This window comes from Gymnoscopelus braueri (genome assembly GCF_963280865.1).
Source record: "Gymnoscopelus braueri genome assembly, chromosome: 19".
In the NCBI taxonomy this organism is placed as follows: Eukaryota; Metazoa; Chordata; class Actinopteri; order Myctophiformes; family Myctophidae; genus Gymnoscopelus; species Gymnoscopelus braueri.
Window position 1 is genome coordinate 36,106,336 of NC_137621.1, and position 107,500 is coordinate 36,213,835.

Genomic DNA, 107,500 nt, shown 5'->3' on the forward strand with positions numbered 1-107,500 from the left:
GGGGGGTTCATCAGGAGGACGACAGCAGAGGCTGATTTACTCGGACCGGAAGCGGGTGAAGGTATTGGTTGCGGACTGTTGCTCACAGCCGTTTGGACTGGAGGAGTTGCCACGCTACCGCCTGGTGCCCTACTACCCTTCAACCACCTGCCTCTACAGCCTGGGCTCCTGCCCTGGCCTGCCTCCCAACCACACACACCAGGTCCTGCTTTATAACCTTGATGACAATGGCTGACTGGGTGATGCCTCGTGTCTTTTGTCAAAGAACCGGTGAAAAGGGTATATTTGATGCACGGGTGTGTGGATCAAGTAGGTGTCTGGAACTTGTCTGTTCAGGTTCACCAGGCGAAGTAAAGATTTGTTTTTGTTTTTCTTAACGTTCACTTCTTGATTCAAAATCGAAGTTGGAAATGCATTATTTTGCTGTAAGAGGTGTGATCCTTTTTCATCCCAGCACCAGTGCTAAGATGTGTCAATGCGGCTGAGCAGTAGAAACTTAATTCATAGCTGAATTCTTCTTCAGTGCTGGAGGACTTAATGGCTGGGGGAGGGTTGACAGGGTCCTGGGCAATGGGTCAAAGTCAGGGTCAAATGGCACCTCTGTTAAAGCCTCACTGCCTTTATTGTACGCTGAGAGGCTCCAGCTAGGATCTTTGTTTTCATCGTGTTGTTTTTATCGTTATTATCACTCATGGGAACTTTGAGTGCATTCAGGGATACAGACTGTAGGCTATTATTATTATTATTATTATTATTACCATTGATACACATTGCTTGCCTTGTGTGGACATTATGTTGTTGTTTGGTACTTATGCTTCTGTTCTCTTCTACTTAACAAGCTACTGTGTATTATGTGAATTGATAATGTCCATCACAAGACCTGTTTTAAAACATACTTATTTGGACGTACATGATGGTATGCAGACACAGAGATCATCGTCGTCGTCCCCTCCCCTTTTTTTCTTCTTCTTGGCCGTTTGAAAAGGTGACAGCAATGCTGATACAGGATGTAAATCCAATTTGGATAGTTGGTCATAAAAGTCCCTGGCTGATAAAATAATGTCATTTTTACCTTATAGATTGACTATATTTAGATCTATTGTTCAAATTAGTTTTTCCCTCCCCAAAATGGGTATTCAACATTTTGGAACAGTACTATTTACATGAAAATAGTTTATTTTCCTCGTGGCTGTATTTGATGGGACAATCTCATCTGTCGCTTTCACTCTCCATAGCACTTTGCTGCCCCCTGTTGGATCAATTTGAAAATGACAATTGACCTTTGACAAAAGCCTGTCCCAAAAAGCTAAAAGTCTGTGTCCAACAATCCTACCTTAGCAACCAGTTGCTACTTGCAGAAGGTCCTTCAAGCTTTTGCAAAATGGGGAAACGATGTGCAAGAGGATGACTGGTCTACAGGGCAAAAGCATACAGATCTTGGTCGCATTTTATAGGATGAGTTTATGGGCTTTCTCATTCTTTTAGAGCTTTTGCATTGTTGTGCCCCTTGTTCTCATTTGAATATTACTTAAATTCCTCCACTGCATATTGCAATCCAGTTAAATGATATTGCAGAGGTATTAGGTTGTCTGAGAAGGAGGTACAAACAATTGCAAATAGTGAATGGAGTGACAGCACACACTTTGTACACTGTTTCTGTCGCCAGAAATGGAATATCTCTGAGACCGTTTATGTCAAAGCACGTTGATGTAAACAAACAGCTGAGATCTGTGGTAAAATCACCATTCCAGCACTGTATACAATGGGTGGGTTTAAACGTTCAGAACTCAGAGCGGAGCCGGCGCCGCAGCAGTCCTCTGAAAAAAGGGTCTACTTTGTTTGGGGTATGCTACCACCAGTAATAATGTGATATTTTCCCCCTCTTGTGTGTTCCCACACCATAACCAGTCATCCCCAAAACCCAGCCTCCATACACTGTGACTGTAGCAGGTGTAACGCCGATTCGAAACCGGTCTCCTGCGTGGGAAACCAAACATGTCAAGAGGGAATCCCTCCTTGACCAGAGGGAAAAAAGCCACATTTTTCCCTCTGGTCAAGGAGGGATTCCCTAAACTACTCTGCTACACAGGAGCACTCGTTTTGCTTTACGTGATAACCTAATAATCCCTCCACTATGTCTTGCCAACTCTGACGACATGCTTGCAGGACATTGAGTGAACCAAAATGAGTGCCCCCTAAAAAAAGATCTGGCTTGGGAATTAACTCATTAACCCATTTACAAATCTGCAGTTTGATGGACAGTAACTAAGGTGGGTGGGGCTTTTGCAAAAGGTCAATTTGAGAACATACAGGTGGTTCCTGAGTTGGAGAAGTAGGCCTCTACTACAGCATTGCTGCGTTAATTTTCTGAGAATACTGTGTTTTTAAGGAAGGATTTCTGCATTCAAAACTGTTGATGAGCCAAATTGCAGTTAAAATTATTGAATTTTATAGGCAATATTTAATGTCAAACTGTGCCCTATAAAGACAACTGTCATGTATGTATGTAGGCTATGTCAGGTCTAAACAATGGCTTATCCTTTTATGTGGATGTTTGTGTCTTTCTGTATTTGATTGCTCTATAACTGTAAAGATTTTTTCCTGTGTTGCAAAATGTGTATTGATAACAATCACTGTAATGGTTAGAAGAACAACAAACGTGGAAAGAGATAGCCCTAAGCTAAATATTTTACAAGAATTTATATTTTGATGAAAATGGATATTCCCATATTTAAGATGAGCTATTTTGACCATTAACCTTTTTCAGGTGATTGTTTATCAAATAAAATGTGAGAATGTTTTCAAGTGTTTTGTAACTTTGTTGTATAGCACTTGTCTTGATGGATAGCCTACTACAAAAATCACTTACAACTATTGATACAAATACAAATATTACATGGTGATCATGTTCAATAATCGTTACACAAATGTTACGTTAAACAACAAAACGATGTCACTTTATGGAAATCATTTCCTCCTGAAAGCCAAAAAATGTAAGGCAAAAATAGTACCCTACCCTCTACGAGTGGCGCGCGACACCGATTCTCCGGTGCGCGTTCCTATCTGTCAGTTTATAACAGGATACAACCACTACGAGACGACGTAGCGGTTCAGCTGCTGCTGCACGCCTCACCAAACCAGCCTTTAACGCTTCATATGTTAATATTCAACCAGCGAAACATATTTTTCTTTAGCATAAAAGACAGCTGGTGGTCGGTGGTACATTGAGCAACACCTTTAAGGAGCGCTGTTTAAATGGGAACTATTACTCTGCCATGATGCACTGGTTAGCTAGCTAACGTTAGCTGCTGGGCTAGCTGGCTTTTCATAGCGTGTATTGAACCGTTCTGGGGGCACACCGTGGTTCGCGTTGCTTTATCTTATCGCCGCACGGCGCGGAGTCAATCAAAAACGATGGAAAAAAGCAGCAGGATTGGAGAATTGTTCCACTACCTGCAGGACCCGCACCTCGTCGCCCGCTTCCAGCACGTCTGCGGGGTACGCGGGGCATTCGCGAGGTCGTCAACGGGGAGCGACGGAGACGGAGAGCGGACTCACTCGCACAACAACGGGGATGCCTGCAACCACCTGGCCGGGGGAAGCGATGATGAGGGAGGCTGCGGAGAACAGAGTGTAAAATCACCGACAACAGCAGAGGTTCGACGGAGGACCGTCGCCTCCCCGACATCAATAATAAGCGATAGTCTGAACCCGGCCGAGGACAATGAGGGTCTCCGTCAGAACGGGGCAACGGGCACCACCGCGGCCGCCGGAGGAGCGATGGTGGACCGCTACGGCCTGCCTCGGAACCGGCTCACCGATGATGAGACCAAAGGATCCGTCGGGGGAAGTGTCGCCGAGGTCGTTTTGACCAAAGTCAAACCCCTCCGTAAGAACTCTCTGACGGGCGACGCCGGGCAGGAGTTCCTGATCGAGAACAGGCTCCTCTACTACCTGTTCACCCTCGGAACCGAGCTGGGCAACGAGATGTTCTACATCACATTCTTCCCGTTCGTCATGTGGAACGTGGACCCCTTCGTGAGCCGGAGGCTGATCATGGTGTGGGTGTGGGTCATGTACCTGGGGCAGTGCACCAAGGACATCCTCGGCTGGTCACGGCCGGCCTCTCCGCCCGTGGTCAAGGTGGAGATGTTTTACAACTCGGAGTACAGCATGCCCTCCACCCACGCCATGTCGGGCACCGCCATCCCCTTCTCCCTGTTCTTCCTGACCTATGGTCGTTGGGAGGTAAACGCTCTCACTTTTACTGAATTTCATGGTTAAAACATATTTGTTGTCCGTCGTTACACGCAGTGCAAACTGCGAAATGAAATGTTTTCTAGTGTCACACAAGCAAACATTTCAACTTAAGTTGTGAGTTAACAATGTGCCATACAAATTACGAGGCCAAAAGGTAAACACAAATTAAGATGATATGACAGTGTACATGTAATCATGACATGTATCTTAAAATGTATCATCTAGATGGGCAATATGACAGGAGAATCGTGGCAATATCATATTGTTTAGGACGAGTGTGATCCCCCAGAGGCCCAGAGCCTCTGGGGGATAGCTCAAAATGTGTTCACCTTTGAAATTACTTTGTACACTGTTGACAGATGGTGTTTTGATCTTTTCAGTTGGTGAAATAGGGAAGTGAACAGCTTCCTCCTTTTTTTTTTTTAGAAGGAAACAGGAAGTACCTTGGGGGAAGTTTTAATTCACTGCTTGCCATGGTAACCGGAATAGTGGGCACCTGAGAACTGTGGGCACCATTTTTCTTTTTCAGAAGAACATGGCAGCTGTGAAAAGTAGTGAAATGAGAGCCAAAAGAAGATTAGTACACAAGTCCTGATGTCTCTTACTCCTGTTTGAGTTTCCTATGTTTTCACAGCACACCAGTGATTCAGAAATCACATATAAAGTTAAAATCCACCTTAAGGTGACCACACGCTGCTATACAATATTGGAGTTTTGGCAGTGTCAGAAATATTGGGGCATGTTTGTGCAGTGTGGCCAGTGCCACCCATATTGCGCTTTTCTGCCAGGTCAAGACCGAGTCCAAGTTTTCCTCCTTTCCCTTTTTCTGTTCAGTTTTCTCTGCCCCGGCATAGGTCAGCTTAGCCGATTCTGCGCCCGGAGTCTCAGATGCAAGTACGCTGTGAAACAAAATGTGTGTCGCAAGCTTCTTCCATTTGACGAAGTGAGGTTAAGGTCAGCTGACGTAGGTCTTAGTTTTGTCTCACAATGTGACAGGTCGACTCAATTCAACTTGTAAGGTGGATAATAATGATTTTAGCTTTTCTGTGTCACACAGTATGACATAATGATCTTATACATCTTGTACAGAATTCTAGTTCGTCCGACCTCCAGTGATACTGAGCAAAATAATGATACTTAAATCAGAGTCAAGGTTTTCTATATCGTCACATGCACTTACAATACAGCTGTTGCAGGCAGTGATAGTCCTATACTTAACCTATTAAGACCTGAGGCCGATTCTAAAATTTGTTTTCTGAAAAACTTACGCTGCTATATCAGTGGTGCTCAAACTTTTTCATGTCAAGGACCCCTAAAATTTAATGTATTTGGCTGCCAACCCCATCTCAAAATATTTTGTTCCAGGGACCCCCAGAAGCAAAGATTTTAGTTAAAAATGTTTGCTTTAAAATATATATATATTCAAAGGTTTGCAGAAATGTTCAATATTTTTCAAAAATAGCAGATTATGCGCTATGAGCTTGTACATCTGCTATTTTTTAGTATTTTTTGAAAAGTTTAAAATAATGATTAAAGTAGTTACACAGATGCTTTCCCAGTATTAATGGGTTAAAGCCTTCTTAACAATAAAAATAAAAAATACTCAAAAAATACTCTACAGTATGACAAAAAAAAACAAAAAACAAAGAAGCTAAAAAAGTCTCAAAGGCAAAATGGCAACAACAACAAAAGTACAAATACCAATTGCATCTATAAAATATATATTACATCGTTGGCATTAGGGGATTACATCCTAAGTAAATTGAGATAAAGCAGAGTGTAGGTAGGCCTTCTCATCATTTTCTGTATTCAGGCCAATGACGATGGTGTTGTCCACAAACTTTATGATGGAGTTTAAGCTGTGCACAAAGTGAGTACAGGAGGAGGCTAGATCCTTGGGGCTGGTGCCAAAGATCCACACCACCTGGGGTCTGTCTGTCAGGGAGTCCAGGATCCAGTTGCACAGGGCAGTGTTGAGTTGAGCTTGGCGAGCACAAAGGTGTTGAATACTGAACCGTATTCAATGAAAGTGTCTGTGCGTGTAACGATAGTGTCGGCTTAACTGGAACTTTAATTACAGTAGAGGAAATACGTTTTCCTTGGCAGTAGAGAGAAGGGAGTGTATCAGGCAGAGGACGACAACATACCGGTTGTCCACATAAACACATGCACCTAGAGTGCAAACCCTACCTGCACAATGATCTTATCATCAAAACTTTGTCTTTTGGGCAGCCTACTGATTTCCACCTAGTTTCATGAAAGTCTGCTCATCCATTCTCGATTTTGAGCTTGAGTTTGATTGTGACCTTGACTTTTGACCTTTTGTCCTCAATGGTTAATCTCTCGAGCATTCTCCCTCCCAAGTTTCATGATACGTTAAGTTATCTTGCTAACTAACAAACAGACCAGACTGATTCCAAATACCCTAGTGCCACACATTATTTACTGCTGTGGGTAAGGTAATACTACTATTGTTGGGTAACTGTCAGATACTCAAGTTATTCAGTATTGTGATATTTAGTGCATAATGACTGGTGCATATATACTAATATAGGCTTTGCATGTGTTATACAGGAACAGTACTTTTGATCCTACTCCTGTGATGTTGCAGCGGTAGTTTTTGTCTGTGTACATAAATAAGTCTGTTGGCCAAGTCGGAAACAAGATAGCACAGACTTTGATCTATGATGTCACCAGAAGTCATTGCTGGATCGACTACATTAACAACAATGAATGAAAGAGGCACTGGTTACATAGCTCAGTGACTGAGCCAAGCAAGTATAGCATTCAGTATATTAAAGACCATAACAATTGGTGTTTAGATGCGTTTTGGGTTCACTGGGATTTAATTAAAACCAGACAAGAGATGCAGTAGAACATTTTCCAGTTCATGTAACAAAAAGGTACAGCTCATTGTAGATTGAAGGATTAACTTTATTTGGTAAAAATTTGTACAAGTAAAACACAATAAATCATACAGAGGATGACACATGAAGTATAATTAAACACTTATTTCCCAATGTGGATGTCTAGACTAAAGTGCAAAGGCAAGGCAACAGTACACCAACTAATTAAATGAGACAATTAAAACTAGAAAATGTAAACATAGGAACAAGGACCCCATTTTGTATATACTTGTCTTGCATTTTGAACTAATTGTGCTGTGGCTAAGAGAATGCAGTTTAAATTAGTTGAGGAGTACAGAAGTGAGATTGATTTCACACATGCTGTCTGTCTCCCTCTGCCCACATATCAGTCCACGGACTGATATGAAAGCAACCAAATCCCAGAACACCGATAACACTGAGTGACTCCTCTACACTCTCTCGCCCTCTTTCTATCATTCTCGCTCTCTCCTTTATTTCCCTTGTTCTGTTCCCTTTGTGACACTCTCTCTTTCTCTCTCTAGTCTATCCCCTCTGTCTCCACCCTCCTGTCGCTCCTTGACACAAGTCGGCAGTGGCATTCATCTATATACTTTATTTACTCAAAACTGCGTGTCCTAACCTTTCTTACACCATCAGACAAAACAGGGTGTGTCACTCAGGTCACCTCCTGCTTGCCATAGCTTGCAGTCTTGTAAGGGGTTCCTTGCCTGGATTTGGACTTGGCTGACTCGTCTGAGCAGGCAATAATGTTTAGTTTGGCTGCAGTCAGATAATCAACACTTCTCTTAACACGTCCCTCCCCTTCTCTTTCTCCCTCCCTCCTTCCACCTCCTCCTTCTGCACCTATTTCTCTCTCTCTCTCTCTCTCTCTCTCTCTCTCTCTCTCTCTCTCTCTCTCTCTCTCTCACCCCCCCCCCCCCCCCCCACACACACTCCCACCTTCTTGTTCTCCCACTATTACGTCACCCTCTTCTGCATCCTAATCCCACCCAATTCCTCAGTCACCTCACCCAGGCCTCCTACCTCCTCACCCAGTTCCTGGCCCACACCAACTCTCTGGAACAGTATCTAGAGACATATTTCTCTCCCTGGGGCATACTGACAAGAAGAGGAGCGAATAATAGAATTAGGAGAGGGAGAAGAAAAGAGGAGTACAAGGAAATGGGGCTGGACAGCACAGCATTGGGAGAAAGGGGAAAACATACAGTAAAGTGTAGAATGGAGAAGAAGGGAGGAAATAGTGAAGGGGAGGACGAGGGAGGTAAATAGGAGGTTGACGAGAGAGGTGGAGAGAATAAGAGATGATGAGTAGGTGATTTAGAGATGAGGTAATAGCAGGGAAAAGAGAGAGGAAGTAGAGATTACCTTAAAGTAGATGGAGAGAGGAAGTGGAGAGGACATTAAATTGAACAGGTAAAGCATGAGTGTACAGGAAAATACATCGATGAATTGGGGGCGAGAAAGGCAGAGGAGATGAGAAGGAGGACTGGACAGAGGGAGAGAACAGATGGAAGGAATGAGAGGTAAAGTGAACCAAGTTAGGGAAGAGGGTGAGAGGACATGAAAGGAAGGAAAGAAATATGAAAGTTTGTAGTACATTAGACTGAGGATGGGAGGTGTGGAAAGGAGGCGGGGAGGAGAGAAGGTGCGGGAGAGTGAGAGAGACTGGCACAGATAGATGTTTACAGCTTATAGACCTGGAAAGCCTATACATTGTTATACCTTTTCAATTCAGGAAAGCATCTGTATCATTTTAGATGTTGCTATGATTTAAAAAAACAATTGAATAAAGTTTTTCAGGCACCTTCAAGCACCTTTAAGTGCTAGGACCAATGGACATGTATTAATTCTGCTGCTATTCTTATTATTCCATTTTTATTTCCTTGTCCTAGTATACTGTATACTGGTATGTTTATTATTATTATTGCTGCTACAATGTCTGAGGAACCACCAGAACAAAATGTACTCTTACGTACCCATACACAAACTTGAACCTTGGAGATAAAATAGTAGTAGACAGGAGAGTGAAGAATGAAAGAGGATGAGGAGAGAGAAAAGAGATAAGAGACTATAGACAAAAGAGTGTGAGATTAAAGTGTTGCTGAGGGAAGCAGGGTGGCTAGAAGATGTTGTGGAGAGAAAGGAGAAGCAACAAGAGCAAGAAAACAAGAAGATTGGGGAAGGAGAGGAAAGATCAAATCACAGCAGAGAAAAGACTTAAGTATAAGAAAAGGTGCAGCAAGGGGGAAATGACAAATAGGAGTGAGGAAGAAATTAAAAGATGGGAAGAGGAGAGAGAGAGAGAGCAGGCCTGGCCCTCAGCTTCTCCAGATAAACACCCTATGGAAATATGACATAATGAGCTAGCTATAGCCAGGGGCTTCAGGTCCATATATACTTGGTGGGGCTCTTTGTTATTTTGTTCTGAACAGAACAGAGTACATTATGGTAAACACACTTTGTGTAAGACTTCCTCTCTGGAGGAGAGGGGACAAAGCTGCCTATACTGTTCTTCCTCCAAGCATGATTGAGATCTGCAGCCAGAATATTGCACTCCTAACTACAGTAGTTCCCCATTCCAGTTTTACATTGTGGTTGTGTTCCATGATGACAGGCATGTGTTTTAGAACACATGGATAGCAGGTAGCCTGGTAAACCCTCCCTCCGGAAATCTCATTTCTATTTGATTCAAATAGAAATGAGATTTCCGGAGGGAGGGTTTACCAGGCTAGATAGCAGGTGTCCTTGTAATGCAATGGGTGAAGGATGTGCACCAGACAGTGCAGTAGAATCACGTGTTGGATGGACTCGGATGGATGGATCCATGGCAGCTGTATTTCCCTTGCGGGATCAATAAAGGTCCATCTATTTGTCTAGTGTCTGTCTGGGTCCCTCTCTTAAAACTGGATTATACTGTGCACACCAGGTAGTGATAGTTTGAGTCTAGCCTTGAGCCCTTTCTTAAAAAACCTGTCTTAACAAACGATTTCCAGTAAATATCTTCAATCCTATGTTCAAGTATCCCCCTCAGCATGTGTATCATTCTGTATTTGTGTCTGTGTGTGTGTGTGTGTGTGTGTGTGTGTGGTGTTTGTATGCACGTGGGAGGAAAATCCACCACAAGATAACAGAGCAGGGCCTAGAGTGACCAGCCAATGACCAGTGGTCACACACAAACACACAGCATCTCCATAAAACTGCATGTGACGGCCGACGACTGTACACCACAGTAGGAGAGCTGTGGCCGCCCGTGGGCGTGAGGCAAACATGGCTGTGGGGCCCCACTACTGACAGACATTCTGTGTGTGTTTACACAGAGCAGAGAGGACAGCGTTCTTCACGAACGGTTTTCTCAGTGATCCCCCCCCTACACACACTCAGAGATACAAAATTCCCACATGTTGCTGACCTTGTAGGGCGGCTGATTATGTGTGTGAAAGAGATCTGGGCTTTGTAGCTGAACAACCACACACACATTCACACAAAATAGCTTTTTTTGTCCCAGTTCCACTTACAATGGCCTCATAAATTTGTTTCACTTGGATGTTATATTCCATTGCATTCGTCTGTTGGGGGTGGCTGGCAGGTTTGTGTTCATCTATAGTTCTAAAAGGGAGGTTTGACTCTTATAGCATTAGCACCCAATGTGTCTATTGGCGAGGTTTGGGTAGCAAATCTCAGTGCCGGTTCCTATAGGTCTTGGTACCTACCGATTGATGGAAGAGAGATTTATTGATCTATCTATCGCGGTGTGCTTGTCAATCAGTCAATAACTCTGATTATAGAGATGTCAACAAGACGTGCGGAATATGGATGTAATCTGACATGACGTCAGCAGGTGGGATCAGATATGCTGTAGTTGAACAACTCGTTCTTAAAAAAGGACTTAAAAATAACAGCTTAGTATGGAAATGCTCAGAATACTTCCAGTTTGTGGGAAACATAACAAAAAATATTGCTTAGTGCTGTCAAACTATAAGATAATTTAGGTAAAATAGCATAGGCTTACAGTAGAGGGCATTCCCCTGAGAAGGGGTGTGGCTTTGGCGTTTGCAATGTTGCCAGTCTGCCCGACGTGGGAACTTGCTCGCCTGGTAGCCTGACAGAAGCAGATTGTGACTGTGTAGGCTGTAGTCACCTTAACATCATAAAAATTGCACTGTGTTTCTGCACTACGGCTCTGAATTCGTGTCTTTGGTTACTTTTAATGTTTGATGTCGCCTGTAGGTACTGGAGCTCACTTTATCACTTGGGCAAATTTATTCCAGATAAGAGCATCAGCTAAACGCTTCAAGTGTAATCTAAAATGTGCTTACCTCTGTTTTTCCAAAACCAGACAGTACAGTTTGTACGTCACACAGCTGCATTTTTCATGATGAAAGCCATCATAGCCCTCTCGGACAGCTGACAAGGAGTCTGCTACGCTGCATGTTAATTTTCTTCTGGCTTTGATCACTATGTGCTGCTGTGTAATGTGCTGTTACACCCTGTATTTGAAGTGTGTCTGGTGCTAATCCGTTGTGTATACTAAGATCACATTGTCATTTACATGCACAGCAACGCTCTGTGAATACACACACACACACTTTCACATGGGTATTGTCCAATATAACTAAAGTACAGTAGGCTTTTGATTTGAAATTGGTGGGGTTTGAGTGCTTTTCACGCATACACCAGCACAGCCATAGCCTTCTGCCGCTGGTCACTAGCTAGCTCTACTGTAGTGGTTGAGTGGTTGTGTGCCTTGCTCAAGGGCATCTCAAGAAGTGTTAAGGTCCTTACACACTGGGGGCGATTTTTTTTAAAAGCGAATAATCCTTATTTCTTTTTAAACCTTCTAAAGTCAATGCAAGCTTTCACATCAGCGACAAAGTTTCGTAGAGCGAAAATGCGGCTCTTATTTTTTTCGCACCGCAGTCGAATTTTGCGGACATTCGCTGGCGACTGCTACACCTCTGACCAATCAAAATGTTAGGCCAGGGGTCTTCAACAGGTGGTCGGGGACCCCAGAGTTACTACAGTTACTTCAAATCTATGTCAGAGAGAACATTCTCTCTCTATTTGTTTTTTTTACACTAACCAACCACTTGTCTTGAACCCTGAGCATCCCTATTCTGGGGGGAACATTCACCGAAAATAGCCGAGCTGATAACGCGTCACGCTGCCACGCGTTGTCAGCTTGTAGATCTGCTATTGTTGTACACAACACTGATGATAGTGCTGTCAAACAAGTCTATGAAGCTATGAAAAAGTTGAAATCTGCAATTTTATACAATGTAGTTTTCAGGCTAAGGGGTCCTTAGCCTGAAAAACTTTGAAAACCCCTGCGCTAGGCCATCCCATCCAACTCCTGTTGAAGATGAGTGAGCCAGATGCACACTGGAGGCTATATAGCCTACATACAACTGGAGGCCCGGAGCTTTCAAGAAAACGGGATTTGGTCTCATTCCTTAAATAGAATATAGCCTATTATATTAATCTTACCTCAGACATGTGGCCAGCCGCTGCTCCGGATCAATTGGCCCTTGGAAATTAGTCCTCTCCTTCTGCAAACGTGGAGCCAGCTCTTGGAGCAGTCCTTCAAATTGTCTGACGGCCATTCTAAAATATTGCCTGAAACGGCTGTGGTACAATTTGAGCTCCTTGATAATAGTGTGGAACTCACCCATTTCTGTTCTCAAGGTCAATATTGGGTGTACCCAAACACTTCTATTCTTTTTCTTTTTTATTATTCAATAAAACCATGACCAGCTCATCATCACTTGAGGATGTAGACTCCATTGTTTCTCATTCGCGCGAAAAAAATGTGTATTGTTAAATTCGCTGGCCGAATATTTAGCATTTTCGGGTTGTTTATTCGCGTTGCGTCGCCCCCGATGTGTAAAGACCTTTAGTGTATTATTGCTGCACATCCACCACACAGATTTACAGAGCTGGGTCTTGGGATTAGAACCTGGGACTTTCTGTAAAAAAAGAAACGGCTCCACTTTCAGGCTTATTCCTCACCTTAATGGAATTAGAAGAATTGTATTTTTGCAGCACCCTCCTAGGTTCTAGTACAACCGAGGGCCTGCGTTACATGTCACTCCCATGACTTCTCTATCCTGCCTTTGTCCTGTTGAAACACAGCGAATGCCCCCAAAATAACATTGAAACCGCACTAATCACCAACCAGTTTATCCCATAAACCCATTTAGACCTGAGGCCGATTCTAAAAATAATATAAAATAAAATCTCCAAATATTTATTCAAAAATTACAAAAGATGTATGTTGCTATAACTGTACATAGCAACAACAACCCCAAAAGGGGTCCCCGTTTTGAACGGTTTTGTTACAAATAGGGGTTCCTGCCCTAACTGGGTTAAGACCTGAGTATACGATTCTACAAATGTCTTCTAAATCCTGAAAAACTTTGCTATATCGGTGGTGCTCAAACCTTTTCATGTCAAGGACCCCCAAATGTATGTGTATTTGGCAGCGGACCCCTATCTCAAAATATTTTTGTTACAGGGACCCCCAGACACAAAGATTTGAGTTACAAATGTTCGCTTTAAAAATATATATATTCAAAGATTTGCACACATTTTCAATTTTCTTTTTTTTATTACAAAAAATAGCAGATCTACAAGCTCATAGTGCGGCAGTCTGTGCCATGCCATGAGCTTGTATATCTGCTATTTTGAATAGCCAAAGAAATCTAAAATGACACATGATAGGATAGGTTTTTGAGGCACTATCCATTTTAAATGTTTTAAATGAATCACTATTGAGAGAACCAGACGAGGTTGACAGTAAAGTAAAAAGTATTCTCTAAGTGTTCTCTCTCGTGGCACAGAATCGAAGACTGTTTTAAAGAATTCTTATCAATAATGATAACCAGGGCAACGTACCAAGGTTTCACAAATATGACACAATTTGTTATTACATTAATGGCACCAAGCTATCTTCTCAGCTGGGCAAGTTCTTCATCTGATGTCGTCCTTCCTTCAGAATTAGGCTTAATCAGGCGCTGCCATAGCAACCCAAAGTTTGTGATGACTTGTTACTGTAAATATTTGCTACCTTATCTAACTTTCAGGAGGCAAAATAGTTAAAGCAATGTCTCCCAGAGAGGAGAAAATACAGGGCTTGGGAAGCAACCTTGACATGATTGAGTTATGCCAAGATGGCACGCTAAAATATGATAAACACATGCCCAGAAAGGCCTGACTTCTAGGTGAAAGGTGACAGCAATACCTCATGATAAGACATGGTTGTATGATTTGGGCTCATGCAAATTGTTACACATACAAGTAATTATTAATTGATAAAGTAGATAAAAACAGACTTATCAACACGGATACTTTCCTGGTCTTTATGGGTTATACACTGGCTACTGTACATGTGTGTGGTGTCCTGGATGGTACACTCTCCCTCTCAGGACCTGTGTCACACCATCACCCTCCCTCTCTCCACAGCACTGTTGAAATACTGCAGAAATTCCTCAAAAGTAAATCTTTAAAAAATACTCTTGGTCAGCTGTTTAATGTTGATGAATGAGCTGGATCCATAGACCAGCCTTATCAGTGTTATGTTAGCATTTACTCCTGACTCCATTAAACTGCATGGCTGATGTCATTTCCCCCCAGAAGGTCTGAGAGCAATCTGATGAGAGGGATGGAGGCTGGGAAATTGTGTGGGTGTGTGCGCGCGCGGGGGTGCGTTCGGAGGCACTTCGTATGCATGTGTGAGTAGGGCTTTCACGATTATGAAAGTTTACATGACGATTATTTGTCTCACAAATAACTGCGATTAATGATTTAATTGCGTTTTTGTCGTTGAACATTTTGAATAAAAATTACATTTCTGTTTGGCTTTTAGGCTTTTGAAGTTGCACATGGCAGATATGACAAAATAACAAAGAAATGACTGACATATAACTTTATACTTTCAAAAAAACATTAATACTGGAAATAGCCAATCTGCTATTTCCACTATTTTTGGAAATGTTTGAAAATATATGAAAAATGTTGGAAACGATTATGACAAAAATAATTGCGATTAGATGATTATGTAATAATTGTGACAGGCCTAAGTGTGAGACAGGTAGCCTATATGAGAGAGAGGGAGTGTAGGAGGGAGAGTGTGTGTGTGTTGGGGTGCAGTCTGCATTCTGTGCCGTGAGAGAGAGGAAATGTGAGCCATCTCCAAACAAGAGCCACAATGAACAGAACAAAAGGCTTTTAGTTAGCGTGCAAACCTCAGCAGCATTCTTATCTCCCTCTTATCTCTCTCTTTATCTCTCTCCCCCACTCTCTTTCTCTCTCTCTCTCCCCTCTTTCGCTTGCTCTCTCTCACTCTATCATACACACTCTCTCTGGATGTGTTTTTCCATATTTCACACGCTCATATTTCATACTCATTCTCTCTCCCCTTCTTCCCCTCTCTGTCCCCTCGCTCCACTACAGGCTAAGTACAATACACCAGATAGGGAAATTAACTTAATTGTTGTAATATTTACGAGGTCATGCATACAGTACACATTAGCAGATAACTATATCCTGTCATCTGAGCCTGTTTTCGACTGCCAACCCTGGCAAAGCTGATTCTTCTCTACATACTGTACTGCAGTGGCTCAGGAGGTAGAGTGGTTGCCTAGAAGGTTCCTGGTTTGATTCCCCAGCTCCTCCTGGCTTTGTATCAAAATTCAAAAGTGTGCTTGAGCAAGACACTTAGGGCCCTATCTTGCCTTACTTAATTTTCTTTTACGTTTTCTAAAAGATTTTTAAATAGTTCAAATAGCCGATCTGCATCGACAAGTTGTGAGCTTGTATATCGGCTATTTGAACTATTTTAAAGTGTTTTTCAAAATGGTAAAAAATGCCAAAAAAGTTTAGGCATAAGCCAGGGGTAAGGCAAGATAGGGCCCATAGCCCCTAACTGCTTCCGACGAGCAGGATGGTACCTTGCATGGTTGCCTCCGCCATCTGTGTATGAATGTGTGGGTGAATGTAATGTACATTGTAAACTTAAAGCGCTATGGATCAAATTACTTAAATGTTAAATGTGCTTTACCATCTGTTTACCATTTATATTTCAATGGCTGCCCTTGCCAGCTGCCAGCGATTCCGAGCGTTTTCAATAACATTTGAAAAATCATAGAATATTTTTCAAATCTACACAACGATCCACCCGCCGAGAAAAAGAATTGTGCTGCCGCGATAATCCATTCTATAGTTGTTTGCAGTTGAATGTAGCTTGTTTTCCCAAAAAGCAACAGAAAGCAGAGAATCACGTGATTCGTCAAATCAAATGACGAGGGGCCAAATGACGAGTATACTCGTCAATGGCAGACCTGTGTCATTTTTGATTTCTTTGGCTATTCAAAAAATAGCAGATATACAAGCTTATGAGCTCTGAGCGCCGTGCTATGAGCTTGTAGATCTGCATTTTTTTTTAAAAATCATGACAATAGTAACATTTTAACTCAAATCTTTGCTTCTGGGGGATTCTACAAATGTCTTCTAAATCCTAACAGTTTAAAAAAACTGGTTCTCAAAGAAATATCAGTGGTTCTCAAACTTTCTTCATGTCAAGGACCCCCAAAATTATATGTATTTGGCCACTGACCCCCATCTAAAAATATGTTGTTTCAGGGACCCCCAGAAGCTAAGATTTGAGATTTTCACCATTAAAAAAGAAAGATCTTCAAGCTCGTAGGGCGGCACTCAGTGCTATGAGCTTGTAGAGCTGCTATTTTTTGAATAGAGAAAGAGATCTATATCCGGTCGCGGTAATCCGTTGCTTAGTTGTGGCCTGTTGAATGTGGCTTGTTTTTTCCGCAAAGCAACAGAAATGGATATAAAGCCATTTTCCCACAGGAAGTAAAGGGATTTTTTTTCTCAAATTACATCAGATAATCTGTCTGTCGTCATCTAGCCTCGGAAACCCATGCTTTTTTTTTTGTTACAAAAGAAAAAAAGCCTGGGGCAGCCATGCAGGAACGATGGTCTTGAGCCTTGTTATCTCCTAACCAATCAGAGTGCAGAGGGGCGTCGCTCTAAATTTGGTGACGTCAGCGTGCTCCGTGCACAGGCCGGGGGGGGGAGGGGAGGGGAGGCGGGGACATAGATTGGTGAAGCAATAGGAAGCCACGCACAAATCCGGGCGGCTGTGTTAGGATCCGCCTTTCAAGACCATCGATTGAGCTCGTAGCCTCAGGCTAGTCGTCATCTGGCAGTGAAAGCATCATTCATAGGATGGCAAACGGCGCCAACTGGTGGAAAAACAGAAATCTCGTTGGTGGCAGAATCCAATGAGAAATCTCGTCGGTGACGAAGAGTTCCCGCTGTGGGTGTGTCTTCTCCTCCGCATCATCAGCGCCCATACCCTGGGTGGGGTTGGCGAAAGGGCCTACTCTGTGTGGAGTTTGCATGTTCTCCCCGTGTCTCCTAGGGTAGTTAATACCCTCACAAAAACATATAGTAATCCTCCTGAGCCTGATGGAAGGGAACTGGTTGGAATAACGTGTTCCTTCCACACGCTATGTCCTACCGGGGGAAACTCCCCCCCCTGTCAGGTGACAAAAAGGTCAGTTGGCTCTCATGCATTGAAGGAGGCATGAGCTCGTCCCTGGGCTCCCTAGGCTGTGAGGGGAGTATAGCGCCCAGGATCACTCAATTAAACCAGGAGTGTTCTGATGCTGTTCATAGTCATGGGAACTCAATCAAATAAGATAGACAAAATAAGGCACAGACAAGGTCACAGTTTGAGAAGAATCAGTGATATATTTTTGATATAAAAAAGGAGCTCCAAACTTAAATTACAGCAGGACAAGAAATGTATGCACCTAACCCTTAGGGTTCACCCTGTAGGTGAACCCTAACCCACATTGACAAATTCATTTTGACAATGGCTTTCAGTGTTCTGATTCTGTTGGAAGTCATGGCTCTCAGTTCCCACCTGAGGTCATGTGGGAGTTCCGACCGCTCCACACAGTACTGAATAACCGCTAGCTTACATAACGTCTTCAGACTAGGACTCAAGTCTAGGATTTGCAGGTCATATTCATATCCCCTAAAGAGGATGATGCGATCTCCCACCATGCAACAGCACTTCCAATAGACTGGACACGGTCCTTTCCCCTTGGGATCAACCTTCGTCCAGGAAAAGGTCTCTGAATTGAGTTTCCACAGGCAACTTGAGGTATTTTCCTCGTTTTTAACACCACCAATTGTGTACAGCTGTCCGTTGTAGGCAAGTGCTGAATGCTGGAAGTAGCATCCTGAGGAAGCTGTGCAGAAGGTGTGCTCAGCCAGCAGTTGGTCTATGTGTCAAACACTCGGATGGTGTTGCAGTGGTCCCACTGGCGCCCCTCATAGCCCCCAATTACAAACATCTTTGTCCCGATGATGGTGGCAGAGTGATTGGACGAAGCAGGTGGAGTGCCTCTGGTGTTAATTAAGGACCAGACCATCGTGGTGGTGTCCAACCTGTAGGCGTCATTAGTAAATCCAGTCTTCCAGTGGTATCCTCCATGGATAAACATGACCTTCCCCAAGACACAGGCTGAGTGGTTACTCCTCTCCCCTGAAACAGTCCCTGACACCCTGGGTTCGAACCATCTGTGGGCGTCGACATCAAATGCATGAAGCACGTTGCAGTTAGGAGGACCCCAGATGTAGACGATATATTCTATCAGCACAGCTGTGTGGCCCTGATGCCTGATAACCTGGCCCCTCGTTATCGTCCTCCCGCCCTGGGAACGTCCAGTTTCTACAGGGGTCAACGACCTCCAGCGTAAAGACACTGTGTTGAAAACGTGGGCTCTAATCACAGTCCTGTTGCGATGATGATTCATTTCAAAGGCGTACACTTCGTGCTTCACTGCAGTAGCAGCACTGAGATCTAGTCCAGAACAGTCCTCTAGTCCTCCGTTCACATGTACCGTCCAGTGGAACATTTCTCACACTGTAAATCTGTAAAGACTCATCCCTGAACAACACACTGGAGTCCTAATGTGCACGTTTATCACTTATATTGCTTCAGCGGAACAAATGTCAAGCAATGCTTGGGCAATCCACAAAGAATGAATGATGGGGGTCTCAGGGAGGGGGGGGGGAATCCGGTCGCGGTAATCCGTTGCTTAGTTGTGGCCTGTAGAATGTGGCTTGTTTTTTCCACAAAGCAACAGAAATGGAGATAAAGCCATTTTCCCACAGGAAGTAAAGGGAGTTTTTTTCTCAAATTACGTCAGATAATCTGTCTGTCATCATCTGGCAGTGAAAAAGCATCATTCATAGGATGGCAAACAGCGCCAACTGGTGGAAAAACAAAAGTCTCGTTGGTGGTAGAATCCAATGAGAAATCTCGTCGGTGACGAAGAGTTCTCGCTGTGGGTGTGTCTTCTCCTCCGCATCATCAGCGCCCATACCCTGGGTGGGGTTGGCGAAAGGGCCTACTCTGTGTGGAGTTTGCATGTTCTCCCTGTGTCTCCTAGGGTAGTTAATACCCTCACAAAAACATAGTAGTAATCCTCCCCCATGACAGCCGGGGCTCCTGATGGAAGGGAGCTGGTTGGAATAACGTGTTCCTTCTACGCGCTATGTCCTACCGGGGAAACTCCCCCCTGTCAGGTGACAAGAAGGTCAGTTGGCTCTCATATATTGAAAGAGGCATGAGCTCATCCCTGGGCTCCCTAGGCTGTGGGGGGAGTGTAGCGCCCAGGATCACTCAATAATTAAATCAGGCATGCTGTTCCAATAAATTGAGACAATGGCTTTCAGTGTTCTGAAGGAAGTCATGGCTCTCAGTTCCCACCTGAGGTCATGTGGGAGTTCCGACCGCTCCACACGGTACTGAATAACCGCTAGCTTACATAACGTCTTCAGACTAGGACTCAAGTCTAGGATTTGCAGGTCATATTCATATCCCCTAAAGAGGATGACGCGATCTCCCACAGCGAACAGCATTTCCAAGGGACTGGACGCTGTCCTTTCCCCTTGGGCTCAACCTTCGTCCAGGAAAAGGTCTCTGGATTGAATTTCCACAGGCAACTTTCACCACCAATTATGTACAGCTTTCCATTGTAGGCCAGTCCTGAATGCAACATGCGTCCTCCTGGAAGTAGCTGTGCACAAGGTGTGCTCAGCCAGCAGTTGATCTCTGTGTCAAACACTCTGATGGTGTTGCAGCGTTCCCACTGGCGCCCCTCATAGCCCCCAATTACAAACATCTTTGTCCCGATTATGGTGGCAGAGTGCCATTCTGAAACAGGTGGCGGAGAGCCTCTGGTGTTAATTAAAGACCAGACCATCGTGGTTGTGTCCAACCTGTAGGTGTCATTAGTAAATCCAGTCTGCCAGTGGTATCCTCCATGGATAAACATGACCTTCCCCAAGACACATGCTGAGTGGTTCCTCCTCTCCCCTGGAATAGTCCCTGACACCCTGGGCTCGAAACATCTGTGGGCGTCGACATCAAATGCATGAAGCACGTTGCAGTTAGGAGAACCCCAGATGTAGACGATATATTCTATCAGCACCGCTGTGTGGCCCCAATGCTCGGTAACCTGGCCCCTCGTTATCCTCCTCCCGTCTTGGGAACGTCCAGTTTCCACCGGTTTCAACGACCTCCAGCATAAAGACACTGTGTTGAAAATGTGGGCTCTAATCACAGTCCTGTTGTGATGATGATATATTTCAAAGGCGTACACCTCGTGCTTCACTGCAGTAGCGGCTGCAGTAGCGGCACTGTGATCTAGTCCAAAACCGTCCTCTCGTCCTCCGTTCACATGTACTGTCCAGTGGAACATTTATCACACTGTAAATCTGTAAAGACTCACTGGAGTCCTAATGTGCGCGTTTATCGCTTATTTTGCTTCAGTGGCACAAATGTCAAGCAATGCTTGGCCAATCCACAAAGCATGATAGCCTCAGCCTCTTCGACCCTGATCCTTATATGGGCATCTTGTATATGGTCTCTGTCGGGTGGGAACCTCATACGTCCAAAACTGTTACTTGTCAGGATTCCAATTCAAAAGTAGCAGATCCACCAGTTTCCAGCTTGTGGATCTGCTACTTTCAAGCGTTAATTTACGAATCTGCCAGAGTAAATAAATCAGCCACTGATTTTTCGTTTTCCTTACCTTTTCAACCAGTCACAGAATATTTATCTCCAGTATGATCGATACCCCGATCATTGCTAAACACGGAGGCTTTCTATGTGCTTCTGCGGAAAAAATAAATAAAATCATCGCAAAATCCTGTTCGCTAGTTATTGGCCGTTATATAGCATGTCTCGTCAAAAATGCAGAGGAAATCCTGGGAGGCGGGAAAAAGGCATTTTTCCAAATACGCTAACCAGGAAGTGAATGGTGGAGGAGATTTTGCGATCACATGATCTCCTGGTTCTGTATGTGACTGAGAATGTAATGGTCACTCATATCTCAGCGAAAAGCGCCATCTAGTGTAAAAAACTAAACATACAACAGGCGTCAAAAGACATTGTTGGCAGTCAATGAGTGTTAACCTGAATTAGAAAATGTTGAGGAAAAAAATATGAAAAACAATATGGCACTTATTGACCCTCTGGCTTTAGGGGCTGCAAATGCTATTTTCTGGGGGCATATTTTGCCCTTTGATCCAGTCTATTTAAGATCAAGATCAGTTTTTCTGTCTGATGTTACACCGTTTTTTGTGTATGTTTTCTTTACAGTGCCCGTTCCCACTAATTGATGGTGTGTATATTTTCTTTACAGTACCCGTTCCCACTGGGTGTCAGCCTGGCTCTGTGCTGGTGTCTGCTGGTCTGTGCCAGCCGCATTTACATGGGCATGCACTCCATACTGGTGAGACCCCCCCCCCCACACACACACACACACACACACACACACACACACACACACACACACACACACAAGCAAACATAGGTGAAGAGATTTGGTGGGAAAAAAGAGGGTACCAAATAGAGAGACCCCTGGGGGACCCTGGTCAATGAAGGATATAGGGTTTAAGTGGTTAAAGGAGACATCATTCTCTGGTGAATGGTGTCAGTCTCAGCAGCTTGCTCTGCTTTAGCCGTCTGTCGCAGAGGCAACAGTTGTCCTGGTAACGCCTGTATCATGTCACAGTGGTTGATTGATAGGTGCCCTAGGTTCCAGAGCGAGTGACGCAATATGGGACACGTAATGTAAACATTACACCATGTTGACCTACCTGGCTGTCAGCTCAGACACATTTAGAAGGCAGTTCCACAGCATATTATTCTGTTAAATTGATGTCTTTTTTTTAATCCAAGAGAGGTCAAGACCTGACGGCACAGACCCAGAACCAGTGTCTTTTGACTCGAGTATCTGTCAAACAGCTAGTTGCCAGCCCACTCCCAGTAACTTAACTAGAGGCTGAGTGAAACTATTAGGGAGGGAGTAAGAAATTCCTAGTTATCAAAGCACTTGATGAAGATTCGTAATGGAGGCAGATATTTTATAGTATATATCACTGAACTTTATTGTCCAAAATTACATCAGAAAAGAAAAAACACAAATAGAGCCATTTCTAAATTACCCCAAGCATCATCTTCTGCATTATGTTCTGTTCTGTTTTCTTATCGGTGCATGTCGGAAAACATATTATACGTTGGAACCGATATATCTGTGCTAGGCCGACAAAATTGGTGGGACTGAGGGGCTTTAACCCATTTAGACTGGGAACCCCTATACGTAACTATACCTTTCAATCCGGGAACCCCTTTTGGGGTTGTTGTTGCTATGTACAGTATATAGCAACATACATGTTTTTTTGTAATTTATTTATAAATATTTGAAGTTTTTCAGAAAACTTAGGTCAGGAATTAGAAGGCGTTTTAGAATCGGCCTCAGGTCTAAATGGGTTAAAAGTGACAACTGAACAAGTGCGAGCAAAGCTTTTTCCAAGTAGAACTTCTTTGGCACTGAGCAAGACTGCAGTATTAATTCATCATGCTCTTACAAAAGAGACTTCTGCAGTGGTGTTACTATTAAAAGATGTTGGTACAGAAATGTTTGTAGTGTGCAGACTGACCTGAGCTTTACTCAAATTCAGATACTGAAACCAGGCTACTGGAGAGTGGTCTATCTTATCTTAACTTCAAAGACATGTCAAATGTGACAGATAAGATAAACCAAGACCTCCATATGTTATAGAGGAAATGGTAACAACCATTTCAACAACACTGTCAAATCTAGTTACAGAGGCATTTCTTCCGCTGCCTGATAATCATTGGGAGTCACTCCAGAAGACATATTCTTGTCCAAAAAGACAAGGGCAAAAGAGAACAATGAAAAGTTTTGAGTAGAAAAGTTTGGTCCGTTCTGATGGCTCAGCAGGCTGGGGTCCAACCAATTTATTTTAGGTGCTGTGTTCACATTATCTGCCTTTTATCAAGAAAATATAAATCATAAAGAAAAGGCGCTGGTCAGAGAGCCTTTTCTGCTAAAAAAGAAAAAGGAGTGCAGGGGCGGTGGCACAATTGACTGAAACAGACTTCAATGTAACTATGCTTTTGACCTTATATTGCCAAATATTGAAAACAAATTAAATAAATTGAAAATAGTACTGTAGATGTGGAGGTAATCAAGGTTGAGCAATTGTCCCTTCGTGAAGCTCCGCCCCCACCACTCAGCAGCTCTGGGTCTGGCAAGCAGCGCTGCTCATCCATTGACTTGAATGGAATACACACATTGTCCCACATAAAATAATCGATCCCTTTAGGAGCCAGAACTTCAAAATCTCTTTTAAATCTCATCAACGAGGCCTGCAGTAGCCTATGCACCGGAAAAATTTGCATGGCATTTCAATAGCTAGAAGAGGAGTACATAGTTATTTTACAGTGAGTAAAGTAGGAATGGAAGGAGCTTTCCATATTGATTTGTGGGTCCACATCTAATTTCTATTGAATATTAGCCACACTTAATGCTCTTAGTAAAGCTTAATGCCCTGTGTGTGTGTGTGTGTGTGTGTGGGGGGGGGGGGGGGGGGGGGTGTGTGGGTGGACAGACTGGACACCATGGTTGTTGTGTGTAAGGTTTGATAATCATGCCACATCAGTTTGTGTTGTGTTTCGGGGAGGTGCTACCATGCCTAATCAGACCACTTCCTCCATTGTTGTTCTACAGGAAGTGTTTTGGGACACACGGCTCTTTCCTACCCTGGTATTGATATTGATGCTGACATGAAAAAACTCATAATTCTTTTTCAAAGATTCTTATCTTTGGACTTGCACAGTCTAGGAATGGAAGCTTACTGTCCACTCTGGATAATGGCATAAAGCAAAACCCTCTAGAACTAATTTGATAAGATTATTTATCAGCTTCAATTTTATAGTGGTTCCAGATCCACTTGTTTATCCTGTATCCTGTATGTGTTCTCTCTCATGTTTGGATCAAATTTGATAAATAATAACATCTTTAACTGACCATATGCACACATTATACTTGGAGGTGGGAAACCCCACCCCCTGTTGTTGTTGACCCTGTGTGGGACCAATGCAAGCAAATTGATATTAATTTGATATCTATAACTAGGCATATATCTGCAGCAGTAGCAATACATTAAAGAATGGGCGATGGCATTCCCTCTTCTTGTGCCTTTTATGTGTAGCTACTTAGGAGAAACAACACAAACACGTTTCTGTTTGGAATGTATTCTTTAGCCTTCTTTGTTGTCCTTCTCTGTGTTATCCATCCATATCCTCTGTCACTATAGATCTGGACAGTAATGTTCCACAGTGATTTACCCCATAGTAGCTACCCATTAAAAATGTTATACTATCAGTAATGTCCAAACCACTCTCCATTCAATTATGACATGACTGCCAAGGTCAATATGACCTGATCATATACCTGTCACCAAGACTGCAACTCTTGCACTATTTACTCTTGACACCATTTCATGTTGAGACTTTGAAATGTAATCTTATCTTGGGGGCGGCCATAGCTGAGTGGTTAGTGAGCCCGCCTAGGGAGCCAGAGGCCCTGGTTGCCCCAGGTACGATGCCAGGCCAGGCCAGCAAATGTGTCGATGAAATGAAATATGTCCCTGAGCAAGACTCTTAACCCCTAATTGCTCACAGGCCCTCATTGGAAACAAGACCGCAAGGACTTTCATGAACGGACCTGTTAAAGGAATTATCCTTATCCTTATCATATAGCTAAGTCACTTTGGATAATGAGGTCAGCTAAAATGTTAATGGTAATGTTTTATTTGATAAACATTGACCTATTCAGAATGATGAGGGCTGATTTTCTTTAAGTCTCGACTCTCTAGGGTTCCTTTCTTGGCCATATGAAAGACTATTGCTAATTGGTCTGTCAGGGTCTGTGTCCCATGAAGTTTATCTACAATCATTGTATCCAATTGTTCTGATATCTGATCTTATTAAGTTGTTAACCATTTGAGATTGTACTGTACATCTGAAACCGTTTCAGTGGGTTTGACCACCATTCAAACGATCCACAAGCTCATTGAAATTGTGCATGGAGTGTTGGGGTGGGTTCTTCTAGTGGTCTTTTACAGCAGAAACTGACACTGTTTGCACCGGGGGTTCTATTCTTTCCTTGTGTAGCTTAAGGGGTTGAGTGTGACACTACAACTATGCTATTCATTCTATCAGTCATGTTCTCATTGCATTACCAAATGTCACATATACAGTATGCCCTCAGGACCCTGCAATGCCAGCTTGTCCGCGTTCTAGTTGTTCATTGTTTCACAACTCTCTCTGCTTGGCTCAGTGGAGGAGATAACATTGAAACAGCATATATCTATGCACATGTTGTTTCAATCTCCTAATCATCCAGAGAGGGGATAAAACATTTTAAGGGCAGCAATAAAGTGATAAATACGGCCAACCTTCCGATCGGTTTCCTGTTACCTATCTTGTAGTTGACTCAGGTGGCAACCTTTGGACCAGCAGAGAACAAACGCATGGACTTAATGAACTCCAGAGGCATCCCAAAGCGTCGGATGCTGGTATCAATGTTTCAGCTAGCCGGTAATTACCGTCTCGCTGTCACAGCTTAGTTTGTTACTTAATGGACCCAAAGCCTCCTTAGAGTGAGAGTTCAGCGTCTGCTTGAATCCATTAAGTCAGTGGTTCTCGAACATTTTTCATGTCAAGGAACCCCCAAATTGATATGTATTTGGCCACGGACCACCATTTGAAAAGATTTTGAGCCAGGGACCCAAGTTGGTCAAGATTTGTTAAAATGTTGACAATAGCAGATTTACATGTACAAGCTCACAATGCGTTGCAACACAACTTGTGACTTTGTAGATAGGCTACATTGATTGGATTTGAGGCTGCATTGTTGCGTGCCTATCTAGTTGCAACTGTTCATGATCATGAACTTTCTGATGAATGTCTGATTCACTGGCTTACGCCCTTCCTCAGGGTTGCCATAGTTTTTTGTAACAAAATAAGCAAACAATTAAATAGCCTACAGCTGTTATTTTTTGTTAACCAGTTTTTGGCCAGCATTTTACTGGCAGGATGTGAATGAGCACAGTGTATTAAAGCAATATTTTCCCAACATCGAATATACTGTTGACTTGATAACAAAATTACCAATGAATCCAGTACATACAGAAATTAACTAGTCAAGATTCCATGCCTCTGTGACGAACAGAAGGTGTTTGTCTTTAACCTCTGTATTCACTTGCATTTGTGAGTTAGATGTTAATACAAATGATCAGTAGCAGTTACGAAGTCTGCCACGTCTTCTAATGTACGATTTGAAGTTTGTTCCCCATTTGCACTGTTAGTTTATCACCTGAACCTTCACACCAGGTGCATGGTTCAGTGGTTCTGTGAAGTGAGGAGTTAATACCCTTGAATGAAAGTCTCTACACAGGTAATTTACAATTGTTTGAATCCAATTATTTTATTACCCTATAATCTAAGTTACAATTATTTATGAATCTATTAAACAATCAGAATGAATTATCATAAACAAGATGATACAATACCAGCAGTTACAGTTCAGTTCAAAGCTCTGAAGATTACAATACTCTCTCCCTGTCACAGAGTATGTCCAGAACGAAAGTTCTGCAATGCTGGACTATTTCCCTATCAGAGCTATATTAACAAATGTAGATTATAATAAAACATTATCAATAGATGTCGCTGTTGGTCCAACGAAGTTGATCAGGCTTCCCGCTGTCTCACGCTTGACAGTGGCCCTGGCTTCTCAGGGCACCTGTGGAATGTACCCTCCCTAAATAGGGGAGTACTGTAGATAACTTTCTCTACCCCTACTGTCTAAGAGAGAGAGAGAGAGAGAGAGAGAGAGAGCGCCTCTAAGGCGATATGATCTCATCTCATGCTAATAACATTTTTTTGGGGAATATAAGGTCATAGTGACACATTTATACTAAACTCATAACACTTTTAGATCTACAAAAATCTCTAAAAATCGAAGTATCAGTGTACTTCTCAAATAATCAGAATAGCTGAGTTTAAAGCAGTGTATACAGTATGTACTCACAGGATATCTACTTCTTCTAAAGATCCTGTCACACAGCACTATAAATTCTAAGACTTTAATTCTAAAAGCAATATAATTTCCTTCCAGCACTTGTATGTAAGTTTGGATGAGAGTATCCGATAAATGCCTAAATTGTACAAAGTCAAACTCATTAACTCACTTGCTTTAATGTGGCCTTAAGCTCAATTTAAAATTGATTAAGGAGTCATGTCATCCATCATTCTGAATAGGCTAGAATGAGTCATGATTTAAAATTAGTCATCAGCCCTACTCAGTACATTGCCTTTTTGACTGAATATGGATGAAGTAGCAGTACTATTTCAGCGAAATATTTTTTCAGATAAGAAGTCTGTTTCCTGACTTTGACCGGAACATTCACTCTTTCAGTTCTGATTTATTTCCTGGACCTCTTAACCTTTTCCTTAGCTTCCCCTTCTGTAGTTTTAACTACTATGGGATCTCTGCCCTGTATTACAATAATCTATGTGAATTTTATTAGGACAAACGAACCAAAAAAACATAATAGACTAAAGTATTGAAATAAAGTACTAAATAGATTCTGGTTGTAATTAGAGCCATGATGCCAGATCTTTGGATCAGATGCAGTTCCTGAGTACTATATTACCAAGGTTTTGATTTAGATTTGATAAAAGTTTCTATTTGAGAAAATGTAACTTATAAGCAAACAAATAAATAGAAAATAAACCGCTTTTTGATAAATAAACAAGTATATATTGCATATTAAACTTCAATATATTTAACTTTAATTATACAGTGAAACAAGTAAATATAAAATACACACATAAACTGAACTTCATTTAATTTATAAACACATAATTTGTGTTATTTAACATGATATTCCAAACATAAAAATAGCGTTAGAGTTAATTGCGACACATTCTTAGCTTGTAGATCTGCTATTTTTGAAAACTTCTGAATCTGAAAATGTCCAAAATTGGGACGCTAGGATGAACATGATTTGATAATATCAGACAGATATAAAAGTCAGGTTTTAAATACTACTGTAGTGATTCTGGTTGTAATTCTATTTTAGTCATCACATCATCTTTACATTCTCCACAGAGAGTCAAATGTGTCCATAGAACATGTGTTGGACTGCTGTGGTCAGAACATGTGTTCCCAGTTCAACAGCATGCCAACACATGACTCCACCACTGGAGGGAAAGTGCGTGTGTGCATGCTTTTGAAGACCAATGAGCTCATAAGGCTACAAACATGAGGAAAATACTGGAAAGTGGAGATAGTCAGCTGGTCTAAACTTTTCAAGAGACTATCATAGGGTTAGGTCTTCGTGGGATTTTTTTAAGCTAGTGTTGGGTAAATGTTATGGTAAGCCAAAACCTCTCAAACAAACACACCCAAACACAAATCTATATCCAGTGGACTACTGGGAAATAGCCACTTTTCTTTGTATTAATGCCTGTGAATGACCCCTACTCTCATGCCATTGTCAGTCCAGAGTTCACTGCCAGTTAAGGCTTTCCTGTTTCCTGACGATGATGGTGAACTTCTCGTTGAACTTAATTGTCACCAGGAAATGAAATGAACCAATGAACTTTGTGCCCAACTGAAAATGTCACTTGGTTGAACCAAAGTGTCAGAGAGGGTGAGAGAGAGAGAATGAGAATGTATGTGTTTATGTGTGAGTGCGTCTTTGCACATGCTTTTGTTTGTGTTTCTGAGGTTGGTGTCTTGCAATACTATTTTATACAATAGTATAAAAAGTTATACTAATGTATTGTCTGAGAAATGTGGTAAAGAGGTCTAACAATTAGAGGTACCGTAACCAGATGATATACTGCTATAACTAAAAGGTTACAGCATCAGTCCTTGTAATGGCAACGTCCCATTGAAGACAGTGAACACATACTGTAGTATATAATTCTGGAAAGATAGCTAATTACCTAAACCTAATTTGTCCTAAATGTCCTGTTGTCTTGCTCTGCGTCTTCCTCCAGGATGTGATGGCCGGTATCCTGTACAGTGTCCTGATCCTCCTCGTCGTCCTGCCGACCCTGGACGTCGTTGACAACTTCAACCTCACCTGTGCCTACGCCCCGCTCATCATCATCTCCTTCCACCTCCTGCTGGGCCTCTTCTCATTCACCCTGGACACCTGGAGCACCTCCCGGGGAGACACCGCTCAGATCCTGGGCGTAGGGGCCGGCGTGGCCTTGGCATCTCACGTCAACAACCGGCTTGGCTTTCTGCCCGATACTCCCCTGGATCAGCTCCCTTACTCTGCTCCTGTGCTGGGTATAGGCATGGTGGGAGCAGCCATGTTGAAGCTCTTCATTGGTGTTCTTGTCCTGGTGGTGACACGAGCCATCATGAAGGTGGTGACGATCATGGTGGTGTGCCGGGTGGCGGGGGTTCCCAGCACAGATGTGAGGAAGGCTAGACAGCACATGGAAGTGGAGCTGCCTTACCGATATATTGTCTACGGGACCGTAGGCTTCAATGTTCTCTTCCTGGTTCCTCTGCTCTTCAGCTACATGCCGCTCTGATTGGACAGACTGGACGAGTGACCACTTTCTAGTTTGCGGGACGGAGGGTGGTGGGGGGGTGGATTTGACTACACTCTGTGTGAGCACTAATTTAAATGCTGTAATTAGTTCTTTTTTTCCCCCACTTCTAGTTTGTTATGAAGAAGTTGTGATGGTAGCAAAGGGGATGCCTCTGACACTGGTCTAGATCATGATATGAGATTTTGCCCTCTTTCTCTAAGGTTTGGGAAAGTGGAAATCGATCCCTAACACTCATCTCAGGCTTGTCTAAATCTTGTCTCCTCTACCAGCTTTCTCATTCAAAAACCTGCTCTGAGGTAATAACCTCACACAGCCAAAGAGGAAGAACGGTTCGTTCCTCTTCATCTGTGTGAGTTTAGCTCGCCTGCAGGGCATTACAATCAACACCAGCCAAGTGGCCGAAAACTTGAACATGGCTGTATTGTTTATCAGTTCTGCACAGCTCACTGTGCAGACTAGGGGTTTAAATCCTTCACAGTTTATCCGACTTGGCTGGGCGCACCAACAAACGTAACATGGACTACTTGGGGGTGGTGCTTTAATTGGCATAATGACTAAATTAGTTGAAAATGAAAAAAGACAATTGAAAATAAACATACTATACACGGCCATTATTAGCAACAGAAGCTATGCGTTTGCCTCAAAAGGACTGCATTTTGTAGCGTCATACCACTGATGGCGACATGCCATGACCTGTGTCTTAGTAGTATTATTGTCAATGTCATATGAAGCCTTCAGACAAAGATCCATGTACATTACACACATTTTTTAAAGGTATTTTTATTTGAGTTTCTTCTTAACCCAAACAGACCTTTACCACTGTCGCAGCTTCCCACTGTACACAGACAATTATACAAGTACATTTTAAGTGCTTGGGTATATGAGAAGGTTACTACACACATCATTCCTAATGACTAAACATGTCAGTGTTGTGTAAAAGTTTGGGTAAAGTTGTTTATTTTCATTTAATATTCCACTACTACTAACATGCTAGTCCTCAATAACTGTAAGTGACTTCTCTAGACTGACTGGAACATACAATTGCAAGTATGTTGGCATGATTTTGTATTTGGCACTCATTCTGAAAGCTTCATTGATGATATTGAAAATCATCATATTTGAGCTTCCTATTTTCTGGTATAACTCTAAAGGCAATAAGATTCTTGTGATTTTAAATGATTCGTCCGTGAAGTTTGGATTTTTTCTTTTTCCTCCAACTGGAGAATTCTACAGGAAGTGATGATGTAACCTTGGACTTCAAATGGACACCTTTGCAGGAGATGATTACCTGAACGTTGTTGCTTTAAGTCTCCCCCTGGGGAGTGGACAACCTCCTGCAGTGAACATTCATTGTCGGTTCTGTCTCATTGTTTTGTTTTCACTCTGTATTTGAGGGTTTCTTTAAATTGCTGATGTACAGTGTTGTTTCCTCCTAAAGGGCTCTTTGTATCCCTGTGGATATCCCATGTTCAACTGATTCTGTCTTTATGTAGATTACAGATTACATCCTGTTCTCTGAGATGGATTGGTTTTCCTGTGTTGTGAATGGATAAAAAGCCATGACTGGGCACATAATTATTCTGAAGTAAGCAAGAAAGGACAGAAGGAAGGAAGTGTCACTTAATTTCACTGTGTTAAATGTATAGAGTTCTTATAGTTTTTCTATTGTAAATATTTCACTACTCCATTCCTAGGAACCCAGAAGACTGGTAGTTTTATCTTCTATCAGGAAGCAGTTACATTAACCTGTTGTACCTGTTCTACATTCATATCTGATTATAAGTGGGTAGAGGGCAAGCCAGCAGTACTGGGTCCCCAGGACTGATGTTGTTGGTCACTGTTGGTCAGGGTTGTTGGAAATCGGCGCGTGTTGAGTACACCAGTGGTGCATTCACACAAAGCACAGCTGACTTCCTGTTTGATAGCAGATGCCTCTGACCGCACGCAACCACTTCCGATGCAGGGAGTATCTCCTTCAAGAGAGGATAGGCACATACAATTGATGATGTCAGTATTGAACTCCATATTTGGACGAGATTAATCAGCGAATCTGCAGGACGGTGGACTTGAGATTTGGATTTCATTCACAATATGTGAAAAATATATTTACTTCCTTGGCCTACAGGCAGTGCACAAAATTGTGGTTGTGATCGGTGTAGTGATTATGGAGATTAGCCGCTAGGCGCGGACACCCACGAACAAACACGCCTCTTGATGGCTCGCCTCCAAGGATCCACGCTGAGAGAAGAACAGAATGCTGATAACAGATGGAGGGAGCACAGAAAGGAGGAAGGGGATAAGAAAGATTGTACTGTATATCTTCTTAATATCTGAGGCAACACTTCATGCCAAAAGAGGACATAATCATCTGCAAGTTGAGAAAATATCAAAATATCAACATGTCCAAATGTAGTCCACCCCCATTTTTCAAGTTATAGAAATAGTATAAATGTTTCTTTAAACACTCTCAGAGTTAAATTAACACTCAGGATTTGACATTGCATTTTCCAAGACTAACTGACGCATCTCTTCTTTCTTCTCCTTTTACTTTAGTTTCCTTCCCTCTGTTCTCCCCGCCCTACTCTCTCTCCAATATGTGAGTCATACTGCAGTAGTATAGAAGCAGCACAGGGGACCCTCCTGAAAGCACTGTATTTCTCCCTTGTATCATCATATATTTTTATAGAAAGTATTCTAAGGGATTGGACCAAGTAGTGTCAGGGTAGGAAGCTACAACTAGCCACCAACAACATCCTCGGCTTTTATAGTTTCCCTGTGGCCTTTTGTAGCCATAAAACTGTAGTTGGTAAAAGTGTAAATTGGCCGGTGAGATATGGGGTGTACCAGCTGCTGTGACTGGAAGAAATGTTAGTTTACTGCACTGAGCGAAATTGTCTATTATGATGGAGGAGAGATTCTCCTGTTTCCATTTGTAAAGTAAAGTAAAGGTTTCCCTGTTTTTTGTGGATAGATAAATGACAAAGTCAGGTGTCTAAGCAGGGTGGAGAATCAACACCAGCCAAAAACTGGTATGTTTTGGCTGAATGGTTCTCTACTCTAAACTACTACTACTACTGTGGCAGGCCAGGTAGCCTAACCAACCATCAATTGATGGAACCATCTTTTCTGGTCAGGTTAAACGGTAAATGGCTTCTGGTGAATCTGTGGACATCACTATCTCTTGAATGATTTTGTTTATTTTTCCTTTTTTGGTGTGCATGCATCCCTTGGTGAAATGCTAACAAACACTGGAGACACTCATTGATGCAGAGACATACTCTGTGATCCATTACAATCTGCCACCATCACTCGTTAAGAGTGATCCATTTGGTTAGATTTCCACTGGAATTCAAAGTATTCCTGCTCTGTTACTTCTGCCTTTTGCAAATAAAAGTATATGAGAGATATCATTTTGATGAGCAGAGTGGGAAGTAAACACATTCCCACCAGCTGCGTTGGTATGGTTGCTAGTTTCATGTTGGCTTGATTGAATATTTTATGTGTATGTGCTTTTGAGCACATGCACCTTGTCAGTCAGCTAACCTGTTCATTTTGTTTAGCAAAAATCAGTTAAATGTAGCTGTTGAAATTCAGGATCCACCATCTACCAGTGGATTAAATATCTATCTCATTATGGGTGTCTCCATAGTATTGTTCAGAAACACATGTGATGCCTTTATTTGCATATTGATCCCATTTGTGTTTCTGTAAAATGTACTGCAAATGTACTACTCTCAAAAAGCAATAATTGCTGTTCTTCCTTAACTGTGGCAAAATGGGTTTTCACTTATTAACTAAAGGACCAGTGAAATCCCATTTGAAATTGTTAGACCAATATGAAAATATTTCAGTCTTAATTTGCGTTATAAAGGCTTTGGCTTCATATGGAAGCCAAGGTAACTTGTAAATGGTACTGTTCTCTTAATATTGATGCACTGTACCCAGAATGCACTGTTTGGTTTTCAATGCACTGAGTAAAGCCTGATTCATACTTCGTCGCACGATGATGTCGCGGCCGTGTGTCAAAAATAGACAACATACAACTTACAAGCTCTCAATGTGTGTGACACCGTCGTGCACCGGACCATATATTAGGCTTCAGTCAGTCAGGAGGGAGAATGTGGCCCTACAGTAGACGCTAATCACAGGCCAGTTTTGCAGCTTCCACAATGAGTGGTTATATGTAGGATAATAGGATTGTTTAGTATGGGTTGCTGAACCCAGTCTAGCCCTGGGGTCAGGATCATTTCTGATGAACCTTGTCATTTCATTCAGTCAATTGTTTATTTCCATCAATTATTTTAAGCTGGGTGCTAACTAAGTTGAAGCCAGCCACCTGCCAAATGCTGATAAGTCAGATTGTTTACTCTACCACTAGCCACTTTGGCAGGTATGATTATTTTTGATGTATTTTTCTCTTGTAAAATTAAACCCAAGAAGCCACTTCTGTGGAACATGATCATTTATTCATAATTTAAATTTTGAGGAAAAATTTAAAATTTAGTTGATCATCTGAAATTGTTCACCAATCCTAGACAGCAGGTTCTTGTTGTATGGCCAAGCTGCAAAGCTGGACACCATCTTTCTCTTTTTCAGTTTGAAAATAGCTAATCTACAACACGGTGTGATACATTGTGAAAATAGGGATGCCTGGGTTTAAGTGGCAAAATATGTGACAATAAACCCTACCCTAGCCTGAGCCTCGCTCAACTTAAACTTAACACAAATTTCTAAGACAAACATTCAATTATTATTTCTGTGATGTGGCCAGTTTTTACTTTTGCACCTTGGCCAGTAAGTCGAAACCTGGATGGCACATAAAAGAACCAACTTCACTCTGGAGAATTCTGGCCTGTGATTCAGTCAGTTGGTCACTGTGGCACTGTAGAATCTGACTGGAGGAGAATGCGGGGCTGGACACTGTGTCCGCTGCTCGGGTCCCTCAACATCCTGTGGCCTTGCATTACGCATGTGCATGTACATGTGTTTTGTCTTTGTTCTTTGTTTTAGTGTGTTGTTGTCTGTGGTTACCATAAAGGAAGGTTGCCGTTATTTTTGCATTTTGTTTATTGGACGATGTGACACATTTATCAAACCATTTGATGGGATTAAAGCACACCACTACAGCAACCACTAAGGGTTAAAATTGTCACATTTTACTTTACAATGGCCTTGTCCTAGTGCATTGAACTCTATGGGAATTGTGTATGTATATACTGTATAAAATAGTGTTGTTGCAACTAGTCACCTACAGCCCCTTATCACAGTTCAAAAGCAAATTAAACGGTCTTGTGTAAATCCAAAGCAGTAGCTGCTCAGCCATGAGTATCTTCCTAGATGCTGGCAACTGCAGGATGTACAACTTTTCACAGAAGGATGTCCCTGCCTGCACACAACAAGCCAGTGGGATGTTTATCTTTTGTATTCTAATTCGTGTGGTAGAAGATCCCTTCACAGCCCAAACCTGTGGGCGGTGAATTCCCTTTGTGAATCTTAACCACTTTCACCTTGGCGTCCCTGTTTTGGACATGTCATTATGGGTGAACAATCTGAACATTTAAAAAAAATGTTCAAAATTTTTTCACAATGTTCAAAACTCAACAGTTTTAAAACATTTTCAAGACGCGGTGTGAGCTCGAGGTATGAGCTAGTTTAGCTATTTGTCATACAACAAAGTGTACAGGGCTTAAGTGCTAACGGTTCATTTCTACCGGTCACAACATAGTTTTACACACTAGAAAAACGGCTATTGTAGAGTAATACTGTACATGTGTCTAAGTTGTTGTGTTGTTGTGTTAAAGTGCTGGCTGTGATATTTATATCTGGGCTGACTGGGCATAGGAAGACCCCTGTGCAGATGGGAGATAGATTGGGGAAATGAGATGGATAAAGGCGGATAAAGCCAAACTTCCTGAGGTTGATGAGCTATTGTCCTGCTGTGATGGCCCATAGTATTTGGGAGAGATGTTTTTCATTTATCACTGAATGGAGAAATCCAATTTTTAAATGACTGATGGCCCAGATTTAACTGTAAAAGGAAAGAAAAAAAGTGTTGGAGATAATTATTTTGTGGTAAAATTGTATTGTGTGCATTTTTGTTATGCTGACAAATATGTTGGATTTGGATGTTCCTGTTTTTCCCAAGGTTGATGTTTTTCATGTTGATATGAATCTCGGAGATAAGACTTTGTTTTGAAATGTTTCACCGGCTCTTGTCGACCAAAATGAGAACGGGGTTAAATGTAGCTGTTAGCTTTACTAGACTGTGTTCCTCATGCCCTTATAGTGCCTTCTCTTGTTCAGGAACACGAGTTGTGAGGTTACTCGTTTGTTTAATAGCCAGTTCATTTGAAAGTAGTTGGCATGTTCAAAATTGGTTAGTCCTAAACATTTGTCATCCTGTCATGTTGCCTTTGCACTTGTAACTGCATAATTTAATTCCAACGAGGTGGGAAGTAGCCACTAGAAGACTATTTTAAAAGTGGTTCAGTTTGTCAACTCTACCAGCCACTTTGGCAGGTGCTTTTGAGGCCTAAGGAAGGCAAACTACACTAGCTGCTTAAAATGTATTAACAGGTTATGAGAGGTTAGACTTAATGTTGACAAAAGTTACACCCATAAATGCTACAAAATTAAACACTAGTATCTGCATCTGTACCAATAACATAGGAGTAGGACGAAAAAGTGATTTGTATTTGTATTCAATTCAAAGACATTTTGCTAGTGAATGTTTACTTGAGTTCACCCTCCCTTTGGCAGGTAAAGCATAGCTTCCCACCTCGTCTCTCAGTTGTCACTGCTTCAGCTAATTATTTGCAATATAGGCTACTCTCAAGTCACCATACATGTAGATGTAGCTCAGTTATATATATGCTATACCTTAAAATCAAAATAATTTGATTTTAAGACATTATCATTTGCATATGTTGAGTATTTGCATGACAAAGACAATTATTCATGGGGTATTTGAGATTTGTCTTTTTCCCAAGACCAAATAAATTCCCTGGGCCCAAGAGTTCAAAACTTATCTGAGTGGATCAAATTCAGGCTTTGTTAGTTCAAAACCAAAAAAGAGGATTGGGAACACTTCGATATCCGAGCTGTGATCATAGAATTAGCTATAGCAAACATGTCAGTAAGAAATACTGACATGTTTGCTCTTGGGCCCAGGTGATTCATCTTTTTTGTTTTATTTTATTAGAAATGTTATAGAAAGATTTAATTACACTTGACTTGGATAATTACATCCTCTACAATGTAAATGTTTTACAAGTTTTCATGCCAGCTGTCTTTTTCAGAACAGGTTTTAAATATATTATGGTTGATAATGTTATATTTGAAATTATACTTTTCAACTCAACTGTCTCCTTCAATGCCATTAAGTTGGTTGTATTCATCTCGGTCATCTGATGTTTGTTGACATTGGACGATAGAGGACCTTTTATGCAGTTCAACAGTATTTTTTCTATTACAAATTGTAATGTTGGATTTGATCTATAAATATATTTCACTCAGATTGGTTTGTGTGAATTAATTGAAATAAAACTGATCACAACTGTTCAATCCACCACCCTCTCCAACTCACTCTCTTTGAGCTCACCCAAACATAAGAGCAAATCATCTTTACCCACTAGCACTTCACAGACAAATGTGTCCAATTCCGGCTGTGTAGTTTTACTTGTGGCTCTTTGGCAGGTAAACATTATTCAGGTAAACATTATTCCTACCTGCAGCCTTCCACACCTTGTTCCTGGAGTGCAAGAAAAGCAAAGCTGTGTGGTGTCTTGCTTAATTAAGTACACTTGACAGAATGACAGGACACATGGTTGCAGCAAAGAATGAACAAACCTGGGACCAGTATTGTTTAGCTGTCTGACAAGAAACTTTCTCTTTTCATTCCTTCAGACAAAAATAATGTAAATGTAATACCCATATTGTACATGCATGATAGAGCACCTGGTGATTCTAACTAACTAACTAACTAAAACCATAAGTGTTCTGATGATGCTTGTTCTGGCTTCTCTTGATGTTTACATTGCCCCTCCCTTCAAGTTACATTAAGATACTCACAGATGGTGAACTGGTATGTGTCACATTAAAGGCCAGACATGCGGCGAAGTTTCCACTGGGCAATGCCAAAGCCAGCTTGGTACCAGTGAGGGACGTAGCAGAACAGAGAAAACACACACCAGTCCCTGGCCTGGAGAAGAAATACATGTTCTACCCTCTTGAGTGGCGTGTCAGCAGCACAAGTAAAAATGTATGTTTAGGTCAACCTTGATGAATGTTTTTGGAAGAGCCAAACCAGGCGCCACATTGCTGAGTCAGACAATGTAACTAGCAGTTAATGTTATAGCTGAGCCACCTGTTACCCCATAATTTGGGATAGGCCAGGGGTAGTAATGGCACTGGGAGAGTCCAAATGTTCTGTTATATCCCCTTTAACAAATTAGGAAACAAGGTCTATTTAAAGAAACTGGAAATGTATAGTACTACCTTTAGTCTTTTTGGCTGAAATGACCGAGTGGAGTAGCTGGATTACAGGTTGCCAGCCACCTTTGTCTTAAAGGAGGAGTTCACCCAAAAAATGACTTATTTTCTATCAATTACACACCCCATGAAGCCTTGATTTCATGGATTTATTTTTGTTTTTGTGGCATTCCTAAGACAATAATTTGATGACCGTGTGCATTTCCGGTAGGAGACACAAATAATCTACTTTGTGTCTCCTACCGGATACATTAGCCGGTAGGAGACGGGAATCAAATTATTAGCTTAGGAATGCGACAAAAACAAAAAATAATCCATGGATTCAAGGCTTCATAGGGTGTGAAATTGATAGAAAATAAGTCATTTTTTGGGTGAACTCCTCCTTTAATTTGTGTGTGTGTGTGTGTGTGTGTGTGTGTGTGTGTGTGTGTGTGTGTGTGTGTGTGTGTGTGTGTGTGTGTGTGTGTGTGTGTGTGTGTGTGTGTGTGTGTGTGTGTGTGTGTGTGTGTGTGTGTGTGTGTGTGTGTGTGTGTGTGTGTGTGTGTGAGTGAGAGAGAGACTGCAAGTAAACCTTAGAGATTTGCGACGCGTTGTGAGCTTGTACATCGGCTATTTTCAAATAGCCAAAGTATAGGGCTGAAGTGGTTAATGTAAGTTTTCTAATAATTATGAAAATCTACAAAGTAACTAGTAACAATAGTTTTCAAATCATTATAGTGGAGTAAAAGTACAATATTTGTATAAAGTAAAAGTATTGAAAATTGGAAGTACTCCAGTTAAGTAAAAACACATCAAAATTGTACTTTGAGTACATGTACTTACTTTACATCACTGGGAAAAAAAACTAATGAAATTAAGTGGTTTGTGTTGTGTGGTTTCGTTTCCAATCCAACGCAGAACGGCTGAAGTAGTCTACTCCCACCTGGCGGCGATTGAACAGAACACACACTTTCGTTCATTTAATCATCCAGATTCATCCAGATTGTGCGTCAGTGTCAGTATTGGAGGTGATATGAAGCTGGAATGTAATAATAATAATAATGTGTAATAATGTGTGTTACTCATTTAGTTATTTTATAATCGTAATGTATTTGACGTGCGCGAGAGTTATGGCTCACAGTGGTGGAAAAGGTAGGCCTACTCACATTTTTTACTTAAAGTAGTCAATACTGCAATGTAGAAATACTCTGTTACAAGAATATGTTCGGAATTAAAAATGCACTTGAATAAAAGTACAAAAGTATTGCTATCCAAATTTACTTAAAGTACAAAAAGTAGAAAGTACTCATTATGCAGAAGGTCCCATTTCACACGTTTTCAAATGTATAAAATGTATAGAAATCTTTTGAAAATAGCAGATCTACATGCTCACAATGCGTGGCTGAAGTGGTTACTGTATGTTTTGTAATAATAATCAAAATCTACAAAGTGACTAGTAACAAAAGTTCTCAAATAATTGTAGTAGAGTAAAAAGTACAACATTTGTCTGACATGTAGTGGAGTAGAAGTAAAAGTATTGAAAATTGGAAATACCCAAGTAAAGTACAAATACCTCAAAATTGTACTTAAGTACAGCACTTAAGTAAATGTACTTAGTTACTTTCCACCACTGGAGAGTTATGGCTCGTGCTCTTCTCCTGTCCTGTCCAGCGGAACCATTGAGCGGAGAGATGGGTTCCTCACGGACTGTAAACACAGTGACGCAGCTAATTTCACCAACGTGCTGAGGAACAGAAGCCTGGTAAGACCATATATTTTAACTTTAAGGCTAAGACAGTGTTCTATGAGGATGTTGTTTTCTTTGGTTATCGTTACTGGGAGCTTATTAGCAATATTAGCAGCGTAGTACAATATTTAGCGTCCCAGCTTGGTCGTGGTTGTTGAGATATCTCCTAATAGGTAGGTTGCACACAGGAACACACAAGCGCATGATGACCGACGACCGATGAGGACCATGAATGTGACAACCAGGGTCCGTTTAGAAGTCATACGCAGTGGTGTAAAGTAACTAAGTACATTTACTCAAGTACTATACTTAAGTGCAATTTTGAGGTATTCTTTTTTTTTTTTTACTTTACTAGAGTATTTCCAAATTTCAGTACTTTTACTTCTACTCCACTACATCTCAGAGGCAAATATTATACTTTAACTCCACTACAATTATTTGAAAACTTTAGATATTTAGTTACTTTGTAGATTTTGATTATTATTACAAAACATACATTACCCACTTCAGCCATATATACATTATATACACATATATACATACGTATTGTGAGCTTGTAGATCTGCTATTTTCAAAAGATTTTTATGCATTTGAAAACTTGGGGGGACATTCTGCATAATGAGTACTTTCTACTTTTGGTACTTTAAGTACATTTTGATACCAATACTTTTGTACTTTTAGTCAAATAAATGTTGAATTCCGGGACTTTTACTTGTAACAGTATTTCTACATTGCAGTATTGATACAACACGTGCATTAGTTCTGTATGCATGTTTTTATGTGTTTTTAAAAGAGATAAAACAAACCCAAGCACTATACTTGCCCTTAATTTGTACATTTCCTGATAATTATATATAACAAAACGGATTAGCATGCAGAATATTTATTTGACAGCCTTCCCAGTCCTCACCTATCCACAGTCTTGTTGTTTTCACAGTGCTGCCATGGAGATGGTGGAGGAGAAACTCAGTGCTCTGTCCATTGCTCGGCGGTCCCGTCCAGAAGAGCCGTCCTACCTGCTTGACCTCTCCATGCAGCCCTCTCATTCTGGCTCAGCCCAAGGCCGCCTTATAGCCGTCTCATGCTCTGACTTCTCCATCCACCTTCATGACCAGGACACTCTGAAGCTGCTGGGAGATTGTAAGGGCCACAGTGGGGCATTGTGTGGTGTCACATTTGCCCACACCTCCCCTGACCTGCTCTACTCTGCTTCAGCCGATGGGACAGTGAGGATGTGGGATGTCCGTCGGCCAGATACAGAGGCAGTGCGGGTGTTTAAAAGCGATCCATCCCACTATTACTGTAGCTTTGATTTAAACTGTAGTGATTTGGTGCTGTGTGCCGGTACAGAGCAGGTCAATAAGGAAGACAGTTTCCTGGTGTTCTGGGATGCCCGTGTGAGTGGTAAAATGGAGGCCAGTGGAGGCAGCAGTGATGGTACCCTCCTCGGGGTGTACTCAGAGTCGCACAGTGATGATATCACACAGGTATGTATCATCATTTTTGCTGTTTTCTGCTCCCATTGTATAGCGTATTGGAATGATTTTTTTATTTTTTACAAAAATGCATATACATGAGTCATGACTATATATTCCTGTCATCATGATAAAACACAGAACAAACCATTGTGGTCCTTTTAGAGCTTATTTCCATTGTGGTCCGTTCAATTTGATTCTTACCTGTAACCTATCCGACAATCCATTGCTTCCAATATGATCAAATAATTACTTGATAAACTGTCTTTATTTTTTCATTGTCATTGTCAGTATTTCTTTTATTATCAAATATCCTATGTTCTATTTGTCTAGCACTTCAAACCTATTTCTTGCCACTTCTTCCTCTCTCCCTCCACATTACTATCCAATAGAGCAGTAGAACCACCTAAAAAATAATCATATAAATCAATAAATAATTTTACATTGCAAATGTGTGATATATATATATATATATATATATATATATATATATATATATATATATATATATATATATATATATATATATATATTATTATTTTTTATATACAAACATCTCAACCGTAGGTACACTTCCACCCACGTGACAAGGACCGCCTGGCATCGGGCTCCACAGATGGCCTAGTGAACGTCTTTGACCTGAGTCTGGGAGGAGAGGATGAAGCCCTGCTGGCAACCTGCAACAGTGGCTCTTCAGTCAGCTCTGTCTGCTGGTCTGGGAAGGACTACACCCAGCTGCTCTGCCTCAGCCACGATGAGGGGCTTCAGCTCTGGGACCTCAGCCAGCTGGACACTGAGGAGCCCCTTACCATCTACAGCACTGTAGACGCCCGCAGTCTGAGCCTGTTCTCTGGCAGTGAGGAGTCTGTGGATTACCTGGTAGGGGGGCATTGGATGGAGGAGGCCCAGAGACTGGTGGTGGTGGCGGGGATGAACAGCGGGGACCTCCACCTATTGGATTGCGATGGTAAGGGGCTCCGTCTGTTGAGGTCCCTGCAGGGGGGGCACACAACCACAGTGCGCTGTTTCCTATGGGACACCAGCTCAGCAGGGGAAGTTAACTTGGTTACCGGAGGAGAGGATGGCCAGCTGCTGCTATGGAAACCTGGAGGGGAGGAGCTTATGCCAGGGAAGAGGGAGAGCATGAAGTGTGACTCAGTGCTGAAAGTGAAATCGAGGCACCACAAAAAACATGACTACCACAGGGATAAGAAAACAACATAGTTTATTAACTTGGAGTTACATTTGTTTTAAAAAAATCTAATGGAAATGAACAATGAATACTAAACTAGACTGACAGCTATTGTGCTACAAGAGTGCATATCTGGAATATTGGTGCATAGTACCAATTAGCCTTCTATAAATCTATTTAATATAAAACCCTGCTCTTTTTGTATTTTTTTCATGTCAGCATAACTCGCTAATATTGATTTAAGCTCTTCTTCTTTCTTTTTTTTTACGGAAGAGAGAAATCCAATATTACTATGCATTAAGTAGAGGTCTTTTTGCTCAAATGAAAATTGATCATTTAAAACTGGTGTGTTTTATTCAAGGGAAGACCCATGGTAAGTTACCCTATAGCCTATTTAGTAGGCTATACAGTATTATGAACATGCTGGGAGGGAACTATTCCTCTCATAGTGGAAAAATGTGATTGGCAGTTAAAAGTGTTTGTCTGTGACTCTGTGTAGTCCTGCAGTGACTGGATTTTTTAGTTAATTACTTACACTTAAACCCCAGCTTTGGTATTGTGGGGAAAGCTTTCGCTGAAAATAGCCGACGCTTTGCATCGCATTGTGAGCTTGTCGGTCGGCTATTTTCAGCTAAAGCTTTCCCCACAATAACAGAAAAGACACCCCATATGGGGTTTAAGTGGTTAATAATAATAATAATACAGTTCATACAAGTGTATTAAAATGTGAAATGGAATGCCCCCCTCCTCTCCAAATAATAAATACATCCATGTTTATATTTCGAAAAACATGCATCTCATTCCAAGTGTTTGACAGATAATCGCACTGCCAGTACAGTATATTCACAATAGGCCTATATGGCAGTTATGTAACTCTGGTACTTCCTGCGAAACGGTAATGCGTGTAAATAAAGCCCACTGTAACAAATACTCGCATACTGGAAAACAAGCGTTTCTTTGGCATTTTAATGCTTTGATTAATAAACAAAACAAGACGATTGTTGAAACCCCCGCGATTTTTACCACCCAGACTCGGTTTAAACTGCAAAAGCCAGGGTTGGGCCTCGGGCAGGTTTAGCCTCATTCCACACGGGGAGGTTCCACCTATGTATCCCATAGCCCGGATGGACGACCGGTCGTGCTTTGATTGGTAAATGGTTGTCAGGCAACCGGTGATTTATTAATTTATTTATATTTTACAGTCTATGGCAGGGGTCTTCAACGTTTTTTAGACCAAGGATTGGTCTGTGTTGCAGATAAAACTTTTTAATTGATTTCATAGATAGTTGGATTCATGCTAATGTGTATTTTCAGATAGTTGAGCTTTTAAACTGTCAACATTTAGTCAACTTGACCATTGGCTCTGTACTTGGTCTGCTCTTTTTTCCTTTACACCAAATCTCCGAAAATAGCCGATCTACAAGCTCACAACGCCTTGCAGCGTGAGGCGTTGTGAGCTTGTAGATCGGCCCATGGTCTATGGTTTTAAAGTAAACTAAATAGCGACGAGCTTTTGGATTGTGGGTAAACCCATAGATACGTGCTAATTCTAGAGTTTCAATGACCAGTATGCTACATCATCCAAAACTCTTTGAGGAAAGTATTTGTGTCTGAACCTATGGTCTGAACAAACAGGCTACTGTCATTATTGTTGTAGTAGCCAGTGCACTCTCAGACTATATAGGCCTATTGCAACTTTTAACAGTGTTATATGTATTATTAAACAGTAATACAGTGTTTTTGTTTGTTAGTTTCCTTCTATTATGTTCTATATTTATGTTTGTCATAATATAACAGTGGTGTAACTAAATACATGTACTCACTCAAGTACTGTACTTAAGTATAATTTTGAGGTATTTTTTTTTACTTTTTTCAGTATTTACAAAATACTTTTACTTCTACCCCACTACATCTTTACTCCAATATAATTATTTGAAAAGTTTAATTACTAGTTACTTTGTAGATTTTGATTATTATTACAAAACACACTAACCACTTCAGCCATATATATTACGTCCATTTGAAAATAGCCGATCTACAAGCTCACTTGTAGATCTGCTATTTTCAAAAGATTTTTATACATTTGAAAACTTGTGAAAACAGGACATTATGCATAATGAGTACTTTGTACTTTAAGTAGCCTACATTTTGATACCAATACCTTTGTACTTTTACTCAATTTGGATTCCTGACTTTCAAAAAGTATCCTGAGTATTTCTACATTGCAGAATTGATACTTTTACTCAAGTAAAAAAAATAGTACTTTTTCCAGCACTGTATGTTTATCATAATATAATTATAACCAAATACTATATTATGTTTTGGTTGAGGGTTGCCTGACAACCAACTAGCCAATCACAGCACCACCATCTCCTCGGACTATGGGAACCAGACTCTACCATTCCACATTCTGCCAATCTCTTTCCTTGTCCCTGTTCCCTCACAACCTATCCCAATGTATCCATCTCTGGGAAACGCCTCCTATTGCTCGTCGGGTGATTGACGTGGCCGAGAGTCCAATCACGTGGCGCACAGCCCCCTCAGCAGCCAATCACCATCGCGTGTCGATCCAAACCCACGAGCAGGTTAGGTGCATCTCTGTTATGTGTGCCATGGTCTCAACCCAGTAATATTGACAATAGGGTAAAAAATATACAGCCCCAAATCAAACACGGTCCCAGGGAAAACATCAAAAATACAAGTGTTTGGATAACGGAAAGCAATCGAATCGATATCGGGAATGTAAACTGAGTTACCGTAATCGTTTTATACCGTATTCTGTTCTTAATGGGTGTCGGAGGATTATATCGTTAGAAGGTAAAAAAGGTACTCGTGGGTTTGGCTGTAATAAGGCCAAGATTTTCCTTGCTGTCTGGCCGCTGCTTGGGGAGGCTCTTTGCAACGAGCTGGAAAGTAGCCTAGTTTATTATAGATTTCCTATCATAGGATTAAACTCCTTGCCGAACGTCTTCGTTGCTCAGCAGCACGCAGAGGATCCAGGTAAAGTACAACGATAGGAGAGCAGATCAGAGCTGCAGCGGGACGGTGTGTCCGACTGTCAGACAGTGTGTGAACGGTTTAGCACTAGCAGCATTAGCAGTACCAGTTGTATTTACATCTCGGATGATGGGTGATCGGCCAAGCCCGCCCAGGTAACGTTATCTTATTAGCACATATTATCATGTGCAATTAGACATTTATTTATCTGTGCCATGCTGTAATATGACGCTCATTTATGTTTTCATTTTCACATATCCTCCACAGCTAGCTGGCGCTAGCCAGTGTTGCCAGGTTTTGTGAGAGAAATAAGCAACCGGGTCTAGGAAAACAAGCCCCAAAGAAGCAACTTTATCGGCTATTTGGAAATTGCCGAGCTTGTAGATCTGCTATTTTCAATAACTCTTGCAATAAAACGTGGAATATTTGGGATATTTTTTAAACATTCTTTTAAAACAAATGCTCCCCTGGGCACACAACATTTTCATGAACATATTTGAGAACCACTGGTTTAAATAATTGGAAAAACAAATGGGTAAGCAAGCCTAAATAAATAAGTGCACTTTAGAAACGAGCCCAAAAACCCACAACTCGCAACTACCATTTTTTACAAGCAACTTTACAGAAAAAGAAGCCCAAAGTCGCTTATAATAAGCCGACATGGCAACACTAGCGCTAGCCAGTTAGCCAGACCTGACTCAACTTGAGCTAACCCGCGCTAGCCGTAGCACTAACGTTAGCTGGCTGTGTAAAAATATCATTTTCTCCTGTGCATCCTGTCAGGTTTTATAAAGCATAGTTGCTTCTGTATTAAAATAATATCGTGGTGTATTGTGCACGAAAATTTGGTAGCTAACTATCAGTTTACTCTTTAAATTCAAGTGTTATGTCTCGGCAGATCGGCTAGCTAACGCGGCTAGTTGGCTAATGTTAGCGGGTTAGCTTTGACTTGTCAAGTTTTGAATATGTGTTGCTTGCTGCCGCCAGGCCCAACATAGATGATCATGATCAAACACAATTTCTATTTGATTGCTTGATTTTTTTAAAACCCGTACAGCTAAATTGGCTTCATTATGCCCAGATATACAAAACGTAATAATGAAATAATGGCTACTTTGTTAAATGTGGGCTGTTATCTGTGGCTTTGGCTTTCTATTGGCTTAAATTATTCTTGGTGCTCATGTTTTATATGATTCTGTTCGAGCTGTGATTCAGCTAAATGTTTGTCAAAGCAACGTTATCGCAGGTTTGGATCAGACAAAGCATAGGAAAAGTATTCTTACATGATGGTTTACACACTACAGTGCCTTTGAATCCGGCCCCATAGTTTATCTACCAAGTGAATACAGCTGAATGAGTGGTGATGATCAGTTATGAACTTTGACTTGCTTTAAAGCAAATGTCCAATAAACCTATGACTCTATGATATGTCTTTGGCCCAATCAACTGTTCTTATGGTGGCCAAAATGATTTCAGCCCTGTGGAAAGATACACGAATCTTTCCTCAGGGCTGAAATTGTTTTGGGGAGAGATAATAGTGATTTTGTTTAATAATTGTGTGACATGTATGATGGGTAGATACAGTGTTTGTGAAACGGGATGCACAGAAATGCAGCTAGGACTATGGTAACCTTCAGTCATCAGTTGTCATCTACCATGTCAATGTTAAACTATGAGTATTGTCTGCTGTCCATAGTGTCTAACGTAATGTCTCGAGATATGTTGCCCTGAGCAATTACGAGTCTGTGCACTTGTCAAATTAGGATGACGACTTTTGGTTTTAAAAGGATTTGTTCTTGACTACAGTGTAATTGTGTAGTAATTACTGTGTCGTGCACAGAAATGGAGCAGGCTTTTATAAACGATATAGACTAGCTCTTTGGAGGTTTAGTTCTTAACTGTACGCACACCTTTATTCAAATCTGTCATGAGTATGGATAGTCTTTGCTGTTGGAACATCTACCCAATCTGTGTGTCCATGCTCCAACATATGCTCTTCATATGACTGTCTAAATATAGTGGCACAAGTTTTTTTGTAAGGAATTGTTGCAGAGGCCTGAATGAAAACATGCAGGAAATTAGTCCAAAGTATAAAGATATGTGTGCATGCTTGCATCTATTTGTGTGTGTGAGAGAGAGAGAGAGCGAGAGAGCTGGAGTGCACCAGAGTAGGGCTGGGCAATTAACCGAAAATGTATTAAAAAAACCTGATATTTAGAATGAATAACCAACTTATACCTGAACAATCGAGAATCACGTTTTTTAAAACATAAGATTCTTGTATATCAATGATTTTTATAATCGACTAATCGATTGGTCTGATTAACCCCGGCCCATAACCCTGTGTTTATACTCTTCTACAATGGTTGCTATAATCGCACAATTCAAAGTGTTATAGCTAAGCCCTCCACATGAGTCAGTTGAGTGAGTATCTCACCTCTCAATGAGTTTGCTCGTCTCATCGAGAGGTCAGTGTTATGTCCCAGCAACCAAAGTCCCCTGGCGTTTATGATGAGGGTGTGAGGAGGAGGTGCAGCCCAGCTCTCTGATCTCTTATCAGTACACACAGTAAAATCCTGAGTGTCAATTTAACTCGGAGTTACAAATGGGATAAATTAACACTCAGGATATTACTTTGAAGTGTCTGTTTAGATCCCTCTGCTTTTTGTGTGTGTTTGCCTTTATTGATCCAGCGCGGGAAATTCAGAGTACAATCACCACAGTGTCATCGCAGCATCATAGAGTAACTGATATCAATACAGTGTCGGCGGTATCAATACTGTACTGTTATTGCACAATAATAACCGCACCATACAGTGTCTGTGAAGAATAGAATACGTTATCTAATATCATTCGAAACAATACATTATCCATGCGCAAGACTCGTATATTGTTATATGTGCATGTGTGAAGTTGTTGGTCATGACTGAACTGTGCGTGCGCACTGTTCATTCTCCAAACCGTGTGTAATGACTCTCATCAAACGAAAGATTGTTTTGTTCCCAAGAGTACATTTGGTTTCCATAAAAGTTTAGAACAAGATATGCACACAATAGACGGAACATGTTCAGCATATTATTTTGTACTTTAAAACAACAAATTGACACGTAATTATGTAAACGTTTACTGTAGGGCTGGGCAATATATTGATATTCAACAGGTGTCATGATAGGAGACTAATTATCGTATGTGATTTTGGATATTATCATGATATGGCATAAGTGCTGTCTTTTCCTGCTTTTAACCACTTAAGCCCTAATCAAAAATACCCCAAAAATATTTTTGAAAATGAAAAAAAAAATTGAAATCTGATATTGTCACTATATGATATTATCGTCTCTATTGAGGTACTTGGTTAGAAATATAATATTTGATTTTTTTCCCCATATTGCCCGGCCCTAGGTTACAGTGCAGAAAATGACCCAAGAAGAGGGTGGTAGAGAGAGTCTACCTGTCATGAGGTTTGTTCAATAAACTAAGGAGAACATGAACTAAATGTGCTTTCAGAATCAGAGCCTGCTAGAAACAATAGCTGGCTGATATACAATGTATTGGAACATTCTTAGGCTAAATTAAATATTTGCATTGGCGTATTCATTGTACTAAATGATAACAAAAACTCAGTCTTTTTTTGTTTTCATATCATATCTGCGCTGTGCTCTTTGCTAATTAGCAATCATTTATTAATTCTGTTGGGATTATTTTTAAATATCAACAGATGTGTTTCATACAAGTCAAAGTGTATAATATTTAGGAAGATCTGTTGGTGCAGTCATTGATCTAATATCACAATCTGTATTTGTTAGAGAAACAAATCTCATATCAGAGACAATAGTATAGATCAGGGGTTCTTAAACTTTTTATACCACGACCCCATATTTGATGGGACTTTTTTGTGGCGATTTTTTGGTTGCCACTGCGCGACCCCAACGGCACCTTCCCACGACCCCACTTTGGGTCGCGACCCATAGTTTGAGAACCGCTGGTATAGATGTATTTTGAATTCAGACTTTGCCGTGTTGGAACACAGACTAGATCCCTGAGCTTTTCTTCTGCCTGCCTCCCTTTCATCTTGTGTTTGTATGTTTGTGTGTGGCCTTGCTTTTACCCGTTTGTTGACTTCCTGTAGAGCTGCGCTCTTCCTCCCTTTCCTCTCTTTCTGTTGCCCTCCCTCCCTGTTGCTCTCCCCCTCCTCCTCACTTTGCTCTTCTTATTGTTCTGCCCTCCATTCCTTTACGTCCCCCTCTCTCTGACAGTTTCCTATGTTTCTCCCCCATTGCTCCCTGCTCCCTTTTCTCTATCTTTGTCCCCCCCACCCTTCGTCTCCTCCTCTAATCCTCTGTGTGGATGTCATCTGTTCTCTTATGTAAGAGAGACTCAGGGAGGGGAATGTGTTTGTGCTGTGTGCCGTATGCCCGGCGAGCCGACGAGCAACCGCGGTGGAACATAGTCGAGCCTCTCACCATTAGCCTGCCTGTCTGTCTGGTCAGCCTGTCAGGTTGGCGCAGAGAGGGATAGAGACAGAGAGTCAGAGAGAGCAAGGAAGAGAGTGAAGTACCAATGGTAATTCATGGGGATTCCAGTGCCCCTGTGCACAGGTAAGTGCTGTTGTCAGGGTTATCGAGGGAGACGCTTTGCAGAAATGAACATTTTGTGTACAGTTATTTTTTACTTTATTATTTTTTTTTAATTTAGGGAATGTGTCTGTTGGGTGGTGTTAGGCTCTCTGTCTGTCTGTTGGTTGGTGTTAGGCTGTTAGTCTATTGGGTGGTGTTGAGCCAATTGACCGCTGACATTCGTAATGGTGCGAAAAGCACAGAATGCTCCTTGCTAGCATGGTCAAGGTTGCCATTGGCAATGCAGCTATGGCAACGCCGTCGAGGCAGGCACGAATGGAGAGAGGGTGCTGCTATCTATGAATTATTTTCTTTTCTCCTCTGCCTACTGAGACGAGAGCTGCACAGTGCACACAAGCTTTGCTAAGACAGAGAGATTTGCAAGCAGTTGAGCCTAAAATGCTAAGCAGATGAATTTTTGTATCTCAGGGACTTGTTTGAGTTTGTTTGTGCTTGTGTGTGTGCGGAAGAATGCGATGGAGAGGACAGTGTTCCAAGATATGAACTAAAGGGGTTTGGGCTTCAAGAGTACAGCTTTACAGTGGGTGAGATCTTCTCTGGGGGCAGAGAAACGAGTGTTTGTAGTAAACGGCACCATGTCCTCACCACAACTAACGTGTGGTGCCTTAGGGAGCATTTTAGGGTCCTCTTTTCTTCTTATTATACACACATTCAGCCCGCAACTGCAACCTGTTCCTTTTAGCAGACGATTCAGCCATCTTGCTCTGGCACCATGACGAATCAGAGGTAAAAAAAAAAAGTGCAGAACTCCTCAACATCAGTACCTGGTTAGTAGTAGACATAAGGTGTGTCTCCATCCGAGTTGATTCTCTTTGGGTCCAATGGTAAACTAAAGTCTCTGGGTTCAAAGTCCTTGTATATGTGCTTTTGAAGTCACAGCCAAGGAAGCCGTTACATACTTAGGCTGTATATTCACTAAAAGTTATCTCGAAGGTAAATCAAAAAGTGAAACGTCTTGCTAGAGTATCGCCCTTAATAGGCAGAAGTGCTCTTGCAATACTGGCAGAGGCACTGGTCATTTTGACTATGCCTGCACATCCTGGTACTCTAGCACCCCCATCATCCTAAAAAAAAAAGAAAAGAAAAATGCTACAGACCTCAACCAGAGCAAATTCCACTGACTAATTGTACCGTGCCGATTCGAATGCTGTAAGGGTTTGAATTTGTTTTCATACTTACCAGCAGTTACGTAGAATGGGCTACCTGCAAGCATAAAGACCATCCTTACATCAATAGGACCACAATGAAATTAAAGCCTTTTGTCATTCTTTTGACTTTTGTGTGCAACTGTTTTGTACATATGATATTGTCAATAAGTAAATCAATCAATCAGTCATACATTATATAGAAAATGCAGGGTATTACATGGTCTAAATGTTCAGCTACATGGTTCTTCATCTATGCACCTGTTGCCAGCTTGCATTCAGGTGTGCAAAATGTTTGAGGATAGCAAGAGAAACCTGTTGGCTCTGTGCAGTGTACACATGTCCTCAGCTAAAACCAGGATGCAAAACTAACTTTTTATTGTCAATTCACAATGTACAGTATGTCCCAGTGTCAGAAAGGGTTATTAAAAACATTGCTTTAAAGAGTAGAGAGTCTAGAGACTGTTCCATTAATAATAGCTATTATGCTACTGATATAATCTGAGCTGTAAGATGCTTTTGAACATCCACCTCCGCTGTGCAATGTCCTGATAGAAGCATTTGGCAGACGCGGGGACAGGTGTCGATGTGGCCATACGTTGTGCTCACTGGTAAGGTTGTTGTGTCCGGATGTTTTTTTGTTGGTGTGGAGAACTTATTTTGTGTTATATTTGAATAGTCCTGTTGCAACAGGCTTTGAATGGCAAAACAGTTGAACAGTTAATCTAGTGTTTGTGTTGTTGTGATTTTCGAGGAAAAAGGTGTCGGTGTAATTTGAAATCCTCTTGGCCTGTAGGTTCACTACTTTGGCAGTGACTTTAGAAATTAAATGACAGTAAATACAACACTAGAAAGTCATTATAAAGACATTATAAAGACATGCAATACTATACAAGAGATCATCAATACTAGGAGCAGTAAAAGTATATTTACAGAAAAATATTGGGCATGATTTATTTTGGCAAGCTATAAGACTTGTCTAGGTCCAGTTGCAAATTGCAGACAGACCTCTTTTATGGCGGTTTTGAAGGAGGGTAGGGAGTTGCACTTTTTGATGGTTGGCTGTGGGTAGGGCATTCCACATTTTGGTGGCATAATAGTAGAATTAATTCATTCCAGTGTTTGTGCCAAATCTGGGGGGTAACTGGTTTAGTTCCTGCACACCTGTCACTAACATTATACTGTTTAAGCGTATCTTCAACTACCCACAGTTGTGTGCCAATAATAGAAGAAAAAGAAGGGCTTCAGTGCCTGTGTGTTGCTCAAGGAGTACCTGGTTGTCATTCAGCGAGCACATTGATTGTTGCAAAATGAATGTGTATTATGGCCCTTGGACTCAACATCCATTCCTACCTGGAGGGAAGAGTCATAAATAAGCCTTGCACCCTGGACAGTGTTTCAGACTCGGAGAGATTAAAAGGCCCTTCACTCTGAGCTGGGCCTATCCATCTCCCCAGGCAGCAGCACCATGACACCACTCTCACATTCACTGTGTCCCTGTCTGACTTGTCTCTGTCTGTCTGTTCCTGTATGTCTGTCTTACTGGCGAAGGCACGTATAGTGAGGGAGCTGGTCGCTATCTTGGACAACCACTCACACAACCTCCACATGGGCATTGTGTGGCAATTGAGCAAGATGATAGATTCATCTACCCCAAGGGGAAATACAATAGACTTAGACTGTCCTTTGTGTCGGTACACATGAAGATTATCATTTATTTTTTCTTCTAAATTTAGAGTAGCCAATTATTATTACCCATTTTTTCTCCCCAATTTAGTTCTTATGCCAACTGATTCCTCCCCACGCACATTTCTGTGTTGTCACTGCTGTCATAGCCTAGTACTGACTCACCTGCCCGTGAGGAGCTCCCACCAGGAGGACGTAGAGCCTTCGTCCTACTCCTCCCGCCCAACACTCCCTGCTGATAGTTCCCGCCCCAGCCTGTAGGAGTACGTGCAATGACCAATATCACCCTCCCCGCCCGGCTCCCCTCCCTGGAACACGGGCCGATTGTGTTCGTATAGACGCCCGACAAAGCCGGATGCACCACGGTGGATTCGAACCCACAACCTCCGTGGTGGTGGGCAGGGACTTTACCACTGAGCCACCCGAGCGTCGCCATGAAGATTTTTGTGTATACTGTTGTATACTTTTGTTCATTATTGAAGGTGTTTCTTTTTGATGTCTGTAGCCTGCTGTATCTAAAGTACTTTCTCTGCCCTGTAACTGCATTTTAACTGCTGTGCTGCCTTTGGCGACTGAATTTCCCTCACAGGATAAATAAAGGTCTTATCTTAAGTGGTAAAAGGGTGTTCTTTGCAAGTCAGATAATACATGAAAATGACGCATATATTTTTGGTGCGTTATGAACAGCTGAATTTAAAGTCTCTGTAGCACAACAACTATTACAAATTAAGTCCAGAACCAACCACGTAAATGGTCTTTACAACGTATAGTGGTCACAGTATGATTAAGGAGTAATGCAGAAATATGTATTATACACAGCAGACTCAAAGATGTCTCTTTCAGACGCTCACATCCAGCCTGAGTGTGTGTGTGTCTCTCTCTTAAGACGAGAATTGCCTTCTCTTTGAAGTTATTTTTAATACTTACAAATGTTTAATTCTTAATAAGACTTTTAATGTTTTTGTAACCAATTTCGCTAATATGTGTCAAACACAGGGCAGGGCGACCATAGCTGAGTGCGTAGAGAAGCCGTCTGTGACACAGAAGGTCCCGGGTTCGTGCTCGGCCCCAGTCTGTGTGTCCCTAAGACAAGACACTTAACCCTGAACTGCTCCCCGAGCACTGCCCCCCTAGCCCCCAGCCCACTGCTCCTAATAGCTAGGACAGGTAAAAGCAGAGGACACATTTCATGTAAATGCAAATGTACAGCGATACAAGAAATACCACAAATGAGTGGGGTCCATATTATTATTATTATTATTATTATTACTCTGAAGACAATTCCGTTCTCGGTTCAATCTATCTATCAGACTGTCTTCCTGTATATCTGTATGCTTGTCAGTCTGTCTATTTGACTCCCTATATCTCTCCTTGTTCAAATGTCTTTGGTTGGTTGGTTAGTTGGTTATCTTGTCTTGTATACGAATGTCATAGTATGCCAGATAGTCGATATATGATTTGTCCTACACTGTGCATTTGATATGCCGTAGAGTTCTGAAGGGTTGTAACTCAAAAATAAAGCCAAATGTTCTCTTAATCAGAATCAGAATCAGAATCAGTTTTATTGTCACAACACAGGTTTACAAGGTAAAAAAGTGGGTGAAATTCGTTTTTGTACATCGTTCCCATCGCAACGTTAGTTTCCATAGAAAGAAGAGGGGGGGGGGAGAAGAAGAGGGGGTGGGGGGCAAGTGGGAAGGAGATCAAAACAAGAGAGCAACAGAAGGCCAGACAAGTTATCTACATATTTACAAAGTACCTGAGATAATAAAAAAATAAAAAAAACTAAGGTGCCTGAGCATAGCAGCAATGTATGTATACTGTGCATGTTATACTTATACTGTGCATGATATACATATGGACGTTAAGGTGCTTAGAGGAAAAGAGCACAATAAAAAGACAAACAAAAGTCAGTGCGTTATACATGGGATTAAGGTGCAAAAGGTCAGTGCGTGTCCACCTAGGGTGGACTGACCCTAGTATAATCCGCAAGTAGCTCCATGAGGGAGTGCAACAAAAAGTCATTTGTACCTGGTGTAGTCCACAGGTGTGTCCGAGGGGGAGCTAAGTCCAAGTCATTGTCCCTGGTATAATCCAGGGACAAAACTAACTGATTTTCATAGATGTGTTGCGTTGTTAGCTTGAAAATCGAATATTTTCGGCAGTGCTGACACTAGTGGGGCAGTGTAAATTGCTGCTATGGCCTGCAGTGTCTCATTCATGTCCTATTACATAACTGTGGGAGCTAAGCATGAATTCACTGCTAGTATGGAACACAGTTTTGGACCAGGCTCAATGTAGTTCTGTGGTGGTTAAACATACAAATGCTCTAGTCGTAGAATTAGCATTTAGCTAACATCTTATAAGGCTAGATGAGTAGTATTAAATGTACAAATGCCACGTTTTAAATGTAAAAAGCCCTAGCTGTGACCTTTTAAACCACAAAAGGTAGTTTGACCGGTTTGTCTTTGTTGGGCTTAATGGCCAAGACTCAATCTATAAGTTTACTACATAGAAGTAGATGTTTCCTTAGCTTCCCCTCTCTCTTTCTCTCTGCCTATACCTCCCTCATTTTGTCTATTCTATCTTATATACATCATCGTACGACTTATTGCTCAACGAAAATAATTCAGCTACGAGCTCACAATGCAACATATTGTGATCTTGTTCGCTGTTTTCAGTGAACAGCACCGCCATGCAGCGAATTATAAATCAAGCTTTAATTGCTCACTAACGTCTTGTTAGTAGCTCTGCACAGTAGCCTCAATGCCATTGTTGTGTGTGTGACTGTGGATGCACTCTGTAAGTAGGTCTAGGACAAGGCCTAAATGTTGTCCCAAGCTGAGAGCATCAAGCTAGCTACTTTGGCTGTGTGTGCTACTATGCTTTTTGTATTACATTTCTGCAAAAAAAACAAGAAAATGCATAGCTTTGTGGTGTTGCCCATGAAATGAAAAATGTAAAGAGTGATTTCCTGTTTAGTTCAGTGGTTTGTGTCTTGTCACTGAATTTCTCTTCTAAATTTGTGCAACACTAACATTTTGCTCCATGTTCCCTCCTCTACCCCTCCCACTATCTGTCTTCTTCACTGTCCTTTCTCTCCTCTATCCCTGCCCCTCTTCCCCTTGCTTCCTCTTTGTCTCCCTCCCCTCTTACGTTTCCTTTCTCTTGTCTTTCATTCCATCCATCCTTATCACTTCTCTCCCTCACTTCCTCCCCCCAATCCCCCATCTCTTTCCCTTTCCTTCCCAACATCTCTCTACATCTCCCCTCCCCACCCTTCCTCCTCTGTTTTCCCCTTCCTCTCCTCTTCCTCTTTGTCCGTCTATCCCAGCAGGGCTATGTCCTCAGCAGCCACCACGCCTCCGTCTGTGGACAAAGTGGACGGGTTCTCACGGAAGTCAGTCAGGAAAGCTAAGCAGAAGCGCTCCCAGAGCTCCTCCCAGTTCCGCTCTCAGGGCAAACCCATCGAGCTCACACCCCTGCCCCTGCTCAAGGGTAAGGAGGAACTGTAACGGCAACCCATAACACACTTAACACACTCAACCCATCTACCAATGTCTTCTAAATCCTTTTCTGTTTCTGAAAAACTGATTTTTCTATATCAGTGGTTCTCAAACCTTTTCATGTCAAGGACCCCCAAAATGATATGTATTTGGCCGTCGACCCCCATCTCAAAATATGTTTTTCCAGGCACCCCCAGAAGCACAGATTTTAGTTACAAATGTTTGCTTTAAAAATATATATATTAAAGAATTTGCACGAATTTTCAAGATCTATTTTTCTGATCTACAAGCTCATAGCGTGGCACCAAGTGCAGCGCTATGAGCTTGTAGATCTGCCAAAGAAATCTAAAATGACACAGATTTGTTCCCGTTCTTAATGGGTTAACACAGTATTTGTTGTTGTTGATGAGTCACAACACTGCTGCAGCGCACATTATGAATATATTATATTATACGGTATATATTTTATGACTGTGAGCATATTGCTCAAGCTACTGAAATCATAAACCTGACCATGATATTACAATGAAATATATTGTTTATTATGCAGTAGGAAATGGCACAGATACGAGTAAAAACACAACCAACAACAGTAGGCATAGTGTTTAGCAAAAATTAAATGTTTCGGGGTTGGCGCAGGTGTAAAGCCCCAGCCCACCACTGTGGAGACAGTGGTTTGATTCCTCCACGGAGAACCCGGGTTGGCTGGCTGCTCCAACGAACACAATTGGCTGTGTTTGTGGGTGAGAAGCTGGTTGTGGAGGGCTCTTGTTGCACTACAGGTTGGTTGGCTGTTCTGCCAGGAGAGGAACTGGGAAGAATTGCATCCTCCCGGTGAAAAAGAAGTGGCTGGGGGACATAACATGTATCAGGGGGGGACATGTGGTTATCTATACCCTCCTCAAGACCAAACTGGGGGCAGCAGTCACAGCGACTACATGCTGGAATTGGCATAACTAAATTGTGAGAAAATGAAAAAGAAAACGTTTCAGAACGGATGGTGGTGTAATATACTGAAATATATCCTTTTCCTCACCTTGTTATTTCACTTTTTTTGCACATACACATGTAGATTTTTATGCAACTTCTTTTCATCAGTAGACCGCAGTTTGGAATTTCTCAGTTTCAATAAGTTCAATTCAAGAGCCATGGTCTCAGTTAAACAACAAAAACATGACTGCCGGATGTCATATATTTTTTGTTGAATAGAACGGAGTGAGTGACATCACACTCGGCTCAATTGTAATTTCCACGTTGTTACAATTACCCTGCAATAAATGGTCAAGTAGGAAGAATGCTGTCACACACAATTCTTCTGTGTGTGTGTGTGTGTGTGTGTTTGTCTCCTAGACAGAGTGGAAGGGGGCAAGATGCAGACATACTGTAGGTATGGAAGGGAGAGAAGCTCTAACCTTTAATTTCGTACTTCTATTTTCACTTACAAAGTCTATCAGCATTGTGAAATGCTGGACACATCTGTTATGTTTATTGTTCATAATCTCGTTCCACACCGCTTTGGTCTCTCTTATGTCAAAGCAGACCGCATCACAATTGCGGTCTGACTTGTGGCTAGGCCTATATGTTACACTGGCTAGTGGATGAGCGCATCATGTGAGAACAATGTGCGTGTGTGTATGCACATGTTTGTGTGTTAGCTACATGTCTAGGCAGGTTGCCCAGGCAGGTTGATTCATGGGCAGGTCAGTCTAGTTGTCAGTATGCAGGGAGAGATGCACCTTCTGCGAAATGACCTGGCTTCAACAGCTACATAACATCCATGAGGGATTTATTTTTTAGCGTACTGCTTCTACTCTACTGGTATCATACTTGGATCCAGATTGTGCTTTGAACTTAATGTCAGAACTCATTCATTAACATTAAAGCTGAATAAGCATAACTTATTTTAGTGAATAAAATGTATGGTAGAGTTCATCCAATATAACTAACACAACTGCAGTGGTTGGAGATGCTCTCCCTGCTCTTCTGTTGAGAACCGTAGATCCTGTGTTCAAGTAGGACCACTACTGACTGACAAGAGGTATTACATGAAACTCAAATGGAAATAATCCGCCTTCACAAACATGCTCTCCATTATAGCTCTCCGTTTAGGTGTTCGGGTCTTGGGTAGGACATGAAAGTTACTGATTGCAGCTTTGTATACATTAAACAGCACAATATTCCGCTACAAATGTTCTTTGTCTGATGGAGCATCTCGCAGAAAGCCTGTGTGTTATGACAGAGTGCTTATCTGCTAACTAACACAACAATTAGACTAGTCATACAATCTCTAGTTCTGTCAAATCTGGACTACTGTCCTGTTATCTGGTCTAGTGCATCAAAGCAAGAACTTAGTAAACTTCAGCTTGCTCAGAACAGAGCGGCAAGACTAGCACTTCACTGCTCTGTTAGGAGTAGTGTAGATGCTATGCATGCCAGGCTGTCATGGAGGAGGGTGGATGAAAGACTGGCATGCAGCCTTATTCTGTTTTTAAAGAATGTGTATTCCTCACAGAAACCCTTTAGTTTGTTTTTACAGCTATTACCTGCAAATGAAAGACATGGTTATAATACTAGACAGGCATCAAGTGGTCACTTTATTTTACCTCTGCCCAGAATCAATGCACTTAAGAAAACAGTAATGTACAGAGCCATGGCATACTGGAATGTGCTCCCCCCATATTTGACTCTAACAAGAAATACATTTGGTTTCAAAAAGAAACTTAAGGAAGCAATAATCAAAAAGGAAATTAGATTAGATTAGGTTATTATTTTTGGTATTTTCGGACAGACAAACCTGTTTTGTTTTTAATTTAATTTAATTTTGTATTGTTAATATAAATGATGTTCTCCAAGTTTGTGTTTTTGTTCACTAACATTGATTATGTTGTACTGCATTTTATGATTTGTATTGTGATGATTTTGCTTGGACCCCAGGAAGAATAGTCTCCACTAAGGTGTAGACTAATGGGGATCCTTAATAAACAAACAAACAAACAAACAAACACTGGTTGAGAAACACTGAAGGGGGTGTTCACATATCTGAACGGAACCCAGGTCACATCCATAGTCTAAATGTAGCCTCGCTTTAAAGTTCTATGTTACAAAATGAAATTGTTTGAGATACAGGAAGGCTCTTGGTCTGAACCAGGTGTGAGTCATTGCTTTGATGAAGCCCTGTTCTCCCACCAGTGCAGATGGAGACATAGCGTGGTGTGCTGGAGAGCACAGGAATGCAGCCTGACAGAAACCAGACAGACAGAGACATGGAGAAAGAGAGAGAAATACTGGGGGAGTTTGTGACGGACATAAAGACAGACCGAGGAAAACAGAGAGAGATTAATGTCCATTTTATAAACTTTCAGGTTGATAAAGGCAAGGTGTGATTCCCGAAAGTGTCTCATATCCTAAATTGTGTGTCTGTCTGTTTTGGCCACACTGTCAGGGTTGAACGTTGCTGTTATATCCATTCCGCTATAATAGGGACAGAAATGCTGTCATCTCCCTGGTTAGACAACATGACAGCAACATGCCCAATTACAAATTGTGTTTGTGTGTATTGTGGTAAGGACTTTTTCACTGTATGTCTTCATAGTTGACACACACACACACACACACACACACACACACACACACACACACACACACCACCTACCGCACACAGCTGATCTGAGCTCAGACTGAGAAAATATAAATTACTTTACTTATTTGTTTAGTTAACTAGTTAACTTAAATCTACTTTATTGAGAGTATCATCTTTTTTGTATTCACTGTATCTTACAATGTACTGTAATATGATCTTTTTCATCCACTGCAATTTGAGATATTAATTCTCTGTAGTTTGACATTTTAATCCATTGTGATAGGACATTTTGATCCACTGTTATGTCATTTTAATCCACTGTGCTTTGAGATTTTAATCCACTGTAACATTACAGCATAATTATGCTCCCTTGTGTACCGAAACTAATAATGTTAATTAATTATAAAGAGGGCTCGCCTCTTCGTTGCGTTCCTCCAACAAGCCATGTAAGGCAGAGAGGTGTGGTAGAAATTTCATATTAGGACGAATCTGGTTCCACATGTGTGAACAATTGCAGGTATGCTTGGTTTATTTCAAAATAAGGTCTGCCAGTCTAATTTGAAGGACTGTTTTGTTGTCTGCATTTGTTAGCTGAAGTGTACAGTAAATCCTAATGTTTACTACACCAGAACAGATTACATTTGTTCAGTTCTGCTGGCTACAGACTGCAATATTAGTCATTCAGACGTTTGGGTGGGCGGGAACTCATTTCGGGTGTTTGCTCCCTGCGAGATGATGTGACTACCCAAACTAGTTTGGCTACTATGATGTTGGTCAGACGTTCTGCATAGTTTCCGCATTCAGCCCAGATTGAAGTTGGTGACCATTCATAAACACAACCTATCGCTAGAAAGGGGAAAACCTCCATACCTCCGTCACAAATTCCCCACAGTGCGTTCCAGCTGTGCTGGCTGTAGTGTGCACACTACTTGGCTTGAGCGACTCGACTAGTAGCCACCAACGGCGCAAGCCGTGGTGGGCGGGGTCTGGCTCGAAACAAACTGACGTGGGTTTTCCTGGTGTAGTATGCAGCTACATTACAGCCCCAAAATGTAATTGTTCATAGCTATGTACCGTGAGAGAAAGGGCAGCCACTGAACCAGGCAGCTTTTATTGTCCTACTTGTCTGAAGTAGACGTTGGGCCGTTAGTTCAGCAAGGGACAATGTCGACATGGGTGAAAAACTAGCAGAGGAAGCACCGTCTTAATGTGTCCTCACTGAAATTAAATTGACTCCCATCAATCAAATACCATCCTGTTCTCATTATGGCTCACAGATGATTATGTACTGCAGGTTGGCCATCCACTGCCAAACAATGTCTTGTTGATGTGTGTGGACTGGAGGTTCTCCCTTCTGCTGCCAAGCATTTACCTCTAATCTCCTCCCATTATGTAAAGGGTGAGAGAGAGAGTGAGCCATTGAGGAGTCCAGTCCAAGAAGATGAGAATAATGTGTCTTAGGAACTGGCAGGACTTTATATAACCAGTCTTACTAAGCAGAATATCTCACTAGCAGCTGGGACAGGGGGGGTGCGGGTGGGGGGCTTACTGGAGGATTTTAGGTTAAAGGAGTAGTTCACCCAAATAATTACTTATTTTCTATCAATTACTCACCCCATGAAGCCTTGAACTCATGGAGATGTTTTAGTTTTTGTAGCATTCCTAAGCCAATAATCTGATGACCGGGTCATCGGTCAATAGGAGACAATTTGGAGACACTTTGAGTCTCTGTCATCAAATTATTGGCTTAGGAATGCGACAAAAACACGAATCTCCATGAATTCAAGGCTTCATGGGGTGTGTAATTGATAGGAAATAAGTCATTTCTTGGGTGAAGTAGGATAGGGTAGTTGGGTAAGTGATATTTCTTTGGTTAAAACAAAAGGCTAAAGCACTATATTCTGACAGTAATTGCTATAGAGTGTTTGTTCAGTCACAGGGGTCTCCCCACCTCTCTAGCTCTTTAATAAACAGAAAATAAAAAATGTCAGCCAATCAGGAGAGGGTACCCATTTATCAGCTTCATTTTTATAGTGTTCCAGTTCCAATTTTGTCTACTCGTTTATTTTTATGTTTTTTCATAAATTAATGCCCTACTTCATGATACTGCTGTGTCACTCAAAATTAGCAAAATAGCTGATCTACAAACTCAAAACGTGTCACGATGACTCGTTTTGAGTTTGTAGATCTGCAGTTTTTTCTATTTTTGAATTTAAATGCTGAAAAGTAACTGCTCTGTCATACTGTAAGCACTGGCGTTTCGGAGTTACTGCGCACGCGCAACCACTGGCTATGAGCTCTGTTGTCACGGTTACGGTCCCCGCAGGCTATAGGAACTGTAGCCTGTAGAATAGATGGACTTTACTTCGGGAATACTACAGTACACACACACACACACACACACACACACACACACACACACACACACACACACACACACACACACACACACAACAGCACAGACAGACCTGGCTCACACCAAAAAAGTTATAAAGGACTTTGATTTAGGAGCCGTATGCACAGAAAGCGTTTTATGAGCGGAGGAGCGCTTTGGATATCCATAGTGCGGGCAGAGCCGGGCACAGAGCGTTTATTCACACGCGCAATGTTTGAATGAATGTTGTGTTATTAGCACAAATAGCTTAGCTTAAACAATGTAAACATGAACATCTCACAGTTGTGGTAACAACTCAATATCAGGTAAATGACCGGGTTGTTGCTACACAGCCATGATCAAATGGGCACCCTAGTTATTATTAAAGTAGCCTAACTGAATGTTCATTCTGTGTACATGCATTTCTCATTTTGGGTTCGGTATGGGGGTCATCTTAACTGTATTTATGACTAACCGTTAATTAACCGAATAATACGTAGATTGCAAAACAAAATATTTTAGTAACATCCCTAGTCTAGAGCAGGCCGCTTTATTAATTATTTCTTTTCTTTTGTGTTAATTTATGATCTATTACTACTAGCAGTAGAAAGGCACTATTAATAGAAGGAGATATATTGTTTTAGGGAATTGTTCTTTACCATTATTATCAAGGTACCTGTTTCCCATCATGTCTCTGTTTGATTCTGTTTGTGTTTTCTACCTCCATGGTTTCCATAGCAGCAGCAGAGGTGGGTGTGTACTGTATCTGGACAGCTGTGTCCTTTACTGCCAGCCAGACTGTGTGTCTGTCTGTGAAAAGATGAAATCCTCCTCCTCACCTCTCCTCCTCCCACTGACTGGTTAGTCAGCATTATGTACTATATTTATATAGGATTTCACACATGCAGTCTTAAGTAAAACAATAGTACATAACAGATCCTCGCAATTGCTGATGGGCAGCAGTGGCTCGGCAGGTAGAGCGGCCTTCCCCGGTCCCTGGTTCGACCCGTGGCTCCTCTAGGCTTCATGTTGAAGTATCCCTGAGCAAGACTTTGAACCCCAAAGGCTTGATTTATTCTTGGTTGCACGTGGGTGTCGTGCACCAAAAAGTGCTGATCTACAAGCTCACAACAGACACATTGCACTGCTCCGCTGTATGCTCATCTGAGCAGCGCACTGCTGGGTAAATGCAGAAAATCAATTTCCCCTCGGACATCAGTAAATACCCTTTATCATAAAACCTCAGTATGGATGAATAGGTTGTGTGTGTCTATCTTGCATCAAATTAGACTCGTACACAGTATTGTGTATCTACATCTATGGTTGCGTATTTGTGTGTACTTGTTAAATGTCTCTGCAGGCCAACTAGATGCCAAAAACTAAGTGCTATTGACATAATTATTAATTGATTTTATTAACTAACTCTTTGTCTCCGCCAGGCCGAAGGGGTGGCCAAGACTATGTTTTCGCGTCCGTCCGTTTATCTGTCTATGTACAGCTAATCTCCGGCACCGTTCAATGTGAAACTGTGCACACACACTCCCTAGAGGCCAGAGCAGAACTTTTGCCCCAAATCTTTCACATCGGCCAGTTATAGCGCCACCAGGAGGCAGATTTTTGCAAAACATATTTTTATGTATTACTCCTACAGATGTTGTCCAAACATCACACAAAAATCGGTACACATTATCTCTATAGTCATGTAATCAAGACGTATCTGTCTGATTTTTCATATTCCATCCTGGCTTCCAAAGTTGGCAGGAGTGGCACGTTTAAAAAAAAATGCCTCAATTAGAGACACTGTTGTTACTGCAGAGATGGAATTAACACACTGTAACACAGTCTCTTTTAAGGGATTGTGGGTTATATGGCTACAGTTGCTTCACTCTTACACAAGGGCGCTGCGGAATGCTCTCTTCTGGTTGGCTGAGAGGCAGATGGTGACGGTGCTATATGTGGGCGTTCTCCCATTCGCCTCCATCAATCAGCAGCTCAAGAGGGGAGTGACCTTTGACCCTTTCACAGCATGGTGTGTGTAGTCAGGGAGAGAGGCTTGGTCTGTCACCTACAACACAACCAAATGGGGCATTTATTTTCCTGGAACTTTCATGATCATTCTAACTTTATTCTTGTACTTTTTTTTGAACTGTGTGTAATATATATTGGTTCTAGGTAGTTAAAGTTAGATAAAATGCTCAGTTCTAACAGTAGACCCACCGCACATCAAAGAGCGTCAGCTGTCATCAGCAGTATAGTTTCAGTGTAGGATGTATGAGAGTCTAAAGTTGAAGCGCAGTAAAAGCCCTGATGAAAATAAGCGATCATGTGAGCCTTCTGTAAAGAGATGGCCTGGTATAGCCTCCAGGCTATCCTGCTGCCCCAAATGACCGTCCTGAAAGCCTGCAAAGAAAGGGAGAAAGGGGGGCATTTGAAGCCTGCATAGAAAAATGCAGTCTGTTCTCTCTCCTCTCCAACAGCTGTGAGGCTGTTAGACTTTTAAATTCTTTATCTGGAAGCAAAAAGAGTTGCAGGCAAGTCTTTATCTGGAAGCAAAATGGGTTGCAGGCAAATGTTCCAGTGGGCCACCACAGAAAAAACACACAAAATATGTTTTCATGAAGCAACATTCCAAGTTATCTATTTACTCTCTAAAACCCTCAAGTACTAATGATGACACCGCACCATGATACTGTGCTCATGCTATGACTATTATCACTTCTATTACTACATATACTATTCGAGTTGTTCTACTACTACTACTGTGACTGCTACTGATAAATATTACTATCGCATTTCCCTACATTAGTGATGCTGCCCAAAGTGAATTATATTGTTTTTTTTCTAGAACTTGGTACTTTTAAACATATACCGGCTTACCGAGCAGGATTTTCCAGCTTGAAGTAGCACACATAGATGTATAAAGATAAATTCCGTAACTCGATCATTATTTATTGGTAGTCTGTGGCAGTTTTTTATGTCTGCAGAGACGATATGTAAAACAAGCATATCAGATTTGAAACTAATAATTTGGTGATACATTTGGTGGCTTATTTACTTTCCCACCAGTGCATTTTATTTTGGACAGAGATGATTGCCACAGTTGGAAGAGATTGTAAAATGAGATTCAGGTCGATTTTGGCTGGGATTCTACTTTAGTGTGCCAAAATAAATACATAAATCTGGGGTTTGCTTTCCCCATGTTGGCAGGAATTTAGAGGATGGGGATGAAGAGTGACTCCGATGCAGGCTTATTTCTGTTGTTGCTAGTTGCGTTCACAAGCGTGAGAATGCTACTCGGTATAACATTAAGTCACTGAAGTAAAACCGTTTCTACTACGATGATAATGAGAGAAGGCATACTGGAGGATGTACCACATTAGTGGATTTGAGAAATCTTCTTTCACTAAAATGTTTGTTTTAGTCAGTGGTAATAACCTTCAGCTAGCAGCATCCCAGGCCTAACAGGTCCCTGGTCAGACATCTAGAAGGACAAGGTGAATAATACATTAGTTTGCGGAAGAATGGACCAACAGCTATACCAGCTGTCCCGAGGCCCGGGATGCAGAGCCACTAGTTTAAGTCACTGGAAGTCAATGGAGTTTTATTATTGTCATAAAGCTAAACCACCCCCAACCCAGATGTAACATATCACCACAGTGTTAAAATTCGCTGTTGCCTTGTAGTCAATAGACGCATTATGAAATGTCACAGCTCAGAAGACATCCCCTCTGAAATGCATGAATGGAGGGATGAAAACAGAGGGCAGCAGAGAGGAGAAAGAAACGGAAGGGAGGAGTGGAGATGATTCTAGTGGGAGGAGACTGTGATGGACAGAACAGAGGAAAAGAGAAGAGATGTAAAGAGTAGTGAGGACAGGGGAGGCGCGATTAGGGAAGATGACTGGGGAGAGGAGATGAGTTGCAAAGAGAGTGGAGGAGGAGCGGAAGGCTGGCAGGGAGCCTGCGGGGTGGATTTTAATGCTCTGTGGCTGAGGAAGATGAGTGCAAAGAGCTGGTTTTAGCCTTATGCAGGGTAAATGAGGACATACCTTCAACTCTCCCGGTCTCCTTCTCTTCTCAGTCTCAGCATCTCTTCCTCTGTAACCTTCTTTTCCTCTTGTATTACCTCTTATTCTCTATCATGACCCTCTTCTCCTGTCAGTCCTCTATTCTCTTCAGTCAGTTGCTCCCTTGTCTCCACTTAAGTGCTCATTCTCCAGTGAGGACAGAAAGTTAGCAAAAGCTGGTCAACCGGTCACACTGGTCAACAGGTGTGTCAAAATTGGCCCAAAATGATGTCTGATTATGACTTACATTTCAAACCATTCAAACGTATATTATTAATGTCCATAAGAGGGCAATCCAAATAGTGAATTCAACAAGTGATGAGATATAACTACTTGTTATAGGTATATTCATCCTGACATGAATGTTTATTTTAAAAGAGGTTTAAATAAAAGCCCAGGCTATTACAGTATATAGAATGGACATTTGGGGCTTTTTAGATGGCTCCGAGTGCAAATCACTCTTGTGGTCGAATAGGGTTGTGAACTCTCTGCCATCATTACCACACGGATCACTCGTTCAGCTTGACCTACATTTTCATTTTCAATCAATTAAAGTGACATTGTGACTCCTCTCCATGCATTCAGTGCAGCTGCCCAGGGCTACATGAAAACTCGCCAGGCAGACAGCTGTGGCGGTGCTGATTTTTCTTTCTTTTTCCCCCTCACAAGTGAATATTCATTTTCAGAATAAAATGTTGATTTTTACATTTTGATTATATAATCAAATTTGGAATGTTCGTTGATAGCCCTGTCCTACTGGTCAGTGTTTGGTTGTGGCTTCTCTACCAGACACTTGGATAGCACACCAACAAATGTCGTTTCTCTTCTAAATACAATTTTGTGTGTGAAATATAAAAGTGGCTGATACAGTTAGTTTTTGTAGGTAATCTCTGGTCTGCGGTATTCGCTATATTTTTTAAGCAAACATTTGTAACTAAAATCTTTGCTTCTGGGGGGTTCCCTGGAACAAAATATCTTTTATCAGTGGTTCAAAAACTTGTCAAATCATGTCAAGGACCTACCAAAATGATGTATTTGGCCACGGACCCCCCCATCTCTAAATATTTTGTTTCAGGCACCCCCAGACACAAAGACTTTAGTTAAAAATGTCAGAGTTGCACCCACAAATGTTCAAGAAAAAAAGTAGCCAAAGTATAAAATAATGGTTATAGCTAAAATCTATAATGACACAGATGTGTTCCCGGTCTTGGGTTAACAAGAACTTTTAGCCCGTGACCCAAAAGAGAAATCTGATGTCTCCCCGGGACCCAAACTAGTGAAAATAGCCGATATGCAAGCCTGCGTCGCTCAAGTTACATTTGTGGAATTTATTGAATTAATTACATTTTATTTATTTTATCTACTATTTTGTATTTATTTTTATTTTTTTAATCTTTTGAAATTAAAAAAGGAAACTAAGAAAAGGGGGATATTTACTTGCGACCCACAAAAATCGGTCCGTGACCCACAATTGGATCCCGACCCACTGTTTGGGAAACGGTGCTCTACATCTTCTATTTCTCTCTACCTCTTCTGTTTATCTCTTTCTCTCTTTCTCCCTTTTCTTTGTCTTCAGTCACTTCTAGTGTCTGTTTGGCCAACATCTCCCCTCAGCTCACCCTCCCACCCCTCCTATGCACCCCCTCCCCCCAGGGGTAACCTGATCTGTGAGGTGTCTCTTTACACTGTTGCAGCCCCGCTCGCTCCAAACAAGCCGTAAAGAAAGGGCAGAACCTGGGCCCACACAAACTTTCATCTTCCCTCCGTGCGCTCCAACTGAACCGGGCCAAAAAAACAGTGACTATTTTTCTTTTCCCTGTTTTCCTATCTGTGGAGTCTGCAGCGCAACAAGAAACCTAATTGAGTGAGTGACAGAGTGCATGTATGTTTGTTTGCTATTGCCAGCTAGCGCAAGGGGGCACAGAGTTATAGTTAGCCCCCTTCACTGTCAAAGGCCTTCTGTAGCTAGCTAGCTAGCCTGGTCTGTGCGGCTGGTATGTGTGCGTGAGCAGTGAGCACCCAGTGGAAAGGTACATATGCATGTATATAAATGGACTGGAGACTGTAAGGTAAGACATGTTCTGTACAAGGCCAAGGAACGAATAGGAGGGAGAATGGAAAGTTTAGTGAAAGTAGTGGATGGTCAGAGGAGTCAGAGGAGTGTCAGAGGAATGCTGTTAGTTCTGTAGAAGTGTTGATGTCACCATTGACGGGAATGAATTGGGACTGCTTTTGTTAAGACAACTAGATGAGTTTGTTTTTGTCTGTTGTTTATTCTGAGTTACTTGCATGCCCGCACACACACACACACACACACACACACACACACACACACACACACACACACACACACACACACACACACACACACACACACACACAGTGAGAGAGCAAGTCAACTGTTGACACACAGACCTTGCCAGTGTGTATTACATAATGTGAATGCAGCAGGTGAATTGTGTGGTGAGGTTAAGAGGACAGGTGTGGTGTCTCTGTGTTGTGTGTGTTGTTTTAGCAGCTGGAGGAATGTCTGCTATGCTAGTGAGGAGCCAGGACTCTCACCTGGTCCAGGGAACACACAGCCTTTGTCTGGCTCGACCCACATTACCAGTTAAAGACTCTGGAGTATGCTAAACACAGATTGATTTTCAAGGAGTTAACACGAAGACACCAGAAAAACTAGGTGAACAATTGTGTGTGTTGAGTAGAAATGTTTCAGTGTAGCATGGTTGGGTATTGTGTAGTGTAGGACCTTGTAAAGTCACTGATATAGTGTGATAGACCCCATTGGTTTAAACTCACTCGCTTCTTGAAATGCCCCGCTGTGTGCTCTCCACGTGGCAACACCTGGTGGTGCTGGTGAACAGTTTGCCATTCAAGTCTGGCTGAAGTCAAACTGCTGAATTTGAAAATTAGACTGTATTAAGTTGTCATTAGTTATGTCAACAATAATTAGACATAAACATTTACTATTAGTACAGGACATTTGTTAACTGTCATTTTGATCTCATTATGTATATCTTGGTGCAGCAGGGGAGAGAGTGTATCTCTGTGGACTGTTTGTTTAGATTTAGCCACTTTGGCCATATAGAATCATCAGTACCAATTACAAACACTATTCTTAAATGTATATTTAAGTGTCGGTTTACGGATAAAGAACTTGGCATTGGAGTCATGAGTGTGCAGCATCTCCCTTCAAGCTCTTGCTGCTGATCTATTTCATAGCCAGTACCTCGCCAATTAATATAGGTGTGCATTTCCATGCTTTATGTTACCACCCTGCCTAGGCTGCTAGCTGGCATCATGATGTAACAACTGCTGTTGGCAGCGGCCCGATCCAGCCATCCCTTAGCGGAGAGGGAGCTTACTCCAAATACAAGGAAGATTAAACTACCCCTTCCATTCTAATAACCGCTTAAAACAATGTTGTGCATTCCATGAGGAGTAACCTTTGCAACATATTTGTATGTAGGCTGCCTTCTTCTTTGCATTTCACACATTCAGTTCTGAGTCGGACTAGATGTCCCAATTGCTCCAAAGTTGACTTTACGTTGGCAGAGATGTCTGCAATCGTAAATGCACAATGTCATTTACCATCAGCACAGCCCTATTCACTGGAAGACAATAACTTGTCTTCTGCTGACACACAGTTCCACAACATCTCTCTGATTGTGATTCCATTTCAAATAAACTTACAAGCAAGACTGAGAGAGAACACTGTTGTTTCAGACCTGCGGATTGGGCCTTTAACTCACTACTGTACTGAATGTGACGGAGGGTGGAGTGTCATAATATTGTGTAGCTACTGTACCAAGGAGCAAAGTTTACCCTGGGAGATTAGAGATGTTAATGACTGACAGTCACAGCAGCCTGTCATCCTGCTATAGAACGCACGCACGCACACACACAAGGATAGACTGGATCTCGGTCACCCACGCGCGCGTTTGTGTTTGAGAGTATGCATGTATTGTCAACCAGCCATTCAATAAGGAAGTGTGTGTGTGTACTTGTGCAGTCAAGCAGGCATGCCTGTGTGATTTTCTCCATTTGACTCACATGACTCCTCACTACTCACTAGCTTATTCTCCCATTGTTTCCCAGTTCACTGAAAGTCAATTTAAAACCACACCGTCTGTCTTGTCTGTCTTTATTCCTCTGTCTGTCTGTCTGTCTGCCCTTCCGTCCTTCCTTCCTTCCATCTCTCTCACTGTCCTTGTTTGTCTCCATAGTCTGACCAGTCTGTACAGTCTGTATCGACTCAGCTATAATACTTTATGTAATGTTTAACTTCATCCTACCATAGAGAGGCAAAGCACTGACTGCTACATAACTAGACTCAATCAATAGAGAATTGGTCATACATGCATATCCTCCAGTTAACAGTTAACTGCGTTAAAAGCAGAGATTTGAATAAGAAGGTAGGTAGGTGTTATCATATTTTGCTGCTGTGTTCCAGTTCTCCCACGCAGATAAAAAACACTGTTAGTCACACATAAAGCTATGTGACATCTTAGCAGAGGTGTATGGGGTGGAGGGCGGGGGCATAGCCACAAATGGAGATGGTTTCCATTAAAACTAAAGTGGACAGTTTACATTTAAACCATGCAGACCATTGGAAAAAGATGGAGACTGTTCACATTGAACCTATGGATGGAGACAGTTTCCATTCAAGCCTTCCTGTTTACCCCTCGGAGGCTGCCCAGTTCGGTTTATTGCTCTGCATTCTGCCTTGGCATTGTCGTGTGTGTGTGGGTGTGTGTGTGTGTGTGTGTGTTGACCTGTCAAAATGACATTTGAATATTCTTTTTAAAAAGCCACCTAGGATCTATCATCCATCGAATTTCGAATACATATTATTTTTAATATAAAATATTGTATGCAGCAAAAGTTAATTCAAAGACGAAAGTCTTTCTTTCTCACTATGCTCTGGACACTTGGTGCTGAGAAGCGCGCTCTCTTGTTAGATCAAATGAAGGATTCATACTTGTATACTCATACTTATCTTATATAGCCTCATTCAGTAGCTACTACTGTAATGGTTTAGATACCAGCTTAGACACACATGCTCCGGGAAATTATAAACAAAATAATCTATCAGATTTTTGTTTAAATAAAACTAAGGTACATGGAGAAATATGACAAGAAGGAAGTTTTACCGCGCGGGACAATCCAAACATAGTTTTACCGATATTTTGGTCGAGTCTGGTTATAAACTGTCTGCCATCACTACCAAATGGATCGGCCGTTTCAGCTTGACCTATCATTGTCAATCAATGAAAGTGACGACGTGTGATTAAGCATGTGTATATTTAGTACAGCGCTGCCTTTCTACCATAGAAAGTCTGGTTACTCTGTGTGTCTGCGGTGTTGAGTCTTTGTGTTTACAGCAAGGTAGCGGTGTACCTTCATTACGACGGTGTCCCTTCATTACGACGGTGTCCCTTGGCAAACACAGCCGATCTACAAGCCCACTACGTGTTGCATTCGTGACGCGTTGGCTTGTAGATCGTTTGGCGTGCGACTAAGTATAAACAAAGTTTACCTCGAAGTTGCTTGCTTGTTGTGTAAGGGTCGTTTCAGACGGGGAGCGGCTGACGCATCTATGTAATTCATTTTCAATGAGAGGCGGGCGATTTATTTGGGACGCGCAGAGAAGTTGAAGGGCGGTGAGGCGAGCGGGCGTGGTCCCGTGAAATTTTCGTGCTCGTTTTTGCATACACGTGCGGGCGGCAACAGCTGGATTGCGGTCCTCCCGCTACGTACAGGAGGACAAAACAACTATGATCTCGGCGCAATCCCCGCTGATCCGAGCGGCAACGGCCACGTCCACCGCTCCCCGTCTGTAACAACACTAACATTACAGCCGGGTTTTTAGAGTCAAACCTTCTTTTATTTTATTGTATTTGAATGTGGAATATTCGTTGACGGCTCTAGTGTGTGTGCGTCTGTTCGTGAATGTAATCTGTTGGGATGTGGATGATTAACCAAAATATTATGATGCTTTTTCTTCCGATATTGCCTCACATTTCACTTGCATGCTTGTCAACACAACGACGTGACTTTGCAATGAAGCAAGTCATGAATGGCTGTCTGTCTCTTTTGGTATCTCTGTTGGATGCTTCATCTTCTGTGCATTGTTCATTTGTTCATTTTGGTAGGCCAACTTGGCGTCACACGCGTTGCATTTGACTTGTGTATATTCAATCTTTTGTCCCCCCTCTCTTTGCTTAGAGAGAGAGAGAGAGAGAGAGCGAAAGCGAGATGTGCAGTGCCCCCTCCTCGTCACTGAGTTTAAATTTTATCAGCAGCCAGTGGTGGGAACGAACAATAAATCAATGGCCATTTACTATACTGTAGTATTAGCCTATATTTTTTATTGTAGCTAAACCATTCATTTAAAAAATTGAAAATAATATGTAAATGCAATTTAGAGACTGGCACGAAAATTCAACCATTCTTGCACATCCCTAGTAATCTGCCTGCGCTGCTTGCAAGGTGTGTGTGTGCGCCGTTTGTGATGATGTGAACCACGTGTGTGTGTGTGTGTTGTGTGTACATAAAGCACATAACCGCTTCCATACTGACCTTCAAGCTCTGGCAGCGTTGCGGTCCAGTCACCTGTCTGGCCCATCTGTTGGAACCGTAACCCAAGACTACACATATACACACGCACACAGACAGCTTTTTACAGAGCTGGGGTTTTCCCCTTACACAGGCAAACTGGCAGCATGGCTGACTGTGTGTATACTGTATGTGTGTGGGTGTTAATTTAACTCTGAGCGTACAAATGTAACCAAATGGACCCGACTGATCAATTTGATTACATTATTACACTCTTGAAGTTACAAATCAATAAATGAACCCACTAAAAGCGGGAAAGCATTTGTGTCATTTTAGGCTATTCAAAAATGGCTATTCAAAAATGGCTATAAAGTGGCTATTCAAAAATAGCAGATATACAAGCTCACAGCGCGTCACTTCGTGCCGCGCTGCGAGCTTGTACATCTGCTATTTTTGATTTATTTCTTTTTATCTTGAAAGTGTCTTTGAATTGTGAATTACGAAACAGTTTCAGAACTACCAATTTTAGAAGGCATTTGTAGAATCCGCCTCAGGTCTAAATTAACGCTGAGGATTTTACAGTATATATATGTATGTATCTGTGCATCAGACACACAAACACATCTCCCCGTCACCCTACACCTACGTAAGTCCATGCTTCCCTTCCAAGACATGTCTTTCCAGTGAAAGCGCCACGACGCTCGTTGCAGAGCAGTTTTATCTAAGAATAGTCTTGAACGGTCTTAACGCAGATTCCACACACATAGTATGTACAGGCTAGTTTTGACTTCCACTGAGATGTTTTAACTCATGCAGGTTAGGCCTGTTCCAATTATTACCATAATCGTCTGATCGCAATTATTTGAGATAGTTATCGTCGTAATTGTTTCCATGTTGAAAGGTTTTCATACATTTTGAAAATATAAAAAAGCAGCAATAGCAGATCTAAGATGAGCTATTTCCGCTATTTGTAAAAAAATAAATAAAAGTATATTACGTTATTTGTCATATCTGCCCCGTGCAATTTTTGTTTACAAAAAGAAAAACAGAAATATAATTTTTGTTCATATGTTCCCATGTTCAATGCCAAAAAAACACTGAAATCCTTAATCTCAATTATTTGTTTGACAATTAATCGTCAAGTAAAATGTCATAATCGTGACATCCATAATGCAGGTTAATATATCAACAACAACATTGTGGTGTTGCTCTGTGTAGACGATCCTGCAAGCTAAACACTGATCTGGTCTGTATTTGTGCAGTCAGTGTAGCCGTTGTGTTTTTGGACTTACTGTAGCTTTGGGGGGATGTGGCTGGGCAAGAAAGATGCATGGCATGAGTCCATGCAACTGTAGCTGAGTGGTTATAGAGGCCGTTTGGGATTCGGAAGGTTGACAGTTTGACCCTCAGCTTGCCCTGTCTACATGTTGAAGTGTCCCTGAGCAACACTTAACCGCTAACGGCAACCCCTGTGCGCTCATTAAAGCCATTTGTGCTGCCATCAGCTGGGTGAAGCTGTAAATGCAATTTCCCCTCTCCCCGGGGACCAGAAAATATTTTTTGTGAGGGAAGGTGGTGTGCAAAAGAAACTGAGGCAGTTTAGTTTCTTGTCCTCTTGCCACAGTGGCCGGGTAGTACAGTATATCCCCAAATTCATCACATACTTTACCACCCTGTCTAGCAGAGTAGACAGAATTGCCTGCCTCAGACACCTCGTAGTAGCATTTGGCCGATAGTGTTAAAGCCCAACACAGCAAAAATCCTCAGTTTTGATTTAACTCTGATGGACAGTCTGTGGACCATTTGGGTCCACCGCTGTATATCACTATGTACAGAGTGATAAATCAAGTCTAATGCCCATTCTGTATGTTGTACTATATGTCATACGTCATCATCATTACATGTAACCATGACAAATTAAGAGACAGTATTGTACAGTGTGGAAAAGGGATTTTGACTTGACTCATGCAAATCACAGAGTTGTGTGTGTATAGGTGGTGATGCATCACTGATGAATGAGAATCTGAAACATTTGATTGTCAATGTACAAGGTAAAACATCAGTCTGCTACCAATGAGCTAAGTGCTTGTGCAGGGGAGGTAGTGCGCTTTGAGCTTCAGGCTATACCTCTTTTGTTTCCTACGTCCTGAACACAGTGTCTACATTTCTCAAGAGAAGGAGCAGGGAGACCACTGCCAATATACCAGTTAGATAAATTAGTATTAACATACTCTGTAATACACATGGTTCAAAATAACATTTTATACACTTGACACACACACGCACGCACAAAAGTTCTGGTTTGCATCTTTAAAACTGGGGATTTGACTGTGTATGTGATTCAAAAAAAGAATGGAACCAACAGCATCAGTACCATGCTCCTCTCTCTGTTTGTAGTGTTGTTCTTGGTGATTAGAGGGACTGTGATTGTGTAGCATCGGTGCTGTGTAAAAGTAAACACTGTATTTCATTTGCTGAGCCTCTAGCTGGTGGTTCCATTCCAACTTGCGAAGGCGCACTGCAGAGGTTCCATTCCAACTTGCGAAGGCGCACTGCAGACATCTCATTAGCCCAGTTGAGGGAGGGTAACCTTTTCAGAGTTACACTGTAGGACGGCACCATTTAATGACTAAATTGAAATGACAGAAATTTGTTTTACTCAGACTTAAGTGTTCAATTGCCCTCTGGTACCGTGCAGAAACATCTAGTCTAAAAATCTATGTTCTGTATTAACAACATATGCCAAGCAAATGTACACATTTTCTTTTAAATTAAATTGTATCATGAAAAAAGCCATTTCAAGTTCATACTGCAGTTCACATCACTGTCCCACCCTACGTGACAGAAGAGAGTTCCAGAGCAGCTGCAATGCTGACCTCCTAATGGAGGGTCTGACTCTCCTATGGAATTACTGTAGACTATCTTTGAGAACTTCCTGTGGTGATGTATCACCACATCTAAGTTCTTTGAGAGAGAGTGAGACACACACACAGTTCTTTCTCCATCTCACACTCTCATTGCTCTCCGTCTTTCATTCCGGCTTGTGCTTCCTCTTTCACCCTCTCTTTCTCTGTTTCCCTCGCTCTCTTTACACAATCCAAATCTCTCTCTCTCTCTACCTTTGAGACTCTAAGCTGTTTTCTAGCATTAATTAAGCTGTGATGTGTCTCCTACCTTCTTCTGCCAAGAGTCCCTCTGCTGCCCAAAAACACTACAGGGAGACGAGAGGAAAGTATGGAGGGGGCCAGGAAGGAATGAGACGGGTGGGGAGGAAAGGAAAGGAGGCACAGAGTGGAGTTATGGGAAGAGAGTGATTTTATTTACTGTTTAATATAGACAGTTTCATCCAAACACTCATGTTGCCGGGAAACGAGCCAAAACCTTTGGACACGTCTGCTCAGCTGTTCGTTGGATGATATGATCTGGTAGTTTTCACAGGCTAACTTGCTATCATCAGTAAGTTTAGTGTGTGTTAGCCACCAATGGAAGATGTTGGGGAGAGAGAAGCCCACAAGATTATTTCCCCAAATATTATAGAAAGAGAACGTGAAAGTAATAGCTGAAAACCTCCCAAGATGCCGCCACCTGTCCATTGAACGGTTCCTCAAGCTATATTATATTTTTTTCCCCCCTCACTATAATAACCACCTAGCTAGCCAAGCTAAAAGCTGACCAAAACACCTTTTTGGTCAAGTCTGCAAGCAACAGATTGTAGGATGTAGATTTCTAGGAATACGGAGTTGTCTTTCGGAACCTGTGGGTTGAGATAAAAAAAACAGTGCTACAGGATACAGGAGGTTTTCAGTCAAACAAGACAAAAACAAGTTACGGGTGATACAGTACTTGGTTGCATGCCAGTGTCCCACACCAAAAATAACCGATCTACAAGCTCACAACGTATCGCTTGTAGATCTGCAATTTTTGGTTTGCGGCACGACACGCAAGCAAGTATAAATAAAGCATTACACTTTGCACAAGAGTCCTCCTAAAACCAAGAATCACAGCAAGAATTGAAAGAAGGAGAGAGGCTGAAAAGAAAGGACGGAAGGAAAGAGAGAGAGCCAGTTGACAGTAGAAAGGGAGGAATGAATCAAAGACTATAAGGAAGGAGGGAGAGGGAATAAATGAGTGTGTGAGCAGTGTATGTGTGTAGCAGAATCCAGTACTCATGAAGCATCTGAGAATATTGTTAACATTCCTAATGAATATTATGTAACTATTATCTATGTTTTACATCCACTGCGTGTCAGATTCGTCCACATTTAGCCCAGGTTAGCCAGCCTTAACAAGAGTGTCAAGAGAGCCACTAACCAAAATCAGACTTCTGGTAGTGGACTTCAAAATAAGACCACGCATTGACAAATATATGTTACAAGAATTTGGAGTAATAACTATTGTAATGACAAAAACATTGTATATCATATTTGAAATGACAAGTAAGTAGTATTTATTTAACTTTAAGTGGCCATGAAATTATGCCGATTGATATTGTCACTGAGGATCTTACTGATCATTTTCAGAACTGTTCTTGATGAGCCTGTAATTGCATTGCATGCACGCACACGCGCGCACACACACACACACACTTGACACCAATTGTGTATCGTCCTGTATATTGCACACATCATCATTCGTACTAGACTTACATAATCCCAAGAGGCACAGTTTACAATGGAAACAAATGTGATCTAGTTGTTATCAGCCTGATTTTGCAGTTTAAAACTGGGCTAACGGTCACAGAGCTGACAGTGTTTTTTTATTGACCGCAGACCTTTGAATGACTACTGTTTGTTGAAATAAACTCTTGGACATATTAATGTACATTGACAAGTTTTTTAAATATATTTTTGGGCTTTTATGCCTTTATTGACAGGACAGTAGGCTGACAGGAAATGGGGAAAGAGAGATGGGGAGTGACATGCAGCAAATGCCGTCGTGATCGGGACTCAAACCCGTGACGCGCTGTCAGGCTACACTGAGCCTAGGTGCTGGACCGCTACGCCAGCGGTCCAGGCCACACCACAGTTTAAAAACACGGACTGATGTGTGACAATGGACTGATTAATTCCTCCCAACTGACCTAAAATTCACACTAGATGAAAAGTTGCATCATTCCACAAGCCTCAGTTCAAATGAATGACTAACCCTCACTGGGTGAAAACCCAGAGTTGATCAGAAAAATACTTAGGGAATTGAACTACGGTCTTCAGGACTAGCCAAGTTTTTCACTACTGCTGGAGGAGAGCAAATAACAATGATTATGACTTTTATGAGGTGTTACTAATGTGGTAGTAGTATTATTATCAAGTAACATTTTATGAATATACATATATAACAACCATGTATTTTGCTGTGAGCCGAGTACATGTTGGTATGTGTAAGGAAGAGATCTCCTGCTTAAGGTGTGTTTATGTGAGATTGCGTGTTCACCTCAGGGTGCTTCCGTTTATGATGTGTGCTCAGGGTAGTTTCCAGGTTATTCCAGACTTTTACACGCACACGCACACACACACACACACACACACTCTCCCTCTCTCTGCTCTGGATCTGTTGGCCGTGTGCTCTCTTTCTTTCTGTCTCATTCACTCGTGCTCTCTCTGACCATGATGTAGGTCTGTTTGCCTTGTGTAGTGTGTGTGTGTGTGTGTGTGTGTGTGTGTGTGTGTGTGTGTAGAGGGATTACGTGTCCTGTGTGATTATCTGTCTATTAATAGCTTCCTTTAAGGCATTCACATGCAGAACAACAGGCTCAGAGAACACCAGTACAGTACATCATATCACTGACTAGCCTTCTGTCACACATGCACAAACACTTGCAAATTCAGAGCGCAGGAAATCGATTAACCTTTTGGATTGGTAAATTGTGGCAAATTGTAATGCGTTTATAATCCAAGGATGTTCTATTAAATTAGCAGTGATCATCCACATACAGTATATTATCCGCAAGTACGCACACACACGCTCATAATATGTACAAACATGAACACATACCCTACAAATACACTACATGCATGCATGTAAGCAACATTGACCTCCCACAACCGCCTCAATTGCATGTTTAACCACAAGTCACAGGGTGACCTGCTGCATCATTAATTTTGACACACAAGACAAGTGTGCGTGCACAAACAAATAGAGCATGCATTCAGACAGACTAGAGGAGTTTAGCAGAGTCATTGTAGCAGTCAACCGTGATCTGTCCATACATTTAGATTGGTTTCAAATCACTGTCACAGTGAGCTGTCAGCTGATGGAAACAATGGTTTACTGGTGTTTTGTGCAGCAGCAGTGTGTGGGTTGTGTGCCCTTGAGCAAGACACTAAGCCGTTATCGTGAGTGAGAGTCTGCAAAATGGCAGTGCGTGTGTGCATGGCTTGCAGTACAAATATGTGAACAGATGGCAGTTTAACACAAGTGCACTAGTTAGCATCTGTCCTACCTGTTGTTGAAATCTACATTTTGCAAGTAAAGTCACGCTTGTGCTCAGATTTTGAATAAAGTGCAGGGAGATGCTAATGAAGTGACAAACCCTGCCATGATGTTGTAGAATATAGTACGTTTCCTGCAGCACACAACACATACGTCTCAGAGCGAATATTCTTTTGTGGTCCGTGATAACCAGGACAGTACAGAATGACAGGAAAGACGAGGTACAGGGAATAGGATGGAGGCCGTGAACCGGATTCAAACTAATCACATCAGGAAACGGGTCTCTGCTAACGTGGTATGAATACTACTGACTGCCTGGATGACTCTGCACCATCAGTTTGAATTTGATTATAACATAATTCTTCCTCTTTGTGGTTGTGTGGTTCTTAGAGCTGCTTAAACCATCTTCCAGCCTGGGGAAAAAAAAACATCTGACTGGCAGTCATCCTGGGCTCTTACCAGTAATGAATGTGGGGGTGTGGACGGACCAGTATAACATGCAAAAATCATGTTTCTGTTTTTGTGACATTAAATGATCAGGCATGATGAGTAATTGGGAAATCGTGTAGGTCTAATACCAATCATATTATACATTTCAAAACATAGTTATAGAGATTAAAAGAAGAAGAAATATGAAATGGGTATTATTAACAGTAAGTGTGAAGTGACTGGTGTTGAATGAGAGAAAACGGTACATCTCTGCTCTGTATGCTACCATGGAAAGCTGACATCCACTGCTTGGACATGATGATGCACGCTTGCTTGCTTGCTTGCTCACTCACTCACATGCACGTTCACTTATTCAACACGCTCACTCGTGCTCATACACTTAGGGACATAAACACAGGCATGCAGACATTTCTACACATGGACATGTAGACACAGATGAATAGACACATATCTGTTCATGCTGCGCACACACACACACACACACTCCAGAGCAGCTTACCTCTTACATAATACTGGTCTCCTCTCCTCTCACGCCTGGCCTGTAACAGAACCACTGTGCCTGTGTGTGCCCCCCATTAAACCTAAACTCAGTGCAATCGCAGCTTTATCTAGTACTGGTGGTTATGTGTATAAAGATGAGTGTATGACGTGCACTGTGTCAACCTGTATACATGACCAGGTCATCCAACTTTGAATGACTAACATGTGGAACACATGGGCACATACATTTGCAATGTCACAGTTTGAAGTCCCTTTCCTGACCTGTGTGGCGTGTCATCTCCTGTCTCTGTGTACTGCTTTGCTTCCCTTTTCTCTCCATCGCTGCTGTACTCTAATAAAGTAAAACGCCTTAAGATAATCTTTAACAGACTTATAATGATGTGGCCTCCCTATCTTTAGCTATAGATTGTAAGTTACTAGGTGTGCGGTGCACTGTGCAGTTTGTGAACAAAGCCACACTGTGTTAAGTGGTGAAATCTGGATGGCATCGTCCTTGCATTGTCTGCTATATTTTATATTCTTATGCTCTACGGCACTTGGGTCAACACTGGTTGTTTTTAAATGTGCTTTATAAATACAATCGACTTGACTGACAAACTGGCCACTCTTCTGGGACATGTTTGTTGTTTGAGTAGAGCTTACTAGTTGAGAGATTGCAGATATTGCTTTGTGTTCAGGTATTCACACATTGGCTGTTGTTTGCCTATTTGCCTCAGCAGAGGTAAGAAAAATGGTTCCATTGGTCTCAGAACAGCGCCTCAGTGTCGAGGAAGACTCTTTCATCTACTTTGTTGTTTGGAGACGTAAATGCCGGACATTCATTATTCATTGAGTTTAATTTCACAAATTGTCACTGAATGAAACTTGGGTCTTATCAGACTTCCCCTGTGTGAGGAGACAATTCAGAGTAGAGATAAATGTAGTGTTGTGTATGCTCTTATGAAAGCAAAGAGCGTTTTCACCACTGGTGACATCTTTTATGGCAGGAAACTAGCTTTGACTTTTACTTATCTATTTAACCTACAAACAGGACTTTTAAAAATTAAGTAAAATTTGACCTTTAAATTGTGGCTGGCTTGCCTGTCAATGTAGTATTTAACAGTGTCTGGCAGAGAAATATGAGAGTTGTTTACACCCTCTCCTTGTCATGTTTTCCTAAAGCAAAGACCTCTCTCAGATTCTCTTTCACATGACTTTTCTGACATCTGTGTCATTAGCCAGCGTGTGCTCACAAGAAAGACCCATGATGTTCCAAGCTCAAAAGGGACTGGGTGCTCCATTGCTCTCTGAACCAACAAAGAGGGAGGGCCCTTGCACATTTTCTATGCAATTTTTAAATAAATGCAAATCTGTTTTGTTGACTTCAGTTTTTCATGAAGTCAGTCATCTTTACTGATGTTCCCTGAGCCCCCAGTGTGGCCTTCATCTGTCAACTACACTGACCAAACTCTTTTCTCTCCTGCGTTTGTTTCACGTTTCAGACGTGCCGGCGCCGGAGCAGCCGGAGCTGTTCCTGAAGAAGCTGCAGCAGTGCTGTACAGTGTTTGACTTCATGGACACGCTGTCAGACCTCAAGATGAAGGAGTACAAGCGTTCCACGCTCAATGAGCTGGTGGACTACGTCACTGTCAGCAGGGGCTACCTGACGGAGCAGGCCTACCCTGAGGTGGTCAAAATGGTATGACTGACACACGCACGCAAGCACGCACGCATGCACGCACACTCAGTGTTCATTTAACTTAGAGAGTGTACAAATGGTAACAAATGGACCCACTATCAGAGTTAAAAAAGTATAAATTAACACCGAGTATTTTACTGTGTGTGCTAGATGACATGTGCATGTCTGCCATGTTGCTGACTCCATCGTAACCTCACGGAACCATCTAGATATAGAAGAGCATTGCGCCTTTACATTAAAATCCTCGTAGTCACGTATACATATTTCAGAGGGCATTTGTATTATAAGGAAATATGAGAAACCACTAAGTCATCTGACTATAATTACAAACCACTGTGTCTGTAACATTCTTAATTGCATGTAATAGAAATATTTATGGGAAGTATTAGGTTGATGATGCAAATTATTCTGTAATGGTTATAATCAAAGTGTTCTGTTCTTATACAGTATGGGTGTAAAAAGATAAAAGATCGACCCGTCTGTCTGTCTCCCAGGTGTCTTACAACATATTCCGAACCCTTCCGCCCAGTGACAGCAACGAGTTTGACCCAGAGGAAGATGAACCCACACTTGAGGCCTCCTGGCCACACTTACAGGTAACCATTGCAGACAGCGAGAGAGTGGGTCTGAATGAGTTGATGGTCAAACGATTTATCAATTTATTACTTCTTATGAGCATTTACTATCATTTTGTACTTCATTACCTTATTTAACCACTTAAACTCTATATATATATAATATATAAGTCAAATTGCAAAAATAGCCAATCTACTACTTTTTCCGCTCACCTTTGCTCACCTTTATGGCGTGCCCAGAATAGTGACGCTAGGGTTCATGTGGTTAACGCATTATATGGTCTTCATTGATCACGTAGATTAACCAAATGGTTAACAGAGTCAACAGATTAATCCATTATGAAAATAATGATTAGTTGTTTCTGCCCTGATCCGTGGGTGTGTTGAGTGAATGAATTAGTTTTGAATATCCATCATTGTTTGTGTACACTGAGTTCTACTCTCTCTGCCCTAAGTCACTTTAGTTTAAGTGTGTTGGTTTTAATATTAGATTGATGAAGATAATAGAAGTTCATTCTCCAGGATGCGGTTCTTAAACTATGGGTTTGAGACCCAAAGGGGATCGCAGTCCTATTTCTACCAATATTTAGGTGTTATAGTGCTCAGTTCGCTAAGACTCGCCTTCCCTTTTAAACCCCCTACCTGGCTTGGAGGGTAATATCATGGAGCTGATGGTTGTGGGTGTCCGTCCAGGGCTCTCTTTTGTCTCCCCCTTCCCTCCTCTCCCTCCTCTGACTCCTTCTCTGTGTGTCTGCTGCCCGGCTTCCCAGGACTCCTTTAGAAATGAGATGCAAATCTCAAGGAGAAGCATCCTGGTAAAATCTTTAAACATTTTTTGACTTTTCTCCATATTTTTCTCCAAAGTTGTCATAATGACTTTTTGATGACCAACCCCACTCCTCCACCTGTTTTTACCTTGTTAACCTTAATAAACAATCCCTCTTTTCTGTATCCTTTTCGTGACCTTTCACCCCCTGTGAACTTTGACCTCTCATATCCTGTCCTCAGATCCAGCCATGTCACAGTCTCACCTGAGGAGGCTTTGAGGGCTCCTGTGTCTTAAACTGACATAACAACCTTTTGGCAAATACGCTCTTGGATCAGTTCATTAATTAGACAATAATGGTTGTTTGTGTGTCATCGCTTTGTGGCTCTTGTGTACTAAGCACTAGCCACACATTATGTTTACTGGACAACATCACTGATGCTACATAGTATTGCACCGCTGTTACCAGTTTGACACATACCAGACCACTGTTCCCAGTCTGACACACAACTATACAGTATACATAAGAAGTGTGTAGTACACCCCTGTGCAATGTCATTTAAATGTCCAATTATTAAAAATTGTATCACCTATTTTTTTCATTACATTAGTTGAACGGTAGGGTGTTTGCAGTGTGCTTCGGATCTTTATCATCCTGGACTACTTCTTTTAACAAGTCCCCTGAGACTGGGATTCATTTTGTCAGCGTGTAATTTGGTATATCCATCCATGGTGCCTGGTGCCGCCTATACATTTCATCTCCTCAACAGCTTGCACTCATTCAGCCCCATATCGTCACACTCCGACCTCTATTTGTCACTCTTGTGAATATGCATTTGTTGTGGTAGTTCTGGCCAGGTTCACACCAAACATGTTGGACCCCATCTGAGCCAAATAAATTTACCATGCTCTCATCTGACCAAAGAATGTGCTCCCAATATTCATCAGGCTTCTTTTCATGTTTGTCTGTGAAGTTTAATCTTGCAGCTTTATGCCCAAGAAGAGAAAGCAAGAATGTATTTTCTAGGATGCTGTCCATAGAGGTTGATATTTTATGTCTAAGCTGTCACAGAAACTTCGATTTCCATTGATAACCTCTGCGCCAATTTTGAAGCACATGCCAGTCTGTTTTCCAGAGCCAGATTGTGCAAATAGCACACTGTCTGTGAAATAATTTTAGGGCAGCAACTTGATTGGTGGTACTATTCTATATCCATCCCCTCATTACTGCTCCAATTGTTTTTTCTGATTCTTTTGTTGGCCACCATCATTAATGTATCCTTTCCCATCTTTGTGAAGTCTAACAATCACATTCCAATTTACATTCCTTTCGCAATCCTTTTCTATGTTCAGCCATGATGCAGACATTCAGATAGACTGCCCATACTGTGTGTGTGTGTGTGTGTGTGTGTGTGTGTGTGTGTGTGTGTGGGATGATGAAGATGAGAAGGCAGTGTGTATGGATGAAGATGATGATCTCTTACTGTAGAAAAATATTATTTATCTGTTTTATTAAGTTTATTAATCTGTTTTGTAGGTCCAAAGTTGAGAAGGTTTGGTGGTGTTCACAGGTCATTCTATAGGTTTTCTAACTTGTTACAGTGGTCAAAGGTGTATTCACTTTTGTTGCATTGAATTTCTACTTTGAGACCTGTATTTTCAAAATAGTCTTTCTAAAGTATTTGTTTTTCATTGAGATGTGATACAATTTTTAATAATTTGATATTGTACTCACTTCTGGGACCTGTTACCACCAGCCTGATATACAGCTATAACTGGACCACTGTTACCAATCTGACATAGTTATATACTGGAGTTGACACTGTTACCAGTCTGACATACAGTTATATACTGGACACTGTTACCAATCTGACATACAGTTATATACTGGACCACTGTTACTAGCCTGACACACCAGGCACAAGATTATCTAAGAGCTTCTCTGCCAAAAGGTTTTCTGTCAACTTGACTCTCTTGGTCTTTCTTGGCCACTTCATATCCGTGTGTCTCCCTTTTTCATTATTCTGACTCTATTCTTCTCTCTCTCTCTCTCTCTCTCTTTGTAGCTGGTGTATGAGTTCTTCATACGGTTCTTGGAGAGTCAGGAATTCCAGCCCAGCATTGCCAAAAAGTACATAGACCAGAAATTTGTCCTACAGGTGGGTCTGCCATTTTCCTTATCTTTCTTTTCCCCATGATGCATCAGAAAGTATCACGTTGAGTCAAATATTAAATAACATACTGCAGCATTCACAATGTCACATGTTTCTTTTTTAGTCTTTTTCATCTAACTTGTTTCTCTTCTCTCCTGTACTTTTTGCTCTCTTTTCTCCTTGTTCCTCTCGGTCTCTCTGCGTCTCTCTCAGCTGTTGGAGTTGTTTGACAGCGAGGATCCAAGGGAGAGGGACTATCTAAAGACAGTCTTACACAGAATCTACGGCAAATTCCTGGGGCTGAGGGCTTTTATACGAAAACAGATAAATAATATTTTTCTACGGTAAGAGAACATCATCATCCTCCATATACACTGCCTTCTCATCTTCATCATCATCTGCACGCACGCACGCAGCCATCTCATTTTCATCATTCTCCCCACACACACACTGCCTTCTCATCTACACACACACATACACACACACACAGCCTTCTCTGATGGTTAAGTGGTTATCTAATGTACTCTCTCTCATAGTTTTGTTTATGAGACGGAGCACTTCAATGGGGTGGCAGAGCTGCTGGAGATCCTGGGAAGGTATGTGAGCTCAGTGGATATCATTTCAAACATGAAGAAATATACTGTACATCTAATAAAGAAATGGACATCTGTTGACAGGGAGTAATATGTGCATTAACTAGGGCAGTGGTTCTCAAACCTTTTTGTGTCAAGGACCCCCAAATGAATGTGTATTTGGCCACAGACCCCCATCTGAACATATCTTGTGCCAGGATATAGGTTTAAAGTGGTTAAACAGATTTTTATGCTATAACACATTTAGCTGGAGATCCTCTGGAACCCCCTCTAGGACCCCAGGGGGACCCAAACCCCATTTTGAGAACCATTGGTCTAGACTAGAGTCTGTCTAGGCTCAGAAAAATATTAATGTTCGTTTTGTGTTTGTGTATTAATTTGTGTTCATATATTGTCTTTCTCTCAATATCCCTCTCTCTGTTTGTCTTCCGTCTTTCATCCCCTGCCATCCTTGTCTCTCACTCTCCCACCCTCGCTATCTCTGTCCCCCCTCCCTTCCTCCCTCCCTCCCTCCCTCCCTCCCTCTCTCTTCTTCTCTCCCGCTGTCATCTTTCTCTCTCTCTGTGTGTTCCAGTATAATCAATGGTTTCGCTCTGCCGCTGAAAGCGGAGCATAAACAGTTTCTGGTCAAAGTGTTGATTCCCCTTCACACTGTCAGGAGCCTGTCTCTCTTCCACGCACAGGTAACACACCTGGGTGTGTGTTTTGTGTGTATGTGTGATTGCGCATTTGATTATTTATAACATGTGTTCATAGTTTTCTTTTAGCACTGAGCTCTTTGCTTGTAGTCGTATGTATTGTGAAGTCCACACAATACAATCCTGAGTGCTAATTTAACTCTTGAGTGTGTACAAATGTAACGCAAATCATGTTTGCATTTGACCATTGTAAAGTCTGTCCTTGGTGAATGTGGGTGAGTGTTTGTGTGCGCTTATATGGGCGCTACGGTGAGTGTTAATGAGATATTGGTGAATGTAACCTCTATTCTGTCTCTTATTCACCTGTAGTTGGCGTATTGCATTGTACAGTTCCTAGAGAAAGACCCAGCACTAACAGAACCAGTAAGTGTTTACTTTGGATTACTGTTTCTGACATGTAAATCGATTTGTATGGATTCTGCTCAGTTTCAGTCTTCCTTGTTAACCACAAACCCTCGGGTCCCAATTCTGTGTATGTCATAATAGGTAGACATTCCCCAGAAATAGCCAATCTACAAGCTCACAAAGCTTGCCGCAAGCTAGAGTGGCTATTTTTGACAAAGGGGAAAATGGAGGGGACCAAATACAGACCCCTGTCAACAAAGCATATAGGGTTTAAGTGGTTATGGATGCAGTCATTTCCCTCTGAGAGGGACAACTTGTCAGTCTCGTGCAATTTGGTCATTCTACTATTTGATATTACAGTAATATTTTAAAATATAATGTGCAGCCTTACACACTGTAACAGAAGCTGTTTAGATACAGTTGTTAAAAAATACCAGGCTCCGTCTTGCTCAGACCAAAACTGGTTTTGAAACAGCCATGGTCCGCAGGAACTCAGTCACTCTTCTCTTCTCTCCTCTCAGGTCATCAGAGGCTTACTGAAGTTCTGGCCAAAAACCTGCAGTCAAAAAGAGGTAAAGCCGGTCCCAGCTGTAGTCCTTATACAGTATGTGCTGTTCTGGGGCTTTGATGATGATTTCATTGCACAATATAAGATAAAACTCCCAGTACAGGAGAGAATGTAGTAGACGCTTTACTGAAATCTGTTTTGCACATACCTCAGAAAGTTACCGTTTGTAACTTTGTATGATCTAATAAACTGTGTTTATTTCAATAAATGTATCTTCCTGAATGGAATAGCATGCTTTAATTGAACAAAATTAAACGAACCCAAAGATAATCATTTAAGAAAGCACAACTCAAGAGCCAGTGTTCATGTACATATGTCTGACATATGTTTGTGTTATTTGGGCGTTTGTGTGTGTAGTAACTCTCTTGTGGTCTTGTCCAGGTGATGTACCTTGGCGAACTGGAGGAGATCCTGGATGTCATAGAGCCCACACAGTTTGTAAAGATCCAGGAACCACTTTTCAAACAGATCTCCAGATGTGTCTCCAGCCCTCACTTCCAGGTCAGGACACAGCCTCACAAACTACAGCTTTAATTAACAAACTAAATGTTGGGTGGACCAACTAATTGTTTGGTCTACTACAAGTTTACTACTTATTTGTATTTTCCTACCCACACTGTAAAAGCTTCAGTGTTCATTTAGAGTTCAATTAACACTGAGGATTTTACTCTCAGACAATGTGGTCTAAACGGTATTACTATGGTGTATTGGTCTAAAAAGGGTACTACTCTGGTGTACTGAATACCAGTTTGATCTGTCAAGTACCAGTCTGGTCTGCCCATTCACTGTTTGGATGTATATTTTACAAGCACTCGTATTGACGGGTTGTGTTTTGATGTGTGTGTGTGTGTAGGTGGCAGAGCGAGCTCTGTACTACTGGAACAATGAGTACATCATGAGTCTGATTGAGGAGAACTCCAGCGTTATCCTGCCCATCATGTTCTCCAGCCTGTACAGGATCTCCAAAGAGCACTGGAACCCGTGAGTACATTGATCATATGACACCACTAAAGGCCAAATTATACTTGCCGCATCCACGTAGCCCAATGTGCTTAAATTCTTGGGTAGAAATTGCTATTACTGATGAAAGTGTGTGCAGGACAAAGTGCATCTGTGACACCGTTTTTTCTCTCACAGGCTGCACTATGTAGTGCACAATTGTAGACACAGATACAAAATTCTAGTATATAAACAGAACTGCATGTGTGGTCTGAGGACCCTCAAGCAAGCAATTAAGTACGTAAGGGTAAGGGTATAATCAGGCCATAAGACCCCTTTTTTTTTTTTTTTTTTTGATTTATTTGAAAAGCCAAAAACCACATGGTCACCGCAGTTCGAGGATAACACAAGAAAGTCCTGAGACTTATTTCCGTTGAGGTCCTCTTACAATTAACAATCAATACGTTAAAAATACAGTACAATACAAAACACATATAACTACCGAAACACTACATAGACACAAGTGACATACACAGTACACATTACACAACAATACAAAACACAAGTAACATTTACAGTACATACATACAAACAATACAAGAACACATGTAACATACACAGTACGCAAACAAGTGCTACCTTATCTTTCCTAGTCTAAAGACCCTCTATAGGGGAACCTTTTCTAATAGACATGATTTAGTTTTGTATTTAAAAGTCCTCAGATTGGTTGTCAGTTTGACACTGTTTTCGAGGTCATTCCACTGTGTGGCTCCTATGTAAGTAAATGATTCCCTGCCTACTTTACTTTTAAAAGCCGGATGGCTCACATCTGCTACACTGGCTCTGGTGAAAAAATGGTGTACTTCGCTTCTCTGAGTAAATAAACTGTCTACGAGTCGGGTAGATACAAGCTACAGAAACACTGGAACGCATAAGTAGAAGTTAGTATGTGACCATCAGTTAGTCTGACAGCTAGAACATAGAAGAGCTCGGGAACCCAAGGGTGTCTTGACGTGGTCTAGGACATTGAGACGTATTTGACTCCTGAGTATAATGGGACACGTAACAGTTATTTAATGAGAATTGTCAGTATATAAGTGCAATGACAGGGAATCCAGACACGACTCTACTGTTGGAAAAACTCCATGACTGGTCCATCACACTTGTGTGTCTCTTGATGTTGGGAGCAGTAGGTAAACTAGCTGTGGTGTTGATATTGTGGTTTCTGTTTTCAGGGCGATAGTGGCGCTGGTCTACAACGTACTGAAAGCCTTCATGGAGATGAACAGCACCCTGTTTGACGAACTCACGGCCACTTACAAGTCAGACCGCCAACGGTAAGGACGCCTTTACGTTTAGGTGACATAATTTACACAGACCGTAGAACAGGAGATGAGGACAAACTAGGAGATGAATCTGTGCAAAATACTAGTATAATAGTACTACACTCACACCCGACACATGCATATTCTCCCACACACATTTGCACTCTGTCATGCTCTCATATTTACACACACAACACGCAGACAAATGCCTGCTACCTTGAAGAGTCAAATTGACTAGCAGCTGTAAGCAGCCACCTCCAGTTAACTCGATGCACAGACAGATACATCTTTACACAGACTGAACTGACAATATCAATGAATGAGAGTCCAGGACATCAAGGTCAATATAACACTCAACAGCCACATAGACTTAGAATATAGTTTGTTCTTGTTTTGTAAATCGACTTATTGAGTACCTAGAAAAGCACATATAAATTGGATGTATTATTATTTTTATAGAGTTTTTAAGTTATTATGAGACCGGCAGACATCAGATGGGTTTTTATGACTTGAAGCTGATAGAAACACACTCATTCACTCAGATACCTACATACACACACACACACACTCTCGTGACTCACTTTTATTCACTAGTGTTGACTCTTCCTGATGTGACTGATTGTGTCTTTGAGTTGTGTGTCTTGTTTTTATGCCTGTGGTTCTTGCATGTGTGATTTTAGCTACGTCCTGGTCTGTACAGCACTTTGGTCAATGAGAGTCTTGGTCAATTTATGTGCTTCATAAATACATTTTGGACTTTCATACACACCCATACACTGTAAAAACCAGAGTGTCTGGACCACCAACATTTGTACGCTCTGACTTAAAAATGGATAAATGAACACTGGGGATTTTACTGTGTACAGACACATGCCCATTCCTTTCCTCAAAGATTGGAAGGTGTTATCAGCAGGTTCAGAGCAGTTGTACAGAATGGTGTTTATGGGAAATTAACTTTTTGATCCACCATCAATTTTATCAGTCAATATGGCACACTTTTCGGTCTTAAAGGCTAAATATGATTTTTAGAAACCTACAATTAACAAGTGGAAAGGTGTCCTGCTTGTGGAATCATTAATGCATTGCCATCTTTTCCAAACAATCATCTTAGTTTTGTATATCACAATTCTTGGATTTATACAATATTATTATCGTTTCAAGATTTTAATGGGGATTTTTGATGGGGGTCTAGCATTTTATAGACACACATGCAAGTGGTGTGCTCGCGTTCACACGCCTGACTCAATCACCCACACTTATGCTCTCGATCTGAATACATGTTTTGTGTTTGTTTTATTCCCTAGTGAGAAGAAGAAGGAGAAAGAGCGAGAGGAGCTGTGGAAGAAGTTGGAGGACCTGGAGTTGAAGAGGGGCCTTAGGAGCGATGGGATCATCCCCACTTAACGAACCAAGCCCTCCCTCCCCTTCCCCCTCCTCTCCTCCAACCTCCCATCCCTCCCTCCCTCCCTCCATCCATCCATCCAGCCATCTCTCCTCCTTCACAAGCAGCCATGTCTGCCCCACCCCTGGATTCGGGGGAAAAAATGGAAAGAACCCCCACCCCACACGTGAAAATGGCCATCGTGTTCTCCTCCTCCTTTGTGCTCTCCTCTCCTCTTCATCCTCAGTTGGTTGTTTGGTTTATTTTTTTTGTTTTTTAAAAGAAAATGTCCCCTTTTTTTCTGTATTGTGCGACTTACTTTACGATAGCACTCGCCACCTCTCTCTTCTCATCATTATTTCAACAGCACTGTAAATAACTGTTTATTTTTTTTTCCTCTTTCATTTTTGTTTTGTTTTTGTTTTTCCCCTTAAGCTGATATTACTGCGAACGGAAAAACAAAAAATAAATAAGAAGAAGAATAAAAAAATGAAAAAAATGAAAAAAATAGAAAATGAGAAAATGACTTGTGTGGGGGGAGGGGAGGGGGTTAATAAAAGACTCTGGACTTTCTCTCTCTTTCTCTCTAGGACATGAAAAACAAATCTTGAAAATGTATAGAAAAAAATTGACAGCAAAAAGAAAAAAAAAAAGATTTTTAAGTCCCGCCCCGAACCACTTTCCCTCCAAAAACATCACTACTTCTACTGCTCCTCTACCTCCATCTCTCTCTCTCTCTCACTGTGATGCATCATAAGTGCATCACAATTTGTATACCCATATATGGGACATCCTGACTATGTGTAGTACCTGCACACCTCATCTTGGAGGTCTCTGTGGGAGACAAGGAAGCCCCTCCCCCATCGCCTTGGGAGAAGAGGAAAGCCCCTCCCCGTCCCCAATGGGAGACGAGGATTGCTCACCCCCTCCGTCGCTCGCTCCACAAGGACCACCCCTGTCTCATCTTCTGCCTGTCTCCATGCTGAAGCGCCAATGGTAGTGCTGGACCCGATGGCAACGAGGAAGTCGGACTGAAGCTCCCATCTCTGTAGCCCCTCCTCTAAACGGACACTAAAGGCCCTGTTTGGACAGGAAGGGTCTCCATGCACACCTCAAGTGTTTGCCTCAGTGAGTGCATCTACATGCACGCACGTTATCCAGTAGCATTCAGGATATTGACATATTCTGTTTCCTGGACGAGTATAAATGTCCTATCCCCATTCATTAAGAGCCGGGATAAGATCATATTGTTATTTTTGTTTTCTGTTTAGAAATATGATCATGATAGTTGACGCCCGGGCAGTTGCTTGTCACAAACTGTGCCCCCAGTTATTTTAGGAAAATGTTCTTATATATATATATATATACGTGTATATATTTTGGATCAGGGGATACTGTATAAACATGTAGATGTCATCAATTTGACCCGAATTGAATCCAGGATATGTGCCACTATGGGGAATACTCCACGATGCAAACACACTACACAGTAAAATCCGTAGTGTTAATTCAATGGAATAAAAATTAGCCTTAAGGGTCCATTTGTTTCCATTTGTACACTCTTAGTAGTTGAATCAACTCTGTGGATTTTGTTGTGTAGTTTAACCACTTAAACCCTATATACTTAGGCCTTGTTCAGACTGCAGGCAAATCAGACCCCCCCCCCCCCCCTCAAATCTTTAGGACCGACTGTCCACACTATTAATTGCAATTGATCAGTTTGGTTTTGTATATTCAGACAGCACCAAAAATAGCAGATCTCCAAGCTCAGCGCATTGCAATGTGACGCGTTGTGAACTTCTATTTTTGGCAAGCAACCTAAGAATGTGGTTCAAATCTGATGAACAAAAAACAGTTTCCATGTGGTTTTATGCTGTTGAGACTTGATATAAACCAATCTGGGTAGGCCAAAGATCCGATGTGGGCTGCAAGTGTGAACATAGCCTTTGTTGACCCGAGTCCCCCAGGGGTCTATACTAGTTCCCCCTCCTTTTTCCCCCTGTACACTAAACAACTTTGCCGAAAATAGGCGATCTACAGTACAAACGACGCGTTGTGAACTTGTAGATCTGCCGTTTCCGCGGAATGTTCACTCCAGAATAGGGACGCTAGGGTTCATGTGGTTTATTCTCCATCCTCCTTCAGTTACGGTTTCTGTCTGTATTGTGTTTGTACACCTAGCTCTCCCTCCACACCCTCCATATGATGGACAGCTCTGTCAGTCAACCTCTCCCCTCCACTGCCGCCTCCCCTCATACCTCCCCTGCCTTCCTACCACTCTACCGTACCACCAGGCAGGCCCCACGCCCTCCCACCTGGGTATCAGTCTGGCACTGGTACCTCCCCTTCCGGCCAAAAAACCTGCAGACATAAAAAAAAAAAAAGACAAAAACATTTGAATATAAAAAAGAAAGAATGAAAGAAGCAAGCTCTTCGGGAGGAACGCGCCAAAAAAACAACGGAGAAACTTTCCTATTGTGAAACGGGAGCGCCACTCCCCTCCTCTCCCATCACGACTCCGCCAGCCTCCTCTCCTCTCTCCTGGTCGGAGTCCGTCGGTGCTCCTCACAGTATTACAACAATGACAAAAAAAAAAGAAAGATGAAAAACCCTGTATATTGTTATTGAATGCAGTACACTGATAAAAACCTTGTATCTTGTAGTAATTTAGCCTATATTTTTGCTTAGGCAAAACAACATGGAGGAGTATCCAGTATGTACAAGAGGTATTAAGGAACAGACTTCCTGGTCTTTTGAAAATAGTGTTTTTCACAGCTTTATGTTCTTTTTCTCTCACTCTCTTTCGCTTTTCCCCTCCTCTCTTGGTTTTATCTTGTTTATTTTGTTTTTGGACATTTTGATTACATTTTTTCGATCATGGGGTATATTATTTTTCCTTTTTTTTTGTTAGGCAGGGTAGGGGAAGGGTGGAGGGATGGGGTGAATGGATGGATGAAGGGGCGGGGAGGGAGGGAGAGAGGGGGTACGGGCGGAGAGAGGGAAAGGCATGGAGCAGAACTGATAGATTTTCTTTTCCTTTTCGCCCTGTTTTCGGATATTTTGGACAGTAAATTTCTTCGATGTTGTTGACCCGGCCCCCCTACCCCCACCTGACCCCTTCGCAGAATTAATGTGTGCTTTAGAATGGCCCAGATGTAATATGATTTAAGAAGAAGAAGAAAAAAAAGGGTTGGAGAAATACAAATGTTTAATTATTTTAAAAAATAAAGAGATATTAAATTAAACCAGTTTTGTGATAAAGCCCAGATGCTGAATGGATTTATTTTAAGTTGACACTGATGCTGTGTGGATGCTCGCACGTCCAACCGGGGTTTTTTTTCTCCCTCCGTTCTATCTCTATTTATTTTGCTTTGAACAGAAGTTTACATTTCTGTTCAATGTCTTCTGTTAACATGAAAGTTGGGAACAGTGTTGCTGATGCCTCTAGATAAAAGATAAGCATTTCTCTGTCTTCCTGTACCTCACTTTCTCTCTGACACACCCCCCCCCTCCTCTCAGTATCTTCTTCCTCTACTAATTTTGGTGTATTTACTGATTTAGAATTCATCATACAACTGTGCCAATCAGTATACATTTAGCATTACACTTGAAGTTGTACACATTATGGTGTTAAACCATGTTGATACTTGGAAAGCCATGCAGGCTGCTGATGATGCATACCTTTTTTACAACTGCATTTGTACTGCACAGAAAACCTTAGTCTACCTATGGATATGGATATGAATTGGTATCAAAAGGACTTTAAAAGCTTCTTACTTAGGTCATACATAGACTGTTTAAAAATGTGACATATACTCTTAAGAGTAAACAGAAAAAAATAATTATGGGATGGTAATTATGGGCAATGCCTTTGGCTGAGAAGTCAGCTGTATTGCTGCTCCCATATATATTTTAGTGCGCGTATTTACCAATTAGTGGGCCAAGACCTAAAGTGGGTGGCCAAAGAACTTTAAATGAAGAATATTTCATGTTTTAGATTTTACTTCATTTTTAATGAGTGCTCATTTGGTTGGCTAGGCAAACTCCACAGTTTCAAATGAGGTTTTTCAGTGCTGAAACATTTATGATTAATATCCTTCCTTAATTTGAGACAATTTGAACCTAACAACATTGAACCACAATGCCAGGCGAGGCGACACTATTCTCTGCGCTACTACAGTTGGCCACAAGAGGGAAGCCTAACCTTAGCTTGTATCTGTATTCCCCTTTGGTGCCCTGCTGTTACAACGTTACAACCTAACTATGGTTACAACAGGTAAATTGTTCAAATGTAAAGGGGGCATTTCTTCGATAAGCCTACCCAGCAGTACAGTCTTTTGTAGGGAACCATGGCCAGCCCCAAAACACAAGCGCCCCCTTATCGCCCCCTTATTTCGAACCTTATCCTGAGGATAAGGTTCGCAATAAGTTTATCGCATTGGTTAGGCTGGTGGTGGTGTGTGTGTGTGTGTGTGTGTGTGTGTGTGTGTGTGTGTGTGTGTGTGTGTGTGTGTGTGTGTAAAATGTTTAAACATTTTTGAACATTTCTTAATTTTTTAAACATAAATCTTCTCTTCTGGTGGTTCCTGGCACAAAACCTTTTCAGATGGGGGGGTCCGGGGCCAAATACATATCAACTTGGGGGTCCTTGACGTGAAAAAGTTTGAGAACCACTGGCCTACGTAGTTGACACATCGTTTTGTGGGGATATAGGAACCTTTTGGATATTTGCATTATTGATATACAGGACTACACTTTATACACATTTGGGGGGTGGGGAGGCCTATAAATCGTAAATTACCGCACCCTTGGAGTGGGATATTTCATGCATTAGAAGGACATTCTAATGTGTGAGGGGGCCGTGATTTTTCCATAACTTTTTTCATTTATTTTATATATTTTTTTGTAATGTTTATTTTTATTTGAAAGTATAATATCCCTCTAAGGTGTAGGCTATGTCTACTTTTAATAAGCTCAGGAGCAGCAGATATAGGGGGGGAAAGGATCACATCATTAAAAACGACTTAAGCCCTTGCGCTCATATCAACACAAGGAGTTGAGTTGTAGGCTATGTGCTACTCAGAATTACAACACATGTATGTTCAGAAACCCCCAAAAGAGCAAAAGACTATCAAAGCTTGATATGCTAAGCTTGTTAACACCATAAAGTGGATTCTTTGCACGCTCGCTCGCTCTCTCGCTCTCTCTCTCTCTCTCTCTCTCTCTCTCTCTCTCTCTCTCTCTGATTTGTTTGGATATTTTTTAATAATTTCTGTCTGATAGTCACTACGGTTCTTTCGCAGTATTGTGGCCCCATAGAGACGGTTGCGAGGGCAATTGGGTTGGGTTGGGTAGTGTTTGTTTTTGTGTATTTGACCGGAGGCAGCCATTTATCTAATTAGAATCACCTATCGAGTAAAATAAGTGACAGGCCGCAGGGGAAGTTTCTGAAAGGCTCAGCCACATTTCCCCTCATTCCATCAAAGTAATTACTAGAAGGTCCTCCGGTTCGTAACACTTGAGTGCTCTCCTGGCCTCAAAGCTCTATGACACACGGAGTGCGTTGTCATTATTAATTAGCCTGCGGCGCCGATAATTTAACAGATTAGCTCTCTCATCCCTGCTCCTTTTTCCTGCATTTAGTTTATTAGACTGCCTCATTGCCCGTTGAGAGAATATAATGTCGGAATGCGAGTAAACGGAAGACTCATGCATCAGCTCTCATCAACAAAACACCCGTCTGTGTTGACGCAAGCAGCCTATTCATGCACTGATACACCTGCCAGACTGCCACTGGGGATTTCTGATACGAGGTTGCAGTAACATAGCTTTGCCAATAAGGGGAGACATACTGCCGTTCAGCAAAACGGTATGGGTTGGTGGTTGGCACCTTAACCTTGTGGGAATGTGGGCACATAAATCTTCAAAACTTTGTGCCCAGTGTTCTCAGGGGACCACTACTACCACATTGGTTAGTTGGATGTCATTTCATCCTGCTGATGATAGTTAACACAGCCAGTTTGCTCAAAATGTTTGTTTCTCTCTCTCAGGTTTCACTTGAACAAGGAAGCTATGGAAATCTTAAGTGCATTTTCTTTCTCTTTTCGATTTTACCCTATTTTCTCCCCAGTAAAGTAGTTACTTCGTCCTTTTAATAAACAATTAGGCATGGCACAGCTTAAGATCATGCCCAGAAGTGGCAGTTCTTTTACTGTCGGTAATGCCACGCTTGTGGTCCCTCATCCTTTAGTTTTCCAGATTTTTTGCACAGCGAACATATGACAAATAACTTAAATATGGTAACCGGAAGAGTGAGCATCAAAAAAAAATATGAATTTGGAAAATGGTCTGAAGTTATTAATGGGATTTATTAATCATTAATCACAATTATTTGTATGACAATTAATATCCAACCAAAATGATCATGACAGCCCTAGACTTAATGTGGACAGCAGTATATATATAGTATACTATGAGAGAATAGCCTCTACCTTTATGAAGCCGTATAAGATTACATAAACCTACATGTTAGATCTACATTACATAGATCTAACAATGTCTAACAGCTAATTAGCCAATTACGGCACGAGAAGCCATGCCTCCTGACCATGGGATATAGACTCTTTAAAGTACCACATCATCCATATATCTTTCGTAATCACAGCCCATTTTACCGTCAGTGGTTTAATTTTTATGTACATTTTCTTCAGTCATTAAAACCTTACCAAACTGACCTGAATAATTGAGCCAACACTATTGTTCAGTTAATAAGTCATGGACTTTTGAATTTCAATCTTTTTTCCAGGCACTATCTTAGACTAGACTTCAAATCAATCTGCACTTTAAAATGCATTAAATGTAGCCTAATGGGCTCAATGGTTACCTGTCTCACATGTAAAGTATCTGCAGCGAAGTGAATGGAATCCAGTGACTTCCTGGGAAAAAGCCACATTAATGGAATATAGTCTGCAATTATGTCAAGTATAGTGCATAGTTGTAGTCGATGAATGGGCTAAACAGTTGAGCCTACATGAGCTGTAGGCTGAATGAATTTGTTCTGGTGGAACTCACATGTGACTTTTAATTAGTAGCACTACTACTACTAATAGACTACAAATTGAGTGCAGGGCTGCACTTCTAGTACAGTGGAGAAGTGCAGTACAATAATATGCACCTCAACTGATTACACTACATAGTATAATGACTGTAATCACACTATTAAAAAAACTATTAATAAGTATCATCGACCTTGGCCTGTTGTTGATGCAAAAAATGTACATGCTGGACACTTCACTGAAACCTATCCAGAGTGACTTGCAATGAGAGCAGGTAGATAGGGGTGCAGTATTTTACACATATTGACCAAATTATGACCTTTTCTAGTTTTGGAACAGCTATTCCATCCCCTCAGACTAGATCACCTATCATAGAACAAGGCAGGGTCTAATGACAGAATGGCTTCCGTGTGAATCTTGGATTTAATGTGGCCAGTCTATGATTTCAGTCATCTATGATATCTATGACTACTATAATGTCAGTCAGTCAGTCTGTCATCAACATTATGTGCGCAAAGTTTCAGCCCAATCCAACCTCCATTGACATCCAGTATTTAAAAGTTTAATATTTCAAAAAATATAAACCGTGAATAATATTCAGGGATTTTCTTCCTTGGCTTAGTGGCAACATTCGCAAAAATGTGGTCCAGTGGTTTGCGAGATTAGCTCTGGACTCACACACAGACCACAGACACACAGACAGACCTTATAGACGCAGTGGACCCTATGCCGTAAAAACAAGGACAGTGTTTGATATATGGGGCCCATGAAAACATATTAAACTGAATCCCCAATATACAATTATAGATTAGATTAACCGTGTCATTGAAGGCCCCTATCAGTCCAATGCTAATTGAGTAACTTCGCAACCACTCCCATCCCCCTGTGTTGTGCCCCTGCCTGCACACAGCTTCTCTTTAGAGGAAACACTGTTTGACAACGGCTAATTAGAAGTTCTTATTCTACAGTTGAAGTGAGTCCAAGCAAGTCCTTTAACGAGCAAGCTCAGACAACACCTCTCTCTTCTGGTGTACTTGAGACTTCAAATATCTCTCTCAGCGCCACTCTGACTCGGTCTCACTTTCTAAATCTGTCTCTCTCAATCTCTGTCTCACTCTATCTGTCACACTGTCACATGCTCTCTCTCTCTCTCTCTCATTACTTCGAGGTGTAAAAGTAGGAAGGATGCTGACACTTCTTTATTTCTCTCCCTCTCTGCTTATGTTGCTCTCTCTCCCCTTTTCCTCCCTCTGTGTTTCAGCAGTGAACTGTTGCCCAAAACATAGTTTCTCCTCCTCCTCCTCCTCTCTCAGCTGTCAGGTTTCTCCCTCCATCTCTCCTCTCATCTCCTCTCCTCTTTCGCTGGATGCTGCAGCACCCTCCTCCTCCCTTTACCCCCACCCCCCTCTCTCTCTTTTCCCTTCTCTGTGCTTCTTTGTCAGCGTCTGTATTCTTGCCAGATCATTATCTTCTCTCTCTCTTTTTATAAATGTTATCCCTGACTCTGCATCTTAATCCCTGTATACTAGTATGTATACGTATCTCTCTATCTACTTCTTCCCCAATCTCTTTCTACCTACATCTCTCTGTCTCTACCTCCTTCTCTCCAATACCTTCATCTCTATTCCTCCACCTCACTCGCCCCCCCCACCCCCTACCTACAACTATCTACAGTACGTCCACTTCCCCTCTCTCTGATACCTCCATCTTTCAATCTATATCTCCCTCTCTCCTATTATGTTGTAGCGGACATGGGGTAATAATTATGGGAAACAATAATGATAATTATGAAAATATTGAAAATATTTTCTGAAAAATCAAAATATGAATTTTCACCAAAAATTAAGGAATTGTGCAAATTAAGGGATTAATTTGCACCTCAACACAACCATGAAAAAGGCTACGCAAGAATCTTTGACACAGTATGATGCATGGGTTCTGGTTAGGGAATAATTGGAAATATTTGCTTTGAAATCACTTGGAAAAAGGACCTTCGTTTATATCAAAATAATGTGTTTATTAAGATAAATCCTAGGATAATAAAACAACCAATGAAATGGGGAAAAGAACAATAGATCAATACTTCATAAGGTGATGAAACCGGTTAAAATCTCAACAATATACAACATAACAGATCTACAATCTGATCAGATCGAATGGCCACATTTTAATATACTAAAGGAGAAGAAGGGATTAAAGTCATACAGAAAAGAGAAAGATCAATGGTTAAAAATAGCTAATCTGCCCTCAAAACTACACTCAGTTGCCACCCCACATGTGAAATGCATTATGCTCGCCTGTCCATTGGGGGAGGGGCGAAGATGATTCTTTGGTCTCTGGTGGAGAGACCATGAGGCTGTGGCTAGCAGGTTTAGCTAGCGTCCAGGCAGTTGTCATCTAGGAGCATCTGGCTTTGGCTGGAGAGCGTCCTCAGTCTCCACTCAACTCGGATTGAGGAGACAGTATTGTGTGGCTTTTGGCCCACGTGTGAGAGGGAGCGGAGCAGCTTTCGGCAGGAGCAGGCATCTGGCATTGGCTGGACGTAGGCCCGTGGTTCTTCTCGTGGGGTGGACCTGAGGCGTTGGCTAGCATGGATAGCTAGTGTCTGTGCAGTAGTGTAGAACAGGGTGTCACCCGTGTGGAGAGGGGGAAGGGACTTCTCGTCGACCTTCTGTTGTTGCGTTGTCGTCAGGAGAGAGGCGTGGGGGGATTTGGCACCCCGGAGAAAGCAGAAAGAGAGGACTCAGGGATGAGTCGACCCTCTTGGTCATCAGCGCGGTGGAAGAGAGAGAGAGAACTGGGTGACCAGTCCTCTTTATAGTTGGAAGGAGGGGTCTTCCTCCTTCTTGGCCCATTGGGGGCGTGTTGAAGGCGGCTGTGTGTGGCAACCTTCCTTACTATTATGAAAAACTAAACTTATCTGCTAAGTACCTTGGGGATTTCCTATTAATCCATTGGACTGGATATTTGGAATCACAATGAATTAAGAATTGTCTAGGTATTAAACATGACCGCATTATATCAACTAGGGAGCCGGTAAGCATTGAAGCCTAGTTAACAAGAGAAGCATCACATTTAAAAACACAAAAGTTCATATTATTGTTGTAGTCCTTGTACAGGACAATAATTATATATTTTAAAGTGACAAAACATGACACAGTTTATTCACATTCGCTTGTTTGCTCATTGTCTTGTGCTCAGTTAGTGTGTCACTGTGCTTGGTGACGACATTCCAACATGTCGTAAAAGTCCCAATTCTCTTATCTGCTAGCAAGGCAGAGAGAGAGAGAGAGAAAGCAAGTCTCTGACGACATTCCATTGGGCAATAAAAGCTTCCCTTTATCTCAAAACATACAGGATGCTTTAGAGCTCTGCGTCCAAAGGGGGAGGGGGGGGTCTTTGCGATGAGGGTCCACTTGGTTATGAACTGGAAACCATATTTAATTTGCCTTCTATGTTCATACTTGGTCCGCCATCATCTCTACAGACCTCCCCTAGTTATCAATGTCAGACGAAACGGAACGTTGACGTCACGACCTTTGATAACACAAAAGAAAATGTGAGAGGACAACAGGAACATAGAAATCATAGCATCTGCATTCACATGTCAATGGCAACTCTTTCATTAAGCTGATCTAGTGACACTGGATCCGACTGTTTGAAAGAAAATTACCTATTAGGCATTGGCAGTCACTGTCTGACTCCTATTTTCTGAGAGGGCTTTTAGGATAATCACAAACACCTAAGAAAACATTATAAATCAGAGAACAAAAAGGGAAAAACTCCTAAACATGCACACAACGATTATATGTAGTTTTGTCTTCACAGGTAGGCTTTGGGTTACCTATAGTGAAATGGGCCTAAGTGTACTGCTCACGATGGTGTGAGTGGAAATGTGGCGGTACAGGTACAGGTTAAAGTTTGTATGGTTTTTAGCTAAGGTTAAGAAGTTGCTGCAGATTTGAGAACCTATATAACAAGTGTCTTGCTCCTCCCCTTAGTCACATCCTGTGTGCAGAGACAATAATTTCTATATAGCTGAATTGACTGAACAACACTACAAGTCTTAGTTGGTCCAGTTCCTGTTAACTGGGTTCTTGTAGCAACCATCATACATCACTATCAGTGTAATACACTTTTGGTAGGATAAAGAGGGGAAATCACACTAAATGTGGGTGGAGTTACAGTGTACTTTGTTAGTAGCATGCTTTTAATCCACCTAGGGTTAGTAAAATATTCAAGCACACAAACCAGACAGTGTTCATTATCATAGAATGACTGAGGAGGTTAGTTAGGTGAGACACAAAATGAACTTGTTAAGCGTCTTGGGGAGAGGCCATGTTATTTTGAGTAACCTGATCTACCTTTTATGAACACATTTGACTGTTGACTCTTTACTATTTTACCAGTTTGATGGGGTGCATTTATACATTTGTTTGTATGTCAATGCAGTTTTGCTGCATGTCTATAAACATTGCAACCTGTTAACGCCGAAAACAACAGACATATATATATACCGGACCCCCCTGATGTTACAGATGAAACACGAACTGTTGTGAAGTGATGTCATCTGAAACATACATTGAGAATAGTCACCGTGGTTTTGGTTTTTATCAAGGTGAGCTAAACGCGATTAGGACTTCTCCAATTCTTGTTGTCACGGACTGGGCTTGAATTTTGTGTGGCAGCGTGTGCGCGTGCCTTTCTTTGCCGTCGTGATTGTTTGGGGATCTCAGCTGGGAGCTGTTTTACACACTCAACAGGGTTCTCATGTTTTGTCCCAGAGTTATCCCGTGAGGGAGGGCGACCGCGGTCGTTTGAGGAGGACCGAGCACATCTCCAGGAGGGAGCTTGGTGGTCGTCCCCCCTGTATAAACCATGGTCGTCCTGTCTCTTGGGCTGCCAACTATCGATTTGGGCGTCAACAATTTTATGCGATGCCCTTTGAGGTTCATTGCATTCTCTATCAAAAGCTTGCCGTGCCAGATTGCGTAAATCAGCTGCACGCTTTTTAGAATTGATTCCAATAGGAATGTGCTTTTTAATGGAAGGGTGTAAATTATTCAAGAACAAATCCTTGAAATTCACATTTTCCTCCATATCCGGGACATTTTTGTTACCAAAAAATGCAATCCTCAAACGGTTATAAAAGAGATTAACTTTTTCACCTTCGTGTTGACAGACGGACACGGCGGACAAGAGACCTCCTAAAGCTCGGTGGTCAGCAAATTCTTCAATTATCGCTTGACACAGAACGGGCCAATTTGCTCGGACCTCGTCTGTCTGTCGCCTGATAAAGCCAGTTACCTCGCGGTTTGCGGTTTGATAAATCAATTTAACCTTGGTATCTGTGTCACTTACACCACATTCTGCTAAGTGATAATCTATATCATCTAAGTAAATGTGTGTGTCTTTAGATTCACCGGGCTTTGGGTCGAAATTTGGGATGAATTTCGCAACTTTGGCTAAGTCGGTATTACTCAGCAGATGTGCCGGCTCGCACCCCCCCGTGGTTTGAGGTAGGGGTACTGGTGCATTCAATGCTGCATAACCCCAGGCATATGGCTCGAGGGCAGGTTGCCTGACCGCCGGAGGTATGTTCTGAAAAGATTGGAAAGACGGTAACATGGCGGGCAAGCCATTTGAGGCGTGTCCTTGGACATAGTGTTCAGCTCGAATGGGTGGTCTATCTACCAGAGGCTGCTGCGTCACAGGATAATGATCATAGTGAGGCTGACCAGAGAGTGCTTGTGATTGGCCTTGGAGGTCATGGAACCTTTTAGCAAAGTCATTCTCACTGATCCAATCACCCTTCTCGAGGAGCTCAGTTCTATCCTGCAATTGAGTGACACTGTCTTGTGCTATTTGTAACTTGACACTGTTTTGCATGAAGTTTTCTGCGATGAGCAGTTGTAGTTCAATGACAGTGTCTTGCAGTTGACCAATTTGCTGTTTGGCTAAGGTTATCTCACCATTTTGTTGCGTTTTCGCTTGCTCCAATCCTATGTTAAGGTTCTGTAGCATGGTGATGTAACCTGTTGCCGCATTCAGCATAGCTGTGTGCTGTTGTGTGGCCTGTACGGCTGCATCCAACATTGCAGTTTGCTGTTTTATTTGGTGTTGTGCCACTTCTAACTGAGTATTTTGCTGGCCTAAATCGGTTCTCAGCATTGTGTTGGTTTGTAGAGCACACCCCGTCTGTTCTATGTCTGTTTGACCTTTAGCTGTTTTAAAAGGTGTAACCAGGTGACATGCTCCAGTCTGACTCATATCTCTATCAAAGTCAAATTGAACAGTGTCTTGCAGTTTAGGGTCAAGGCTGTCTGTTAGAAACTCCAAGGCACGTTTTATTGTGTATACAATTGAGTGTAACACGTGACGTAGCCCTTTTTAAAGGATCTACGTATATTAAAACTAACCCCAATATCACTGTAAACAATGTTATTAACTGCCCGATTATATCGGTGTAGCTGGGTGGAGTGGAGGGCTCAGACATCTTGTTGCGTTACTCGCTCTTTCTATGACTAATCAGTCGGACTCGACAGGGAAGTCTCACTTATGGGAAGTAAACTCCAAAAATTAATCAAAAAAAAAAAACTTCAATACATTTTTTTTTTTTCAAATAATTTTATCCATTTATAAAAACCTCAGAATAAACGTGAACAATCTGCAGAGTATCTTTAGAAACCGGAACATTGAAAAATTTCCGGGAATTATAGCCGAAAATACTCTGCAATCGCCAGACCTATTGTGTTTCTTCTACAAAAGGGGAAACAATTTGTACAATACTACAGGTTAGTCTTAGAATAGAGTTAGAACGAGAAACTATACCCAAACTCAAAGTGTATTAACCTTTAAATAACATGGCCTTTACCATACAAGTGTCTACACTGATAGTATGGACAAAACAAAGGTGGTCTACTGGCCGGTTTGTCTCTGCCTGTGGTTTTATGACATGCAAGACAAGGACCAGGCTTCCTCGCCCCCCCCCCCTTCTGTTCCTGTTTAAGGGGTGTTCAAAAGGGGATGGGCTAGGTATGTGTGTACTGCTATGTGTCACTAAGTTACAACTGGCGCACAAGTCTGCTTGTATCCAGTTAAAAAAATAAGTGTGACACAGTCTCACTTCTACCTACCAACTTTAGCAGTTTAATTATTGGTAGTTATTGGTTACACTAAGGATTAGTGATTTTGTTTTTACTCTACAGGAAGTGAAGAATGCTGTATTTCAAACTTCCTCAACAATGGAGAGGGGCATCCAGTAATTACAATATCAAACTAAATTCAATGCAGATATATTAATCAATGTATCAAATGTAGGATATTTGACATTACTATTCTAGTAACGGATTTGTTCACGCCACTAGGGTATACACACGGAGGGAGACTCCATGGACTTAAATTTAGCTCTTTGTCAGATCGCTATTCCAACAGGCTTGATGATTCCGCAAGACCCCTAACTCACGAGCTTCAGATTATTCTGCAAGTTGGCCACTAGATGATGCCAGCATGAGTTCTCTAAATATCTGTGGGGGTGGAGAGAAGGGGCACGGTGAAAGTGCCCTTTGTTCTCTTATCACCACAGGAATTTAGATGTTCAGGAGGGAGACCTATTTTAAACAAGAGATTTCTCTGGCAATTTTTCCAAGATTTCCAAATTTTCCAATTATTCTCTAACCAGACATCAGGGACTGTGCCTCACACGGGGCACCACTTTATGTAGCGGACATGGGGTAATAATTATGGGAAACAATAATGATAATTATGAAAATATTGAAAATATTTTCTGAAAAATCAAAATATGAATTTTCACCAAAAATTAAGGAATTGTGCAAATTAAGGGATTAATTTGCACCTCAACACAACCATGAAAAAGGCTACGCAAGAATCTTTGACACAGTATGATGCATGGGTTCTGGTTAGGGAATAATTGGAAATATTTGCTTTGAAATCACTTGGAAAAAGGACCTTCGTTTATATCAAAATAATGTGTTTATTAAGATAAATCCTAGGATAATAAAACAACCAATGAAATGGGGAAAAGAACAATAGATCAATACTTCATAAGGTGATGAAACCGGTTAAAATCTCAACAATATACAACATAACAGATCTACAATCTGATCAGATCGAATGGCCACATTTTAATATACTAAAGGAGAAGAAGGGATTAAAGTCATACAGAAAAGAGAAAGATCAATGGTTAAAAATAGCTAATCTGCCCTCAAAACTACACTCAGTTGCCACCCCACATGTGAAATGCATTATGCTCGCCTGTCCATTGGGGGAGGGGCGAAGATGATTCTTTGGTCTCTGGTGGAGAGACCATGAGGCTGTGGCTAGCAGGTTTAGCTAGCGTCCAGGCAGTTGTCATCTAGGAGCATCTGGCTTTGGCTGGAGAGCGTCCTCAGTCT

General features: G+C 41.6%; 3 protein-coding genes across 12 annotated transcripts; all 3 read left to right on the forward strand.

The window, feature by feature from the left end:
- The first annotated feature begins 3,083 nt into the window (after positions 1 to 3,083).
- Positions 3,084 to 37,709, forward strand: sgpp1b (sphingosine-1-phosphate phosphatase 1b). The gene is made up of 3 exons (XM_080413863.1): positions 3,084 to 4,248; positions 21,887 to 21,976; positions 29,626 to 37,709. The coding sequence occupies exons 1-3, from the start codon at positions 3,415 to 3,417 to the stop codon at positions 30,172 to 30,174; spliced, it is 1,473 nt and encodes a 490-aa protein (XP_080269989.1). The 5' UTR covers positions 3,084 to 3,414; the 3' UTR covers positions 30,175 to 37,709.
- Positions 37,710 to 40,363: 2,654 nt separating this feature from the next.
- Positions 40,364 to 43,615, forward strand: wdr89 (WD repeat domain 89). Of its 2 annotated transcripts, none has more exons than XM_080414623.1 (3): positions 40,364 to 40,426; positions 41,332 to 41,898; positions 42,454 to 43,615. In XM_080414623.1, the coding sequence occupies exons 2-3, from the start codon at positions 41,356 to 41,358 to the stop codon at positions 43,108 to 43,110; spliced, it is 1,200 nt and encodes a 399-aa protein (XP_080270749.1). In that variant the 5' UTR covers positions 40,364 to 40,426; positions 41,332 to 41,355; the 3' UTR covers positions 43,111 to 43,615. The 2 variants fall into 2 exon arrangements, with proteins under 2 accessions (XP_080270749.1, XP_080270750.1); XM_080414624.1 differs by having other exon boundaries at positions 40,395 to 40,426; positions 41,349 to 41,898.
- Positions 43,616 to 45,696: 2,081 nt separating this feature from the next.
- Positions 45,697 to 94,693, forward strand: ppp2r5eb (protein phosphatase 2, regulatory subunit B', epsilon isoform b). 9 transcript variants are annotated; one of them, XM_080414804.1, is made up of 15 exons: positions 45,697 to 46,078; positions 49,478 to 49,536; positions 56,878 to 57,041; positions 82,492 to 82,688; positions 83,183 to 83,284; positions 86,096 to 86,188; positions 86,396 to 86,526; positions 86,719 to 86,778; positions 87,350 to 87,458; positions 87,783 to 87,836; positions 88,340 to 88,390; positions 88,768 to 88,887; positions 89,240 to 89,367; positions 90,561 to 90,662; positions 91,955 to 94,693. In XM_080414804.1, the coding sequence occupies exons 2-15, from the start codon at positions 49,493 to 49,495 to the stop codon at positions 92,052 to 92,054; spliced, it is 1,455 nt and encodes a 484-aa protein (XP_080270930.1). In that variant the 5' UTR covers positions 45,697 to 46,078; positions 49,478 to 49,492; the 3' UTR covers positions 92,055 to 94,693. The 9 variants fall into 9 exon arrangements, with proteins under 9 accessions (XP_080270930.1, XP_080270932.1, XP_080270935.1 ...); XM_080414806.1 differs by having other exon boundaries at positions 56,881 to 57,041; XM_080414805.1 differs by lacking the exon at positions 45,697 to 46,078 and adding an exon at positions 46,215 to 46,230.
- The last annotated feature ends 12,807 nt before the right edge of the window (positions 94,694 to 107,500 follow it).

Bases quoted from the DNA above. Each gene is read 5' to 3' on its own strand.
- sgpp1b (XM_080413863.1), top strand. From the start codon at position 3,415: ATGGAAAAAAGCAGCAGGATTGGAGAATTGTTCCACTACCTGCAGGAC. The intron at 4,249-21,886 runs GTAAACGCTCTC...TTTTCTTTACAG, and splicing joins TGACCTATGGTCGTTGGGAG to TACCCGTTCCCACTGGGTGT. The intron at 21,977-29,625 runs GTGAGACCCCCC...GTCTTCCTCCAG, and splicing joins TGGGCATGCACTCCATACTG to GATGTGATGGCCGGTATCCT.
- wdr89 (XM_080414623.1), top strand. From the start codon at position 41,356: ATGGAGATGGTGGAGGAGAAACTCAGTGCTCTGTCCATTGCTCGGCGG. The intron at 41,899-42,453 runs GTATGTATCATC...TCTCAACCGTAG, and splicing joins ACAGTGATGATATCACACAG to GTACACTTCCACCCACGTGA.
- ppp2r5eb (XM_080414804.1), top strand. From the start codon at position 49,493: ATGACCCAAGAAGAGGGTGGTAGAGAGAGTCTACCTGTCATGAG. The intron at 49,537-56,877 runs GTTTGTTCAATA...CGTCTATCCCAG, and splicing joins GAGAGTCTACCTGTCATGAG to CAGGGCTATGTCCTCAGCAG. The intron at 89,368-90,560 runs GTGAGTACATTG...TTCTGTTTTCAG, and splicing joins TCCAAAGAGCACTGGAACCC to GGCGATAGTGGCGCTGGTCT.